Genomic DNA, 144,179 nt, shown 5'->3' on the forward strand with positions numbered 1-144,179 from the left:
CTTTTGAGGCACTTGTTGCCGAAAGCTGGGCCAGAAAAGCCATCTGGATTGAAGAAAGGGTTAACCACAGCGAAAATTATCTACTTAATAGAGCAAACATATTGTCAGATAGATATGCCAATTTTCGAATACCTCGTGTATTGAAATTAACGTCAGAAAATCTAAATAATTGGTTCGAAAATAATTTGAAAATAGACTGGTCCATTAAAAGACACTTCAAAACTGTTAGCAACAAAAGAGTAGCCATCTCGTTATACTCTAACCTGAAAAACACCTACTGTAATAGAAAAGAAATATTTACAGATGGTTCACTGTCTAACGGAAAAATAGGCTATGGAATATACAGTCCTACCGAAGAAAATGTCGCAAGCGGCTTACCATCAACTTTTTCGATATTTTCAGCTGAAGCAACTGCTATTCAGCAAGCAATGCATCTGGCAAACGTACCTACTGTTATATACACAGACTCGGCTAGTGTTCTGGCAAGTCTGGAAACAGGTTTAAAACATCCAATTATACAAAAGATATTGAAACATAAAAACAGAGATAATGTTACGATGGTTTGGGTACCGAGTCACGTGGGTATTGTTGGAAATGAGAAAGCAGACAAATTAGCAAATTTGGGAAGAGACGCAGAAATTCACAATATCAATACACCCAAAGCGGACGCGCTTAAATGGGTCAGACATAAACTATGGAAAACACATGATCGGAACTGGCAGCTTGAACAGGACATGAAACTGAGGGAAATCAAAGAAACGACAGGAAAATGGAGTGATCGAGTTATAAGGAAAGAGCAGAAAATTCTCACTAGGCTGAGGAGCGGACACACGAGAATCACACATCAATACATCCTGGAAAGAAAAGAAACACCAATATGCTCCACGTGTGGTGTTATAATAACCGTGAAGCATTTACTGGTAGACTGCAGAAAATATTCGCTACAAAGAAAGGATTTACTACCATCAGAGGAACTATCAACCATACTTAAAAACGAAAAACAAAGTGAAGACAAACTAGTGACATACCTAAAAAGATGTGCATTGTACGATGAAATCTAAGATAAGTATCATGTAATTTTTTAACACACAGAGGGTGAAAGCTAAAGGTTAATCCCTCTTAAAATAAAAAGTATAAAAAAAAAAAAAAAAAAAAAAAAAAAAAAAAAAAAAAAAAAAAAAAAAAAAAAAGATTTCAGATTCAGATTTCAGATTTCAGATTCAGATTTCAGATTCAGATTTCAGATTCAGATTTCAGATTCAGATTTCAGATTCAGATTTCAGATTCAGATTTCAGATTCAGATTCAGATTTCAGATTCAGATTTCAGATTCAGATTTCAGATTCAGATTTCAGATTCAGATTTCAGATTCAGATTTCAGATTCAGATTTCAGATTCAGATTTCAGATTCAGATTTCAGATTCAGATTTCAGATTCAGATTTCAGATTCAGATTTCAGATTCAGATTCAGATTTCAGATTCAGATTTCAGATTCAGATTTCAGATTCAGATTTCAGATTCAGAATTCAGATTCAGATTTCAGATTCAGATTTCAGATTCAGATTTCAGATTCAGATTTCAGATTCAGATTTCAGATTCAGATTTCAGATTCAGATTTCAGATTCAGATTTCAGATTCAGATTTCAGATTCAGATTTCAGATTCAGATTTCAGATTCAGATTTCAGATTCAGATTTCAGATTCAGATTTCAGATTCAGATTTCAGATTCAGATTTCAGATTCAGATTTCAGATTCAGATTTCAGATTCAGATTTCAGATTTCAGATTCAGATTTCAGATTCAGATTTCAGATTCAGATTTCAGATTCAGATTTCAGATTCAGATTTCAGATTCAGATTTCAGATTCAGATTTCAGATTCAGATTTCAGATTCAGATTTCAGATTCAGATTTCAGATTCAGATTTCAGATTCAGATTTCAGATTCAGATTTTAGATTCAGATTTCAGATTTCAGATTTAGATTTAAACCTAAAATGTCTATAATATTGATATCATCAGAACTGTTGGAAATATCACGCTTTAACACTCAATATATTTTTGATGCTCTTTAGTATCAACTGCTATAATCAAATCGATGCTGTTATACTTGAGTCTTTTATGATTTTTTCAATAGAATAATTGATAGATATTGTCAACTATTAATAAAACCTTAAGGATTTTTTTAGGGAAGAATGAAATTTCTTTTCGGATAGTTCAAAAGCGTAGCAAAAATCATAACCATCTGCTCTAACATCCTTTTTGAAAAAGTTCGCCAGATGAACATTATAAAGTTCGCGCGCGCCAAAGAAATTATTGATCAAACTTAGCCCTAAAGTTAGTTGTCAAGCCTTGCCGAACGAAATATCCTGCTTACTTACAGCTCTTTGCAAACGTTCGGAGAGCTTAGTCCTGTTTTGATAGCCAGTGAAAAGAAAATCTCAGTTTTTGGTGAAATCTAACGATATCCATTCTTAAACTTCAACCCCCGGAAGTACTCGGCGAAAGTTCCCATCTAGCAAGATGGATGATCGCACCATTGATACAATTTTTGCGGGCTCGCTGGAGAATTTGCCTCCGGTGAGCTCGAAAATCGTGCGAATTTTCACCAGCTCAACCTTTACGGGTAAGTGGAAATCGATTATGTAACAGTGACTTACAGGGCAGGAAAAAACTAGCTACCTTGAAAACAAACTTTCACAAAACTTTAAAACACCCAAGATCAAAGGTGATAGGTTAATGGGTTTTGCAGTAAGGCTCGCTAGGTGCGAATACCGTTTGGTGAAAAAAACTCAGAAAGCTGCACATATTTGAGATGCAGTCTGAGACGCAATTGATTGATACGTCATTATGCATTGTTTTTGTGATTCTTTCAAAATACTGCAAAAAAGTTTAAAATTTGTAGTTTAGATATTTGTTTTGCAAATATTAACAGAATTTTAGTTTGTTTGAAAGACTTTGTTTCAGACAACAAATAATTGCATACATCCAGGGTGAATTTAAATGAGGGTAAATTTAAATTTATCAACGGGACAATTCAGGTTGAATTGGCAACTAATAAACGGTTTGATTACAAATCCAATCGTAATTTCTGATCAATAATTTAATCAAAAATCGTTAACTACAAACGGAACACTCTCATTTGCAAAGTTGCATGAACATAAAAATGATGGAAGCTACCAGTGTTTCAAAAATTATCATAAAATTATTACTAATATTATAATTGAAAATTTTTTGCATCGCGTTACATTTAAACATCATTTAAAAAAAACCTTCTTGTTCTTCATTCCAGTTCATCCCGGAAAAGTAATCTTTGAACATAAGTTCTTGTTTCTTAGGTTGCAGGTCATAGAGATTTTTTACAACTGATTCTGAATTCGCTGATTCTGATTCTGAATTCTGATTCCGAATTCTGATTCTGAATTCTGATTCTGAATTCTGATTCTGAATTCTGATTCTGAATTCTAAATTCTGAATTCTGATTCTGAATTCTAATTCTGAATTCTGATTCTGAATTCTGATTCTGAATTCTGATTCTGAATTCTGATTCTGAATTCTGATTCTGAATTCTGATTCTGAATTCTGATTCTGAATTCTGATTCTGAATTCTGATTCTGAATTCTGATTCTGAATTCTGATTCTGAATTCTGAATTCTGATTCTGAATTCTGATTTCGAATTCTGATTCTGAATTCTGATTCTGAATTCTGATTCTAAATTCTGAAACTTTCATCACATTTCATCTTTTTTTTTTTATTGTTATTGTTATTTTTTGATGTTATTTTTTACCCTTTATTGTATTTTACATAGCAATATTTTAAAAGAATCCCATAATCAAACCTCTATTATGTTGTTTAAGCGCGCTTTAAAAACTACAATTCCACAAAAATCCATTTGAACATCACTTTAACTGCGGCAAATGATGACGGACGCGGATTGTGATTGCTTTTCATTGAAACATGTGCTGGTCGATGCGGTTTTCGATTCACAAACCAGACACGGAAGGAAGCTTTTGTTGCATTGCATTACCGTTAATTTGTTGGAAGTTTTGGAATAAATTCATTCAGTATTTACAAATGAAATTCTTTCGTCTCTATCTGGATCAAATGTATTGTCTTCATGTCAAATGTCGCTTCGTACAAGGTTCAGTTAAATGATTGTTTTATGTTTCATGAATCGACACAGTTTCTGGAATATTTTCTAAATATTTCTGTCCAACTAACATTAAATTTGTTAGCCGGCGATAGAAACTAAATTAGAGTGCCCCAAATTTATATGGAAAATTTAAAACCTGTGAAATGTTATGCGCTGCAGGATAATATTGATCCTAAACCTAGTACAAGATTCCATGCCAAATTTGGGCCAGATCGGACCACGGGAATGTACGCTCAACCAAGCATGGAAAAAATCGGATCGAAGTACATTCAATCTGCAATCCATGGTGAACTCATTCAATTCTAACTGCCAATCGAAGCAATCGGGAGAGGAAAAAGGTAACACCAGCGTTGCCAGATTGAAAACCGCTCTAGTCCGTAGATTTTAGGAAAATCGAAAAATGTACTGATTTGGGCAAAATTAAACTTGATGACCTTTTTTTTTTTTTTGGTCGTCAGGTAGAATTTTCAGTTATCCGCAGAATCCCTTGAATTTTTTCGATAATCCGTAGAAAATCCGTAGGAAATGCTAAACGTCCGTAGATTTCGAGCCTCGATCCGTAGATCCGTAGAAATGCAGAAAATCCGTAGAACTACGGAGAAATCCGTAGATCTGGCAAGGCTGGGTAACACACCACAATGAACACTAACGATTGCAATCCCGAATGAATGAACTTTTAATAAGTTCGGGTGAACGAAACGAAGCCCGAAACATTCGCCGCGTTCAATTGGATCGTTTTTTATTTTCACCACGACGTTCGCAAATGATTGTCGAAACACAATCGCCAAACGATTGTAAGATTGCATTTGCGAATGTTTCTGTAACCGGTAAAGGATTGCGCCATCAGGTGCTTGTTTTTCGGCTAATTTTGTGCGTGTTTTAGCCCCCGCGCTCGCTGATGGTTTGTTTTCTCATGATGTTATTTTAATTTATGTTCGAATAGGAACATTCAACATATAATTAGTAAAAGTGTGGACTTTTGCACATTGCGTAGAAAACTAAACTGACAATGGGGGGTTTGAAAATAGGAGGCAAGGACGTCGGCCTGGTGTCGATCAAAGCCGTCGATATTGTTTCAGTCGAATAAACGTCGTCTTAGCTGCTGATTTTCCGGTGCGGAATTCGCTTTTATGTCCCAATGGGATACGAACGCGAAACATACGCACGTATTAGGCTTAGCATTTTTATAGTTATTTCAATTAACAATAAATTCGAACAAAACAAAACGCCTTCAAGTAGGCAAGCACGTAATCGCCCAGATGTAGGCAGATATTTGAGTGCTATGTCGGCTTACAATATTTAAGTGTGGGATTTTATAACTTTTATGTGACGCATATAAAAGTAATAATTTTGTATTCTGTATTCTTGCAATCTCAACATAATTAAATGATTATTTGGCAATTTTGGTTAAAAAAAATGTCCCAGTAGCCAAAAGCTAAATCCTTCGTAAACAAGAGTGGACATTTTCAAACCCCGATTTGTCAGTTTAGTTATCTACGCAATGTGCAAAAGTGCTGAATGTTCTTATTCGAACATAAATTATAATAAAATCATGAGAAAACAAACCGTCAGCGAGCGCGGGGGCTAAAACACGCACAAAATTAGCCGAAAAACAAGCACCTGATGGTGCAATCCTTTACCGGTTACAGAAACATTCGCGAATGCAATCGTGCAATCGTTTGGCGATTGTGTTTCAACAATCATTTGCGAATCAATTCACCCAACGAACGTCGTGGTGAAAATAAAAAACGATCCAGTTAACTGCGGCGAACGTTTCGGCCATCGGTTCGTTCACCCGAATGTATTTAAAAGTTCATTCATTCGGATTGCCAATCCGACCAATCAGCGGTCGGCTGTTCACGCTCGCATCGCCGATGCTATCATCGTGAACTGAGCGGTGATTGAGAATCATTAGCGTTCATGCTGGTGAACGATTTTTTCCATCCTTGCGCTCAACGAGCCTGAAGTTTGTATGGGATTTTGAGACATTTTGTTCGGGAGGAACACGAAAACCCAGGTTTTTTATCAATAACTCTGGTCCCTTCCGGCCGATTTCTTTCAAAAATGGGTTTTTTAAAGCCTAAACTATGATAAATATTTCATCCGAAAACTGCATTTCGATTAAAGTTAACAAAAAAAAGTTATTAGGCTTCAAAATTGGGCTGACATTTTTAAGGATGATATTCACCACTGTTAATGAGGCGTCAACATGTTCGACCATCCCGACCGGAACACTCAACTTGAAATGCATGCCAATTCGTCAAATCATGACCGATTTAGATTTATTTGTGCGTTAGATTGTAAAATATCAGATTTTTTAAATATTCGGTTGTGGATAATATTCACGTGATAGCACAGATGAAGTGATAGTTCGGGGAGAAGTCCAGGCGAAACTTTAGGGGAGAATTAAATTATTTGATCCCCATTTCATGCTTTCATCATATTTTCAAGTGAAAATTACCATTCCAAAACCCCGTTTTCGCTGAAAAATTCGCGTAAGCTAAATGTGATGATTATAAACAATTTTTCTAAAAGAACAACTTCATCGTTGAGGATAAATTTTTGACAGTTTTTTTCTTAAATTGCATAACCACAGGGGCTACAGAACATGACTTTCAGTACTATTTCGGTTGTAATTCATGCCACACTTCAACCTTTTTTCCTTAATTTGGAAACATTTTAGACTTAAAGCTACATTTATTTATAATTCTTGTTAAAATTGTTTCACAAATAACTGAGATTTTTTTTAATTTTCGAAGCATGCTCGGTAGCAGATCTATCGATTCATTTAAACGTAATAAATTTATCAAATCAGCAATTCCAAACATCAACACAATTTATTCTTACCCGAAAAAAACACTTTTTTTAAGAAACAGCCAACAAAACGATTAAACCTTCATTCTTGATTCCAAAAATTTCATCGCTAGGAGAATCTTAGAAACGAAAGAAAACTGTAAATGGAACTATTTTTCTAAAAATTAACATTTTGGCAGCATTAGAAATCCTTGATCCTTGAATTTTTCGATCTGGTGGTTCTGATTGATATAACCATTCTGGATTGATTTAAAAAAAATCCTATGTTAGGTAGAACAGATGAAACATAAATGCGTACAAATATGTACAATATTGGCTTTTCGTATAAGTCGAGTTATTTCAGTTACATGTGAAACAATTTTAACAAGAATTATAAAGAAATGTAGCCTTGAGTCAATCTAAAATGTTTCCAAAATAAGGAAAAAAAATGGTTGAAGTTTGGCATGCGTTAGAACCGAAAAAGTACTGAAAGTCATGTTCTGTAGCCCCTGTGGTTATGCAATTTAAGAAAAAACTGTTGAAAATTTATCCTCAACGATACATTTTTTTTTTAGAAATTTTTTTTATGATCATCACATTTAGGCCGATCACATAGTGAGTGCGATGCGATGCGAACCGGCGAATGCGATTCAATGCGGCGAGCCACATTTGAGGAAAATGTATGCGAATCGCTTAAACCTGACATACTCAACGCGGCGAAGCAGATGTCAATTTGTTCCGCCGCTCGAGTTCGCATTGGCCGCATTCGCTAATTCGCATCGCATCGCTCTCACTATGTCATCGGCCTTAGCTTACGCGAATTTTACAGCGAAAACGAGGTATAGAGTATAATTTTCACTTGAAAAAATGATGAGAACAAGAAATGGGATCAAGTAATTTAATTCTCCCTAATAAGTTTCGCCTGGACTCCTCCCCGAATTGTCAGGCGAATATTATCAACAACCAAATATTTAAAAAATCTGAGATTTTACAAGCTAACGCACAAAAACAATCTTAATCGGTCATGATTTGACGAATTGGCATGCATTTCAAGTTGAGTGTTCCGGTCGGGATGGTCGAACATGTTGACGCCTCATTAACAGTGGTGAATATCATCCTTAAAAATGTCAGCCCATTTTTGAAGCCTAATAATTTTTTTATGATAACTTTAATCGAAATGCAGTTTTCAGATGAAATATTTGTCATAGTTTAGGCTTTAAAAAACCCATTTTCAAAAGAAATCGGCAGGAGAGGAACAGAGTTATTGATAAAAAAAACTAGTTTTTTCAAATCCCATACAAACTTCAGGCTCGTTGAGCGACCACTTCCCGTGGTCCGATCTGGCCCAAATTTGGCATGGACTCTTGTACTAGGTCTAGGATTAATATAAGCCTGCAGCGCATAACTTTCTCAAAAGTCAGGTCATTTGAGGCATACTAATGTAAATACTGTATTGAACAAAATGATCGATACTTTTGCTCAGAATTCCTTCGAAAGTCGAGAGTTTTAATTTTCCATTCAAACATCAATTTTTAATGATTTCAGCTAGTAGATTTTTTAACCCCTAAATGTATGCAGCAACCTTATGCTTTTTCTTTAAAAACATTTTTGACAGAAAAAATGTAAAGTTTGATTCGAACAAATCCAAAAATTACTACAATTGGAGCTTTATGCGTTATAACATCAATAATATATCAAAAATTATAAATTTTCAGACGTTTTCATTTGATTTTTCATTTAAAACAAAGCTTCTTACAACTTACCCTTTTTTCAGAAGGGTAAAAATCGCAAGTTTTAATAAATTTAAAAATAACTTGTGAAACCAATAATTTTTCTGACTACGTCAATTTGTCCCATCAACCTTGAAACTTTTGATGTACAAGCGGTATGATTATCTGCGGATTTTCAGTTTTTAGGGGCCATTGAAGTTGAAAGTGTTGCACGATGCCCAGGTTGACAGTTTTTTTTTGATTTGTTGTCGTTTTTTTCCAATCCTGCCTTTGGACGTGGTTTTCATCTTTTGAAGATTGTATAGGATACTAGCAGACCCGGTAAACTTCGTCTTACCATGTTCTACTTGGCGTCTATTTCAATTTTTTTTTGCTGTTTGACTTAAAAAAAAGCATCAAATCTTGAGTTATTAATCGTCTCGCTTTCTTGAACATGTCCTAGTTTTTTTTAACATATCCATCTTTTCCGTTTGCTCGAATTGTCCCGCTTAATTATATCGGAATCAAATTTAGGAATTTTAACTGAATTCAACGGGTCTTTTCATAAATTATTAAAAAATTCTCTCCAATTAATTTTAAATGCATCTTACATGAATCCTTTTCATTTACATTTCTTTGATTCGGATGCTTTGAATATTGCCGAATGCTATCAGGTAGCAGCTTCCCGTTGCAAATTCGAATTTTTCAGCACTCAACGTTACCATCAAACTTGGCAAGCCTCATGCTAAAAAAAATCCACTCTTCATAACTTGTTCCATAAATAACATATGTTGATTATATCTATGTTTCATTGATTGTATACCATTTAGTTGATTTACTCCGTTTTGCTCGAGTTCACTCGGATTTCAGGATTCAGGATGAAATCGAAATCAAAATTTTCTCATTTATTGTAAATTCATTGAATATGGAACTTTATGGAAGAAGAATTTTGAAAATCGGGAAAATTTTTGGATTATTTGCCCAATATTCTGCCTAGCGCATCACTTTTAGCTCCCTAGTAGCTTTGGATGGTATATTTTTTAAAACTGAAGAAATAAAAACATTAGAGAAGATTTTTTAAACACCATTTTCAAGCAGCTTCACTTTCCTCACCTTTGGAAGCAGTGGTTATTTATATCCATATTTTCATCAAAATCATGTCAAAAAAAAGTTATTACTTTTTTTATTTGTTCGAGCAAAAAATGCAAGTTAAATCAAGAAGACATGATTTATTGGGTTAATGTTCAAAGGAATTTAATTTGGTTTTGAAAGGAGAAAATATAGGTTTAAATTTTTTGTTATTCAACCGAATTAAAGCATTTTTATTTTCTTTTTTATCCTTAAAGACATAGCTGAAAATTTAAACCATTGTTGTCCGATTTAAAATTTTCCTAAACAGTGTTGAAGGTGATTAGCTATTCTATATCGGATTATGTGATATTTTCAAGATTCAATAATATTTAATTGGAATGCAGGTTTAAACAAATTAAATACATAGAAAAGAACTCATCTTTTAAGGCTACGATGATTTCATGAGTTCATTATTTTTTCTGGTAATTTTCATGTAAATTTACCTCGACATTTAAAAATTTTAAATATCCGCTTCAGATTTAACACTCGGGATACCCTATCTGACTATTTTAGGGAAAAATTGGGATATGTTTAATGGCTAAAAGGCGCGTTGCCACTTGTTTCACCGTGTTAAATGACAGGAGTTAATTTTTTTCAACATTTTTAGGTCATAATAAAAACTTATCAAAAAACAATTATTCTTCTGGAATACCAATCACAAAAAAATTTTCAACAAAAAATCGAACTTAAAGTCTTTTCTGTGTAGCCAAAATATGTTGAACAAAAACACACATTTATGTTAAGGGGGAGTAGGGTCTAACACTTTCAAAAAATCGATTTTTTTTAATTTTATTTTCTTATTGTAAAACATTTCAAGAATGTTGTGTCAAATTTTCAAGTCAATCGAAGCAAAACTGTGGAAATTATAGGCCTTTATCTCCTCTTATCTAAAACTGCAAGACTTCTAACGCAAAAACTTCAAACGCGTCATTTGAAAACGACTTCACCGATTCTTTTGAAATTTGGAACATATTTTCTACATATAAAATACCAAACCCCAACGGTTTTCTTTCTCTTTTTTTTGCTTTGGGGAGATTTTACAGATAAAAAATGGCGGTTTTTTTCGTGAAAAATCGTAGTTTTTATTTCAAACAGTCACAAAAATTTTATAAATTTTTTTTTTAGTTCAATAAAATCGTTGGGGTTCAGAAAAACATCTAATAAAAATATTTTGCTCTGATTTTTGACTTCAGATAATTCTGTGCTGAGTACAGTGTCCACCGCAAATCTTGTTTTCTAAAAGGCATCCTCGAAAGTGCTCCGTCACCGGCTCATTTTCAATATTTTTCTACGAAAAAATTACTAAATATTTATATACTTTTATATACAAATACATTTGTTAGAACGATAGCTCTAAAAAAAATGAAAATGGTGTTTTTTTTACCCGTCAGACCCTACTCCCCCCTTAAGTACGTACTTGAATTCTGTGTAAACAAACAGGGAACCTGTAAACAGTTTTTTGGTGAACGATTTAAAAAATAAGTTAAGTTTATTCAGTCAGATTGTTTATTTGGGCCCAACCATTTATAAATTAAGAAATCATGTATACATTTTTTGTAAATGTAAAATGTAAATGATGAACGTTTGCACTTTTTTGCATTCGGCCTTTAAATGAATATCAATCCTATATAATCCATTTTAAAGGACAGGCTCTTGTTCAGTTCATATGTCTGTTCATTTGAAACGGATTTTGAGGTTGTTCTATAAATTTAAAGGCACTTGATACAACTTCTGTGAAGCACATTTGTACATGATCGAAAAATATTTCTAGTGTACTGGATTATAAACCAAATCTTTCCACTTTTCTTTTTTCAAATGTCCGCAAAGAGTCATACCATTATTTCATATGCATCAGTACTAAATTCATATTATTCAGACAACAATTCCTTCTTTAAATAATACGAATTAAAGTTTAATTTTTTCAAATCGTTTAAATGGTTTTGATTCTAGGCTTCATATGGCCACCACATGCATTGAAATAATGCTTGGTTGAGAAATGCGCGCCCAAATATTCCCACTAAACAGTATGCTATGCATAGTTACTAACCTCCTACGACGTTTGCTCGCGACGCCTCGACCATGGAGACGAAAAACAAACCGCCCGGCGCCGAAAAGAAAGAAAATCTCGAAAAAAATGAAGGCCATGACTTTAATTTGATTCAATTTATTACAAATTCAATGATTACGGACAATTAATGCGACTTTTTGTTGTTTTTATTCGATATAAACCGATTCGCATGCCCACAGAATATTCTAAAAATAATATCATTTGAATCGGTTGGGTCATTCTGGAGGAGTAGTACTACAAACACCGTTACAAGAGAATTTTATATAATAGATTCTTTTTCTGGAAATAAAATCAATCTAGAGTGGTTTTAGCTCTTAGAACTTATTGCCAATAAGTTCCCTAGATCGGAAAACTCATGGACCAAGCATTTCTGAGGCTACAAAAATAATAATTTTTCGAAAAATAATTTCATTTCCAGATTATTGCATGTTTCTAAGCTTCTCTCAGCTGTAGTTTTTGACAACTTCCTAGGATGCTTAAAATTCCAGTATTTTGAGGCAATTTAAATCAAAAATTTTCCAACTAATTGAAGAGATAGGTAAGGCTATGATCATTTAGAATCCGGACAGTTTCAAACGTGTGTATTTTAAAAACTATTCATTTGATCGAAAAAATTTCTATGAAGGAAATGAATGTGTTAATATGATATTTAATATAAAAATATAAAATAAATAATTTATCGTTGTTTACAAGAAATTCTGTTACTTTACCATAAAATCTCTTTTTTTTTATCTTTGCACACATTTTTCATTCATGTATTGATCTATTAGTTTTACAACAGAAGCAAAACCTTTGAAAAATCATGGTTTTTTCACCTGGAGAAACCAATTGCAATCTGGTTGGAACCTTTTCATGAGGAGGTATCTCGAAGAATTTGATCTCGTAAATTCGGTTTTAACATAAATTTCCTGGTCCATCAGAACACATATGTGTGCCATTAGGGCATCCGCAGCAATCGCGAGCAAAGTGAAAATGCTCACGAGTTTAATCACTTTTATACCGCACCGGGGGTTAGTATATGGGTGAGCAAAATAGGGCCGTTGCCGTCGGGACCGATAAAATCACCAAATTTGCTCACAAGAAAGGGGCGAGAGCAAACATGCACTGAAAAAATTCTTCCGTTTAATGCTGAGTTTAACAAACGACGTTCAGCGTGTAGAGTTTGTTGACATTATTTGAGATTATTTGCAGTGAAATTTGCGAGTCGAAGACTGCAGAAGAAGAGCAATTATTATAACCTGGTGCTGGTGGTAAACGGCTCCTTCAGTGACGGATTTGTTCGGTGCCGAATATCCAGTTAGTGGTCATGATTGCAGATTTCCCCGGAGTCCCACCCAACCGCAGCAGCAGCAGAAGCTGTTGGAACATGTCGCGAAGGCTGTGGTCTCCAGTCAGCCAGAGGCGACGACGGCTGGAATGCTATTCATCGAGTGAAACTCCCTAAGGACTTGAAACACTAACGAGTCATGGAGGGCAAAGCTGTTGAGGTAATTATTTAGATTTTTAATACTAAACCAAAAAACATGAAAGGCTTCAGCCTAATTAGCGATGCTTTAGTATAAGCATTGGTCTCAAACTACCTGCTCAGATTTTTTTATTTTACAAAATATGCAGGTTGATTTGCTGCCCGGACCCAGACAGCATGAACAGCGCGATTCACCAAGACGGCCACTGTCTTCGGCATCACACGTCAAATGCAGCGGGTTAGTGAAATGATCCAGCATTTCCCCAGAAAATCCCTCGGACGATCAGACCACCAAAGTGAAAGTGCAATCTTCTGGCGTAGAAACAAAAACAGCGAGCATTAATTCGTGTATACCGTATAGCATTTCTTCGCAACCGCATGTTGCGAAACTTGCGGCTACAGAAAACGGAGGCAACAATTGATGGTCTCATTACGAACCAGCTGGACAGTGTTTTTTCCGGCACAACCTATCGTCTTAATTAGGGGTGACGCTGGAAAAGTTTATTAGTGGGTCTAAATCGCTGTCAAGGTTGAATTTCAGCGATATCTTTATTTTTAAGATACGTTTAACAATTTAATAAAAATAAAATTACTTATAAATATTGTGCAATTTTTTTTTCTTCTTTCAAAAATAGGAACCTGCTTGAACTAAATTAAACAGTAAAAATGTTTTTGAATTAATTAAAATTTCTAAGTTTTCAAGAGTGTTTTATGAATTAAACTTTTTATGTGGATATAAAATAAAACAAACCAAACATTCGCGGTTCCGAAAATTTAATAGAAAAACATAAGTGTTCATTATTGTTATAAAGATGAAAATTCAATTGAAAATAATGAATTGCATCAAAACTGGTAACTCCAACGACCATAAATTTCATTGTTCCATTGGGGCAATGACGCAGCACGGTCCTCAATCTCGCTGCACCAGGGTGGACGGTTCCGACTCATTGGAGCCGGAACCTTGGACCAGCGGCAGAAGACCTCCTGCTTGATGGTGGAACTCCGCAACAGCTGGCATATTTCGCGCAGGTTCCGCTGACTGTCAGATGATTCCGGCTGCTGTTGCCCGGAAGTTCCTGCTGCTCCCGCCACTGGGTCCTCGAAGCTGCTTGGATATGCTGCTGATAGCAGCTAACTTGAACCATGGTGCGCACCGTCGCAATAACAAACTCACGACTCAGATAATTTACTCAGTCCGAATTAATTTTATCAAGATTTTTTGCAACTCTTATTTTTCAGTGCAATGTGAAATGTATACTTTAATGCTACCGCCCGGTGCGCGAAAGAGTGTATACCAAAACCGGTCCGCTGAAATGAGCAAAATCGGGCCTCGTATACTCACTTATTGGTGCGTTTGCTCTTAGGAATGTAGTGCCATCAGGAGTGTTTCACCACTGGGCTTTTCTTTAAACGGTATTACAGTCGAGGACACATCTCTAAAGCAGCCACTAAGCTCAAAAATTCCTTCTCTACGGGCCCGGATGGGATATCAGCTACCTTCCTGAAGCGTTTTATGCCTTCTTTGCTGACTCCTATCAGGCTTATCTTCCAAGCTTCGCTTGACCAGGCCACCTTCCCCTCACTGTGGAAAGAAGCTTACATGTTCCCGGTTCATAAAAAGGGAGATAGGAAAGAAGTTAATAATTACCGAGGAATTTCAGCTCTGTGTGCTATAGCAAAACTTTTCGAATTGGTGGTTTTAGATCCCATTTTCATGTTCTGCAAGCACAACCTCTCCAACGACCAGCATGGATTTATGCCTCAACGCTCAACTACAACCTCGGTTGTGCATGAAAGTTTTGCAAAGAAATCCCAAACTGATGCCGTCTATACCGTTCTGTCTGCCGCATTCGACAAGGTGAACCATGATGTTGCCATCGGAAAGCTCGCGCATTTAGAACTTTGTGGATCTCTTATTGGCTGGTTCCACAGTTACCTTACTGGACGTAAATTGACAGTTCGTACGGGTAACTGTTTTTCCAGGCAGTTCTCAGCTTCATCAGGCGTGCCTCAGGGAAGTCATTTAGGGCCTTTAGTATTCCTAATCTACTTCAATGACGTGCTGCAACTCCTTGATGGACCAAAATTGGCGTATGCCGACGACTTGAAACTGTACTACTCTATCAATGGCTCCGAAGATGTGTGATGTATAACAGTATTTCCCCTTAAGTGCATCATGCAGTCGACATATCATTCTATCGAGAGAGTGTGTTAAGGCATGATCGTTATGATTGCAATAAAGAGGCTCATTCGAGTCCAGTCTGTGAAGCGAAGAACTTCTATTTAAAATATTGTCCGAACACCCGTTTAACTAGTTATAGTTAACGTCATTGCTAAAGTTTTACTAAAGTGATAACGTGAAATTATCTTAGAAGGCTAATATAGTAAAATGTGAACTTCCTGCAGAACCAGTTTAACCTCTTTGCCTCCTGGTGTGATGCCAATCGCCTACCTTTAAACCGTAATAAATGTGTAGTAATATCATATTCCCGCAAACGACGCCCGTTCTCAGCCGTTTATTTCCTTTGAAACGATGCAATCTCTCGAGCTCAACACGTGAAAGATCTTGGTGTGATCCTCGACGCGCGGCTGGATTTTAAGAATCACACCAACTATATCGTTGACAAAGCCTTCAGAAGCCTGGGTCTTCTTTTTCGCATGACGAAGGACTTTAAGGACATCTACTGCCTGAAGAGTCTTTACTGCAGTCTGGTTCGATCGAATATGCTTCTGCGGTTTGGTGCTCATATTATCAAAACGGTTTTGATCGTATCGAAGCCATTCAACGACGTTTTTTGAGGTATGCCCTTCGACACTTAAACTGGCAAGACCCTTTTAGACTTCCCAGCTACGAAAACCGCTGCCGCCTGATCGACATCGACACGCTGCAAGCCCTCAGGACCGCCACTCGTGCTTCTTTCGTCGCTGATCTGCTTTCATCAAGAATCGACTCTCCCGCACTTTTGGAAGTTCTTCCACTTAGCGTCCGACCTCGTGGATTGAGGAATCAGGATCTTCAGCTCTTCGTTCCTGTTAGACTAAACAATCGCGGGGCCAACTCTGAAATAATTGGCGTCAAGACTTTTAACCGCATCTCAGAGCATTTTGATTTTGACGTTTCGAAGGTTGTATTCCGAAGAAGAATTCTTAGTGTTCTAAGTTCAGTGTAGATTTGTATTTGTAGTTAGTCTCTCAATTTTTAAATGTCACTTGGATCAATATATGATCTGTTGATTTAATAATAATACATAAAAACATTGCGTAAATACCGGTTGCACAGATTGCGATCTATGGAACTGCTCACTATTATAATAGTAAGCATGGAGGCCCCCGAGCCCTTCGTCACAGTCGCGCTGATTCCAGCCAGCGTCAACAGTCGTCCCGGCCCTGTGTTCGAAGAAGGCGAAGGGGCTCTCCAGCCTGTGCATTCAGGCGAGTATTTTTCCATTTCTATTCCCGACTTGCCCAGTGACTGCCATTCAATTTGCAGCTTGGTTCCTCTCATTCATCGACTGAATTTCATCATCAAAGCACCGTGGATTAGCGACGTTTCTTCTGGGTTTCCAGCACCGGGACGCAACGTATCAGGCCTTTTGGAGTACCCCGATCCCCTCGACTCAGTCGCGCTGATTCCAGTCATCGACATCAATCGTCCCGGCCCTGAGTTCGAATGTGGTGAAGGGGCTCTCCAGCCTGCAATTCCAGGCAAGTACTCAGCTTTCGAATGTTCTTCTCTTCGTGATGGATTCCTCCGTTTCAGTGATCGACAGCCCAGTATGAATTTTGGAGCGCTTGATAATATAAATATTTTTTATCAAAACGTCGGCGGCATCAATTCTTGTCTGAACGAATATCTACTGGCCACTTCGAGTTGCTGTTACGATATCATCGCGTTCACTGAAACTTGGTTGGACGACAGAACTATTTCTAGCCAGATTTTTGGTTCTGAATATACAGTGTTCCGTTGCGATAGGGGCCCACGTAACAGCCGGAAGTCATCAGGAGGCGGTGTTTTACTAGCCATTAAATCAACCCTCTCTGCCGTGCTTATCAACGATCCATCCTTTGAGTGCTTGGAAATTGTGTGGACCTGCATAAACTTAGGTAACCGAAAACTCTACGTTTGTGTTGTATATCTGCCCCCTGATTGCGTGCGAGATATGAATTTAGCTGAATGTTTTTCTCAGAGCCTTGTAAAAATACTGTCTTTAACCTGCCCTGAAGACGACCTCTTGGTCATCGGCGATTTTAATTTTCCGGGCATAAAGTAGTGCCCATCGCAGGGAGGCTTTCTGTATCCTGACCCTACATGCTCTTCATTCTCAACTTCCTCAAACATTATTATCGACGCTTTAAGCACCGCAACTCTTCGCCAGATCAATAGCGTTGTGAATGAAAACGGTCGAATGCTTGATTTATGTTTCGCTAACGATGGGCTCCAGACAATAACGGTTGAATCAGCGCCTGCACCTCTAGTCAAGTGTGTTCGTCACCACCCTGCGCTGCTGATCTCAATGCAGATTTCCGTTTTTAATTCCCGCTCAGAGAAACCGACATCTTTCTTTCATGATTTTAAAAACGCTGATTTCCAGGCTATTTCTCACGAGCTTGACTCTGTTGACTGGGAAGCTGAGCTTGATCGATCCGATCCCAATGCTGCAGCAGAAAAAATTACACACATCATAAATCACATAATCGATCTACATGTGCCGAAACGTCTTGCTGTCGAAAATGCTCGAGCGCCTTGGATTACCAAAGATTTGAAACGCATGAAAACTATGAAGCGCAAAGCTCTTCGAACCTACAACAGGCTCAAATCACCCTCCTCAAAGGATGAATTTCGTAAGCTGAATTCAGCGTTTAAAAAAGCCAGCGCCAAATGCTACCAGAATTACTTATCTCGATTGCAACGGAATTTTAAACAAAACCCTAAGTCTTTTTGGAAACACGTCAAAGACCAGCGGAAAGAGTCGGGATTACCAACTAACCTGTTTCTTGATGACGAGACGGCATCGTCGGACCACGATATATGCAATCTTTTTGCTAAAAAGTTTTCTAGCGTCTTCACTTCCGGATCTATTTCCCCAGAACAAATAGCTAGTGCAACTAGAAACGTTCCATCTTTGAATACTCTTTTAAACAACATCTCTTTTGGTGAAGACACTATTCTGAAGGCGACTGTAAAACTGAAAAATTCTGTTTCCCCGGGCCCCGATGGCATACCAGCTACTTTTTTGAAATGCTTCATGCCTCATCTAGTAATTCCTATCAAACGCATATTTGACGCATCGCTTGACAAAGCTATATTTCCGTCGTTGTGGAAGAATGCTTTTATGTTCCCGGTTTACAAAAAAGGCGAAAGAAGGGATATTCATAACTACAGAGGAATATCGGCTTTGTGTGCTGTAGCTAAATTGTTCGAACTCGTTATCTTCGACCCAATTTTCTCGTTTTGCAAGCAATATATTTGTAATGATCAACATGGATTTATGCCCAAGCGCTCTACGACTACGAACTTATTGACATTCACATCATTCGTGCAAAACAGTTTTGCTGCCGGTTCTCAAGTCGATGCCATTTATACTGATTTGTCGGCCGCTTTTGACAAAGTGAACCACGAAATAGCTATTGCGAAGCTGGAAAGGCTGGGAATTTGCGGGTCCTTATTAGATTGGTTTCGCAGTTACCTCATTGGACGCAAATTCTCTGTAAGATCTGGTAACTCATGTTCCAAACAATTCTCTGCCACATCAGGCGTGTCTCAAGGCAGCCATCTAGGCCCAGTAGTGTTCCTGATTTACTTCAATGACGTGCTTTTACTACTTGACGGTCCAAAACTCGCCTATGCAGATGATCTGAAGCTTTTCTACACTATAAAATGTTCTGGAGATACTGTACTTTTACAGCGACAGTTTGACAATTTTGTCAAATGGTGCGATGACAACTGCCTGCCATTAAACCGCAAAAAATGCTCGGTCATCACCTTTTCCCGTAAACGGGTTCCTGTAACTGCTGATTATTTCCTTGGAAACCAGATAATTGCTCGAGCAAAACAAGTAAATGATTTAGGTGTAATTCTTGACCAACAGTTGGACTTTAAGTCGCACACTAATTATGTAGTCGACAAAGCATCGAGAAGTTTGGGATTTATCTTTCGCGTGACTAAAGACTTCAAAGACATTTACTGCCTGAAAAGTCTCTATTGTAGCCTTGTCCGCTCAACTTTGGAGTATGCATCTGCTGTATGGAGTCCCTACTATCAGAATGGTGCTGATCGAATCGAGGCCATCCAAAGACGCTTTATACGTTACGCTTTGAGACGCTTGAATTGGCAAGATCCGTTCCGCCTTCCACGATACGAGAATCGTTGCTACCTCATATCTTTGGACACGCTCCAAGCCCGGCGAGCTACCATTCGAGCGTTATTTGTCTCCGATCTTCTGGCTTCGAATATAGACTGCCCCATGCTGCTGGAAACTATCAACCTGTGCGTACGACCTCCAGGACTAAGAAATCGGAACCTTCAGCTTCACATTCCTCTTCGCCAGAACAACTATGGAGCCAATAGTGCCCTGATCGGTATTACAAGGATATTCAACCGTTTTTCAGAGCTCTTCGACTTTGATACCTCCAGGAATACGTTTAAAAGAAGAATTCTAGCGATGTTAAGAACTGTGTAGTCTGTAGTTTATACTTTTTTGTTAATTTATATTAATGTTACTTTTAAGTCTAATCATTAGGATCAATACGTGATCCGTTGATATAAACCCAATAAATAAATAAATAAATAACTATAGTTATTGACATGTGTCTACTAGTCAGGCAACACTTTTAAGCTGCCGGAAACGGATTTGCTGCATATTTAAGAGGTCCGCATCCAGTTATCCCCAATAACCATAGAATTTTAACCACAGTTGAGATCAAGGGTTCCACACTGATGCTTGGTTTGAACTTCGGGAGCATTCTAGAGTGGCTCCTCTTACTTCACAACCATTTGGGCCAAAAACAATTCAGAAAAAACCAGCAGTTCATGATTTTTCAAGTCGACAATGAAGAATTTCCGAGGCAATTGTGCAAAATTATTTTTAGCATGGCTTTTTGCATCGTAAATATTTCAAACACACGTTAACTTCAGAATCTGATAAAAATAGGCAAGAAAGTCCTTTTCATAACCAAAACATCGCTGCTAAAGTTACTGAATGATCATAGCCTTAAATCGACCGAAAATTGTGCCAATTTTAAGCATGATATGAAAGCTTCAATTCAATTCAATTCAAACGTTTTGAGAAATGTTAACGAAAGTTCTCCCAGTTTAAGTTCCTCCATTTATTAAGTTAACTTAAACAAATAGTTTACCAGTTCACATTCGCAATTACTGATAGGAATGAAAGCTTCTAAATGAATGCTCATTTTTCAATTGAAAATAGTTGTCTCAAGCAGTAGAAAGCTATCGATTAAGTGTTTTTTCTTCTTCTATTTACAGATACGACGATGGAACGTAACAATCTTATGGCCAAGTGTTACCCACGCATTAAAGATTACTGTCGCGAGAAACATGGTCTTGAATTTCAGGTAGGATTTTCATTTGTTCCATTAAATACCTTACACAGTACTTTTCGTTTTTCGACTCAATTGACCAAAGAATATTCTTTAAACATTTGTTTTCATCACGTTTCAATAAAATTGGCTAGACGGGTTTTTTTTTTATTTTGTTCATTTTCCATTGCATGGAACTTGTTTTTTCTGAAAGTTACTGCCCTAGTTCTCCTCATTTGTTTCGCGCTAGTTTGAATACGTCATTTCCGCAGGCAGGCCAACAAATCACGGCATTGCTCTTTCTTGTAACTTATTTGGTAGGTATGCAATTGTTTTCTTTTAGCTCTACATAGGTAGGTACCTACACAGGATGTCTACCTCATCATTCAGTAGCGCAGTGATTGAATTGATTGGTGGAGGCAATAAATAAACACCATGGCACTGGGGCGGGCGGTGTAACGTTTTTGTGTCCCACGGCAGTTGTTTCGTAGCCGGCGATATGACACGAATAAAACCTATCCGGGTGACTGGCATTGATGATAGCTTCGGGTCGTTGTGGTGTTGGGATATTATAGTTGCCTACCAACTTTTCTTGAGGCGTACCAAACAATCTAACGTTTGTCACGCACTTATATTCAAATCAGAATTTTCGTCACTTATATACCTTTATACATATTCAAACTTTTTGCATGCCTTTTTTTCAGCCAGGCAAATGTCAAAATGGTGGTGATACATTATGAGCATCAATTGTGTTCTATATCTTGTTTTTCTTCAATCGGAAAAACATTCAACAAATTCTGTCCTTTGCAGCTAGAAAATCAATCACCTGTTTCCAGCTCGGAAGAAAGTTGTTTGTTCCTAGTTACTACTTTCTTTGACTCGACCATTTGTCGTTTGCTCGTTTAGGCGCCAATTAGTTTGATTGATGCTGGTTCATAAATTGAGCTTGTCAAGTGTCGTTGATTGTGCGAGAGAACTTTCTACCGAATGCGTTGAGGGCCAATCTCAAGCTTTCTGATTCAGTGGGGTTGTTGATTAACTACATGGAAATATGATTATAAGTCGAACTCAATGTCTCTCTGAAAGGATCGAACCAAGCTATTAGTATTATTTGCGGTGTATTAGAAGTAGTCCAATATAATCTCTAATGGCTGAAAGTGGCCAACATCCTTTTGAATACGTCCTTTCCAATAATCTAAACGAGTAAAGCCATCCGCTGGCTATGCTGCCAACGTGACCCAACTGTCTCCATGATCAGAAGAGCTGAAAACTTCTTACAGAGACACAACACATCACTCCCTGCAATAGCTTCACGTCCCGAACCTAGACAATGCAAATATATTTCGCCAATCTCACAAGTTTATCTAAGCTGACAACACCTACACATACACCTTCGACACCTACAAAACCAAAATTGAGATGGCTGACGGACCTACATAGGCATATTTAGACACCTTGCCTCCAATACTATCGGACCAAAAGTACACGTTCCTGACGTCGAATTGCGTTAACTTGCGCTTGGGATATTGGAATGCTGGAAATCCTAGAAAGTTCAGCAGCTCCAATCACCACATCGCTGCAGCCAAAAGGACTGTTAGGACACCATCACCCAACGGATCAAAGTTTTGCACAGAAGTTGTGCGGAGTAGACATCATGGCGGTCGCTACTACTATATCGACTCTCTGTCGCAAACTGCTGAAATTGTATTGTTCCAGCTATGACACAGATCATTCTAAATCTGTCTACCACAACGCTCTACGCGCGTAAAACACCGTTTGCCGATCGGGAGAAATCGTGCCACCATCGAATGCAGCTAGCAGAATCACCGCTGGCTATCTCCTCGTGGCATCACAGCTATGACGACAGGTTAGGCCTGTGAACTACCACATTATCGCTGAAAACACCTTGGCCGATCAGGACAAATCGAGCCATCGTAAAGCTCAGCGACACTTAACCGGATTCGAGCAACTAAGGCGTCTCCGCAGAATGGATGAGGCCTGCCCATACCGAAAATACAAAAGCATTGCTGCCAGACATTTCAACGAGAACGTAGCAGAAATCCGGAAGCAGCAATGACCAGCCACCTCAATAAAAAGAGGTCAAGATTCGGACAACACATTCCACAGAACCAATCAAGTCTACTACGGCGACACTTTGCCAAGCATCGTCGTTGAGTCTCCACGGTGCAACACAGCTATGTGAACCAATCCAGCTATGTAATGTGAACAGAAACTCGACTGTTAACTACGGATGATTACTCCACGAAAACTCAAATAGACCGGATTTGCTGCTTCTCCTTCCTTTTTTAATCACCAAATTGTTATCTCTATGTTACTTTTACTATTTGTTAAATGTTTCGTGTTATGAAGCATTTTTTTTTAACGATTTTGCTTGTGTTTGTAACCGTTGCGCAGGCAGGAATTTGAAAACTGGTACAGAAACGGTCAGAGACGCTTTGCCAAGACTCGTTGGCGTTCGGTCAAGTCTTCCAGAAGTTGCTGGAGTGATATTTTGGATTTGTGTCTTAGGATGGCCAAACCGATGTCTGTGATCGTTGCCTAGGTATAAAGGTTTTTAAAATTTCTCGAATCGGCTATTTTCGATTCATGAAAAAATCTTCCGTTGCGGTAGTGTATGTAGCATTATAATCAAGTTCGTGTAGCTATTTTGTTATGACCGTGTCTTACCATACGAGGAAATGAAATGAATGAAAGGAAATGAAAGAAGGAGATAGAGATAGAGAGCATGCGACTAAACATGAGAATTTAATCATAAGAGGCGTGGCGTAATTTGAAGCAAAAAAAAACTTCAAAATCGGCTCTAAACTTAAAAAAACCCAATGTAACACAAATTTAAAATATTATCAGTCTTGTTTAGTTTTGGTCACTTTAATAGTTTTAATTCCCCCCCCCCCCCCCCCCTCCAACCCCAAGGTCACGATCGACGGCGACGAGTCGAAGACTTTGTCTATCTCGGCTCACTGGTGACCGCAGACAATGACACCAGCCGTGAGATCCGGAGGCGAATTATCAGCGGAAGTCGTGCCTACTATGGACTCCACAAGCAACTGCGGTCGAGAAGACTTGGCCCTCGCACGAAGGGTAACCTGTATATGACGCTCATTAGACCGGTTGTTCTCTACGGGCATGAGACATGGATATTGCTCGAGGAGGACCTGCGTACACTCGGAGTATTTGAGCGACGAGTGTTAAGAACCATCTTTGGCGGCGTACAGGAGAACGGAGTGTGGAGGCGAAGGATGAACCACGAGCTCGCGCGACTCTACGGCGAACCCAGTATCCAGAAGGTGGTGAAAGCTGGCCGGATACGCTGGGCGGGACATGTTGCGAGAATGCCGGACGACTGTCCTGCAAAACAAGTGTTCGCTACGAATCCGGTAGGAACAAGACGAGCGGGGGCGCAACGAGCAAGGTAGTTAGACCAAGTGGAGCGTGATCTGGCGAACGTGGGTTGCCCGAGAAATTGGAGAACGGTTGCCATGGACCGAGTGAATTTCAGGAATTACGTTCGTCAAGTTATGTCGTGAGACGGAATACTATGTAAATAAAAAATAAAGTAGGTTTAATTGAATGTTTGAGATTGGTTTAGTCATTAATTTAATTCAAAATGAATTTCTTAATTTATCCACCGAAGAAATCCAATATGAATTGTGTTTTTACGGTATGTGAAAAACTTGTGTCAAATGACTCTTAAATAAAGAGCTCTGTTTCAGGAAAACTTCAGTCATACTGATTCCTTGCACGTGATGAGCCCAACAACCAACATAGAAACCTGTCAACGGCGAATTGATGAATTCTGTGCAACGATGTGAATAATTTACTAATTTACCGGTCGCAACTGTTTTATTGATTAAACCTCCAGGTGAACTAAATGTAGGGGTCGATGGTTTAACGTACAAGGTTAACAAAATTCGTGAGAGTGTGCAACTTGCGATAAACAAGTTGAAGCCGATAAACAATAACCGGCAAGGAGAAGTAGTGAGCGCTTTGTTAAGACATCTTTATAGAGAACCGCAAAGCAACGAACTAGCCAATGAAAGTAGATGGACGAAAGCGGTACACAATTGGTCATGCACGTTTCGCGGCGAGAAGCATGCAACAACATTGAACATCTTACTCGATCAGGTTGAGGTTTTCGCAATTTCGGAGGACTTGAGTGAAGACGCTCTCATGGCATCTATCAAACATCTTCTGAGGGACGACGCACTTAGGTGGCATAGGGTAACGGACCAATTTTGGACCGCTTTGGGAAGTGGCTATGCTATTTTCTGAAATAAAAAAGTGCATGTTACAATTTTTGACTGCTTTATCCTTTCATTACGAAGATCAAGGCTTTTTCTTTCGAAATATATCGTCGTTTGTTGCAATGTAACAAGATTTAAGCTTAAAAACGCGTTTCTTCGATAATTACTCTGGTTGGTATTTTGGACCGCCAGATTTCTATTTTGGACCACCCTCTGGACCTATTTTGGACCACCCTTAAACTAAATAAGTTTTTTTTTTAATTTTGCTATATTTACGACAGCGATTGTTGCGCAATTATGCAAATAATTCAGTTAATCCTGTTGTTTCTTATTCTTGTAGTCAAGTTTTATTTGTTCGATAAGAATAGAGTTAAAACTAGAAAAACTCCTCCGATATATAGCGTGTTTCAAACGTTTTAAAAATTCCGACAGCAAACTGCAATCTCGACAAAATTTGTTCTGCAGTGTTAAACACTGGCCAATGGCTTATCTTTGGGATCAATTTTCAAAACGCAAATCTCCTTCAGGCGACCAAACGATAAGTTAAGAAAGTCTGACATCATTAACTCCGCGACATCAATTGAGGCATTTTGACTTCCAAAAACTTATTTGATTTGGTTTGGCTTCAGTTCTGTGGGAAACATAGATTCAAAATGATAAAAATGTGCGAGAATTATTCTATCTTTTTAACCATCTAGAAGCCAGATTTTTTTCGCTGAAAAATCGTCAAAATATCATCTTTAAAACAACTTTTGTTCCAAATTAAAAATTATCGTTGGAGTAAAATTTTCAACAGTTTTTTTTTTCAATTGCATAACCACAGGGGCTGAAAAACTGGATTTTAGTACATTTTCGCTTGTTATTTTTACACATTTCTAAAATTTTCTTCCAATTTTTGAAACTTGTATAACTATAGTTGGATATATTTTTATTAAAAATTTTTAAACATAAACTGAGGTAATTCAACTGTTACAAAAATTAAACTTGTTGTATATTTGCCGATTTGCGGTCGTTTTTTCCAAACCCCTCCGGGTTTATATTTCGTCTCTTATACCTAACCAAGTTTTTTTTCTACTAAAAACTCAACCATGAATAGTGATAACTTTTATACTAAACTGTCAATAATTTTTCATGAAGCATCAAAACTAAGGACTTGGTGCAAGTCTAGTTGTTTCATGTTTTAAACTTCTTTAAGCTGTAGCTTTTGACAACTGCTTATCAAACCGTTGCCAATAACATGGATTACAATATGTGATTGAAATAGTGTGCATATATCTTTCATATAGTCGTACAACGTCTTATTACGTCCCTGTACATTTAGCAGTCCCCTAAGTATTAAGGTTATGTTGAGTGGTCCAAAATAAGTCCCCATTGAATTCAGTAGGACCTATTTTCGACATGGGTCAAATTAAGATTAAAACAAGTTTTTTTGGTTCTTCGGGCTGGAAAACTTGTTTTCAAGTGTTTTATCAGATCTTTGAACATGTATGTAATTGTTTAATTTATCACAGTTATGCAGAAAACCTCTTGAAAGTTGACTCCAATAATGGCACGTTCTTCTGAAATGGCTTTGATTCGGTCCAACTGTGAAAAATCAAAATTTTATTTTCAATTTTCTCTCCCTTATCAACTTATTTAAACGAAATGTTAGATATGATTAGAATCAGAAGAAGTAGCTTGAACTATATTTGTTCAAAATTTTCATGATTAACATGATTTTTAAGTGCAATATTGGAAAAAAGCGGAAAGGTGGTCCAAAATATGTACCCGGTCCAAAATAAGTCCGTTACCCTATAACGGCTATGGCTCAAAGAACGTTGGTGTAACCACATTGGTGACAAAAAGGCGACAAAGGGGATAAAACGCGGCGAAATTTGACAGCTGTTTGTTCGTTGGCGGCTGGCTGGCTGGATGCCAGGTGCCTTTGTTTGTAAAACAGACTCTTTGACCAATCGTCAAGTGAATGCTTGGTTGGTTTGGTTTGTTTTTGTATTTGGGTTTTTTCGAATTGCGTACCATGTGGATCTTATCCAAAAATTAAGTTTTAATGATAGATTGGGGAATTATGCATACTAGCGAGATTTCTGGTAAAATCCGGCACTTACGGATCATATCCGATGCAGAAATATTGATTTAATCACTCAATTTTGGAAGTCTGTAAAATCTGGGTACTCTGAGCGAAAATCTGGGCAAAATCTGTGTCTGATCAATATCTGGACGAAGGGTCGAAAGTCTGTGTTTTACAAACAAATCTGGGCACCTGGCAAAACAGTTCCAGCCAGATGTCAAAACTTTTATCAATATGACTGAACGTGCGAGGTTGAGATAACCTTAATCGAAAGACCTTGGTTAAGAACAACCTTTTCTAGTCGACGACTTATAATGTAGAGAAAATGTCATTGCACCATCTTTTAACATTACAAATTTGCACTCTTAAAATTATATGAAATAATGTCGTTGTTGTGTACTAAAACGCTGACGCGACGCACACACGCTCATATTTTTTTAACCAGAAATGATTGTTTTTCATACATTTTTTGGTATTTTTAGTAGAACTGCTAAAATTGCTGTTTTTTAACCGTTATGAATTGTTCAATTTTAACCATTTTCCGAGTTCATGAAGAAATTTTTGATTATGGTTGAAATTCAACAAAAAAATGCGTGAAAAAACAGTCGCCATGTTTGCAATCGCAGAAGTGTTTGTTTTGTTTCTGGTTCCGCGTTGGACTTAGATTATATAAATCTCCTTAAAGATTTAAGATTAAAGATAACACAAACTGTAAGTATTTTGCTTGACAATACCGGTTAATTAAATTAAAAAAAAATGTTTTCAGATTGAACATCAAAGTCACTCTCTTTTAAATTAAATTTTCAGATGAAAGTTGGAGCAAATATGGGTTATGTTATCTGGAGTCGGAAGCAGCAGCAGTCCCGCCGAAGACAGCTCCAGCTGCCGTCATATGTTAGGGTAAGTACATGCCATTTTGGAAATCTTTGTCAACTGTTCCGAGATCAATAACCATGTTAAATTAATTACAGAATGTTCCGAAACTCTCTACGTTTGCTGCATCAGAAGGTTCCGAAAATATGCTGGGAATCACCGGCACTAGAATCACAGAAGAGCGGGAAACTGAACATCGCAGGAAAGGCAGCACCGCATCATCCGTAACTGTGATAGCAGTGCCGAAGCAATCATTCCCCCGGCCGGCTAAACTTTCTTCCACTAATGCAACTTAGTAGTGCCAGTAGACCACTCTTTTACTAGCATCAAGCAGATACCAGTGAGGGCAATCAAAAATCAATGTTTAATATAAAAAAATCTGTTGAAAATCTGATTGATTGATTTCTTTAATTCTGTTTCCATTCCATTCATATTTTAAAACGAATATTTTCTGCTAATTTCGTCCCATTTTTGCTTTTCCGACCATGCTTGAAAAATAACCATTATCCAAGTTCTCTGTGAAATCTCATTTTATGAGTTTTCAGTGAAAACTCATAAAATGACTTAACCCACAAAACTGCCATTATGGTTATTTTTCAAACATTAATGGTTCAACGTGGCCCAGCGTGCACGACGATTTTTGCATCACAATGCAGCGTCAAGAATCATAGCAACCAAAAGTTTGTTTTGATTCGTTTATTTTGTTCCGTTGTTTGGTCTGTCTGATTTGTTGTCGCGAAACAAATCCCAGTTCAATTTCGCCGGAATTTACAGTACTTGGAGGAAGGCTGCTACCTCACAGATGGAAAATTCGCCTTGGAAAATTCGGTCAACATCAAATGATACAACAGGTAAAAGATTTGAAATAATACTGAAATATTCAAACCGATTTATTAATAATGATTTCTTTTCTGTTTCAAGGTATGCTACATTGTAGGAATCGACTTCCAAGTAATTTGTCGCATCTTTGGAAGCCAATCGGTTGCGGGAACGATCTGAATCGGTCGACAGTGGAAGCTGTGGAACGGACCAGATCATGTTCAACTACTGCACGGTGTTGACGAAAAAATGAAACTAGAGGAAGCATGAAAGGTTGGATAAATGTTAGTGGAAATATGTAAATTTAAATGTAAATATAGTTCTAAATGTATTGCTTTTAAAAGATTGTTGAAAGATAAACTACAAATCCGAAAATCCATTTGTACAGCAATGATATTTTGATGTGACGGCTCCATATCATAATGATTAATCATTTGAATGGTTTGAATATCATTTGAAAAAAAATTGGACGAATATTTCTTTGATTTTTTATTCTATTTGTGTAAAACTTGGACAAAAAAAAACGTAAAAAGAAAAATTTCAAATCCTGCTGACGCGCTAGAATTTTGAATTTTTTCAAAACCAAAACGTCGACGCTGGAGAACGCTGCTGTTTAGAACAAGTTTTACGTTTTAGTACAATGTCTTCATTGACGCGACGAAACATTGTGATGGCTCAAACGAAAAATGGTATCCCCAAAATGAAATGTCAACGCGACGCTGACGCGACGCGACGGCCGACGGGGTATTGTGCGGGCGCCTTAAGGGGGGGGGGGGGGTAGGGTCTAACACTTTCAAAAAATCGATTTTTTTATTTTTTTATTTTCTTATTGTAAAACATTTCAAGAATGTTGTGTCAAATTTTCAAGTCAATTGAAGCAAAACTGTAGAAGTTATAGGCCTTTATCTCCTCCTATCTAATACTGCAAGAAAGCAAGAGCAGAAACTTCAAACGCGTTTTTCTCGAAAGCGCATTTTTAAAGTCCGTGGACATCGTCATTTGAAAACTATTTATCCGATTCTTTTCAAATTTGGAACATATATTCTACATATAAAATACCAGACCCCAACGTTTTTCTTTTTTGATTTTTTTACTTTGGGGAGATTTTAGAGGTGAAAATGGCGGATTTTTAAGTGAAAAATCGTAGTTTTTACTTCAAACAGCCACAAAAATTTCATAAAAATATTTTTAAGTTAAATAAAAACGTTGGGGTCCAGAAAAACATCTATTAAAAATATTTTGCTCTGATTTTTTGACATCAGATGATTCTGTGCTGAGATATAGTGTCCACCGCAAATCCTGTTTTCTAAAAGGCATCCTCGAAAATGCTCCGTCACCGGCTCATTTTTCAATATTTTTCTACGAAAAAAATCATAATTGTTCTTTTAACAATGCTTTGTATAATGCAAAAAATTTGAATACATTTGTTTGAACGATAGCTCTAGAAAAAAATCGTGAAAATGGTGTTTTTTTATACCCGTTAGACCCTACCCCCCCTTAAGGCTAGATGTTCCTTGAACGTCAGTGATAAGTCTAGGATCATTCCAAGATCTCGTAATGATTCAACCTTTTCAAGTACTAAATCAATCGCACAGTAACAATGGGTTATCTCAATCTTGCATCTGGCGAATGTCAGGCTATTGCATTTTTTAAGATTCACTTCCATTCCATTCACTCGGCACCAATGAACAAGCTTATTGAGGTCTTGCTGTAGTGATAAGCTGTCATTATAATCTGTCATAGAGATACATTTTCAAATCGTCAGCATAGAAGATTATCTCTGGGTCAATCAGCGCACAAAGGTTGTTCATAAAGAGATTAAAAAGCAATGGGCCCAAATGGCTCCCTTGAGGTACTTCAAAAGAACGGCGAAGGTTTGAGATTTCGTATGACCTTGCCTGATGAATGTTTTTCTATCTTTAAGGTATGACTCGAGTCACATGACTAACCACCTGAGAAATCCGATGTTTTCAAGCTTAGCGATAAGCAATTTGTGGGGCAATTAATCAAATGCCTTGAAGAATTTACAATAATTGGGCTTGTTTTTTGTTACAGCGAGACCTAGTGATGAATGGGGCGTACACCATCATGTTCGTTAAGTTTGATCTCTTTTTACGGAATTCGTGCTGACATTTGTCGATGATACGTGATGAGATTAAACTTATTTGGTTGAAAATTAAAAGCTCGAATATTTTGCCTAGCAGATTGAAATACATATGCCTCGGTAGTTTTCCACGAGATGAACGTTACCGGATTTATGAATGGGTGAGATCTCTACAATTTTCCAAGTATGTGGAACGTTGAAGTTTACAAAGACTTATTAAACAGCATGCTCACGGGTAGCGCCAGAAAATCACAGCATCTTCTTCATTGATGTTTAGGAGCGCCTTCCTAACGTCGTTTGGAGATACCCTGAACTCGGGTATACTTATGTCAAAATAGTGGACAGAAGTTAGGGCTGGGAATTATGATTAAGTCAATTCGGGCATACAAGGGTAGATTTGAAAAAAATTGTTCATAGTTGAACTGCTTCTTTCACATTATTGGAAGTGCGGTTCTGGTAAGTAAGGTTCATCGGAAGTCCTACGTTGCCTTTTTTATTTTTCACGTAATTTCAAAATGTAGAAGGATCGTCTTTGAATTTACGTTGAATATCAGATAAGTATTGATGGTAGCTCATTAATTTATGTTTCAAATTTTATTCTAACTCAGTTGCTCTGAGGTGAAGTCTTGAAAAATCAGTAGGATTCCGTGTATACTTTGTATTAGTCTTTCTCATGCGATTTTTTAATTTTGTTCAATCATGATTTCATCAATCAATTTTTTTCGGCAACGTGTTTATTTCCGTAATCCGAGTGTAAAATGATTCAAGTGCTGAATTTAACAATAGGAATTTTTTTTTATTCGAGTATTTAATAACTGATATATAGCCTTTTTCCCGAAGCATATTTTTTCGATTTAATTTCTTCGACTTTGAATAACTTTGAGAAAAATGACTGTTGCTCCATTTTGTCTGAAAATTATATTTGAGTCACATTACATGCTTTCCATGAAAACTTTATTCGAGTCACATTCCAAGCTTTCCAAATCTATAAATTTAGTAGAAATCGGTTGAGAAACAAGAGAGTTTAGCGGAAAAGGGTGTTTGTTGCCGTTCGACTGCTCGCAGTATAAATAGGTATATACAAAGTGTCGGTGTGTGTAATGTAAAAGCGTACAATTACAAAAATATACACGGCTAGCATTTTCTTCCTCCATAGTATACTATGTATGTCAGGTTATTTACCGAACGTATTTACCGAATTTCATTGCCTACTTGCGGGCGTAATAAGTAAAACTACGAACGATTTTGTTTATTGTTTTGAAAAGTTACCAATTCTAAAAAGCGTATCTTTCAATGCAGGTTCAGCAAAGCCAAATGATTCATTGCCAAAGTGGGGTTATTATGAAAAATACGATGAACATGTTGTTGAACTTTCGGGGTTTCGACTATCATATTTCGTAAAACATTTTTCCATTTATGATCATCCCTCGATATGGTGCGTTCTGTCCACATGCTTGGGCATTTTACCCCATGTTGTGTTTTGGAGTAGCTTTTGTTTTAAACAAAATTTCATCTAAATCATTTTTTTTCAAATTGTTTATTTCTAAGCATACATTATTCATCCTTCACATTCTAAATTATTAGCGGCTCTTTAAATTGCTTTTATGCTGAAGCCTAATTGAACATCTGTTCATAAATTTTGCATATTTTTCACACCCACAGGTCGTCGACATGCGTTGGGGTGTCCGTGACGAGGCCACCGATGATCACATGACCACGGAGCTGTGCATGAGAGAGATTAAGAATTGTCAACGACTTTCGATGGGGCCCAATTTCGTGGTATTTCTGGGACAGAAGTATGGCTACCGGCCGATTCCAACCTACATATTGTCCTCGGAGTTGCAATTGATACGGTAATTGGTTTGACAGATTTCAGCTAAAACAAGGAACTTGAAACGATTATTTTATACAGTGACGATTTGGCCGCAATGGGAATTGACGTATCGCTGTTAGATTTATGGTACAAAAAAGATAGCAATGCCGTACCGCCGATATCCATTCTTCAACCAATTTCATCTATATTGACAAATTTTAATAATAAGGTTAGTTGTTGAAATCGATGTCTAAGAATGGTAACTGATAACCGGTTTTTTCTAGCGTGTACCGAAACTTCAAGCGGAGGATCAAGCCGTTTGGTGGGACACAATGACCAAGATGCAGAAACTATTCAGAAAAGGAGCAGCTTCTCTCCACGCTCAGGGCAAACTGGATAAGGATCAAACCCACAACTACTTCATGTCTGGTAAGTTGAAGTTGACATACCTAAAAACAGCCCGATGCAAAAAAATGTTTTTTTTGCCGAACCATGTTTTGAGAAAGCGCCTAATTGTATGTAATTTATTTTCAGTCACCGAGCGAGAAGTCATCAACGGCCTCCTGAATGTGAAAAATACCAAAGATCACACCCTGGCATATCTACGCTACATTAATAACATCAATTTGCAAAATCTCAAAAAAGCATCGCTGTATGTAGATATTCTGAACCGAAGTCTTGACACGGAGGCCACAAAGCTTCTGGCTGATCTACGAGATGTTCGCGTTCCAAATCGCATCGAAGCTGCGAATCTGCAAAAGTACACCATCGAGTGGATCGGCAGAGAAGGTTTGGACGTGGAAACTCACGAGGAATATCTCAATCATTTCATCAGTCATTTCTACAAAAACATTATCAAATTGGTCGATCGAGCAATGCGGAAAGAGGATTCCAGCGCCCAGGGACAAATAGTGACGGAGATTTTGCAGCATCTGCATGCCTGTAATAACTCCGTCAAAGTATTTTATGGTCGCGAAGAGCAATTGCTTCGAATCGAGAAGTATATGCTGGGACCCTGTGATAAGCCTTTGGTATTGTACGGCGAAGGAGGATGCGGCAAGACATCGCTACTCTCGAAAAGTGCTGCACTCACCACAACCGAATGGTTTGCTAAAGTTCGACCGATAAGTATTATTCGGTTCCTCGGAACAACGCCCGACTCCAGTGCCCTGACGCCGACCTTGATATCAATTTGTCAACAGGCGCGTTTGAAAAACGACAGCTCAATGATGGTGGATCTGCGATGCAATTGTCTACAATAACGTTTCGCGCTTTTTCGTTTCAGATTTCGTACAACTTCATGCTACCGTTCGATCAAATCCCGGATGATCTGGTGCCCTTGACGGCACATTTCAAGCAACTTCTGACGTATGCCAGCACGCAACAGCCACTGTTGTTGTTCCTTGATTCGGTTGATCAGTTAACCGGAACGCAGGACGCTAGCAAGGTTTCTTGGTTGCCGACAAGGCTTCCACCGCATTGCAAGGTTTGACGATGTACTTTTATTATTCTGTAACCTAACCATATGCCTGACAATATTAATGAGGTTAGCCGTACGATCAGCTTAGCGCTTGGGTTTTATTGATTGATTGAAAGCCAGACTACTCGTGGTTATGGATTATTATTTTCTATAGAAGATTGTTTAGTTTTGTGATGCTACAAAAGTCCGGATTGAAATCCGTGGGGTATATTAGCAAAATCATTTGAACAAGTTTGTCGATTCCAAAACGCCTGATTTTAGGCAATGAAATCGCTTTGGCTTGGAAAAATGGTGAGCAAACGGTTATTTTCAAACAAAAATCTCATATTAGTGTTATTTTCCCAGGTTATCGTATCGTGCGCAGCGGAGGAATCAAACCCGGTGGTATCGCAGGAGTACCATCTGCTCCGTCGAATGATCGACATCGAGGAGAACTTCATCGAGGTGACTGCCCTGGGCGAGGACCTGGCCATGAAGGTGACCAAGATGTGGATGGCAACCGCATGTCGGGATCTGTCCAATTATCAATGGCGATTGGTAGCAAACGCGATTGGCAAGTGCTCGCTTCCGATTTTCGTGAAACTGGTGTTTGCCGAAATTTGCCGCTGGCGCAGCTTTACCCGGCCCCAGGATACGCATCTCGCATCGACAGTGATGGACAGTATCATGATGTTGTTCGAGCGTATCGAGAAACAGCACGGCCGAATATTGGTGTTTCATGCTCTGGCTTACATCACTGCGGCCAAATCTGGCCTCTCCGAGAGTGAGTTGGAAGATTTGATTTCACTAGATGATCGAGTGCTGGACGACGTGTATCAGTATCACTTGCCGCCGGTTCGCCGTATTCCACCTCTGCTTTGGACGCGTATACGGAACGATCTGCCGAACTATCTCAGCGAACGGGAAGCGGATGGTGTGAACGTTATGAACTGGTATCACCGACAGTTTAGGGACACCGCAAAGGAACGGTACTTCAAGAACATGAACATGGCTATCTATTTCCATTCGATGATAGCCGATTACTATCTCGGTATCTGGGGTGGAAAGCCGAAACCGTTCAAGTACACAGAAATCCAGCGACACAGGTTCGGCTTAACGGACAAGGAAGGCATCGCCGATCGTAAAGTTCCGATTCAGCCGTTGGTATTTACCAACAAGGAAGGAAAAGTCACTCGATACAATCTTCGCAAGGTATGTACTTCTTTGAATTCCGTGCAGTATTTTCGGCGCGTTCGTTAATAAATTTTTCGGGTGATGCATCAGTCGATTGATCTTTTTTGGAAGATGTTGTTGTGATCTGTATTTTTCGGATAAATTAAACGAAACATTTCTTCATATTTAACTTGAAGGACTGAAGGATTTTTGTTAATTTCAGTCGGACCAGTTTGACTGACTAACCAAAACTATTCTATCGAGACTTCCCCGATTACTTCGATCACTCTCGAAAATTAGAAACTACCACAACTCCCTTTGTTTTGACAACAATTAAAATATGATTATGCGTTGATTATGAGTTGAGGACGAAGTCTTGGTACTAGTGGGGTAGATTAACCGATCTTGATGGCCTTTGCTGATCTGATGGCATTTTTTGATCTTGGGAAACCACTGGTGAATATCTGAACTGTTACCACCTGCCAAAACCTTCTTGAGATGTACAGTATGCCGTTAAAACGTATTCCCATCTTCATCTTGAATCTTAACTTGGCTCCCCTTTCTCCTTATGGCTTCGTAGGGGGTGAGTGCAAAATTAGGCTGTAGTTTGTTTCCCGGTAACAAATTTTGGACAATTACATGGTCACCCTGAACTATTCCACAAGGTTTTGCGTGACGGCAGTTATCTTCACGTTCTTTTCCATGATACTTATTCACCGGATCTCTATCACAAGCTTCCAGATCAATCGACGGGATTGTTTCGATATCTCTTAAAGACGGGATTATGTAACGTACAGACCTATTCTGTAGAACTTGTGAAGGAATTGAATGGGATCTGTACTGTGTTGCCTAGCTAACCACAATATGAAAGAATCAGTGTGCCAAAACGAAATAACCCTCAAGGATGGCTTTCAAGCCTTTTCAAAATAAATAAACGCTCAATATAGGACGGACTCTTAATTATTCAATAAAATCGCGATTGAAGCATTGGAATTTAATCTAGACTGCATTATTTATATTTACAATCAACTAAGTCTTAATTACCTGATGTGCGATCATTTCTCCAATCATCATCTCTTGATTCGGTCGATGATACTTTACAGCAGCCTCAAGTGATCATCAATGTGGCTCTCTTCTCTCGGTCCGCTACAAGCCGTCATCACTGATGAAACAATCAGTAATCGATGTCGGCAATTGTTGATAAACAAACCAGCTGCTCTGCTCTCATGCACACTTTATCATAACCCAGTGGTCGTAACTTACTGCCTGTAGATGTGTGGTGGTTGCCCTTCACTATTCCCACACACTATCAAGAGGTATTTAAGGCCACTGAATTCCCGCCCTAGTAGTGGTATCTTCTACCTCATCCAATACGCACACTGTAGGAGGGTGGTCAACTCCATTTGCTTCCCTTTTACTCTGGTACTGGTGAGGCCACAGACACACCATGGGAATACACTTCCTCTCAATCAAATGCCCCAACTTATGCCAATGGCGTTTCACTATCAGCTCTTCGAATAAAGATTCCGATTATTTCACAGCACGATTCTTTCAAATGCCTACAATTTCCGCACATGCACGATCTCTCCCAATAGCGACACAATACACCTAGCCCGAGGATTATCCTTTTGAGGCGACGATTAGTTTCCCGATTAGACGACTCGACCGACGTTCAAAGCGCAACGCATGCGATACTGATTCTAGCACTTTCTTGCTAGTGGTGGTGACATGCTCAGTGTGGGATATATGCTTGGTCTGATACAGCAGTATTGGTCAAGTCCAGCGTCTATATTAAAGGCTATGAAATGCAAGCGTTAGCATCATCGTTCTTCCCTTTATACTTACTAAATTTACCTCTGTTGAGAGCCTTTCGGAAATATGACACGAATCCAGTTTAAGGGCGATGCGCAAGTGTTGCCGAATAGAAATATCATGCAATATGATTCGGTACGATCTTGTTGCGAGCAATCTAAATATGCGTGTGACGAATAAAGCATTAAATTCCGATGATGCAACCGATATATAATACTTGTATACTACCTTTGCTTTTGTAGCTTCGTGAGCACTCTGTTCGCAGCTAGTGTTGTCGGTTCTTCCAAGAGCAGTCTATACATGCGTTCGAGCAAATGGGATATTAGTTTAACATGTTGCACATAACATTTTATGTTGCAGTCCTACCTTTGGGGATTCAGCGTCAAACGGGCAAACTTGACTGGTGTCGTCTGGTCGTTAGGTCACGACATCAAGATGTGTCCTGTATTTGATCATAGAGATGTGTAGGCATTGCTTTTTGGGGTTTATATCAAAATTACCTCATGCGGGTTTCGATGTAGCTGATGAATTTTCTGTTTCGTAGCGATGATATTCCTATTTGTTCAGGCCGCATGCAGATGATGTCAAATCAAATTATATCTTCAAAGCTTTAAACACTACTATTCACTTGAAGACTAATTTTTGATGTTGAACTGACGTTGTGACTTCTAGACGACTTCATATGGGAGTCGGCTGAACCGGATGTGATGTATCATGGTACTTTGACATTAGGCATGATCTTACGAGAACTGTTTTGATTCATTATTTGACGTTTTGAGAAAGGTGAGCACAGATCAACCTTGCTGATTTGAATCTCACGATTATTTCTGCTGATATAGTTGGTGCTAGCTTTAGATTGTTTTTTCTCTTATTACTCTACAAAATATACTCAGTAATAACTGCCGCTATTCGCAAGACTGTCCCATATGCATTTTCATCATTTTTCAGTTTTTCATGGAAATCGCTTATTGTTCATGATCTTTAATATACACAGTTCATGTTTGTTCCCAAAGTATATGGAAAAAATATCAAACCATGTTTGTCCCATATGAAATATATGTACCCGCAAGGCTGTCCCATATGAAATATACTCGCAAAGCTGTCCCATATGTGTGTTTTTGTCAATTGTTCTTATCGATTGTACAAAAATCAACATAAATGGACGATTTCAGTCAATTTCCAATAACACAATATTCGTTAGATTTTGTTTACTTTATTTTTCGCTTTAAAAAATTAACAGAATGATAAAAAAAAATTGTGGAAACTACTTAATTCAATACCCATCTCATTCAAGTTTGGCGAGTAGATTCTGCCAAAACTCCAATTGATTACTCTCCATTACTGGTGTAATTACGCTAAGTAATGCATCCTTCCTGGATGCATCCAAGCCGGCAGGAGATCTGCGTGGTTTGATTTGTTTCCGAAGACTGAAATTAAAAGCGCGGATTCTTTTTAATTGTTTTTTCGATAATAGGTCGCATGATTCCACCTGTCATAGACTCGCTGTAGTGTAATCTGAAACTGCCTTTACGCAATTCGATTCTTCTGATATGCTCCATTAGACTGAGTCGATTTGGGATCATTTTTGAATTTCTCAAACCCTGGGGTCTTAAATGCTTCGTTTTGGTCCAAAACTCATCCATGATTTTTTGCAGAATTTTTAAGCAACGTTTACATGAGTAAATTTGAACTTTCAGGTTTGTATGGGAAAATTTAATATTTTGTACTGAAAAATCAACATCATCTCTGTTTCTTCTGTGGAACCGAGCCTGCCCATGGTTTTTATGCCAATTTATAAATTCCTTCAAGGAAATTTTCTGCTGAACAACTTTGTCGTATATCATAACTTCGTATTTTTTTATACAAAAAATGTATTAGCTCTTTAACAGGTGTATGTCTTTTGGCATTGATAAACAATAAATTCAATTGACACCACTGCTGGGTGCCTAGCGAGGTATTGCAAGACCACTTTTCATGCCATACTACGTGGGGCACAAGCAGTGGTGTCAATTTAATTTATGGTTTATCAATCCAAAAAGACATACACCTGTTGAACAGCTAATAACTTTTTTGTCTAAAAACATACGAAGTTATGATATTCCACAAAGTTGTTCAGCGGAAAATTTCCTTGAAGGAATTTATAAATTGGCACAAAAACCACTGGCAGGCTCGGTTCCACAGAAGAAACAAAAATGATGTTGATTTACTTTACGTTACTTTAAAATTCTGCAAAAAATTATGGATGAGTTTCGGACCAAAACGAAGCTTTTAAGACTCCAGGGTTTGAGAAATTCAAAAAAGATCCCAAATCGACTGAGTATAATGCTCCATGTAAGGTCGTGAGTTTGATTTATTCAAAGTATATTGCGAAACACTAATCAAAAATGGAAAAAATCACCCACAAGCATATCCAAAACAGCGACATGTTTTTTCGCCTGGCTGACAAACTTTCCTAAATTCAGGGTACGTCATTGGGGGTTCTCGACGCATCGCCTTCTCGACTGCAGCATGAAAACTATCTGCAGCCATAAAGGTATGCCCTGACTCAAAAAATTTGAGCACTATTGTTTGCACTTGAACTTGATCCTAATTCATAAGAAGGATCAAGTACAAAAATAGGGCTCAATTTTTATTTTGCCCGCCGCAGTTGTCTTACCAAAATGTGACTCGTTTCAAATGTCCGTAATGAATCAGGACATGGTGAAAGCAGCTGCATATGTCCGATGCTGATCGTCCGCAAACGTACTCATTCCACAGGCACGCGATCACGGGAAATGCAGTAGCATAAGCCCCGACAGGTGCAAAAGTTTCGTTAAATGCTAAAAGGCGCTGCGAAAACATTATGGTTTTTAAAAAGTCCAAACGAGGAAGCTGTATCACTTGAAAAAGAAAAGAAAAAACAGATCTAAGTAGGCGTCATTTAATTATTCTTTAACTTTAATTACCTTTTCTGCCGCTCATAGCAAGTCTGTCCCATTTGCGTTTTTGTTGAATTGAGAAAATCGGCATTGAAAAATCGTAAAAAGTCCATCGTCCATTCAGCATTTGTGTGCGTTTTTAATCAAAGTAATCAACAGAATCTGTCACTGCAGAGACTAATGAAAGATTTTCGCTTTATAAGGATTATTTTTTTGTTTTGATTTCGTTGAAAATCATTTGCTGGGCTCTTATGGCAGTGGGACCGACATGCGATGATTTATGCCATATGGGACCGACTTGCGATCATTCGTTCAATGGGACAAAATTTCTTGAGGTTTTTTTCAATGTTCATCATAACAAAGTACTGAAAACAAAATTTTTCCTTGATACTACAGATAAAATTAAAGTGATTCCAGCGATAAACTGAAAAATGATGAAAACGCAAATGGGACGGACTTGCTATGAGCGGCAGTTTTGCAGGTCAACCGCAAGGATAACTTCGTTTGTCAAAACATAAGACGCATCAGCGCGATATTCGGCTCGAGATTCTGTGACGAGTGTGATGTGTTTATCAAATGATTTGCAACTTGCGCAATCATTGCAATCATCCTGATGATCGCGTTTTTTTTTGTTTAGATTATTGCTCGCACAAATCTCGCATTCTTCGTGCCCAAGTTTGACTATCGAAATATTCATTGATTTGATTATTCGACAGTAAAAAGGGTAACTTACTTTTATGTGAGGATGCGTTTCTACAAAGTTATTATGCATACATTTTTCCGTAAGGTCTGTAGGCAAGTACAAACGATTCGGCGCATGTTCTCGTCGGTAATGCGAGATAGTGGGGTTGTACGAAAGAACGTGCTCCCGCACAGCATCTCTCTTTTTGGTATCTCGCTTCCATTTTCCTTGGAGTTTGACTTCGGCTTCACCGTTTTCGCCACTTTTTAAAGCTCGATAAACAACATTCCTAAAATCACAAATTATTAACATATTATGCAAAATAAGTTTAAAAAAAGAAAATACAAACCCGCAGTGGTCTCGTAGCCTAGAGTATTAAAAAAAAAAAACTTCCTATACACAACTTTGGCTGTTTTATCATCAGATGGTAGAGAAAATTTCTAGGTAAAATTTTTACGCGGGTCTTTGTTTATGATGGTGGATCTCCGCTTAACGGCAACTTGTTCTACCCATTGGCGAATAAAAGAGCATTGGTCCAGATCACTGAGCTGCTAAAAACTGCGGTGGATTTCTACTAGATCATCCTTGCTTATTTGACGATAACACTCTTTGGCACAGAGGCATTGAACCATTTTTGGCTTATGCGAAAGGCGCCGTTTTTCCGCAACAAAAGCTTTTTTTCAAGTTTTTTCGTCCGCTTACGTTGTGGAACCGCATCCCCACAGCAACTTCCATCCGAAAAGGTTTCCAAAAAACTGCCAATGATGAACGAGAAATTGTCGGAAAAAAATCTCCGAACTCCGAACTGTCGTATCCAATAAAGTTATCCTCATCACTTCCACTTTCATCACTTAGATACGATTCTCGTATGTAAGCGAGACCGGACATTTTAAAACCTTTATTATCCTTAAAACAACCGATATTTTCAAACAACAGTTATGGAAACCAAAGAAGTTTTCAAGATAACAAAACAAACACAGTGGGACAGTTTTGCGGGTATATTTAGAGACGTATCAAAATATACCCGCAAAACTGTCATATTGCTTATTTTGCATTAGATAAGCTTTTGTTTATCATAAATTTATCAAGAACCATATTTTATAGCATTCTTCAAACATTTGTGCAGAAAAATGAAGAAAAAGTAGCCTCCTAGACGCAGAATCAACGAAAGTGTTGAAAAAACTTTAAAGCCGTTTTTCTCGATTTGATGTTTTGCATATAGCCTTGCCAGCAGCGGCAGTGTATTCTCCGGATAAATTAAACGAAACACTTCTATATATTTAACTTGAAGGACTTGATTTTTATTAATTTCATTCGGACCAGTTACTGACTAACCAAAATTATTCTTTCGAGACTTCCCCGATTACTTCGATCACTCTCGAAAATTAGAAACTACCGCAGAATGTCACTTTCCAATGCTTTTGCAAACGTTTGTTTATAATTTACGAGCGTCAGCATCGATAAAAAAAATCACATCGATAGAAAAAAATAATCTATGAACGCTTGGTTAGTTTTACTTTAAATTTGAAGAAGAGCGGCATTTTTTTTTCGAGTTCTCAATAAAGTTTCACCTATCTGTTTATATCAATATTCCAGAATAAATTGTCAATTGCCTGCATAAACGGCCTCTTATTTGAAATAAATATTTTTGGGAGTAAATTCTGAGGCGATTCATTCTTTAAAAAACTGATAGTAATATGGTTGAATTGAAGAAAATTTACCCCTAAAACAGTGAATTTAAATTGTTTGTAAACCTAGTTTTGTAAATTTAACTGTGTTAACTCCTGATTATTTTCCAGTTTTTTGTTGTTTTTTTAACATAAAATCACGAAAGTACGCAGAACTTTCACAGAGCTTGTTGAAATGCGTTCCAATTAAATCATCCATCAAATGATTTGTGTTAAAAATTGTGATAAACAAAATTCTACTTGAATATAAAAAGTTCCGTCAAACGGGGCATCATGCAACAACAGGGTTAGATGCAACATTTGTATACCATAAGTGTTGTCAATTTTTATTTTGATATAATGTAATTAAGTTATCTATGATTGATGACAATAACGATGACATAGTTTCTCATATCATGAGCTGTTTTTCGAAGTTTTGATTGTCATAGCAAATTTAAAAAAAAAATCGAGCAATAAATGTTCAAGTTTTAACATTTTTCGATGCCGTAAAAAATTATATCTCCTAGAAATTTTGTATTGCTTCTGTTACTAATACCAACACTGTTGGTGTTAAAATATTGTACAGACAATAACCAAATTCTTTTAAAATAAATATTTTATAATTCAGCTACCGAAGTGTACTAAAATGCATCAAAATGCCAATAAAAGATTCAGCTTTTAAATCTCATTTCCATATGCCGGAATATGATCATTTTGCATGACGCGTCTGTAAATTTCAAAATTACATCCACCCAAACATTATTTTTCAATATTTCAGATAGTGGATTTTTTTGTAGTATTTTTTACCCCTAAATGTATGCAGCACCTTTTTGCTTTTTCTTTACAAATATTTTGACAGAAAAAATATAAAATATAATTCGAACAAAACCAAAAATTGCTGCAATTGCTGTATGCGTTATGACATCAGAAATGTGTAATAAACTATAAATTTTTAAACGTTTTCATTTGATTTTTCATTGAAAACAAAGTTTGTTTCAACTTACCCCTTTTTCTGAGTAGGGTGAAAATCGCATGTTTTTGTAAAATCAAAAAAACAGGTGAAATCAATAATTTTTCTGACTACATCAATTTGATGTCCCATCAATCTTAAAACTTTTGATGTACAAGCGATATGATTATCTGTGGACATTAAGGTTTCAGAAGCCATTGAAGTTGGAAAGGGTTGAATGATGCCCCAGGTACTTTTCCATATAAAATTTAGTTTTAATTTTTACCCCTAAATGTTCCTAATCTTCATCCTTAACCGTATGTGATGGAACAGGTGTAAAATCTGGTTTTATTGAAGCTTGAAATTACTTTCAAATATGTTGAACATTAATGGAAATTTCAGCTAAATACATATCTGAGAGAAAAAAAAATTCAGAAAAGATTTCAAGCGTGAAAGCTTGATCTGTTTTGTAAAATTTCATATCAAAAGAAAATGGAAAAAGCATGAACATTTTGAAAACAAATCAACCTTAACAGTTGATGAGCCATTTATGCGTATCTTTCAAGTGTAAAGTCAGATAATCACAGCATATTTGAATATTTTTTCATGTAATAAATCATTTTCGAATGAGACACTTCACAAATCTCCTCCAAAGTCTGTTGTCTACACACAGGCGTTTAACATCATCTGTACTTTCTTACGTCGATTTCTAGCTCAAGTTCGGCCACTGATCAGGGTTTTTAGCTGAATAGTTGGAAACTTTTTTTTAACTTTGTAAATTTTACTCATTGTCATTATTCTTTCTTCTCTTGTCTCACAGTTTGGCGAATTGCCTTTCCATTTGGTCCGGTCGCGGCGTTTCACCGACCTGTACAAGAACGTGCTCTTCAACTATGATTGGTTGCACGCAAAGCTGTCCAGTTGTCCACTGCAGGCTGTGCTGGCGGATTTCGAAGATGCATCCGTCAATATCGACGACAAAGATGCTAGGCGGGAGCTAATGCTAGTCGCCGACGCTCTGCGACTGGGAGGCGCGATTCTCGGTGTCTACCCAAACATGTTGGCGGCCCAGTTGATCGGCCGTTTGCTACCAGAAATTGGAGGGAATCCCAACATCAAGATGTTGCTGGAAGCGTGTGATAATTCAGGCCCCAAAGACTCGGCACTGATACCGCTTAACCACTGTTTGCACACGCCCGGCGGTCCTCTCAAGGTAATGTTCTTTTCATTAATCCATCCATTCATCGTTTTTTCCTTCATTCACATCTTGCTCACAAGTTTCCTTCTACCCCATCCCAAAACAGTATTCGCTCGAAGGGCATCAGTTTGCAGTGTTTGGCTTCTGTCTTACCAGCGATTATCGCTACATGGTGTCAATCTCGACTAGATTTATTACCTGGGATTTGTCCACTTCTGACCTGACACGTGATGTGAATCCGGGAGTGGAAGGTATCATGCAACAATTGGTGCTCAGCCCCGACAACAAATGGTACGTAATAAGTAGCTGTTGAGGAAGCTAATCGGGTGCTAATAGGCATGACCGATGAACCGCACAGTTTGGTTGTTGTGAGAATGTTATCACGGATTATGATTTTTTTTTCGTTTTTTTACCATTAGACAAGTATTGTCCTAGCTATTTTAGTATGAAAAATGTTTTAAATATCAACAGGATTCGTACGGATAAAACCTGTCTTTAAGGAGGCATGTAAGGGTGAACCATTAAAAGTGTCTCTAGCTCAAACTCTAACAAAACTGGTTAAGCATTTAGGTTTTACTAGAAAGAAGGGATTTTCATTTTAATATTTTCAGACATTTCTTTATTTTTTCATATGTAGACTAGTATTTATACTTAATACGCCTGAATTACTACGAAACTTGCACTGATCTGGCGACGAATATTATTTCATTTGTCGGTTCCCATTTTATGCGAGCTGCGGGCTCAATAGGAAACCTGTGCAAACCTGTCCGGAGCTCCGAAGCCCGGAAGTAGCACTAGTGGCCCACCGGATCACTTGCCGCCGCGGGAACTGCACGCACTACTTAGCTGACTCGCCTGCTTGTCGACTGGTTGACGGGGTGGACTGACTGCGTGCACGCTTGAGGCGAATGACACGGAATTGGTTTGATCCATTCACACAAAACCAACTCCTCGTACCCGAGAAGCGTGTTTTCCTTGTATGCCAGAGTAGAACAGGACTTGCTAGGACTGTATCTTGTGTTCTCCAGCGTTAGGCCAACGGACTTCGCTCAGTCTCAGAATTTCAAGCTTGAGGTTTCTAGCTTCCCTAGAAAGTTGAGCCAGCTTGCCTTGTTGGGCGAGGGACCCACTGGAAAATATTCCAAACTATTTCAATGCATCAAAAATACAATAAGCAGATACAATAAAAGCTAACAAACTTTAAAACAATTTTATCTCATTTCCAATACTATTCAAACAATTCAAAATATTGAAAAAATGTGGTGTTTTTTTAAATAATTTTCTTAGTAATAGAAATACCTTATACATGACCTATGACCAAGAAATTGAAAAAAAAATGATGATGAAAAATGATGATATTTTGATTGTCCTCTCAATGATCTACATCAAGTTCTTCATAAACTTCTTAGAAACATTTATAAAACACTCCTCTCTAGAAGGTTATGCAGAACAAAAATCAATTAGAAAACCCTTGAATTTTGAGAGAGATATTTTAGAGTTATTATAGAAGACTCAGAGTTATCGTCAACTGGAGCCACATGCCATGAAACATTTTTCAGTTTCAATGGCTCCTAAAAACTCAATGTATGTAGGTATGTATGTATGTAGTTAAAACCACCAGTGGCTGATAGATCTTTCGACCCGAGTCGGTACGGGAAATCTCGATCGCACGTTCAAATATTGCCCATACTTAACTCACCAACAATATTTGCAGTGCCACCAAGGGGTCCGTTACCACTGGTTTGGGATAGGTTTGACTCACCAAACTCTCTTCCGACTGTTCGAAACAAATTTGGAATTATGAAAAGGGACCATAGTATCCTTCTCATGGTTCTATATTTGCCGAGATACTCCGGCTGGCTTGAACCCACAATCCATTGTATATCAGTCTTTCGTTCGCTTGGTGACCTATCCAACCCCCACGAATCCCCTTGAATAGAGTTAAGCTGTTTCAAATATATGAATATACATAATACATTTAAACAACTTACGTTTTTACCATGTACATATAAATACATTTTAAATATGTATTTAATTTTTTACCATTTGAGAAGGATACTTATCTTCAAACCATAAAAGGCATCGGGAATATTTAAAAGGTTTGACTGGTCGCAGCATGCCGAAATTGCTATAGCGTTTGTCCAAACATAACATTTTTCCCTAAAGCATTATGTTCACCAGTTTATTTTGAAAATAACGTTCAAAATAGTATAGCAATTTTAATGTTCATGCTTCAAACTTGATGTTATATCTTTTTATTGAGTAGCATCCAAGGATTTGGACTAACAAATACTTTTCACTAAATGTGCAAAAATGCAACCACAACCCCTCGTTTCATTCATTCGTTATGGGAAGCAGGATACGAATTGCAACCAGGTGAACATGGAGTAACTTATCCATAAGCCATGCCAATGGATCTGATTTCCGTAACCCGTAACACTTTCAGCACTTTAAGTTTACAAAATACCTATGGTATTCACTTAAATCACTTTACTTTGAAATATAAGATTTTAATTTTTCAGAGCAAAATTCGGAGCAAACAAAAAACGCGTGCTCTTCGTTTGACAGCCGCCTACTCTTTTTCCAATGGATTATAAAAATTCAATGTCCACAGATAATCATACCGCTTTTTACTTAAAAATCAAATGAAAACGTTTGAAAATTTATAGTTTTTGATATATTTGTGATGCCATAACGCATACTACAGTAATTTTTGTTTTGGTTCGAATTAAATTTAACATTTTTTTCTGTCAAAAATGTTTTTTAAGAATAAGCATAGCGGTGTTGCATACATTTACATCCAGTTTATTTGCGGCATCTCGGAGAGAGAGTTTAGGGTTTCGCTTGAAACTACCGGCAACTCTCTTTGCAAGGTTACCGAAAAAAAATCTGTGTTTCGACGAAAAAAAATTCTGACTTTCTGTGATTTTACTCAAAAATTCTGTGACGGTTTTCTGTGATGTTTTTTTTTCACTTATTTCATTCAAAAGTAATGTCAAATTGCGTCTTTTTTTATATTTTACTTAGGGAAAATCAATGGCCATTACCAATTTTATCAAATTTTTCAAATTTAAAGATAATTATCCAAAATTTATAGTGACATAAAAAACTTAATTTTGAAAAAAACGTCCAAAATTTTAAAATTCTGTGAAATCTGTGAATATTTCTAAAATTCTGTGACACAGATTCTGTGATGAAAATTGGGTTAAAATTCTGTGAAATTATAGATTTTTCTGTGATTTCGGCATCCTTGTCCCATATCGTCTCAGCGGCTTCCGGTATTCGATTTCTCCCTGATCCAGACTTCCTGGCTGTCGACAAACGCTCCCCAAACACTTTAATTACATTTGTAACGGTTGATTTGGCAACTTTTAGCGAGTTTGCCAGCTTTGCGTGCGAGTAGCTCGGATATTCGCGATGAGCGAGCAAAATTTTGATACGCTGCTCTTCTTCCTTGGACGGCATTTTGACAACTGAAGAGTGAATTCCAAAATCAAAATAGGAGCAACATTCTACACACACACACACACCTTCAAAATGAGGGGTGTTCAGGTTTTTTAAATGCAAAATTGAAAGAAATACGTTAAATTGATATTCACCAAATTTTGACCGTATCACCCTTTATTCGACTTATTTTTCAAGCTTTGCTTGACAGAGCTACCTTTCCCCTACTGTGGAAGGAAGTTTATATGTTCCCGGTCCACAAAAAAGGTGATAGACGAGATGTCAACAACTACCGTGGAATCTCAGCCTTATGTTCGATAGCCAAACTATTTGAATTGGTGTTCCTGGTGGCCCTTTCCTCGTTCAGAGGAATAAGTTTCTAATGATCAGCACGGATTCATGCCCAAACACTCTACGACAGGCATGTCAAACTGGGGGTTCGCGGGCCGCATGCGGCCCGCGTCCTAGGTCAATGCGGCCCGCGTAGCCCCGTCTTAAATTGTCACAAAAAACACCACTGATTTTATGTAAAATATTACTGCAAAAAAAACTAAAGCTGAATGTACCGATTTAACTGATTTTGGCTGCGGCCCTCTACGTCATAGAAAATTTTTAATGCGGCCCGCACACCTAAACGAGTTTGACATGCCTGCTCTACGACAAGCAACTTGCTGACGTTCACTTCTTTTGTGCATGAAAGCTTTGCTGCAAAGTCTCAAACTGATCAAGGAATATTTAAAGGAGGTAGTGCCGAGGCACCCTTGCTTTGGTAGTGGTGTAGCTGGTGACGTCACTGTTGCCAATGGCTTTGAAATCGATATGTAAAAATCAGCTTTTTGTTGAAATTGATAACTAAATAGTGAAAATTTAATATTTTTCTGCTATACAGTCAGAGAATAGATAAAAATCTATCGATTTGTATAATTATAAGATTTGAAAACAATTTTTGATGTAGCTTATTTCGTAGATAAATATTTCAAAAATAATACAGACACCAAGTAGTCGTTAAGAAAATGAAATAATTTGGCGATTTTCAATTGTTTTGGACTTTTTATCGAAAGTCAAGTGTAGTGAAAACCAGTTTAATGTGGAACTGTAAATTTTTGAGATTTTTATCGAGTATAAAGTTTAATATTAAGTTGTTCGTTCAAGGAATTCTTTCAAAATAGTTCAAGTAATAAACGTTTTTCATGATCATCAATTTATTTATGAACTGTTTATTGAAAGAATATCAAAATTCGGAATTACATAAGAATTTTCTTCATTTTTTTCTTATCTTTGGTCAATGGAAAAGGTCCTTGTTTGTTAAGACGCTTGACACATTTTTCTGAAGCCTTTTATTCTTTGAAAATTCTATTTAGAGTGTTGATTCTTATATACGTGCGGTGTCGTGTAAAATGTTCAACTATTTTTTCCTGTATATCTGGATTTTTAGATTTAAGGAAATCTGAGACTGTCTTACAAACTTTTGTAATTTTAGAAATTTTCTCTCCATGAAATCGTTTAAATCCGATTTCCAGCCTTTTGGCTTGCTTCAACCATTGGTCAGAAGGTTTTGTGAGGCCGCCCAATGAAATATGTTGAACATAAGATTTCGGAAACGCATAGTCATGATCTAATAAAGATTCGACTCCTGACAGATCTCTTGTAATGCTGCCCAGATATTCAAACTCATCTTTAAATTTACGGCACATGGCTCCAGCCAAGTACCGTAAACTGGGGGAACTTTGATCAGCGGGGTAACTTTGATCAACAAGAAATTTTTGCAGATAATCATCATTAAATAAGTATAAAGTTAAAATATCTGAAAACTGTTTACTACGTTTGAAAGCCTGTAAATTGAGTTAAAAATAAGCTAAATTTGGTTTTTATTAGGAGATTTTTTATATTATTTAAAATATAATTTTAAAATCTTAAAATATCTGGTTTTTTGAAGGCTCACAAACAAACATCTCTCCTGATCAAATTTAAGCATTTGGGGGCAAATGGGTTGTTTAATGCGAAAGTTCAACTATTTTTCTCGGTTTAGGTTAAGTTTAAGTGTTATTTTTATGGTCATTTGATGATAATTTTTGGATATTGAAAAAATTGGTCATTTTACATGAAAAAGCCTGTATCGGAAAAATTGCTAGAAACCCTATAAAATGGTAAAGTTTGAAGAAAAAAAGAACGTGGGAACAGTACGAGGACTTAGAGAATTGCATGAAGGTAAAATTTTATTTGTTTTTGAGGCCAAAAAATGTTGAGAAATGTTTATAATTTTGGCCCCTAAATGTATGCAGCAACATTGTCCATATTTCGAGTATATTTGTTTTTGAAAGAAATCGTTGAAAAATTCAATTGAGTCCAAACAAAAAATTACTGATATCGATGTTTTGAGCCTTCTGTGCTTAACGGCATCAAAACAATAAATTTGAAGATGTTGAGATATGTAAAACCATAGTGATCAAAGTTACCCCGAAACTCGAAATCTGTTTTTATAACAAACATTTAATTATGACCACAAATGTCGTTTGAATATACTGCAATCCATAATCATGTTTAAAACTCCCCACCTCAGTAAGGGTTTTAAAGCTTTTAGGTATTACGAAAAAGCAACCCCTTCCAAAATATTCTAAAATGAATGAAAAAAGTGATCAAAGTTCCCCCAGTTTATGGTACTCGAAACCATCATCTTCTGTCGTAAAATTTTCGGCGATTTATTCGTTTTGGATTTCTGGATCATTTAGTGAAGCATCGAGTGGAATATCCTTGTCCATAACTTCGGCAGCCTCCTCTAGTTCCATTCCTGCTTTCGAAGAACTTTTCTTAAGGTCATGGAGAACTTCCAAGACTGCAAATTTTTCTTGATTTTGGTCGTTGGTGTTCTGGCCTTTAGATATCATGGTCATATTTCTTCCGAGAATTATCACTCTCAAACGCCGCAACGCGTTCAATGGACTCGGGTGGTCATTAGCTCCGCCTTGAGAACGCAGCATGCAAAATAAATTGTCCAGTGCATCCTGATTTAGCTTTGCTGCTAAAATGAACTGGATGTCAAATCTTTTCTGCATGTCCCGGAACAATGATTTCATTGAGACAATGGACATCATTATGGCTCTTTGGAAAACCTCGAAAACAATCGAACACATGAAACATCAGAGAGAAATATGGTTTTTTAATCGAAAAAATATGGTTTTTTAATCGTACAATAAGTAGAGATTAAACATCTTTTTGTTACTTACCTGGATACTATTTTTACGTCCTGGTATAGATATATTCATCAAATGATACATTTTATCGAGAGCAGCATCTTGAAGGTCTAAATTAGTCCCGTAAGGCTTTTTCAGGAGAAGAGATTCCTTCAGAATTCGCGAATTCATCACATCAAACCAATCGTTGACAGTTAAAATGAATTCCGATAGTTCTCTTGCTAAATTTGTTCCAACTTTTCTTAACAGGGCTACCGCACACCTTCTTGAAAAGATCTTTACAGCCCACGCAACGTTTTGGCGCTGTTGGCCTTCTACTTTTAAATGTTCTTCGTTTAAAAAAAAGTGTCTGAAATTTCTGTGTTCATTTTCGTGGTGAGCTCCCATAGTGGGTTTAATTTGAGGGGATGGTTAACATTTGGAATGAAGGTACCATTGTCAAGGATAAAACCACTATCAAACAACCAATTCCTCACCAATTTTATCGTGTGAGGGACGTCCGCGAAAAGATAGATTTTGTTTCCTGTTGATGGGTTCAATAAGAAGGTGATATCTTCGTTCAGGTCAATTGTTGACCAAATGGACTGATTGCCACCGCCGCAATCGGAGACATACGCAACGCATTCGAACCCAGCTTCATAAACAAGACGACATGCTTCGTCTAAAAGCTCAAGGGTGATTTTAACGTCGAAATCGGCATAAATGGGTTGTTTCCACGAACAAAAAAGTCCTCGCATCATTATGACCTAAAACGTTATAAATATTTTTATTATTTGAAGCTACAGAAGAATTTATATTATGTTTTGTAAAAACATAGATTTCATATATTGATTATAATATTTTAATTTACTCACTTGCAATTTCGAGCACGGTCCAATAACGTCATCGTTTTTGCGGTCGTATTCGAAACCCTCTGCCAATGACATTTCGTCATATAAAAAAACACAAACTCTGTCTCTTTCAGACAACGTAGCTGAAAATGCTTTCATTATGACAATGATTTCGAAAAGAAACCCATTGCGCATATTTAGTTGAGCGGCATGTGTCATTAAGCTTCTTGAAGAAGGCAACGGAAAATTGAGTTGATTAATAACAAAGTTGAGGGCAGGTTTACTCAAATATTTTAAAGTAAACCCCATCGCCAGTTCTTCACATGTCCATTTTTCAACTCTTTTCTTCTCCATCAACATAATTTCGGCTTGGTTTTTAGTAAAACGTTTTTGCAGCACTGATCGAGCCTTTTCAACAGCCTGGTAACTGAACTGTTTGAAGTTGTTCGTTCAAGTTTTTCAGTTCGATGATTTTTTTGTGCGATTCTTCTAATTCTTTTCTGCATTCTTGGAGGTCAGATATTGCTCGTTGTAGCTTAATCGTTTTTTCACTTAGCTCATTTCTCAACGATTCCATTTCTTCAGCAATCGTATTAGTAGGGATGGATGGTTCCAATAATGTTGCGTTATTACTAGTGTTACTAGTGTCTTCCTCTAACGCCGGTTTACAGGAAACCTCAGCCCTTCCGCGCATTGCATTCAGCTCCTTTCTCAAATCACGAAATGCAATGCGCTTGGATCTGGAGTTTTCTGTTGTCATTTTGAGAGGATGCCGGATGGTCGGAATGGCTACAAGATATAATTATTTATTATCACTGGAAACCTAATTACCAAAATTAGATAATACCTGTCGTGTTTAATCTCGCTTTCCAAAATCCATCTTGCAAATGGTGGAAGAACGATTCCGGATCGAAATGAAGGGAACATATAAAACGATTTTTAGTATCCAGAGGTTCTTGTTGACCAAGAAACTTCAGCCAGCTTTTCCGAATGGCCTTGTTACTCGGAAAACGATGGAAAGAAGGCTTCCGTGAATTATTTTCTTGGTCACCAACGCGTTTCCTACAACGAACACTTGTACACAATGGTACGATACACCGCATGATAGTATCCTGAAGGGAAGAAATAAATCATTCATTTGAATTTAAAAATAATGAAATAGCGCTTACCCTGTACGATAAATGGCTTCAAAACTGGATCAAATTATCGGAAACTGCTTTAACAGCAGGCCAGCAATGAACGAAACCGGATTTTTAGGTAAAATCCGCTGTATCTCACTAAAATGTCAACAACACTTGATACAATTTTTGTTTGGAAGACAACAATGACGTCACTACAGATTGTATATTGAAATCCAATATGGCTGTCGGCACTACCTTCTTTTAATATTCCTTGCAAACTGATGCCATCAGATCTATTAGCTGCATTCGACAAAGTGAACCACGAAATTGCCATAGGGAAACTTGGACGCTTGGGGTTCGGTGGTTCTTTACATGGCTGGTTTCGCAGTTATCTGACTGGGCGAAAATTGACTGTTCGGACTGGAGATACCTTTTCCAGGAAGTTTTCTACCTCCTCCGGTGTGCCACGAGGAAGCCATTTGGGACCGATTATTTTCCTAATTTATTTCAACGACGTGCTTCCACTCCTCGACAGCCCAAAACTTTGGTATGCTGATGATCTTAAACTGTTTTACACAGTAAACGACTACGATGATATTAATTTCCTGAAAAGTCTGTTCAACCTCTTCGCTAATTGGCGCGACACCAATTGATTGCCATTGCATCGAATGAATGAATTTCTCGTAAGCGGCAGCCTTTGATTGCGGAATACTATCTTGAAGAACAGCCCATCGCACGCGTGGACCATATTAACGATCTGGGCGTCATCCTCGATAAGCGACTGGAATTCATTGTATGTGACAAACTACGTAGTCAACAAAGCATCCAGAAGTCTTGGTTTCATTTTCAGAGTAGCGAAGAATTTCAAGGACGTGTATTGCCGTTCCATCCTTGAATACGCATCTGCCGTCTGGTGTCCCTACTACAGCAGCGCTTTTTACAAGGCACCTGAACTGGCAAGACCCATTTTTCGCTTACCAAGCTACGAAAATCTATGCCGCCTTATAGACATTGACACTCTCCAAGGCCGTAGAAATGCAACCCGTGCTTCTTTCGTCGCTGATCTCTTGACATCGCGAATCGACTGTCCCACGCTACTGGAAGTTAGCGACCCCGTGGTCTTAGAAATCAGGATCTTCAATTGTATGTTCCCATTCGAATGAACAATTATGGAGCGAACAGCGCCCTCATCGGTGCAATGTAATCGTTAAACCGTTTTGCCGAGCATTTTGACCTCGACGTTATAAGTGCGATCCAGGCGTATTCTGTTGTGGCTGTGGAAGGTGAAATCTACGTATGGGGAGAGACAAGTTTCGCATAAGGCGAACACATCACAATTCAAATTGTATACGAGTCCTATTTTGGTAAAATACTACTGCAGTTCCATTACAAAACCGAAACAATGTCTCTTACCCCATTGTATGAGTTATCCATCGAAACTTTTTTTCTTTTAAAAAAAGTTACTAATGCCAGCTAAGCATTTGGAACTTAGTGGTGTCGCCATTTAGGCGTTTTGCTCTGCGAACTGACCGATGAGTAGGTATCTGCTTCGGGCCGTTCCGTTTCAATTGAGGTTTTTCATTGAAGCAAACGATATTTGCGATTCCAGCAGCACTAAGCTGCAGGAAATATTAAATAATAAAGACTCGAAACGATCAATGAGCCAGACTTAAATACGATGATATTTCTAACCTATAAAAATCTATATGAATTTCTACATAGGAAGCATAGGAAGCATAGTAAAATTTTCAAAAAAGGGTTTTAAAAAAATAATTAAGAACCTAGTCAATTTGTATTTTAATGAAGCAGTTCTGATTCTTTTAAATAAGAAAATAAATAAATGTGCAGGCTTTACGATATCAAAGTTTTTTTTATATATCTCGCAGAAGAAATCTTAGCCATGGAATGGTTTTACAAAAAAAAGGAAATAGATGAATGCATGTCCCGCCAACTGCAAGGTCAACCATAAATTATGTAATGTCTCAGAACAATGGGTAACTAAATTTTGGCGATCTCTGAACCCCAATATACATAGTACTTTCATACAAAGTACAGTAGTGATAAGTTTAATATTATGTCATTTATGGTTGAACCGTTGCAATTTAAATTAGGCGCTCGCACTCGACACAAAACATGATCGAGTTCACCGTTCGATTAGGGAGTTTGCTTGATCTACGCGATTCCTACCGATATTGCATGCTCGGAACAACGTAGATCAGAGGACTCCACTTAAGTAGCTATGCATCTGCAACAGGTGACACTGAACGGCACTGTAGCGATACAGATATCTCATACGCGCCACGCTCAGTCTTACTTGTTTTGTTCGGTGAGAAGTGTTTAACGAGTCGCTTAAAATTCCTTCCGTTTGTAATCGCCAAAGCGGATTGAGAACGCGATTCGCTAGAGTTTCCACGTGAGCCGAAATATCTAGATTGAGCTATTGAGATTCTGACTAGTGTAACATCCTTAGGATGAATAACACTAGGATTTTAAAGAAAATACGTCGACATGATGTTTATTGTTTTACACCTAGCCAAAATTATCAACTAAATTCATTCTACAATTACAGATTAATGTTGAGCGCGTTGCTTTATAGTTTTTCCAAAAAAATTCTCTTAATGCCCGTAAATGGGAACCAGAATTCCTACATTTTACCGATGCAATTGAATCAGCAGATGGTTGATTGTTACGGTGTTCAAGCATGTGTTTAGAGATTCAATTTTGATTGAAGAATTTTCTGATTAAAAATTCATACATAAACCTTTTCTCCAAGTTTTGCTTCATGAAAGGATTCTTGTAAGTCTCGGGTCAATCGGTTTGATACTAAGGTGACATGTTCGAAATTCGTTCGAGTCGGTTTTATAGACATGGCTTCTGAAGTCCTAATAACCTTATGAGAAGTTTAACGCCTGTGTTTATGCTACTTTCCAGGGCTGCCGCGTACACGAATAACAGTCAGAGCGTTCTGCTGAACATGCTATCGAGTGAGTTTACAATCATCGATAATCCCTTTGAAGAAACGGAACCGATAACTGGTTTGTATCTGCTGAATAAAAATCTGTTTCTGCACACCAAGCTGCGGTATGCTTTCTACGATATGCGTGGAACTTTGATTGAGAAGAAGCAGCTTGAAGATGTTACCGAGGAATGGGAACTTCTATGTAGGGAAAATAATTGTACAAAAGTGGTAAAAGAATAACTCCCCGATTTCTTTTTAGTTATGGAGTTTACTTCATTCACCAGCTTTTTCGCAATCCTTTGGTCCGGGGCGATAAACGACACAAGATTGATGCTGTATACCCAACGTGAAGGTTTGACAATTCCAACTGTCACATTGCACAGCGTCATTACGATGAAGAAGGACCGCAAGACCATGTATTGTTGTCACCAACAGGATCTCTATCAAGTTTATCAAAATAGCAAAATTCAAATGAAAAATTAGTCCAAAATAACATTTCCGTGTTTGTTTCAGGTGAGCGAATTTCAGTTCGAAGAGAACGAAGAGGACAAAACGGCAGAATGGAAGCACGAGCGTGATCTGCCACGCTATGAGAATGACGTCAAGGAAATGGCTCTTCAGCTCAAGATGGATCACAATGATCGCTTCCTGCTGGCCAGCACGGCCAACGGGTTCGTTGTGTGGGACTTCGACGCCGAGGATCCCATTTCTGAGGAGGCCATCTATCTTGCGTTACCCCATAGCGTACGGAATATCTCCACCAAAATGACCCAATCGAATTCGATCATGATAAGTTCGAAGCTGGACTACGCCGTGGCTGGTGTGAGGTAAGCAACAGTTAAAAGATATACCCTAAAATAGGGTGTGACGGGACAGTTTTAGATTTACACCAAAAAAAGCCTTATTTTGAAGCCAGAGGACAACAGAAAATGTTATTATTTATATTAAAATTTAGCGCCATGGTTCCACCTGTGGACTGTTTGGCTTCATTGAAAGAAAGGCATGTTTGTATGAATTCGGTGACTCGGGCAACGCGGAAGTTCGAAGTTTCTGTGTTAGCCTTCATTCTACATTTTGTTGATCCTATAAATTGTTACACAAAAAGCTTGTTTTCTATTTACTTATTTCAATCTTTTTATTGAATAGAAAAAACTTGTACGTCTGGTGCGTCAAGAGCAAACAACTGATGAAGGTCCTGGATGCACATTTTGGCCGCATCATGCAACTGGAAACATTAACGATCGGAACATGGAACAGTGTCATCACTTCAAGCATCGATCGTTCGGTTAAGATCTGGAATATCAACAACATCTTCGAGCAGGTTCACGTGATCGATCGCCATGAGCTGCAAATTGATAGCATCAGGTTGGTTGGTTTGTTGGCAGCTCGAATCGTTCCCTGTGTATTACATCGTTTGATTTCGTTCGTTACAGTCTTTCGCAGAACGGCGAGCTGGCAGTTACCGTCACCAGGGCCTGTGTCGGTGTTTGGGAAATACGGACTGGTCGGTTACTTTCCAAGCTGGCGGACAGTCCCCTGGGGGCCATCGTGACTCACGCTGAAATCACACCGGACGGACGGTACATCGTGTCCTCGGAGACAGGCAAAATTCTCATCTGGAACCGAGTGACGGAACAAGTTTTGTCACGCGGCTCCCAGCCGGGAACGCAACAGATCAATTTTGTCGAAAATGGCGAGAAATTCCTCGTCGTTTCCTGTCCAAATGCAACGAACGCCTCGGCCACAACGGCTGAAAAGTTGGTGGCCCAGGCAATCGTTCGTAGCATTCCGGACGGTCAAACGGTTTTCAGCTTCGAGTATCCCGTCCGTCTGGTGCCAGGTTTGCCATTCCGGTGCGCTGTCATCACGGTCGATGGACAGCACATAGTGTGTGCTTCGGTGGACAAAAACAACCGTGACTCGATTTGGGTGTACAATGCCACGAATGGAACTCACGAGCACAAGATATCGCTCAAAGGTTGCAACATCAAGGAGATCGCATCGCTTGTTCCGCTTCCACACAAACCGTCTCAGGTGGCAATCATTACGAATGAAAAGGGTGCAATTATGGATATCAAAATCCGCAAGCACGTTCGGTCGATTCCAAAGTGGGGCGGAACCTGTACCAAGGATGGAAAATTCGGATTGTACGCCCCTTCTCGAGGTGGATTGGAGCTGCTGGAACTGAAGAAGGGCTCTACGGTTAAAACTTTCATTCCGAAGGTGGCTGAAGGAGTATTCACAGTCATTTGCATGTTTACTGAAACGGATGAGTACGTTCTGTACTATCACAGTGGTCGTAAAACGCTGCGAGTTTTCCGTACGAGTGACACCGAAATGATTGCCAACTACCGAATGCAGGCCGAGTTGACGGCCATCAAAAGCACTTCCGATGGCAAGAGTCTTGTGCTGGGAACAATCGACGGATGCATTTCGGTGCTGGCCATAGCTGATGAAGAGAAACCTGAGATGCAAGAATTTCTCAAGAAGTTGCCTTCCAGAGATGCTAATGTGAGTAGTTTAGAAGAAAATTTTATGTATGACTGTTTTGAAAATACGGTATTTTATTTCAGTGGAAGAAGAAGCTGGCTAAGCAGAAGGCTTCTGCTCGATTCAAAGCAGCTATGAGGTTGGCATCAATTTCCACCAGATTTGGAACACCACTAGAGGAGGATGATGATGACGATGACAAGGAAGGAGATGAATAAATTGTTACGATGATTACTTAATGTGAAAAGTTACCTTAGATTAAGTTTGTGATTGAAATTAGTTACACTAAAAACCTACTAAATATCAGGATAACTGTTTACTTATATTCTCAATGCGTGCGAGAAGCAATGACATGATTGGTATTAGAAATGAGGAAGTACTTTGATATTTGAGAAAACATTGTTGTAGGGATAGGATTTCTAATAATGGTATTATGAATGGTTGAAATGCCTTATGAAGTTCTATGATTATGCTCACTTACAAAAAAGGCATGTATTATTGTTAGATAGACATGACATTAAAACGGCTATGAAAAAATGTGTAGCATGTATTGTTAACAGGACCAAATGATGTTATTAAACTTTAAACTTGAACTAATCGGAATAATGGATTTATTTTAGAAAATATTTGAGATCACATGTAGGGTAACAAACTTTGGAGGCCGTCCATAAATGATGTCACGCGTTAGGGTGGGGAGGGGGTTTCGATTTTTGTGACATGAGGGGGAGAGGGGGTCAGCTTGAGCGTGACATCACATATTATTACAAAAAAAAGAAAAAATCAAAAGAATAACAAATAAATTTATCATAAATTCAATAAAATTATACTTGCACCGCACCATTCATTTAATGAATAACTCACGTAATCACTTTGGGTGTATTTTATTCATAGTGAGACTAAGTGAATGATCGATTCGTGTTGAAAATTTAACGATGTTCGCTTGTTTTATTTTACCGTGCATGTTTGTTTTATGAATGACAGTGCGAGTTCATTCAGTTTTTATTCACTGTCAAACAAAGGAATTGACTGTTTGTTTGTGAAGAGTTTTTTTTTATCTGGAACTAAAATAATCGTTTGTCATGAATCGAAGTGATCTTTTTAATTCGTTGTACAGTGCATATTCAAAGCATTTTCTGATAAGAAAAAGCAACAGTGCCAATCGGATGCTACTAGTTTCTGGAATGAATGGAAAGGCAAAGAAACCGGCGTTTTGGAGGAGCAAGTCAACAAAAAAGTCAAAGAGCTGGAAGCGTTACAATTACAGAGGAAAGGGAAACTTCTCCAGTTCTGAGGAAAATCTGTGAATGTATCCAAGGAATCGGCAAAGAAACCAGTCCAAGCGCCACAATGCGAAAAACCTTCCAAGGAAATTGAAAATAATCCTCAACCAACATCAAGAACAACTTTAAACGGAGATAAATCACGTGAACTTTGAAGTGGTGTTTCTGACCAACAAAAAATTCTCAGGCCTATTGACGGAAGACGAGCAGGTGAAACTAGAAGGACTTAAAATAAAAAAAAAATTAAACTTGAAAAGAATTTGAAAATCAAGGAAGCTGATCGAGAGCGGCAGCTGAAGTATCGTGACAAGCTGAATAAGGCCAAAGACAAGCTTATTAATGACATACCAGAAGCAGGTAAATGTATAAAATTGATTAAATTAGATCTTATATCAAAAACGTCAAATATTCAAATTTCAGGAAACTACCTGTCAAACCGGAATTCGTCTGGCCACCCCCGCATTGAGGAGCGACAACCAAAGCTGCTCAAGACGATTTGCGATCTCGCACTTCGTGGTTCTGCGGCAAACGATAAACGACGCGATGAAAGTGTCAGAAGTATCAAAACATTGGATGTGTTGTGTTCTGCACTTCAAGTACAAGGGTACGCCATCAAAAGATCTACTACATACCTGAGACTAATACCAAAACGGGCTGATTCGCGAGAAGGAAAGCGTCATGTGAACACGGTTTTTGTACAGCGACCATTAGAGCTCTGGAAGAACTTTCTTCAATACTAGGACCTAGCGAGGTTGGAATAATCAGTCAGGACGACAAGGCGCGAGTGGCAATTGGGTTAACGGCAGCGAACAAGCGGTCGCCAATCCTTATGCACGTCGAATATCAAGTCAAGCTGCCGGATCATGACTGGATTGTAGCCAACAATCACAAACTGATTCCATCAGTTTACGCTGGATTTGAAATTAAACCGAACGGCCTGGGTAAAACAGAGCGGTTGGGTACTGCGGCCCCACCTACGTAGCAATTCGTTCAGGAAAACATGCGTCTTCTACGGCATTTTCACATGCCTTAGATTTCAAGCGGTTGCTTTCTTTGGAATCATTCGACGGAATTCTGAAATTTGATGGATTAGTCAAACCGGTTCTAGTTTTTACCGTAGATGGCTCTGGATGCATTGTTTGTCGCAATAAATGCTCCGGATAGGAGTGCTTTTAACAGAGTGGAGCGACGTATGGCACCCTTGAACAGGGAACTTTCTGGTTTAATCATACCACATGACCATTTTGGGTGTCATTTGGATACACAACTGCGAACAACGGATCCCGATTTGGAAAGACGTAATTTTAAATACGCTTGTGAAATTCTGGCAGAAGTTTGGAATGATTTGGTAGTCGATGGCCATCCTACGTTGGCTGAATACATATATCCTGACGCGTCAGAGGCAGACCCGAGTTCAATCCATGAATACGACCAACACTGGTTTGCAGCACATGTGAAAACCAGCCAGGAACTGCTTGAGATAGTCAAATGCACAGACAGGTAACTTTTTCAAGGCATTGCAAGTTTTAGTGCAAGATTAAATGATCTGACAGATCATTTAATCATGTACACGTGTGTATTGTATAATACTATTGATTTTTCATTTTCAGAAACTGTTGTTCACCACTTCGAAGCAGTATCAAACAGGTTAATCCAAACGATTTTTTGCTTCCTCCAATCTCTCTGTCACACATGGTGTGTAATTTTTTTTTAATTTTGCGTGACATCATTTATGGACGGCCCCTTGTTTATTTTTGAAGGATTTCACTGTAACTGCTGGTATAAGAAAACATATCAAATAATGTTATTTTATGTACAAAATTTTCTATGATTTTTAACGTCGTGGGTTTGATCACCCCATTTTGTTTTTGAATTGTGTTTTAACCTTCCTTCAGGGTTAGGGCCTGTATGGCCCGAACTGTACCTTCTCGATGTGATTTCTCAGAAGGGGATGAAATTGTCTGACATTTCCCAGAATTAGAAGCCCAGAAGGTTAACATAGTCACTAAGCAAAAAAAAAGGACAATTAACCAGTTGGGATCATATATGTAGATCCGGATTGCTTCAATACAATGTAATAAAGTTATCATTTAATGATAACAAAATGATTTCGACATAGTTTCTCACACTGTGAGATAGTTTTTTTTTAAGTTTTTGATTTTCATATAAAATTGAAATAATCGAGTAATAGATGTACAATTTTTTTTCATTTTTCGATATCGTAAGAAACATTACCCAGTTTGAAGAATTGGCTTAATGATATCACCTACAAACAAACTTTATATTGCTTTAATTATCCTATACCGACACTATTGATGTAGAAATATTTTTCGGTAAATCTTAATTTGTCAATTAATATTTTTATAATTCAGTTCAGTCTGGGCTAAAATGCATCAAAATTCAAATCAAAGATTCACCTTTTAAACCTCATTTCCATATGCTGAAATATGATTGTTTCGCATTACGTGTTTTCAAAATTTCATCCATCCATATCTAAATTAATTTTTTTTTTATTTCAAGTAGTAGAGTTTTTTGTTGTATTTTTTACCCCTAAATGTATGCAGCACCCTTAGGATTTTTCTTTTAAAACATTTTGAACCAAAAAAAAATGTAAACTTCATTCGAAAAAAACCTAAATTACTGGTGGTTTATACGTAATGACATCACAAATATATAAAAAAATAAATAAATTCTCAAACATTTTCATTTGGTTTTTTATTAAAAACAAAGTTTGTTGCAACTTACCCCTTTTTCTTAGAAGGGTTAAAATCGGATATTTTTGCAATATCAAAAATAATTGGTGAAATCAATAATTTTTCTAACTACGTCAATTTGATGTTCCTTCAACCTTAAAAATTTTGTTGTACAAGCGGTATGATTATCTATGGAAATTCAGATTTTAAGAAGCCATTGAAGTTGAAAAATGTTGCATGATGCCCCTTTTAACGATAAAAAATAAAAATTTGATTGAGGAATAATATTATTAGGGTGATCAAAAACGACACACAGAGGAACAAAAAAGTTTCAAATTTGCATATTTGATCCTTTTAATGTCGAAATAATGCATGACGAATGCCTGAGAGCTTCCTTTGCACGTTTTTGCAATTTTTCATGTGATGTAAAAAAAACTCGAAAATTTGATAGTTTTCATTGATTTTCATAGATTTTGAAAAATAAATCATTTCTAATCCCAGATTTAATAATATTCGATGATAATCCAATAAGTAAACAATGATTTTCAATTGAAAATTAGACACCGTTTTTTCTTTGAATAAACCTTTTACAACCTGAATCTTTCTGACATAGTGAAATTTTATTATTCCAACTGGGTATGGTCACGATCTTTGACCGAAATAGCTAACTTTATTTGACGATTTTATCTTTTGGTTGAATTTTCTAACGTCATCAGAATTATAATAAACTTTTTTCCTCCATAGATAAAAAGTGAACATGTAAATAGGTACATAATTTCAAAAAAAAAATATTTAATCAAAATAGGTACAGTAGAATTGACAGCCGAAAAAGTAATCCTGGTTTACATAACCCTAACCGGCTAATTGGTTTTTTAACCGAAAAGGAAGGATAACGAAATTTCTAAACAAATTTGCGTCATTAACCCTCTAAAACCTATTTTTCCAAGGGGGGTGTATAATAAGAAATAATTCAATAACCCTGATTTTTTCCACTGAAAAAATCACAGATTACAACAACTTTGTTCTGCGACAAACTTTGTCGTTGCGGATTTTTTTTTAATTTTTTCAAAAATTGCATAACCACAGGGGCAAAGAAACTTAGGTTTGAGTACCTACTTTTTCTGTTGAACCATTTTTTCCTGAGTTTTGTTAAAATTATTTCACTAATAACCAAGACATTTCAATCTTTACGAGAATTAAATATTTTAGAATGTAATTTTCAATTTCTTGTCGTTTTAGGCTTTTCTTCCTGTAGCGTTTGGCGTACTTACTTTTTGCCCAGAATGTTTCAAGATATGTTAATCTAACAATCCATGCCAATGAAAACTGTTTGACAAGCAGTTGTTAAACGTTACAGCTAAGAGAAGCTTAAAACATGAGAAAACTGAAAATGGATTTAAAGTCATTTTTTAAAAAGAAAATTAATTTAGGATTAATTCTTTGGAGAAAAAAAAATCCTAATTTAGTTAGAAGAGATGAAAATGAAACATAAACACCGTGCTAAAGGTGGGGTTTGGAAAGAACGAAAACAAAATGAAAAACATTTATGTAAATAAAATATTCAATTTACGTAACTATAAGTGGAAGTATCTCAGTTATTTGTGAAACAATTTTGTTAATAATAAAGCTTTAGCTTTGAGTCAGTATTAATACATTTAAAATTTAAAATACTTCGCCTCTGTAGTTATGCAATTAAATAAAATCTTAAAATATTTTTCCTCATTTTAAAGAATAACAAAAGTAGTTAACAATAATAAAACTTTAGTTTTTGTCAACAATTTTTGTTCTACTTGATAGATGAGGAAGATTTATAAGATAATAAGCTTCTATAAGCTTATCAGCTTCCGTGTATTTTTAAGCCAAAAAAAGTTGGTTCTAGAGCATAAAGGCGGGGTTGGGTTTTAGATGGTTAAATTTTACGGCGAATGTTATAGGTCATTGAGTGAAGATCTTGATTTAAAAAAATGTGTGTTCCTCCGTGGCCAAAATGTTCCCTCTTGGCCGAAAGCTAAGCTGGTCCTCGGTCCTTCGCGTATCCAGTGGACTGTAAGCTGGATAGGGTACCCAATTGACCTCCTTGGTCGTTCCTTCGATTGCAGGTTTTTCGGGTAAGTTTTTTCGATCGATCTTGGCAAGCAAAGTTAACACACGAATTTGTAATTTACACACAATTTATTCCCTCAACAAAACTCATTTATTCCGAGTATTAATTAACATTAGGTATATTTAAATATTCTAAGATTACAGCTAATTTAATTATCAAATTGCCATCGATCTATTCGCCTTGAGGCCAAACTAAAATCTGATCTGTTAAACAATTTTGTGCGCTTTTTCTGATCATAAGGAAAAATAGAACGAATAAGTAGCGCTCCTATCCTATTGTCGACGATTTTTTCAATATAAATTTCTTCTTTTTGGGTGGATTCTAGAACCAGATTCCCCCAACTTCCCCCTCGGGTGTTGCTAATTTTTCGCCTCCCCCTGGTGTGTTGATCGTCTCTCGCCTCCTTCCCTCGGATGATGATCGTGTTCGGTCGTACTCCCGTTGGAGCGATTGGGATGATGATGATGATGCTGTGCGGCTCTCTGGTCGAAGTTGAAGATGATGATACTGTAGCCACTCTCAAGGGATCCTTCGGTTCTCTCTTGGATTGTCTCAGTTGTGGATCGCAGTTTGGTAATTTGGTGACGTCATAAACCAGTGGCTCGCAACCACCGATTGCGTTCCGCAACAATGTGCTTTTATTTGAATGGAGATATCAATATCTTTAGGCTTGGTTATAAATTGTTGAATAACAGAATATAACTTACATAATAAAGTGTGGTAAAAAAACGTTGAACTTTGCTTTTAAAACTACAAGTATTTTGTAGAAGTTTGGCATAGCGTTGCCTAAACAAAAGAAAACCAAATTTTTATTTTCGTTATTAGTAAGATATAAATTCAGGTGCTGCCTTACAGTATGTAAGGGAGAATGAGGATATTTGATCCCTGGGGATACTTGATTCTTTCGCTATATCTCGAAACAGGAATGTCTTACGAATATCAAATGTTCTAGAAAAATGTGCCAAATATAACAAAACATCCATGCTGTTATCTCAACAAATTTTGAAAATTTTATTTTTTGAGATATTCAACTTTGTTTGAAAAATTTAACAAAATGTGATTATTTATCACTTTAAAATGTTTCTCACATGAAAAAAATATAATAAAAAATGTATTCCAATATGTCAATCATTAGAGTATAATAAGATGAACTTCATAATGCTATATTTTTAAAGCAATAGTGAACTCTCAATTTTTTTAAGACGAAGGTTTTCAAAATGGATGTTATGGGTATAATCGATCTGGATATATTTTTTTCAGAATGGATCGTGATCATTGGTTATCATGAAATTACTAATATCTGTTCCATAATTAATGTTTATCTGTAAAAAGGACTAAAAATACTGGCGCCTTTAAGTATGCTATAACTGTAGAGTAGTATACAAACTTTTAAAATTCTCTTTGTCTGATACTTACAAACTGTGAAATGGAAGCTAATATGGCAAAACATAGTCAATGGACCTTTTATCTTTGGATTTTACTAGATTTTTGCCTAGGGTCAGGGCACCCTGAATTAATGATCAAGTCTCCTTAAGTAGAGGATCAAGTCTCCTGTAACTTAAAAAATATCACAATTTTTTAGTCTCCCGAAAATGCTTCTAGTTCATCTAAGACTTCATGTATCGTTCCAACATTTGGAGCATATAAACTATTTCAAGTTTATATGCTCCAAAAGTTGGAACACGCTATCAGAAAAAAATACAAAAAACGGAGAATTGCTAAATTTTTCCAAAATGATATGAAGAAAATAAAAAAAGGGGATCAAGTATCCCTACTCCCCCTACACATAAATGAATTGATGATATTCTGGGGGTATCGACATTTTGAGTTTTCAATAACGTTTTAGCCGATTGTATCAGACAGTTTTGTTAAAACTAAAATTGCCCAGATTGCGTTCGATTGAAAATCCAAACAGAAATACTTCCTCAAAGCAAATAAACTATATTGATTCAATTGGAAACATTCGTGTAAATTATTTGCGAAACCCCCGTTCAAATTGACAACTGTAAAACATAACGGGTAAAATTAAAACAACTTGTACAAGAAAATCAATTATAGTGCCCATTGTGGTGTATAGAATCGATTTTAATTTTTCCTTAACTTCCGGAAATTGTGCACCTGCCCAGAAGAAATAAACGGAAGCTTCTTGGCTGTACGTTTGGCGGATCTGTACCTACGTGTACTGTACATAAATAGCTTAAGATGAGCCATTCTTCTTAACAACTTCTTAGCTGCTCTATCCGATGCATTTTTCCGCATGGAGGTGGATCCTTCAGCGCCCAATATATGCGAAAGCTCGCTCTTCATTTGGTGCAATTTCACCGGTAAATATCAATAGAGGAGGAGTTGCATTTTCTCAGAGTTATCAAAGTGGTGGTGTATGTCAAACGTTGAACCACGTGCTACCCGAGGAAGTGCGCAGGTCACGAATTTTCGGCATGCACTTTTGGAGGAGAGTTTTCCGAAAATTGTACGACTCTTTCCGAGACGGGAGGCCAGTATCGGGTTGAACGTTCGTAGGGACGGACAGTTCACGATTAGTGTCGGTCTGGTAAATCAACACTGTTTTGATTGAGAGCTAACTGTTTTGCATGTTGCGTGCATAAATTCATCAAGCGCCGGATCATGGAGTTGCATCTGTAGATAGACAAGTGGTTTAAACCTCCGTGAATAAGTTTCAATCTGTACAATGTGAGTTTCAATCCGTACACTGGTGTAGTGATAAACATTGTTGCACGCGTAAGCACGATAAACGACCTTAAGTGGTCTGAAGTGGTTTTCGTGTTCAGTGAGACTAAATTTAAATGACGACAACCATCAGAACTCGTTTATCAATAAGTGAATTGTGTCAAGTATTTGCTTTCTACTTTTCCAAGAAATATTTCTCAAATATTTTTTAAGAGGAAGTGCTCGATAAAATATGTTTAACAAAGGAAGACATACAGACAAACAAAACGATGTCAAACACATACGATGGTTCTGTAACTTTTCCTCGTCAGAAGTAATGATTCGAACATCGTTAGCTCTAGCTAAAAACTAATGGAAGTAAATAGTTAAAAATTTAATCATATAAATTTACGGTGTTAGTATAGAATAATCACAGAATCGACAACAAGTATGCACATTCGAAATCAGAACTAAGAATTAAAACAAGAATTAGGGGAGAATGGGAATACTTGATCCTCTTTTCTTATTTTCATCATATCTTTTTTAGCAACACGCCGTCTTTTGCATTTTCTGACAGCGTGTAATTTCAAGTTTATTTACACCAAAAGATGAACTAGAAGCATTTTCGTGGGACGAAAAGAACTGTGATGTTTTTAAATGTAAAGGAGGCTTGATCCTTAATTCAGGGTGCCCAGACACTAGGCAAAAATCTAGCAAAATTCAAATATAAAAGGACTTTTTAAAAATCAATTGTTGTTTGATCTATATCCAAGACCGAAAAAAGCCAAATTCAAATATCTATAAAAGGACTGTTGACTATTTTTTGCCATATTAGTTTTCATTTCACAGTTTGCGAGTATCAGACAAAGGAAATTCTAAAAGTTTGTCTACTTCCCTAGAGTTTTTGCATACTTTAAGGCGCTTTTTTTAAAGTTTTTTTTCGATAAATAGGGGAGAGTGGGGATACTTGATCCCCTTTTCTTATTTTCACCATATCTTTTTGGAAAAATTTAGCAACTCGCCGTCTTTGACATTTTCTGACAGCTTGTAACTTCAAGTTTCTATGCTCCAAAAATTAGAACGATACTTGAACCCGTTGATGAACTAGAAGCATTTTCGTGGGTGTAAAAAAATTGCGATTTTTCTGAAGTTAGGGGAGACTTGATCCCCTATTGAAGGAGGCTTGATCTTTTATTCAGGAAGCCCTAATCCTTGTATAAAAATCAAACAAAACCCCAAGATAGAATGTTAATTTACTATTTTGGTCATGTTTGTTCTCATTTCACAATTTATAGCAGACATAAGAAGAAAATTCTATAACTTTGTCTTAACGCTAATAACATTGCATACTTAAAGGCGCTATTTTTTTTATAATTTAGAGAAAATGAATTATTTTTGGTCTTTTCTTCAGACAATTGTTTGATAAATATTAGTTTTTGAATAAATATTAGTAATTTCGTGATCAGCAATCATAACGATCAATTCAGAAGAAGAATATGCCGTTTGGAAGGGGGATCAATTGTACCCAACTCTAGGGGATCAATTATACCCATAATCAACATTTTAGAAAACTTTTTCTGAAAAAAGTTGAGAGTTTTCCATTGCTTTGAAAATATGGCATTATTAAGTTCATTCTACGCTCGAACGATTGATACATTGGAACAAATATTTTTTTCATAATTTTCCCATGTAAGGAACATTTTAAAGTGATGAAAAAAGATCTTCAAGTTACATTTTGTGAAATTTTTCAAACAAAGTTCAATTACTCAACAATTATTTTGTTAAAATTTTTTAAACTACGAGCATTGTTATTTTGCTCATTTTGGCACATTTTTCTAGAACATTTGATCTTTGTAAGACATTCCAGTTTCGAGATTTAGCTAAGGAATCAAGTATCCCCAGGGATCAAGTATCCTCATTCTCCCCTACAGTATCTTTAACAGATAATTACTAGTTGCACATTAGGTTTAGGATAAATGTTAGTAATTTCATGATAACCAATGATCACGATCCATTCAGAAAAAATATATCTTTTTGGGTTCTAGGGATGAACTAAACCTATCACATACATCTTTTTTTAGTTTTTCTTTGAAAAACAGTTTCCTATTGCTTTGAAAATATGGCATTATAAATTTCATATCTTACTCTAGGGATTGACATAATGGAATAAATATTTTTATTATAATTTTTTCATGTGGGAAAAATTGTTAAGTGATCGAAAAAGACTCTATAAGCACATTTTGTTAAATTTTTCAAATAAAGTTCAAGAAATCAATTTTTTTTTATTTCTTTAAAGAACAGCATTGTTTTTTTTGGTCTCTTTTAGAGGGTAAGAACACTATATATTGAACACCATTTTTGGGATTCGACGCATTTGTGGCCAATAAATAATAACGAAAGGTTTTTTGGGAAATTTTTTTGACAGTGTAGCTTAGGCATGTGTTCAGCTTCAAATCGATATATTTTTTTCGCGGAAATATGTTTTGAAACTTTCATTTAAGCCATATAATTCAAAATTACTTTTGTCCCAAAGATTGAATACAATGATTCAAATATTGAACAGGCAATGTTCTAATTACTGAACATGTAAACATTGAATATCATTGTATATATTTAGGGGTATTTCGCCTGATAGTATGCCTTGCAGGGGCGATTTTGGTTGAGCTAACAACCAAGAAACAGTTTGTTTATATTTCCAAACACCAACCGATCTTTGTTCAATAACTGGTGCATGCGTTTCTTTACGAAACGAAAACTGCAAGATTGAACGTTCTCGTTCAATAATTGAAACATTGGCATTTTCTGTGATCCAATGATTGAACACTTTAATTTGTTAAATTTTAAGAATATAGGGATTATAAAGAATGTCACTCTTCCAGAAATCATTCAAAAAGACTTAGTTGAAAACACTCATATTATAATCCTAGACGTTTATTTGCCTTTAATCAAATTTTTCTCCCAATAAAAAATAGGCTGTTTTCTTCACCCAGTCGAAAAACAAAGCCAAAATTTGATAACATATTCTAGTTTAGGGGATTGTGGCTTTAAGAGTCCGAAATTCTTGATAAAAAATTGAACAGAGGTAGAAAATGCTCCAACAGTGGCACAACAATTTTTATTTATTTTTTACTGTATATTATTGTTTTAATTGGTTAGTGTTTTACCAGTGTCCAATATCTGGTACCTGTTCAATAACTAGTACTTCTATCCTATTTTGAATCCATTTTAACATTTTTTTTGTTTCGATTATAGTCGTTTTACCATCCTTATGGCATTCGCGACTTTATCAACGTTACAGTTGGCGGATCGTTATTGAACAACTTACCCGGTTATTTTAACAGATAATTACTGGATGAACACTAATTATTGGACAAATATTAGTAATTTCGTGATAACCAATGATCACAATTCATTCAGTAGAAAAATATATCCTTTTGGACTCTAGGGATCAATTAAACTTATCACATATCTACATTTTTGAAAAAAAAATCTTAAGAAAAGAGTTTACTATTGCTTTGAAAATATGGCATTATAAAATTCATATCATACTCTCCTCAGGAATGACATATTGGAATACATTTTTTTATTATAGTTTTTTGAGTTCGGAAACATTTTAAATTTATCAAAAAGGATCTTCTAATCACATTATGTTAAATTTTTCAAACAAAGTTCAATGACCCGAATAATATTTTGTTTATGTTTTTGAGAGAACAGCATTGTTGTTTTGTTCTATTTGGCACATTTTTCTAGAACATTTGTGTAAGGCATTCCGGTTTCACGATATAGCGAAGGAATCAAGTATTCCTTGGGATCAAGTATCCTCATTTTCCCCTATGATTAATCGATATCAGAATTTGAATCTCAGTTCAGTCTTGGAAATATTTTTTTCTGCAAAAGGGATTTTAAGCATCAATGGCTTATAAATATATTCATCCCGATATAAGGAAATTTGAATAATTAATAATAATTAATCTGAATATAAATTTTAATAAAATTGCAAAATAGGATTCGGAACCAAAATTTAATGCCAATGAATGTCAAAAGTAAAAAAAAAATCAAAGGTAAGACTGAAACTTCAAATAACAATCCGTAGTCTGATTCAAAATATGGTGTCTCATTTCTTAAAAGGAATTTGGGATCGTCTGTATTTCAACGATTCATTTTTTCAGTTTGCTACATGAATTATTCAATTTCAAACTTTAAACGCAGTCTTCGAGTTCACATTTGAATATCAGCTGAATACAGAACGCTATTCGGGATGAAAAAGCCATTGATGATTAATATAAGAAAAGATCAAGATAAAATATTTTGAATAAGCGTGATAATTTGGAGTTTTGACTCATTTCAGAAAGCAGAGAATATTAGAAGAAAGATTCGGAACGTAGTTCCAGCTTTCATGTTTAAACCTGAAAGCATGAGAGTAATCATTAATTCATATAATACGTGTAATTTCTTATAAAGAAATTAAAATTAAAGTTCCGCATCTAAATTCAGCATCAAAACGGAAGTCAACATTCTAAAACAGCTTTTGAATAAATCAATTGTTTTAAAATCGAAAATTTAAAATCAAATTTTGTGTTTAACTTATTCAACCAAATTCAGTATCATTGTTCAACTTTATCATGACCAGCATGGCCATTAATTTTGGTCACTATAGTGAAGCGAGTGTCACGATAACACGAAACATATGAGGAATTTGTGTTTTACATTAAAAAAGATTTATTTGACAATTGATACAGTGAGCAAAACAAGAATAATACCACTATGTTTAGTACTTGTTAAAATATGAACATTTCTTTTTAACGAATAGTCACCGTTGATTGTTATTATATGATAGTTTAATGGCATTGCGGTCAACTTTTTACTACGAAAATTCTTTTTTTATAGAAGAATTACAGACTGAAAATTAAATGACGGATAGATAAAGCAGATGCTTAGTAGGAGAAAATTTACAGATGTTGAAAATGAGCCAAGAGCATATTTTATGGAAAGCTTCAAAGGTGCGTTCTAGACCCTTTGTCCCACATCAGTTGAATGGCTGAGAGACCGATGCCGATAAAAACGGAATCTGAAAAAAAACCAATAACACATCGCTTGAACTGGCTCAGCAATAGGAAAGCTTCACCAGAGCCATGCGGTCTAGACTTTTTGTCCGATTGGGAAGCACGTGCTTTACCAATCCATCGGGTTGGATGTATGGGTGAACGTAATTGCGCCTCTCGCTATTACTTCTCTCAGCCATTCAACTGATGTGGGACAAAGGGTCTAGAACGCACCTTTGAAGCTTTCCATAAAATATGCTCTTGGCTCATTTTCAACATCTGTAAATTTTCTCCTACTAAGCATCTGCTTTATCTATCCGTCATTTAATTTTCAGTCTGTAATTCTTCTATAAAAAAAGAATTTTCGTAGTAAAAAGTTCACCGCAATGCCATTAAACTATCATATAATATGAACATTTGAAAATCTTCTAACTTTTCTTCTGAAACTTGTTTTAAAATGTTCAGCGAATAAATCAAGCATAAGTTTATCTTTTTTTGAATGAAGCAATTGGCGTTGAGGACCAAAAATATGAAAAAGGGTGTGAAAAAAGAATAGTACCAGTAAAGTTTTTCTACAAAAATCCAGATTATTTCTTAATATTTACTACATGAAAGTGAATAATAATGCATCTACGAACTATTTCAATAGATAACTGCATTTTTAGGCGTTTTCTAGCATTCCTAAGGTTTTAAAGGGGTTTTAAAAGAGATTTTTCTTTAGCACTAAGGAATTTGACATTTGAACTATAATTCTTTGACAAACTGTTTTTTTTTTCAAATATGTCTTTATTTGTACCAATTCATCATTACATTTATATTAGGGTTACCATACCCGCGACACCAAAAAGAGTACATTTAAATCATTTATACAAAAGTCGGGAGAAACGTTGAACAGTAACAGGATTCCAGTTTTCTGAGCTCCCGCGTTATCCCAGCCATCAGGTTGGCCCAGGTTGATCCTAATATTTATCGAGCTTTGCGCCCGGATGGTATGCAAAAGGATGTACAGTAGAACCCCGCTCACCCGAGATAATGGGGGGAGGGACCACCTGGGATAAGTCAAACATCGGATTAAACGAAATACATTGACAAACCCAACCCTTTGCTCTGGTTTTGCATATCATTCAGGCGCATAGCTCGGTTATAAAATACACGGATTTTATTTTTCTATTTACTCGACTTTTCTGGCAAGTTTAGAATTTGAACTTGTCAAAAATGTCAATTTAATACCGTTTTTTTCAGGAATTTAATCCATTAAGGTCATTCTTTTTCGAGATTTAATACCTTAACAAAATATCGCGATGATAAAATACATTTTTACAGGGATTTTGAATGAAATTGTAGCTCGGATAAGCAGGGTTCTACTATACATATTTCGTGCTATCTGAAGAACCGTGATTCTTTCAATTCAATCAAAAGCTGTTAATGTCTGGGAAGTTATGTGACTTACATGGCAATTATAAATTTTCTTTTAAAATATTCTTGTAACTAAATTTTGTGCATATTGATAACTGCTTGCATACTCAAAGGCGCTTATAGCGCTCACTGCTTAAAACGACTAAAAATGCATGATTATTAGAACCAAATGTTTTTTTTTGTTTCGATTATAGTCGTTTTACCATCTTTATGGCATTCGCGACTTTATCAACGTTACAGTTGGCGGATCGTTATTGAAGAACTTATCCGGTACAACTGTGTTCGATGTTTACTCTTGGGCTCGAACTCGCGGACATCGGCTCAGAAGACAACAGACTTGCCAACTGAGCTATATCACAAGCCCACCAAATGTTGAAGTAATTTGTTGTAAGCTGTATTCCTTTCGTAGTATTTGCATAAGATGTTACACAACTTCATAAAATGGAAGAAATTCGTTGGTTTATCTGATCAAATGTCTTTCAACAAAAAAAGAGTACATTTGGTAGAATTTCACAAAAAGAAGAGTACGCCCATTTCTCGATCGAAAAAGAGTACATGTACTCTTAAAAGAGTACGTATTATAACCCTAATTTATATTACATTATTTATTACCGTTGTCCAGGGTAAGATTGATCACTTTTTTCATTATTTTTTGATTATTTTTTCTGTTAAGGCGAATGTGGCATGTTTCATATTTTAAAACCAGTACTGGACTCCTATGAACGGAAACATGGCTGCAGAAATTTATTAGACCATTTTAAATTTGATTTAAAAATCGATTTCGTCTCTGTTCAGAATTTGATTTGGGGTAATATTGATCAGTCTCTATTTGGACGGTTTTAATAAGTTTTCTTGATCATAAAGGATACAAAACACCTTCATAATATTTACCAATGCTAGTTTATCAATTTTTCCTTGCTTTTTAACGTTTTCTTTCAAAAACTTTCAAATCGAAAAAAAAAGATGCTACATACATTAAGGGGCGAAAATTATAACAATTGCTAAATAGTTTTAGCTTTAAAATACAAATGCAATTTTACCTTCACACATTCTCCTAGACCCTCTAAATTTTTTACAAGCAGTAAAAAAAAATCAAAAACAAACTTTTGCCTATTTGATACTCAATTAAAAGGCTTTCAAGCGTAGAAAGAAGTTTCCAAAAATTCAAATTACAGACTGATTTATTGATGATAATGTGGAAAAGTTTATTGTTGGTCAAATTTACCCCGGTGATCAAAGTTATGAAAAGACATACACCGTCTTAGCCGATTTAGGCTTTACAGACTGAATAAATGACGTGGACACCTTAAGATTAACATTTAACACCCAGTACCGAGGTGGGAATCGAACCCATGTCATCAGTGGACCAGCGATAACCGTCATATCACGCTAACCACTCGACCACCGAGACGTACAAAGTTACCCCGTTTTACGGTACCACTGTGTGTTTTGCTTGTTAATGAGGACCAAAAATATGAAAAAGGGTACGACATTTGAGTTATAATACTTCAACAAACTGCTTAATTTTTTCATTATCATGATGTGAAATGGGGAAACATAGAACAGTTTTTGAGTTATTCTTCTAATATGAAAATTTGGAAAAATAAAAAAGTCCTTATAGTGCAATTTGTTAAAAGAGAAGATAATTGGCATGTATTCAAAATTTGGAAATGCTTCAACAATTGATAAACTAGAAATTTCTTTTCAAAAATACATAAATTTTTGCTATTTTCTACTAGGTTTTATACCGCAGCTGCATACAATCAGGCGTAATAATAAGAGATCCGGAGGGCTAATTTTGATAAATGATGGTAGGTATTTGAAATTTAAAAACAATTTTTTTTTTTGAATTACTACACAATTTAGATTTACTTTGATGTTATTCAATTAACATTGTCCTATGGTTATATCATGTTTTGTAAGCTTTTATCGGGCATTATAGTCTGAATTTTCTGGGAAATCCTTATCGAAAATATATTTTATACCTACATCCACAAGCCGTACAGAATTCAATTTACAATTTAACATGCCTTAATCTGAAACTTTTCCATTTTGTATCAAACGTTTTTATAAAATGTAACAACTAAAATAGCAAATTTTTAAGTAACATTGAAAAATGGAGCATCCATGGATCATCAAAAAGTGCATAAATATAAGGTTATAACATTGAAATACAGATAGAAAATTGGAAAAAATGAAAAGGTTTTGAAAATGGGCGAAAAGAATTAATTTAGGTACATTTTCTCATATGTTGGTTTTTTCACCGACCAACTATTTTAAAATGGATCAATCAGATAGACTTGAGTCTTCTACCAGGATAATTTATTTTAATTTAAGTAAGAACAAACCTTACAGTGTGTTTTTTTCATGACCTGAATAAGTAAGAAACCTCTATAAGCAAGAAAAAAAAAGTTCAATTCCATATCCAGGGGCGGGATTATGGAACTCGAAACAATCGAGTTTCGTTCGATTCGACCAACTTTGGCATTACCGATCTCGATTCGAATGGAACTTTTCGAGATGATCTACTACCCGATTTACTCGAAATCTAATACGTTAAAATTTAGAACTCGAACGAGATTCGTAATACTGCTTCTAATTCGAGTTCAACTCGAAACGGGTAACTCGAATCGAATAGGATTCATAATTTCACCCCAGGTTTGATTATATTCATTTGCATAACTGTAGGCGATTTTTGTTCAGACCATTGATTATATCTAAGCATATTTTTTTAAAGCGCCTGTAATTTATGATATAATGTAATTTATTTTTTCTATACCATTTTTGCTTGTACAATGCAAACATAGCTAATAGTAAAAAAATGTAAAGGTTATATATAATTATTCAGGTTTGAGTTAATAAACACAGTTTGGGTACAGAGAAGTTTGGGTAAGCTATGTTTTATGCTAACTTTCGAAAATATGCCCTTGAAGTTGTCAATTTTTTAATGAAGTTTTACTAAATAAATAAGAGAATTGAAATTTCAATTTTAAGAAAACTTATTGTATTTGCTTAAATTAGCCAATTAATTAGCCAGCTAATGCTTTTAAACCACGATCACAGCGATATTGCGATCAATTGAGATTTATAATTTACTCTTGGAAACACTTTTTAATTTAAGATATTAATATGAAACTTTGTTATTTCCATGAAATCAATAACATATATATCTATTTGAATTTTCACTTGAAGATAAAGCACAAGCTTTTTCACCAACAAAAAATTATATGTAATTAATCTTTTTTTTCTCAAACTGAAATCAACCTTGAACCAAAATTATGAAACTACGTACTCCTGCTACATATTTGAAACCCAAATAATATTTTCACATTGATATTTTAATAAATAAATAAATAGTAAAACTCAACTTCAAACTGAATCTGAATCTGAGTTTTCAATTTTTTATTCGGAGTTTGAATCCAGCCCTTTGAACCTAAGCTCAAATCAGAATTTCAAATATGAAAAAGATTTTTGAATCTAAGTTCGAGGTTTTTTTTTCTTTATTTAAGCGGTTTTCAGCCGCAGGCTGGTTCACCTCTGTCAAGTTCGAGGTTAAAATTCCTATGAATTATTATCCAAAATGCGTAATTTGTATCAAAACCCTTAACCGAAAATCTCTCATTTGAATTCAGATTTTCTAGATTTAAATTTAGGATCACTATTATTAAATTTTCTTGAGTTCCGTTTCTGTATAAGAGTTTAAATTTGGAATCCAAATTTTAAAAATTGTTTAGAATATCAAGTATTTCCCTGCATATTCCGAAACAATGAATTTTGAATATGGAAAATGCAACTAGTTAAAGTTTGAAATGCAAAACCATGATTCGAATCAGGATTTTGTGTCAATAATGAAAAACTGCAATTCAAGAATAATAAACTAGATACAGTATCCGAAATCTCATCACAGACATCAAATTTTAATGTTTATAAGCAGCTCTTAAACCACGAAACCGGGAAAAATTCTATCCTAAGCTTTCCAGATATTTTTGGCGAGTATCCGTGCAAATTCGAAATATTTTCCTAATTATCCGCCAATATCAAAATTATTCAATTAAAATTAAAAAGAAAAATACTTAAAAATTAGTTTTTTTTTTATAGAAGCACCTCAGTCAATTTGGAATCATATTTAAGCTTCCAAAAATCGTTGATATTAATTTTGTTAAAATCTGTTCAAAAAATTTATTTGAAAGCAAAATGCATGGTTCGAATGACTCAATTTAAATTTTTGTTTGCTTTTGCAAATAAAGTAAAACTATTCGGACAAAATCTGTTCATTCTGACAAGCTGTCTTATCTTATTGAAATCCAATATTTGGGACTAAATATCTATCAACAAGTGAGAAGATTTTCGAAAAATTGTAGTAAAATTGTTGACCTGGGATAAGATTTACAGGTTTATGTTACTCTTGAATCATTTTGGTCGTTCATCAAAATTTGATTAAAATTTAAAATTTTGTGTTTAGAAAATAACATTTCGCTTGGCATTTATGGACTCTTATTGGGGGGAGGAGGCTAACCCCCAAACACCTCCCCCCTTCATACGGCCATGTTATGAGGCATGTCCATTACTTTAGAATTGATTATAACCGATGATTAGAAATCATTCATCATTTCAGGCCATTAAAAATGATTATTTTTACAGTTCCGCTAAATTCACGTTTTCGTCAAATCCAGGCCAATTTTGTTTTTGATCGTGATAAAACCTTGAAACCGCTGTGTTTACTGAAATCTTCAACGTTCCACAAACATTACAACTTGATAATGTACGATTAAATACGATTCCAAATGCATGAGCATTAGACTTAGTCGATTTGGTGTCATTTTTGAATTTCTCAAACCCTGGGGTCTAAAAAGCTTCGTCTTGGTCCAAAACTCATCCATGATTTTTTGAAGAATTTTTAAGTAACGTTTACATGAGTAAATTTTAACTTTTAAGGTTTGTATGGGAAAATTGAATATTTTGTACTGAAAAATCAACGTCATTTATGTTTCTTCTGTGGAACCGAGTCAGTTGACAGTTTGTATGCCAATTTATAAAAATTTTTACGAAAAGACATACCTCTGTTAAACAGCTAATAATTTTTTGTCTAGTAAGATACGAAGTTACGGTCTTGGACGAAGTTGTTCAGCGGAAAATTTCCTTTAGAAATTTTATAAATTGTCATAAAAACTGTCAACTGGCGCGGTTCCACATTTCGATGTGAATTTTGTTTTTGAATGGCTAGTTTAAATTTTAACTGATTCATAATTTAGAAGTGATCGATTCCTGGTATCTGTTAGAACAGAATAGATAATATTCAGCTTTTAACTTGTCAATTTTACTGCCGTTTCACGATTTTCAAACTTGATTCAGAACTTTCTTGTACGAAACTTTTATTGTTATATGCTGCGGCTAAGAATACCCTAGTTCGGCTTTTTTGTTCCTATTTTCGCGCTTGACGATCATTTGAGGAATTTTGTAATAGTTACTTCTTTCAAAATATTCTGATGCAGTTGTTGCAAGTTTGCATGACTCTACACAAAGCCCAAATAAAAAAAAATCGAAATCAGTTCTGCAATCATTAGGCTGAGAAGCTGGAATCCACTTCCACTTCGCTTTAATTATCACATTGATCACACTTCAAAGTTATACCAGTTCATAGTCAAAGTGAGACTAGGTAGTTTTCCTCAAATCGATATCTATTTTATTAAAGTTCAACTTATTGGTTGAAGTATTCATTACTCGATCTAACTATATTGATGCTCCGGTGATAATAAACAGCATATAGCAAAAAAAAAGGATTTTCTGTTGTTTTGTTCGTTTTAAGTGACAATGTGTTAATCAACTCAATACGCTTCATAGCGCTTTTATAACCAAACTGTTAATTCAATAAGATGTTTTCTTTCCATCCACAGAACATTTCTTGAAAGCATTGGAGTTCATCCATGGTACAGTATTTTTCCCTTCAAATGGTATGTATTTTTAAGATTATTTAATGATCATTTCATTAGGAGGTATATAATGGTAATTTTTTTTTATAAAATTGTAATAATAATTGAAATTTTAAAAATAAAATCCCATCAACGCTCAAAGATATAACCATTGCAAACAACTTATCAGAAAGGGGTACAAATTTATTAATGTGATAAGAACAGATACCAGCGTAAGAAGTTATTGAATATAATTACATATTCAAAACAATAAAATTTTCAAACGTCAGCTTTCATTGTGCTGCAGAATTGCTATGCTCTAACAAAATACACGAGGTTTCTGTGTATCATGGAAATATTCGATGAACTGTGTTGAAATGAAAGCTGTCACTTCTCTTTTTCCGATTCCCTCTATCGTCGATTTTTGTGCATGATTTGCATGTTGCATGGGAATTCCACCAACAAGATTTATTGAACTGTTTCGTCTCAGACAATGATACCGTTTTACAGTCCCGAGGAAAACGAGCTTGATCTGTCCGATATCAATTCGGCAGCGAACATAGCTAATGACGAACCGGAAACGCTAGATCTCCGTCAGCATCCATCTGCAGCGAGTGGACCGGGCGACGAGCAACCGTTGGAGTTCAAGGTTGATCCCGGTTGTCGGAAGCGTCCTCGCAATCCGGTTGTTGTCGACAGTAGCCCGTACTACCACCATGATGATCTGGACAGCTTCCGCAAACGTCAGAAACTTTCGATGCAGCAGTTCTACGAGGAGGCTTACTCGGCGGCCGTTGAGAAAAAGATGCGCAATCCGTTTCTGGATGATTCGCTGATGAAACCGATGGATTCCTTCGACAGTTACGCTAGGAACCCGATGAATCCGATAAACTACACGCTGACAGCGGAAGCTATCAATAGGTGGGGATCTTGATTTTCTCTTCTAGTTATTTGTTGTGGGTTTTAAATCCCGTTTTCCCTAAAATATCAGGGAGAGTAGACTTGAATCCATTTTTTATGTTTCATATTATATTATCATTTTGGAAAAATTTAGCTACTCGCAGTGTTTTGCATTTTCAACAGCATGTTATTCTAAATTTAGAACGAAACTTGATCCCGTAGAAGAGTTAGAATTATTTTTGTGGATAAAAATAGCATTGTTTTGAAAGTTGATCCCTAACTCTCAAGTAGACTTGACTTACCTTAGCCAGCAGCTCTCTGTTTTATGAAATTAAGGACTTTTCTCTTTTTTTGAGATGTTGTTACACTTTTTGAACTGTAGCTTGAAAAGTTGAAAAGAAGCTGAAGTCTTTCAATCGTGCCTCAGATTACTTAATATCTTATACAGAAAAACCAGCCCCCAGAGAATTATGAAGGTAAAAAAGGTGGGTGAAAAAATATTTTTCGGACAATGACCATTTTTTTTAAATAAATATTTTTGAAATTCAGTTACCAGTCTGGGGCCAGTTGCAAAAATTTGCGAATGAGAGTGACATTTTATAAATCTCGTTCCCATATGCTGTAAGATGATTGCTGCAGCTGCAAAACTACTGGACCGATTTTAAAATATGGAAACAATTTTAAACCGTCTCTTAAGCTGGTATATCTTTAGTGTTTCAATGGCTTTGAAAAAATCGAGATAATTACAAACATTTTTCGATACATATCGTAGTTTAATCCTTACAACTCCTTAAACTGCCGTAAACTGTTCTGCTAAGGCTTTTCGTATCTGGATCTGCATTTGTGGGTCAGTTCAAATACCCAATTTAGCTATAGAGCAGACTTCCACTCCATTTTGACATATTTTCGTTCGTTTCCTTATTCAGCCAATGTCTTGGAGATATCTAAATTCAAGGTGGTCACTTTTGTACCCATGGACCTCTCAATGCACTGGAAATTAATCAAAACCCATCGAAAACAACTGGGTTATTTTAAAATAAACAGTACGAAAATACTTTGAGGAGTTCAATCCTGAGAAAAAATGAATGAAATATAGATTTCTGTACAGGAAAAGCTGCAGCCGAGGGGAGAAAACAAATACGGTATTAATAGATTCTGGATTTTCGATTTTAGAATCGTTTTATTCCAATAATGCCCCTTTGGTTAGGCAAGCTTAGAGCTCTATAATTGAGTTATTTTCGAATACATAGTGCAACCAAACCTGCATAACTCAGAGGGCATTTCGGCTCCATGGCATACTATAACCGAATCTTCCCTTTATTAGTATGATTTTACTATTAGATTATGCGCCCATTTCAGATTTCAGATTGAAATATTTTCGATTGAAACCCGGAAAAGCTTTCTTTACAGGGATGGTTATAGCTTTTCAGTCCTTGAGTTTGTCTTCAAAATAAATTTTATTCACGTGGATGAACCTGGAAATCTTTTAATAAACAAAATATCAAAATTCTTGTAAGCAATTTTTTTGTAAGAAAATTGATGGATACCTACTTAAAATTTATGGAATAGGTATATTTTATATCAGAATTTTGAAATTCCATAGATTTCTATAGATGTTCTTTATCATTCTCTATTTAGGCACCAGAGTTTTACGTTATTTTTTGTTATTGATGACTGATTATGGTACATTGTTCTGTTACTCTGTTTCCTTTTATCCGTATAGACGTATCCGAAGCACGCTGGGCTTAGAGGAAGAACCACCAGCAGGATATGACCGGTCCCGTCCACCGTCCTCTAGTGACGATTGCTGTACGGCCAATCCAGACTGGATGATGCGTAGACACACGTTTGGCGATAGTCCTTTCGGGATGGCTTCATCCCAGGTTGACGTTAAGCCGCCACCACCACTGGCCCACGATGATAACAACAACGTCGATAAGAAACCTTTTCAGTAAAGTTGTGCGGTTGAACAATTATGATTAAAGGAACGTTTTCGAAATTAAAAATAAGCGTAAAGATCTTTTGACTTTTCGGTAGGATTGATGTTAAAAAGTAACATTTTTTTCTAACACAGTTATGAACTTTCTATAATCAAAATCAACTCGTAGTTGGATCAATTGTATTTGGATGTAAGCAAACGGTTAATATTAACATAAAGGAATGGTCGAGCGAATAGAGCTAAGAAAAATCTAGTGCCAACATAAAATGTTACAGCAACCGATCGAATTCATGACTATTTCAAAGGGTGCAGAAAGTGAACGAACAAATTCACGAAAAAGATTTAAAATATTAGACTGATTAGGTAATGTGTACGACTATGCAATCAATTTCGAGACGGGAAAAGCACTGAGAATCTAATTGGATAACTTATCTTAAACTGTGGCCAAAGGTGGGCAATATATCATGTTTTGGACGAAGCGGAAATAAATTTTGATTACTCGTAACCAAAACAAATGCGTTCTATCTATGAAATAAATTACATTTGGTATTCTGAAAATTATATCAAGGTGAAACTGATTTTGAAATAGATGCCCATTAAAAAGCAAGAAGATGTTTCATTATTCCTGAGAAAATCCATACACTTACATTGTTATCGATCAATTTACTTTTAAAAATATAGGTAAAACCGAACGAATGCCTACAGTTTATCTGAAACTCTTGCATATTTTCCGAAGTAGTCGGTGCAATGATGGATAACACGAATTGCGTGTATGGGAAACACTATCATATTTTTCAGATTTTGCATATCTTCCAGGCGTATAGGTTAAGTGAGAGGACTCAGATAACGCCGAAGCTCGAATAAGGTTGTTCAACTTTATGACTTTTTTCTATAAATTCCATTGCTTCCAAAACTTTTTTATTTAGAGACAATTACCGTATTCACTGGATGTATGAGATTGAGATGTTGAGAAAAAAGTTATGGATTGAAGAAGGTGTATTATTTCAAAGAATCGAGTGGCAAAGATGTTCAGCTAGCGTTTTTGCCACTCTTTTCCACGATTGGGTAAAAACACTAGAAATTGAATAGCATCTCTTGAAATAGATATCTGAACACTTTAGTTAGCTTAGTTTTTAGGGAATATGGGAAATAAAATCCACCTCTTTTCCAGAAAACATTTAAAAGACCAATATGAAAAAAGTCATGACATGTGTATTGAATTTAATTTGCCTTTTTTTCCAATTTTTCTATCAATCAAAGAAATTCTCTCTTTTGTATCCTTTCAAAAAAGAACTTAAATTTTTTTCAGTTTCTCAGATTGTGTTTCGAGAGCCCGAAATAATGGAGGATTTTTAGAACAAAGGATAAAAATAGATGCAACGTTTGAATATCACAACACTTATTCAATTTTGATTTTAATGTAAAGTTATCAAGTTCTCACATCGCGCAATATCCGGGCAAATTTTCTTCATTATTATTTAGTATTTCTCAACATAATTCAAGAAAAAACTTGGATTTTTTTTTTATCAAAACAGATTTTACTTTGTATTTTAGTTTTCCTTAAATACTCAAAAAGTTTCATTTTGAACGCATAAATAAAAAAAAACAGTAATATTGGTCTTTTTGGCATTAAAGTGAATGAGGCCGGGCAAAATCCGGCTTTTTCAACGAGATCCGAATTTTGTAGGTATTAAATATCCGGAAAAACCTCGGAAAAAACCAGGAAACCCGGAAACCTTACTTTAATATGATTGTTTTGCATCACGCGTTTGTTAATTTCAAATTTTTATTCATCCTAGCATTAATTTTTATAATTTCATCCAGTAAAATTTATAGTAGTAGTTCTTACTCCTAAATGTATGCAGCACCTTTATGATTTTTCCTTAAAAACATTGTCGACAGAAAAAAGTAAAAATTTTCTTAGATTTTTTTTTATTGAAAACAAAGTTTTTTGTAAGTAACCTTTTTTCTGAGTATGGTGGAAATCGCATGTTTTTGTAAAATTAGAAATACATAACTGAACTTATTCTTTTTGCAAATGCAATCATACAAAACTAATTGAGAATATGCTGATTCCTGTGGCAGTAGACATTTTGCAGCCATTTGGTGCATTTTTTATGCAAAAAGATAAGTTAAAAAATAATAATATGTATTTCCACACCGTTTTCATAGAACGAAAACCAACAACTCTTGGGAAAAAATATGAAAAATCGCGCATAACGTAGGCAGATTGTTTTTTCTCGAAAGTAACATTAATGCAATTGTTTCCCTCTGGCTTTGAAAGTAAAATGAATTCTAAAGCTTAAAAATCAAGAAGACATCGTTTTTTCATATGAAGAACAAATATTTACATATATAAACGAAAAAAAGTTGGATTAGTCAAACAAATAAAAAGATATTTTCTTATTACCCATAGTTGCATGAAAGAATTCTTCATTTGACCAGTTCAGGCTATTTTGTAGTTCGTTTTTTTTTAATTCATCATTGTTGAAAACCGTTTGATTTAATTGATAAGTTAAAAAAAACATTATGGAGAGTACTTTTTGAACAAATTATGAGCTTGTTTGAAGGAAAGTTTCTAAAAGCTATATTTCAATCGAAGTGCATATACTTTACATGTTTTTCAATATTTCCTGGGAAACAGGCCACCAGATTTCCCGATTCCCGGGAACGGGAAAATGGCAGGGACATGGACACTCTAGTTTTATTTCAACACAGTTTTGCTTCTGATGTGACGGAACGAAAAAGATAGCAATGGGTGTTCATCAATAACTTATTTCAATAGAACTCGATTTGTTTTAAATGTGAATTCTGTTAAAGCTTAGATCATGACAAACATGTCATGCGAAATTGCACCACGATTAGAGTTATAATAAAAAAGTTATGATGATTTGAAAATTATCTAAAATTCGAAGTGTTAAATCATAAAAAAATATTCAATATGTGTAACACGAGAATGTGCGCCTGAAAGATGCAATATGGAGATGAATCAGCAAATAAACAAACAATATATTCCACAACAGTTTTCTTTGCGTCACATCATTTCATTAACCTGGTTGTAACTTCTTTATTTCTGTGACAATTCTGTGCCGGCTCGCATGTGGTCTAATGCCACAATCAATAATGTAAATATTCGCAAACATATATTCAGTGCAATCTCAGCGATTGATTGCAAAATTCACAAATTACCCATTTATCTCACCCCCCATAAGGAAATACGTAAAAAGCGACTTACGTGGTTTGTTGCTGGGGCCCGGGATTGGGTCTTCTTGAGCAGTGAGCATTTCCGCTTGGGCACATGCCTGTTCCTGTTTCGCTTCCTCGCCCTTGTCATCCGCTGACCAAATTCCGGCGGGCGTAAAGACCCGAACTTTCCTCCTGCCGTGCTGATGAGTCCACCAAGAATGCTGCTACTCGCTGGGAGTTCCTGGTTGCAACCGGATCTATTTTGCCTCGTGGCTTATGCAAAATTTAGTGCTGTTACGACCACCAACAGTGAGTCACGCACTGGTTCTCAAGGCCGAAGTGGTTTTCGTGGGACTTATCTAAGACCACTGACCGACATTCGCACCAGGGAAACCGAAATAAAAAAAACTGCTGATTCAGCAGAAAAACAATAGACGATGCGACGCAATTTGCCAAAAAAGGCTCTGTAGGCGACAAAAAGGCGTGATGCAAAATGTTGCGAAAACCGATGTGATGCTGAAGGGGCGATCGGTGCCTTCTGCCAAGGCCAACCTCGTGCACGTACTCGTCGCCTCGTGCGCGATCAACACGGCAAGCACAAACTGCCGGATGCAGCACAAACTCGCTGATAAAATGCCCGGCGAAGTGGCTGTTTGCCCCCAAAAAAACAAAACGTTTCCCACGAGTGGCCAGAATATCGCACCAAGCGCTGAAATCCGGGAGACCGAAACCACACCGCACTTTTCTGCCCGACGCGCAAGTACCTTTTTTCGCTCTCCGGAAACCGAATGAGCAAGCAATGTTGCCAAGTTTGCGAATTTCCTCATGTTATTTTTGATTGACGTCTCTTCACACGCTAAACGAAGTCCACTCAAAAAGTGCGTTTTTCTTCGTCGTATCTTGTTTCAGTGTTTTTGCTTTTTACACTCCGAGAAAATTTCCAATATTTGTGCAGTGCGTATTTGTATCTGTATGAGGGGAATGGGTAAACAGAAATGTTTGCAAAATACGCTCTTATCGTATCGTCAAAATATAAGGAATAATTAATTGTAACATTTCTCAACCGATTTTATTTCTGTAAAAATCGATGTAATGATTTTCTTAAATAACTAGATTCTCTTGCATATTTTTCACTTGTTAAAACATTTCATGGATTTTTTTTCTTAGCTTGTTTTGAACGTTCTTGAATCATTTGTTTACATTCATCACATCACAACTTTGAATAAGCATATATGGAGAAGCACATAACCATATTTCAAAATTCCCTACAAGATATATGATTCTGGTTTTGCAGTCTTGTCACGACTCCCATAGTGTTCAGAAGACTTAAGCAATGCAAATTATTGACTCTGATTGCAACCAATAAAAGCTTAAATCAGCTGTATGGCAAACTACCCACGGCCACTCATAGGTATGCGAAATCATGCCCTTTCCCGTCCTATCTTGGACCCGTTGCTAAAGAAATTTTGGAGATAATATTGGTTTTTTTTATAATTACTTTATTTGAAATGGCCCATACCTTTGAGTTTTAAGGAGCCAAACTCGTTTTGTGTTTATAACAATTGATTACTTAGGTCTAGCACTTTTTGTTTTAAGAGGAGAAAAAGATAGAAAGGGAAATAGGAAATTGAAAAGAATTATAGACGGAGATCGATAGCTTTTAGAAAAAGATAAATTTCGAACATGTAGTCCAAATCTAGCACAGCTAACACATCCCTCACTGGAACATAGGGTGGTTTTCCTCGGGCCCTAAGGGAGTCTATAAAATTCGTTCTAGCGACAAGATGGACCTCGCACGACCAAACAATATGCTCGATGTCATGGTAACCTTGGCCGCAACTACACAAATTGCTGCCAGCAATATCAAAACGATAGAGTACCGCGTCTAAGGAACAATGATTGGACATAAGACGGGAAAATATACGAAAAAATCCCGACTCAGATCCAATCTATTAAACCACGGTTTAAGGCTTACCTTTGGGATAATCGCGTGGAGCCACCGACCCATTTGGTTGTTTTCAATGTTTCAACTTATGAAAATAAATAAAAGGATGTCTATTGATCATGTAAATTCTATGTTTAGATACGATATTTCAAATTTAAAACAGCTTCACTTTTTGTTCATAACATGAAGCAGGTTGTTGTCAGGGGACACATCTTAGGTTTTTCGATGCGAAGGACGCATTCCTATTGCCGACATTTTTTGACAACTTCGATGAATTAAGAGCCACGATCCGAGACAGAACATCCTCGAGTGACGCCACAATCGTAGAGCTGAAAGGAAACGTAGGATAGTTCTGTGCTTGAAAAATTTCAAAATTTATAATTTGATCACAATGAAATTTGATTTATCGATTTACCAGAAAAAGATTATCATAGGTTCTCCCAATTTCCTAGATCAAGTTTTTTCTCTCGTTTTATTCATTTCAGCTAGAAAGGAAATCATTATTAAAAAGAAAATCAATGAAACATATAAATCATTACCTGGATATGTCGAACGAAAGAAAGTTCCTGTTTTTTTCAATTGTTTTTATTTTCAAAATAACGTAATTGCTTTGATTGATGTACGGATTTGAAGGTGAAAATCGCAATAATCGATGGGAGTATTTGTTTTACAACTCCTGTGCCAATTTATAACTACATGCCTGTTTAGCATTAGGTAGCGGAATGCAAGTGTCGATAAATTTAACAATCTCTAAATTCAACATGCTATTGAAAAAGCGATGCTAAAATCAACGCCTATACACCCCCATAGCACCTAAAAGAAATTATAGTTCTTATGTTTCTAAACAGCAAATCGTTCAATTCGAACCGAACTTTCGAACGAATCCAATTTAAAGATTGCCTTACTTGTTTTGATTCCAGTAGGTCAATCCTATTGATACACATCATCGGTTTACGTGAATTAGTTGAGTGGCCTACACCGGATCGTTCGAACGAATCGGGTTTTTCAGAAATAGGCTAAACGGCCACAGCTTACCGTGCATGTCCAACAAGTTGTGCAGCATTCCCAAACACTCCGGCCGGATATCCAAACAACATCCGTCGGACGGCAAGAGCCCAGAGTTAGGCAATGGAAACACAATGCATGCACCCGATAGGCAAGCATAAAACCATTTTCCGAAAAGCGAAAAGCCTCCCCTTGTCAAACACTTTATAATCGTTCAATCTGCAAAGTCGAACCCAAATGCACCACATGGCTGTTATGCTAACAACGGAATTTTTCCGAGGACCTTGTTTTCCCCCACCATGCGAATTGATTTTTTTTTGTGAATTATTCCGATTCATACAAGACTCTTCATCATCATAACGCACGGTACGTCGGCAGTAGCAATGGGGTGTCATCCGTCGTATTGCTGCGAACTGCCAAAATCGGTGACAGAGTACTGTGGGGTTGCTTCCTGGCATCTGTTTGTTTTTCTGTCGGTTATAAAAAAAGGGAGTCACATCATCCATTCAACAATATTCCGTGGCTTTTAGCGGCGAAAGATATGGGTGATGTTACCGTTTTGAAGCGGCACTGATTTACAACAATTTATACTTAAAATCTGTATATATCGGGTTCAAAAGAGATCTTTTAACTGAATTCTATATACATATTTCAAGAATACATAGATTGAGAATTTGGCGCTGCGAATTTATGTGAACTCTAATTCTGAAGTTTAACTACATACATAGTTTAGTAGCTTAAGAACGTTTTAAAAGACATTCGATCAAATCGAAGTAAAGAGCCTCTGAAATATTTATTCAATTTTTCAGTTGAATTTTATGATCACATCCTCAAATATATAATATAAAAAATACCTCATTTACAAAACCGTTACCATTTAAGCCAGAAAGCAGGGACAACTCGTTCAGAACAGTTGGCAAACTTGATTACATACTTTCAATCTGCTGGAGTTATTTACTTAATTAACAGCAATATGCCCGAAGGGAGTGAAATCGAGGCAGGCTGGAAAACAAAAGAATCAACATCGATACCCATACAGAGCAGTCCTCAGCAGCTGTTTATGAGACGCTGCATTGTTGCGGTACCTCGTTTGCATTTTATTAGCGCACAACTTTTGTCACGCCAAACCGATGCGATGTCTCGTCTCCCCACCGAGATGGCGTCTTCTCGACGAGACATCAGAAAGAAACTTGATCCCGCCGCTCGGTTCCAATAGGGGAGCAATCAGCATCACCATCGCCATTCCATCGGTTATTTTTCGAAACAAACGGAAACGCCGTCCTATGCATCTCGCGTAATTTCATCAGGAACATCTCATTCATAATTTATTCTCAACGAGGAAAAATTTTCTGCTTGTGTATGCATAATTATAAATTCATCCCGCTAAAGGTAAATCAACTTCAGCACCGGAACACCAAAGAGACGTGGTTTTACTTATTTAGGAGTTCGGCGGCGGTGGAGCGGCGACTTTTCTTTTGATTGCGGTTCTTTAATGTCGCTGATGGAAACTTCCTGCGCGACGTTGGGTGAGGCAATCCAGAAGAAAGAGATTATCCCAATTTGGCACCCACAAAATGGTAAGGTATCCCGTGGCTTCGGATTTCATGGCAGAAAAGAAAAGGAAGTCGAAAATCTGCGACTCATCAGAATTACGAGTCCCGTGAGGGGTTTGCCGGCCAATTTTATTGTTTCTTGATTAAAGGAAGTGAGTTCTGTGTCAAGTGAAGCCGGGCTAGGTTTGTGACTTACAAGGTGTGAATAAATGATGTGACAGATTGTTCTGATCTGAGATAATTTTGAAGTCAAAGCGGAGGAATTCGGTAACTGCAAAAACAGAAGGGGGAGTCTTACAAAATCTTCAGCATTGAGAACTTTATAAAACGAAAAGGATATCAGGTATCAATACTCTCAATCACACCTAAATATATGTAGGTATATTATATTGGATTTTCATTTTAAATTTTATGTTTACGCTTATAGGGCAGTCCACTATTTATCGTCTCGGAGAAATAGGTACGAGATACTAAATATAAAGGGAAAGATCGTGTTTAGCCCAAATGCAAAAAAAATCTTAACAAGAAGCTTTGCAGAGAGGCGAGAACAGTCGCCCTAAAAAGTCGTGGTGGTTTTTAAACACTTAAGTATAATGGAACTCCAAACAGTTATTTATTGATGCAAAGCGTTTGTTAAATGTTGCTGGCAGAAGGTTTAGAGCATAAAAAGAAGTACAACGATAACAAAACTTTCAGAGTTTACGGAAAATATTTCCGACCACTTGTAACCCAAAAAGTGTTTGAAGCTGTCAACTCAATAGAAAACGACTCCAGACAAATGAAGATATTAGCAACATTCTATGTTATTAATGGAGGCTCTCAACCACTTGGCCATGCAACTGCCAAAGAATTAGGAGTGTTGGTATTGGGTTTGCCAAGCTCGCGTGAAACAGCTGAAATTTTCCAGGTGACATAAACTAAACAGCTTTTTCCGAAAATAAATGGAATTTAGCTTAGAATATCCATAGACTCATCGGTGACTCCGGTTTGTCAAAGCGTTCGACGGCCACTACTTGCTTTAATGGATAAAATTGAAGAAAAACTCCATGCTTCACTAGCTTCCGATATAATTGAACCAGTTCGACAATTTAGTCCGTGGGTATCTCCACTGGTGACTATTCTCAAAGATAATGAAGTTCTCCGCCTATGCGTTGACATGCGCAGGGCAAACATGGCCATTTAACGAGAAACGCATCCTATGCCAACCTTTGATGATTTTCTTCCGCGGTTGAAAAAAGCTCGTATTTTTAGTAGGCTGGATATTAAAGAATCGTTCTATCAAATGGAATTACACGAAGACTCACGACATATCACTACTTTTATCACGCATCTGGGCATTTTTCGATTTAAAAGATTGATGTTTGGTATTTTCTGCGCGCCCGAAATGTTCCAAAAAGGCTTAGAACAAATTCTGGCAACTTGCAACAATACTATAAACTTCATAGATGACATTTTAATTTTCGGGCATGACTTGGTAGAACATGATAAGGAACTAAACAAAACGCTAACTACGCTAAAAACCGCAGGCGTTTTATCAAATCACGAAAAGTGTCTATTTCAAGTTCCGGAAGTTACATTTCTAGGCCATAGGCTATCTGCAAAGGGAATGCAGCCTACTGATGACAAAATCACGGCTCTTAAAACCTTCAGAGCCCCACGAACTTCCGAGGAAGTACGAAGCTTCTTAGGCTTGGTAACTTATGTTGGCCGGTTTCTCCCAAATTTAGCAACAACAACTGCTCCGCTGCGTGCGTTTATATGTTCGGGGGTGAAATTTATTTGGACTTCGGAACATGAAAAAAGTTTCTGCAAACTGAAAGAAATGGTCGCTGATATTAAAATGTTGCACTTTTTCGACAACACATTACTGTTGTTGGAAGCACTTTGGACAGTGGAAAGGAGAGTCCTTGACTACTTGGTGGTAGAAACTGGAATACTTTATTTAACTAATTTCGCTCCCTTATATACTAAACAGTTTCTATGGTTACATATAATACTTGTTTATTAATTACGTGTATCTTATTCCAGAAAAACACTGTTTCGAACCAGAGAATTTTGAACAAAAACAGACCTATCATGTGTAATTTTTTTCTGAGGAAGCGAATGAAGGCTGTTTTGGTCACCGCACGCTTCAGAAAATGGGGTTATACCTGTTTTTACCCACATATTTTTCAATTATTCCTGAAAAAAGCTGGTTCGGAGTTGAGAATTTTGAACCAAATGGGTTGTATCTTGTGTGTTTTTTTCCGAGCAATCGAATGAAGGCTGTTTGAGTCCCCGCACACATCAGAAAATGAAGTTATGGCTGTTTTACCTTCAATTCCCCTCAGTTTTTCAAATTGTTAAGAAAATGCATGTTCAGACTTGAAAATTTTGAACGTATCTTGTGAGATTTTTTTCAAGGAATCCAATGAAGGCTGTTTGAGCCACCGCACGCTTCGCAAAATGGAGTTATGGCTGTTTTTACCCTCAATTCCCCTACATTTTTCAATAATTTCAGAAAAAAAGCATGTTCGGACTTGAAAATTTTGAACCAAATGGGTTGTATCCTATGTGATTTTTTCCGAAGCCTTTTTAAGCCACCGCACGGATTAGGAACAGAAATTATGGCTTTTTTACTCTCAATTGCCCAACATTTTTCAAACAGCTCAGAAAAAGCATGTTGGGACTTTTTTTTTCTTGAGGGTATTGAGGGTAAAAACCGCCATAACTCCATATTTCAAAGCGTGCGGTGGTTCTGAACATTTTGAAAATGAAAGGGAATTGAGGGTAAAACAGTCATAACTCCTGTTTCCGATGCGTGCGGTGTGTCAAATAGGCTTCGTTGCATTTCTCGAAAAAAATCACACATGATACGTTCCATTTGGTTCAAAATTTTCAAGTCCGAACATGCTTTTTCTTAACAATTTGAAAAAATGTAGGGAAATTGAGGGTAAAACAGCCATAACTTCTGTTTCCATTCCGTGCGGTGGCTTAAATAGGTTTCGTTAGATTCCATGGAAAGAATTACACAGGATACAACCCATTTGGTTCGAAATTTTCAGGTCCGAACAAAATGGTCATTGAAAAATGTACGGGAATTGAGGGTAAACACAGCCATAACTCCATTTTCAAAAGCGTGCGGTGGCTCAAACAGCCTTCATTGGATTTCTCGGAAAAAATCACACAAGATACGTTCAAAAAGGTTCAAATTTTCAAGTCTGAACATGCATTTTCTTAACAATTTGGAAAATTGAGGGGAATTGAAGGTAAAACAGCCATAACTTCATTTTCTGAAGTGTGCGGGGACTCAAACAGCCTTCATTCGATTGCTCGGAAAAAATCACACAAGATAAAACTCATTTGGTTCAAAATTTTCAAGTCTGAACCAGATTTTTTCAGAAATAATTGAAAAATATAGGGGAATTGAGGGTAAAAACAGGTATAACTCCATTTTCTGAAGCGTGCGGTGGCCAAAACAGCCTTCATTCGATTCCTCAGAAAAAATTACACACGATAGGTCTGTTTTTGTTCAAAATTCTCTGGTTCGAATCAGTGTTTTTCTGGAATGTTTACAAAATATAGGGGAATTAGGGATTAAAATGGCACTATACCTCCGATTCTTCCGAAATTTTCACAAAAGGAAAGTAGAATTTCATAGATTTTGGTCTTGTAGGACGAAAGATATTGAATTTCTTCGCGGTTTGTACACTGTTTTCCCCATTGTGCAACGGTAGTTGCTGATGCCTCACCGGTAGATTTGGGCGCCGTCATTTTACAATTTGAAGACCATCGATTAGATTACAGTCCCCACATCATCAGCTATGCGAGTAAAAGCCTCAGCGAAACTGAGAAACTTTATTGCCAGACCGAAAAAGAGGCTCTCACACTGGTCTCGGCGGTTGAACGTTTTTCAGTTTATCTTCTCGGATGAACCTTTAAACTAGAAACTGACCATAAGCCGTTAGAAACAATTTCCTCACCAAATTCCCCACCATGTGCCAGAATCGAGCGGTGGTTGCTACGATTTCAGTCTTTTTCATTCAAGGTCAGAGAGCGTTATTAACGCAGATTACGCGACCGCGTTTGGTGGCCCGGAATGGATCGGGAAATAGAGAAGTATGTGTCCTCATGTGAAGGATGTAGGTTGGTGTGTGTTCCAAATAGACCTGGACCGATGGAGAGAAGACCTCTTCCGAACGGGCCTTGGATAGATATCGCATTGGACTTCATGGGTCCACCTCCACAAGGAGGTAGAAATAATGAAACACATAACTGCTGCGAACACCATAAACCGACTGCGAAAAATTTTCACCAGATTGGGATACCCAGTGACAATAACTCTCGATAACGCAAAACAATTTTTTTTTAATACTTTTGAGAATTATTGTACGCAGAACAAAGTTCATCTAAAGTACTCAACCCCTTACCGACCTCAAGAAAACGGACTCGTGGAACGACAAAACCGTTATTAAAGCGACTGCAAAAAAGCCATGCTTTGGGCCGAAACTGGAAGCACGATTTAGAAGACTATTTGCTGATGTATTACACAACCCCGCATTCCGTGACGAAAAAAAACGCCAACAGAGTTATGCTACGGTCGAACAATTCGATTAAAAATACCATGCCTAACTGATTTAGAAACCGGGATAGCGGACGACGAAGTTCAAGAAAGAGATAAAAGATCAAAACTAATTGGAAGGGAAAAATAGGACAAGAGACGTGGAGCCAGAGTTTTAGAAATTCAAGTCGGCGATACAGTTCTCATAAAAAACTTACTTCCCGGCTGACTAGCAACTTTAGTCCTAATCCTTTTGTCGTGTTTAGAAAAAAATGATCACGTGTTGAAATGAAGAACAAATATATTGGAAAAGTTTTTGAGAGAAACTCAAGCCACCTGAAACAAGTTGTTGATTCTGAAGTCGTTTCGTCCAATGATGTAACACCAGAAGATAGCCCTTCACGTTTTTCAATCATACCTCCAACCGTGTTGTTACCAATGAAGAAGAAGACACGGACAATTCGCCCCATTTCAGGAGCCGGAGAAATGTGAAACCTCCTTCTAGGTTTTGAGACTACGTAGTCGGAGTTTTGGATAGCAATCAAAGCGACTAAAGTTTTAATCTATAAAGAAAAGGAGATGTGGTGAATTGACGTTATAGAAGTGTAATTTCACAGTGTACTGAGGGTACCACACATAGCACTCGGAGGCAAGGTGTCCGGTGCCGATAAATCCGCTACCGAACTTCTCAGCTCGACTACCGCGATTGGCTGCTCGTCGACCACGAGGAAAACGTGAATTACCGGATGACCATCTGTTCGATATAAAACCTCTCCGTCTTGAATTGGTATTCCAATTACCAAGGTTATTATACTGGCTGCGCATATAACCACCACGGTTTACATTGTGGTTCCAGTTACCATTACCGTTCGCTGGAGCGTACGATCCTGCTGCTATTTGCTGTGGCTGGTGATTTTTAGCGAATATTTCTTCGTTCAACGTGGACAACTCACAGGCTCGTACTTTGTCCATAAGGTCTGAGAGCGAGAATCCTTTCTCATGACTTTACGCCCCAGCTCGCGGATTTTAATTTTCGCTCCGTAGCTCTAAATCACGTCAGCAACATTCTCTATAAGGGTATATACGTACGATGGTATTGGCGAAAAATTGGCCTCAGCCATAACCTCAAATTTTGATTTGCTGGCGGCCTCACCAGTGATGCTAGGTGCGTTACTAAAATCAACATTTGCTCGTTTAAAACTAATTATAATATTTTCGAATTTAATGAATTTTTTAACAATCAACAACTAAACGTTTCAATTCATTACGGGGCGTCCCTAAATGGATGAAGATAAGTCATTTATTGCTAATGAATATTCAAAGTGAAGTCAAAACATCTGAAATATATTTTCATGTACTGCTTGGTAGATTAAAAAAGAATTGTTTCTAAATTCCAAACGAATGCAAAATCATTCACTGTTACAAACATGTAAATTAATCAATGCCCCGTCTATGCTGACTTTGAAAAAAATCGCTTACATTCTTTGATTATTTTAAACATATCCACATAATTCGCTACATCGTTTAAGTGTACGATACAGTGTAGCATTTTATTTGAGCACCACTGACCTCGAGTTCGATAGGAAAAGTTCCAACCTCCAACGAACGAGCGGAGAAACTCGAGAGACGGAAAAAAAACCTCGAGTGTCGATCTATGATACACTCGATCGTCAGCTGCAAACAGTACGAGATTAAAATTTATAAAAGGGCAGCAATTTCTTCGCGCGGGGATCACTCAGTCTCTGGGCCTTCTCCCGATCGGTCTTAAGTTAGACCAAGTGTTGTTAAACATCGTGTCGTGCGCTATCCTGCCTGGTTGTACCGTACTGTGTACTGCTTTGGTGTGCTTTGCCGTAGATCGTTGGGACCTGCTGAGGAGGCGATGATCGTGACACGGGAGGAAGTGCCGCGAGAGCGATCAGGGTGTCGAGGCCGTTCCACCCGTAATATTTTGACCGCTAGACGCGGAAAAGGCAATTTTCATTGCCACTATCCTATTAATCGAAAGAGATTTAAAAATAAATTTGATCGCTCTCGCCAGATGGAGTTTGGGACCGAAAAGAGGCCGCAACACCAGCGGCCTCTATTTTTGGATTGCTCTGTTTTGGAGTATGCTTTAATGAATCCGGATCAGCCGACGGAAGCCGCTCCTGCCGGACCTGAAGCTGATTCGTGAGCGCTCACGTAGTGGTTTTTTTTTTTACTTTTGGCCAATGAAAACATTGTAATATTATCAATACAACTTTTGTGAACAAAAAGGTGTTTTAGTAGATCGAACTAGTGTCCTCACAACATGCTACGGACCACGACTTCCCGCTAGCCGCCGGGCAAATTTAAACGAAATGTTGGCAAATTTCTTGTGGAATTTGGCGCTTAAGCCTTCATTTTTTTGGGACCTTTCGGTCAATAAGTTCGAAATATTCTTTTGATTTTTTTTTTTTTGCAACATGAAAACGTTACATTTGGCGCCCAACGTGGGGCTTTCTTAGTTCAAAAACAGTATTGTTTGGCTAAATTGAGTATATTTTTGTTTGAATGTTCATCTAGTGATCTGTGACTTTATCTGTGAACCGATTTTGTAATTGGAACTTTTTTTCATCTTGAAGCAAGACAAGTTTGATTCTAATTGCAGTTTCTGTTCTAGTGTTTTGTTTCATTCGTGTGACGTAAATAGTGCTTTAAACTAAATGATCTTGCGGAAATTCGCAAGTAAATTTTGCAATTCGAGTTTTTGAGGAAAAAGCCTTTGCTGAATAGCGGAGCACCACAGTTAAAGTTAATTTTCAGTGAAGTCTTTTCTAGTGTGAGGAGCAAAATTAGTTTGGTATGAAGTTTAAATCAATTGATACATGATGAAGCGTTTCATCCTAATTGGTTCGCCTTCGAAAGTCTCTGATCATGTTTTGGAGCATTTTTTTAAATTTTAAGTCTCTCATTGGAGCACCTATTTTCTTTATTTTAAGCTTATTTTAGTAAACTAAGAAAAAAAAATTAAATTTAAGTTTTCTGGCCAACAAATTTAATTTTTTTGTCGGGAAAGACGGTAGTGTAGCATTTTATTTGAGCACCACTGACCTCGAGTTCGATAGGAAAAGTTCCAACCTCCAACGAACGAGCGGAGAAACTCGAGAGACGGAAAAAAAACCTCGAGTGTCGATCGATGATACACTCGATCGTCAGCTGCAAACAGTACGAGATTAAAATTTATAAAAGGGCAGCAATTTCTTCGCGCGGGGATCACTCAGTCTCTGGGCCTTCTCCCGATCGGTCTTAAGTTAGACCAAGTGTTGTTAAACATCGTGTCGTGCGCTATCCTGCCTGGTTGTACCGTACTGTGTACTGCTTTGGTGTGCTTTGCCGTAGATCGTTGGGACCTGCTGAGGAGGCGATGATCGTGACACGGGAGGAAGTGCCGCGAGAGCGATCAGGGTGTCGAGGCCGTTCCACCCGTAATATTTTGACCGCTAGACGCGGAAAAGGCAATTTTCATTGCCACTATCCTATTAATCGAAAGAGATTTAAAAAGAAATTTGATCGCTCTCGCCAGATGGAGTTTGGGACCGAAAAGAGGCCGCAACACCAGCGGCCTCTATTTTTGGATTGCTCTGTTTTGGAGTATGCTTTAATGAATCCGGATCAGCCGACGGAAGCCGCTCCTGCCGGACCTGAAGCTGATTCGTGAGCGCTCACGTAGTGGTTTTTTTTTTTACTTTTGGCCAATGAAAACATTGTAATATTATCAATACAACTTTTGTGAACAAAAAGGTGTTTTAGTAGATCGAACTAGTGTCCTCACAACATGCTACGGACCACGACTTCCCGCTAGCCGCCGGGCAAATTTAAACGAAATGTTGGCAAATTTCTTGTGGAATTTGGCGCTTAAGCCTTCATTTTTTTGGGACCTTTCGGTCAATAAGTTCGAAATATTCTTTTGATTTTTTTTTTTTTGCAACATGAAAACGTTACAACAGTAAGTTGTCATTTCGTTCTGATAAATGATGCGTTTAATTTCACATTCGAATAGAAATCTACGGGAAAGTTGGAAATTCTCAGTACTCATGAAAATGTTTTTCAATAACAATGCAATTTAAAAAAATAATCATTTTCCAAATATCAAAGCACTTGGCATTCCTGAACACCCAAAAAAGCAAAACACGAACGCTTTTCCAAAGGGCGAATTTGTCGATATTAGTACCGGGAAATCGCGTTTATCGTGCGCCCTTCTCAAAAATCGATTGTGTTCTCTCATGGTTTGAGGTTAGGGCTGAGGCCTCCTGCTAAGGTGGTGTTCGTGTAGAACTGTCAATATATCCTAATAAGTTGATTGTCCATATAATCACAGACACACGCTTGACGTACTTTACGTTACTTTCGCCATGTTCTTGAACCATTGCCGATGCTGAAGTCGTACGGCTGTAACCGAAGCGCACAAGCTTCTTTCCACAAGCTTCTGCGCACGTGTTGGCCTCAGAATCTGTGCGAATAGTGATTTTTTGTTTATGAGGTAAAAACTCAAACGCTCAACTCCCCACACTACTGCTGGGGATTCCCTCTGCGTCTGAGGGTACTGTGGGAGCGAGCCCATGTGCAATGCACCACGGTTGGTGGTCTACGATAGAATGCTTAAGACAGCTTACGCACCGAGTGGTCGTACATAGCAGGGTTGACTTAGTAAGCAGGTGTATATTGGTATAATGGCCTCCAACGCTAAATGACTAAGCCTACAGTGTGCTGAAAGTATAAGCAATCACCACATCTCCCTTTTTTTCCTTGGATGAAATTAATTTTTATTTATGTCATATATAAATTCAATCGGATACTGTTATTCGATTATCAATCATCTTTGAAGATATAACTCTTTGAACAATTAACCGTCTTCGATTTTATGTTGGTTTTGTAACTTACTTGAATTAATCTTCAGGCGGGACAAAATATAAACAAAATCCAATGCTTCGATCAACATCGTTTCTTGACTAAAGAACACAGAAATTTATTCATAAGAATAGAATACATTTTTACAGCAGCCGTGTTGATCTTTCCAACGTTCCATTATTCAATATTCTCTCATATCTTTATCTTAATATGAACGTTTATAGTTTAAATCTGGACATTCCAAATCAACTCGTTGGGCTTAGCGCATGTAACGCACATTAATTAATTCCTACATTTGCCCTCCGTTATAATTACCTTTCAAAATTTTATTCAAATCATTGCAACTTAGAGAAGCTCTAGCAAGTACTTGTTCAATTGATCCCAATGAATATGAAGGAATTCCTATTCAGCAAATTTCTTGTTTTATTAGGAGCTTTTATTTCTTGCTTCTTGCTTATCTTTTTTTAATGAGCATTCTTCCCAAATCTCGTAACTGTATACATGGTATATTATTTGCTGTTTGTTGTTGATATTTTGGTGTTAAAGTACTGAATTCATTTGTTCAGGAAAGTTTGTCACCCATGTCACCCTGTTGATTCTCAACATTTTTTTCCATTTATACATTTCTCCATACCATATTGTTATTCAGGGTTCAATGATTTTTTTTTTATCTTGTTCAACCTTAACTCTCGGTACATCTAGGTTCAAAGGAAACAGGGTATATCTCTCAAAAATGATATTTCAAAATAAATCTTATTTTGATCCTTCTTTTCGATTTTCACTCAAAACCAATTCTGAGCAAACTTTACCATATTACTCTTTTTTTTACAAATTTAGATTTCTTCTTCGGTATTCCCTTCTTTCTTATAACCAATTTAGAACTAGTTTAACTTGGTTTTCCAATTCATTTGAATTATTCGCCTGAAAAATAATTCCGTAACATTTTTTTTAACTCCACACACATTTTTTTATTAAACTTTACAAGTTTCTTTTTTTTTAAACAGAACAAATTCTAAGTCACTTTTATTTTCATTCAAATCTATTTTTTTTAATAAACTTCCAATGTTTCACTCAAAACCACTTCTGAGTTTATCACTTTTTTCTTCAATCTCATTCCTGAGTATCCTTTGTTCCCGTTGTTTAGTATCTTCCCTTCAAAACTATTTTTCGAATCTAATTCAAAGTTATGATTATATCTCTTCGTTCATATTTATAGTAAACAAAACTTCATTAACTGAACTTCACTCGAAACCGTATCTGAGTGAGCATATTATTCGTTTTAGAATTTGATTTACCTAATGGAAATCTTGTTTTTTTATATATAAATTGGAATATAATAACAAGTACTTTCTACGATCAAAATATCATTACCAAAACTTGAAACTAGAAGTCCGTACTTCTACCTTTTCAAAAGCAAAATGCGGATGCACTTTTAATTAAATCATACAAATATTCTCCGAAGCTGATCCAAAGAAAGTCGCAATTGATCTTCGTTATGATGCATTCAACATTTATTCAAACCTTATGAGTGTTCAAAGGCTTTCTATAGCATTTTTTTTAACGCCTAAAGACTTATACCCAAAAGTTCTCTTCGAAATTCGTGTAAATATTCCAACTGTTATCCAACTGTATTACTTTTCCGTTTTTTTCTATAACCATTATAATATCATAATTTATCTAACAAACAAACTGTAAAGTTCAACTCAGTGTTAAATGTGGAATTTTCCAAAATGCTTACCATCTTTGATAATTAAAAATACTGATAACTGCAATTACAAAATCGTTCAAAGTTATTAGATAAAATATTAGCATGTTTTTTTTAATAATATTTGAATTTTTAAAGAAATTCATTATACTTCCTTATCCTTTTTAGAACAAGACAGTTACGTTTGTTTGTATTTTTTTTTATTTCACCCAAAGACTGCATTTTAATAAGAGCTTCAATAACAAAGCTCTTATGATTCAAAGTGTATTCAAGATTATGCCCGAAACTCCTTCGTAATTCTGATCTTCTCTCAACCACGTTGAAGTGCCTTATTTATCTCCATCATCTGTGTCATTGTAAAACTCCTATGTCAATGTACAATTTTGGTGGAAGGTTCAATTTGAGAGAACCATAGGGGAGAGTGGGGATACTTGATCCCCTTTTCTTATTTTTACCATATCTTTTTGGAAAAATTTAGCAACTCGCCGTCTTTGACATTTTCTGACAGCTTGTAACTTCAAGTTTCTATGCTCCAAAAATTAGAACGATACTTGAACCCGTTGAAGAGCTAGAAGCATTTTCGTGGGAGTAAAAAAAATGCGATTTTTCTGAAGTTAGGGGAGACTTGATCCCCTATTGAAGGAGACTTGATCTTTTATTCAGGAAGCCCTAATCCTTGTATGAAAATCAAACAAAACCCCAAGATAGAATGTTAATTGACTATTTCGGTCATGTTTGTTCTCATTTCACAATTTATAGCAGACATAAGAAGAAAATTCTAAAACTTTGTCTCAACGCTAACAACATTGCATACTTAAAGGCGCAATTTTTTATAATTAAGAGAAAATTAATTATTTTTGCTCTTTTCTTTAGACAATCATTTGATAAATATTAGTTTTTGGATGAATATTAGTAATTTCGTAATCAGCAATCATAACGATCAATTCAGAAGAAGAATATGCCGTTTGGAAGGGGGATCAATAGTACCCAACTCTAGGGGATCAATTATACCCATAACCAACATTTTAGAAAACTTTTTCTGAAAAAAGTTGAGAGTTTTCCATTGCTTTGAAAATATGGTATTATGAAGTTCATTTTACGCTCGAACGATTGATACATTGGAACAAATATTTTTTTCGTAAAGTTCAATTACTCAAACAATTATTTTGTTAAAAAAATTTAAACTGCAAGCATTGTTATTTTGCTCATTTTGGCACATTTTTCTAGAACATTTGATCTTTGTAAGACATTCCAGTTTCGAGATATAGCTAAGGAATCAAGTATCCCCAGGGATCAAGTATCCTCATTCTCCCCTACTGCTCGATAGTCTATTACAAAAACTATTCTGTTTTTGACCCACATGCGATGATTTATGCCGTGAATCCGCCTTCTACAATGGGACAAAATGACTTGGTGCTTTTCAAATGTTCATCACAATAGATTACTGAATTTGAAACTAAACTACTGATAAATTCATGTTGATTCGAACGATAAACTAAAAAAATGAAATTGTTAATAGGACGAACTTTCCATAAGTGGAAGTGTAGCTTGCTTACTGTTTATCATGACAAGCGTCGCTATGCATTCCATTTAATTTAGTTGTTGATTCCTGTCTCTATTCCATGACTTTCTTGATCTTCAATTGGCTTTTTATTCACATAATCACTCAGAAGCATTTCTGAGTAGTCCACCTTGAATTTCTTGTTCGGAATTCACCCAAAACAATTTCTGAGTAAACGATGATAACATTTTTTTTTCTAATTTCACTCAAAACCGATTCTGAGTAAACTCTATTTTACTTCACTCAAAACACTTTCTGAGTAAACTTCTTTAAAATGCTTCAAACGGCTCTTCATTTGCTTCACTCAAAACACATTCTGAGTAAACTCTATTTTACTTCACTCAAAACAATTTCTGAGTAAACTTCTTTGAAATGCTTCAAAACGCTTTAAATTGCATTCTTGGATCACATGGTCTATGTTCTCTCCTAAAACTAATTCTCATCACAGACTTTATGATGTTGACACTCTAAGACATGACTCGTTAAGCCTGATTCAACATTATTGACTGCTTCAATTCATCTGCATTTATTGAAAAACATCATTTAGTGTCGAATTCTCAACACGAACATTTGCGACTTTAAAGAATCAAATGACTTCATATTTCAATCCTTTTATTTTAGCCAACAGTTCATTTGTGCCACTTACTTCGTTCTAATAAGGCAATGTACCCAACAATATAGTCAATTCATACTGTTTTGCTGGAAACAGACATTTTTCACACCTATATGCTAAAATCTTTAAAATGTGCATTTTTACAAAATGCCATATACAAAACACAATTTGGACTTGATGAATTCTACCAACTCTTTATTCTGCTCCACAAACTTCTCTCCAGTGATCAGCTTTGGCTTATATTTAACGATTCTTTGATAACGTTTCTTAGACTCAACTGACTCTCATCTTGGTTATTCTGTTTTCACCTTGTGGCTTTTCACCATTCTCATAAAGACATTTAAGAACATCTCTGCAGCTTTTAAAGAACCTACCACACTTCACGATCCCGCAGGAATTTGATTTAAGAAATTTATTTTTCTGATCTCAATTAAAAGATAAACCTTTCGAACTTCCTCTGCTTACATGACTCAAAAAGGTTCAGTCACCACATCGATGTATCAAAATCCATTTCTATTCCACAATGTTCAAATTTTATTTTTTTTGCTCACCTCCTTCTAAACTTGCAAGTCGTCCCAGAAATCGCACTTTGTTCAAATAGGACAGACTTGACATTCTAATCTAGCAGCCATTCACTCAAACGGGTGTATGCACGTCTAGCCCAATAGGTGAATCCTATATCTTCCCTACAGTCATTTCAAGTCAAAAACGACCACAACTATGTCTTCCACTCACAGACTAACTCAACAAAGTGATCTGATTTGACTGTTCTTGATTAAACAACTAATTCACATAGTAGTATCAGCAACACAATCTGTTCATATCAATATTTTGGAACTCAATTTCAGTACCAGAAAACAATTAAAACAGCATTGGCAAATAAAACAGCAAACCAGCGACCGCTCCTCCGCTGAAAACTCAGAACTTCTTTTATAATCCTATAGACATCCATCATTTACTTAAATAGCCACGGTTTAAAAATTATCTTGTCTAACCTTCATGTATTAAATTACATAAAGCAAGCCAGTGCAGGAACTCGGGGCTTCAACAATATCTCTGCACGCTGTCGCAGATTAGTCTGGTGCCTAATCCAAACGCCACAGCCCTGATCAAGCACCCACTAGAGCGCTGGTGATATGAGACTGCTCCTCAGGCCAACCAAGCGGAAACCCACCAACAACAACCCACCGTACGCACGAGCAGCAAATTACAACAAAAATCGATGGCTTGCATCGCTTTTTCATGGGCGGCTGGCTGATGCGGCGTTTCAGCGACACGTACTTATTTGCGCTTTCTCCCATTCTCCAGCTCTTCGTAGAAACACCGTTTAACTATCGACAAGCAATATTGTCGGTCCTCACGTTCAGAAGCTATACCTATCTTTCCAATGTTAAATTACGATTACGAAATGTTTCTTATTTTTTTCTGCTTAGAATACATACCAATTCGAAGAATACTAACTCATTGGAAATCTTATTATATTATTTGTTCAACGGTACAGCCGAGAAACACTCCACTATTTTCAACATTTTGCCATTAACCCGTACATACCTGGCGTTATCCGGTAAAATGTTGGAAAAGATGCACCTTGCGTCATCATCCATAAATTACCTTTTCCAACAGCACTGACCTCAACTGGTGATACTTATCACTCCAATATTATTCTCCAACCATTTTCTCCATCACCAGTTTTTTTTCGAAATTGCTACATATTTCTTCCCAACTTCTCAACCCTCACTTGCATTAACAAAATGCTAAAAGAAGTTTAACAAATTTAGCAACAACTATATGTCGCCTCACAATTTTTCTTTTCTTTATACACTTTCTTAATTCCAACTAGTTACAGTACAAGAAAGCATTATTCACTTTTCACTTCCACTCGCTAAAACACAAACGAACCGCACGCGTTCCGATTTTTTTTTCTCGTCGCCACTTGTGGGAGCGAGCCCATGTGCAATGCACCACGGTTGGTGGTCTACGATAGAATGCTTAAGACAGCTTACGCACCGAGTGGTCGTACATAGCAGGGTTGACTTAGTAAGCAGGTGTATATTGGTATAATGGCTTCCAACGCTAAATGACTAAGCCTACAGTGTGCTGAAAGTATAAGCAATCACCACAGGTACTATTTTCAGACTTCTGTCAAGGATTTGGAAGCGCACGATATTATACGAGGGCTATCTGAATCATCAAATTGGATAAGTACTGCACCTAGTCCAACTGGCGATGCATCGACGTAAAGTTCAAGTTTGTCCTTATAGTCAAAGTATCCCAGACGTAGAATTGATCGCAAAGCCTCCTTTTTCAAAAATTGAAACTCACGCTCTTCTTTCTCATTCCAGTAAAATGTCTGCGAATTGGCCTACTTGCGAAGCTCCTGACTCAGCAGTGCTGAGTTTTGTCTGCTCTTCGGAGAATAAAACGTTCGCAAAAATTGAGGTGCCCAAGAAAGCTTTTGACCTAAGATTGAGATTCGGGAGTTTGAAATCACGGAGTGCTTTTATTTTGTCCTCTTCTATACGCATGCCATCGTGGGCCAAGGTATATCCCAAAAATTTAACGGATTGTTCACCAAATACGCACTTGTCGCACAAACGGGAATCTTTTAAATCTGTAGATGGCTCGTCCGGCAAAAAAAAATCGTCAAATGTCGTGAGTCTTCATGTTACTCAACATGAAAAAAAGGCTCCTTCAAATCAATTGTTGAGAAATAACCAGCTCTGTTTATATCAGATAGTATTGTCTCCATAGTTGGCATTCTGAATGGTGTTCGGATGATTGCCTTATCGGGCCGCGCAAATCAACCACCAACCTAATGTCATTTCTTCCCTTTGGAACGACCAAAAGAGATGAGCAAAATGAGCTATCCATATCGCCAGTAAAACGTTCAATAATTCCGGTACTAAGCAAGTCATCAAGACGTGTTTCTGTTTCTTTTTTAAAGGCTGGTGGAATACTAGTGAAAATGTTACGAGACGGAAGTAGTGTTTTTTTCGTATGATAAAACAGCAGGGGAAACGTTGAATTTCGGGAATCCTGAGTGGCAATCTATCATCCAAATTTCTCCCCGGAAGTTACGGTTTCCAACTATTGAAGTGCTAGGTCTAATCGGAACATTTAAACCGAGTTGTAGAAGGCTGTACCTTATTCCTGTGTCTCTGCCTAATAGTGGGCGAGCATCGGGGATTACGTAATTTTTTTTTTACGTATGATTGCGTGTTCATGAAGGTTCAATTGTCTTCATGCAAAATCCTTACAATTACTAAGATTTTGCTTTAGCGCTTGAAAAAGTATGGCACTATGATGTACATAGGTAGAATGAAGTGTGTTGGGCCAAGAAATGAGAGTTTGTGATTTTGAACTTACTTCACAAAGAAGCCCGTTATCATGCACGGAGCGGAGTTTGTTGCTCGGGGCGATGGCTACAGGGCCGTTTTACTTAGTGCATTTTTTTGTTGTCACTTCAGGTTACTTCGAGTCTGGGGAAAATGTGGAATGATAAAAGTGATGGGTTTAAAACAAAATTCTTACACATTCATGCTGTTTACGGGTTATCCACTGCTTCGATCCTTTATCTGTAGAGATCCGGTTATTTAGCTGTAATTAAGTTTTTTAGTTATTCGATGAAAACATTACAGAGTTTCTTAACTCACATGATGTTGAAGCAAAATCCCAATTATACGACTTTTTATTCGCTGATCGATAATTGTTCGGTGTTCAAGCCGTAATTTTGAACTTCATACATTTAGTTGGTCAATGATACTAGACGAATACCGTTGTTCTCGACTTTTCACAGTAGGCCGATAAATTTTGCTTTCCACCGAAAGCTGTTGTCCGAGAGCTGGGGGATAATTCCTTCTCAAGATGATTGGCAGAAAATTGTTTTGCTGGTGCTTATTCTCAAGCTAGTGAGATGTGATCAAACCTTTGGTTATCGTCGATGCAATTGCTGGACTTAAGCTAAATGAGGTTAATAGAAATTCGCTGAAGCATTTTTTTTACGAAGGATTAATTACCGTAATTTTTAATTATAGATTTAATTGATCGGCCTAGCGCTGAAAAGAGATGTCCTTTTTAGTAGGAACAAAAATTTGATATGTGATGGTATGCTTCTAAACAAATTCTACCCGCTCATTTTCAACCTCTTTCATTTCATCTAACCTTCTATCCACCTATAAAAAAAAATCATAATCTTTAGATGTCCCTACTAAAAAGGACATCATTTTTCACCGCTAGGCCGATCAATTAAATCTACATTTAATTTACTTTCGACAAAAAATTGAGCAGATTTTGAAAAGGATTGAAATCGTTTAAGATAAAAACTCGTGCCGGAACTAAACAAAATCACCAAAACTATTGTTTTACGTAGAGATGTATTGAATAGTGGTATTCGATCAACGGCCGAATACTGAATATTGACCTTTTCAACTATTCGACCAAACGAATATTCGGCCTCAAGTTCAATAAAATAACGATTGTATCATATCGATTTCTATTTCCTGCATGCAATGTTTTCATTTTAAATGAACAATTTGTAGGGATGAGATGAAGGATATGCAGAAAATAAATCAACTTAAATTAAAATGAAAATAAAATAATAGTTGTATTCGGCAACACTGAAGATAAATAAAATAGAATAAATTTCTATGGCAACGTTTGCTATGTTGGCAACACTAGGCAAACAAACAAAACAAAGCCAGTAATTGATCTATTCTTGTGAGCAACAGACGTGTCTAAAATCGTAAAACAACGACACAATTTATCCTGCATATAAATTTAGCTGTAATCTTCATGTAGCATAACAGCAACAACACAGCTAAAAAATAGTCTATTTGCTTTTGGTTACTGTTCACATTTGAGACCTCAATTTGACTAGCAAAAGTTCAGCAGTTTGGGAATGTTAAATGGAATCGAAGGATGGCAAAAGTGCAAAGTGTGTTGATTATACGATTGTATAATCTCTCGCGGTGGAGTTGGAAAAAATAACGATGATTAATCATCTAAAATTGCATCCGAAACGGTTCGATGTCAGAACGGAAAAAACAGATGTCTATTAGGATATATTGACAGTTTTACACGAACACCACCTTAGCAGGAGGCCTCAGCCATAACCTCAAACCATGGGAGAACAGAATCGATTTTTGAGAAGGGCGCACGATAAACGCGTTTTTCCGGCACTCATATCGACAAATTCGCCCTGTGGAAAAACATTACACGGTGTTCGTGTTTTGATTTTTTTTTGGCGTTCAGGGTTGCCAAGTGCATTGATATTTGGAAAATGATTATATTTTTTAATTGCATTGTTATTGCATTGTTATTGAAAAACCTTTTCATAAGTACTGAGAATTTGCAATATTCCCGTAGATTTCTAGAAAAAAATGAAATGCAATTAAAGGCGTAGAAATTGATTGCAACATTTGTCTGAACGGAATAACAACTGCCTGTATCGCACACTTAAACGATGTAGCAAATTATGTGGATTTGTTTATAATAATCAGAGCATGCAGGAGATTATTTTCAAAGTCAACATAGACGGGCTTTCATTAAAATACTTTTTTTGTAACAGTTAATGATTTGGTATTCGTTTAGAAGATAGAAACAAATTTTGAATCTATCAAGCAGTATATGAAAACATATTTCAGATGTTTTAAATTCACCTTGAAAATTCATTAGAAAAATATGGCTTATCTTCATCGATTTTGGGACACATCATAATGAATTCAAACGTTTAGCTGTTGACATTTAAAAAATAATCAATTTAATCAATTCAGAAATATTATAATTAGTTGAAATCACACAAATACTGATTTTAGTAACGCACCTAGCATCACTGGTGAGGCCGCCAGCAAATCAAAGTTTGAGGTTATGGCTGAGGCCAATTTTTCGCCAACACTATCGTCCGTATATACCCTTATTGATGGGCTCACTCAAACAACGCTAAAAGATTGTTTGAGTGCAGCTGAAAAATGGGATCCAAAATCGATGAGACCTAGAGAAATCAACGACTAATCTCCTCAATGCAGCTGAAATATCAGGTATGTTCGTTGTAACACAAATTCTACACTAATTCAGCCAAGATAAAGAGACCGTTATATTTTTACTGCTGTCTGGACAAATTAGAAAAAAAAACGGATGCATCTCTGAATCAAACAAATTGACCGCTTGATTGAGGAGAAACATATTTACCGTCGTCAACCATTCGACGCACAGTTGATAACAATGATAATAAACTGAAAAAAAATTATCTACCGAACAAACACAACGAACAATTCAGAGATGTGAATAAATGAAAAAAATCGAAATTATGGAAATAGATAACATTTTGTCCAAGCTCTTATTTCATCTGACTAAGTGTGATTTCACATGAGGCTGCTCTGCCAATCTTGCGCACTTGTTCAAAAAACTATCCGTTGGAATCGTCATTTCGTGTGAAGAAAGGTGGCTTTTCTCTGCATTTATTTTTTTATCTTTTGTCTACTTTTGGCTTCCAAAAGTTTTGAAACAACGACTGTGCTGTATCACATACCGAACCCGTTCCGAAGTTACTGCGTGTGATACGGTATCTTAAAATTGACCAAAATTTAATCAAAATGAAAGATTACATTATCTCTGCTCATCACGCTTGGCAATTCAGCCATTTCTTTCGTTACAGATTTTTCATCGAGAATCATTCCTGATATGTTTTCTGAATGCAAAAAAGCAATAGAAGAGTAGCTACCTCAAAACCGATTCGTTTAATTTACTACGGACATCTGGTCTTCGCCAAATAACAGAGCTGGATCAGCCTCACTAGTCACTGGATAGATAAAAATTGTCCTAGACAGCATGCAACTTTGAATACATGTGAATTCCCTGGATCTCATACCGGCGAAAGAATTGGATCGAAAATACACGAAATTTTGTCGGATTGGAATCTACCTGTCTCAAGCATACACTTAATCCTACGGGACAACGCTCCAAATATGTTTGAATCGAAACTAATTTTTTTTATTTTTTTTGTCTGTTTTCTAGCCCTGACACTTAAGAAGTTAGTTTTAATCCACTGTTAGCTGAGGTTAACTTGTAAAAATCATGGTTATCAATTCTTGAAAATTTAAGTGGAATGCTTAGAATGATGTGCTTTGGAGAGTGGAAACATGACGAGTAGATAAAAAAAAAGATTGAGAAAATCGGTCGATATATTTTGATTAAGAATGAGAGCCGAAGCAGTTCTGCTTTGATAAATCCTAAATTTTGGCCCAAACTGCGGGTGCTGTTGTGTTAAACATTTAGGAAGAAGAAAGTTTGGGGTGAAAATTAAGGTGTGTCAAAATTCCAAAAGAAGTTGTTCGTGTACTATAGTGTCAAAAGCGAATTCAGGGCAAAAGGTTAAAAGTAATGATTATATTATATTGATATGAAGAATAGTTAAAAATGAAAGTAAGCTTTCCGAAGGTGGTGTAGTTGAAGCGAATGGGAAACAGAGTAATACAATGAAAATAAAATGAAAAAAAAACAAACCTTTTACTTTCTTAATTTTGCAAAATTCAGTCGAAACAGCGGAGAGAAAAGTGGTGAAGTAAAAGTTTTAAATAATAATTGGATGAAAGGAAAGAGTGTGAATGAAAGTTATTGTCAATTGGTGTTATCAGATAAGATTGGTCCAAAATGCTGTTAGGAGGTAAGATGTGTTCCAATGAAAATTTTGATTGATAGGTACATGCATATATAAGTAACATGCATATATGCATATATGAATATACACGGACGCCGGAATACCTATGAAAAATTTATAAAATATTAAATGGTAGTAGTAGTGGAGGTGATTGAGACATATATCCATTATAAACTAAAAAAGAGGCACGAAAAACATTGATTCATAACAGATAACACGAAGCCATGGTGTCGGGTATGATTCACTTCGCACCAAATATTTGCCGAATTATTAATCTGGGTGAATTCGTGCACCCATGGTTTATTACCAACATAAAAGCATAGACATGTTTTGCAATATTTATTATTTTTGCCCCTAGATGTATGTTGTAACGTTGTCCATTTTTCGATTAAAATGTATTCGGAAGAAATCTTAAGAAAGCAGTTTGCTCATAACAATATATTACTGTAAATGATGTCCGCCACATTCCAAAGTCTATGTTATACGTGATCGCGTTTTTAGGGCATAGGATAATTTGTATGCTTTTCGCAAGAAATCTTTTCTTTACCTATCCCCACAGCTATCCCCATGGCAATGATCGGTGAAAATCTTCTTTTGAATTCTCACGTCAATTCTTATAACCATTTTATTAGCTGTGAATTTTCAGCGATAATCAAGATGAAAATTATTCAATTTAATTTAGATCTCAAAAATGCATGTGGCTTGTATTGGTTTGGAAGTTGAAAAAGCAGTATCTGAGTTGAAAAACAAACACGTCGTTGATGGATGAGTAAACAAAAGTACTGAACTTCATCCAGAATCCAACTTACAGCATCCACTTACGAGAAAATCAAACATCGAAGGATGTGAATTCTTCGTTTCACAACATCTGGAAAAATTTCGCTGTTCTTCTGTTTTCGGGCGGCAGTCAAAACACAGGGAAATGAATTGTAACATAACGATTCGGCTAAACTGGCCCTGAAAAATGTTACCTACTAGCCGCAAAGCTTTATCCGCCTCTCTTTACCGAGATTCGAGATGTCGATCGAGACCGGTGATATCCGCACAGAAGAACAGGAAAGACAAAGTCCATTAGTCGGGAGGGATTCGAGCCAGGAAAAAAAGAATCCTAAGAAAACATTCCTCAGTACCACAAGGTCCCCCTGAAAAGTGTAGGTTATGCGAGAGAAAGCAACCGTCCACGGGCACTAAACAAAACCGCTCGGGATAAACACAATCATCAGCAGCAATTGTGGTGGCAGACAGTATCAGCCCTGCTGGGCGATAAACGTGGGCTTAGCCGGTTAGAGTTGCCGATTTGTGAATCACATTTTTAATAGTGGCTCCAGAGAATTGTGAAATATCTTAATCCATTTCTTAACGCTGAGGGAAACCCTAGTTGTCGACAATAGCTATTTTTTGAATTTTTTTTGTAGTCAAACGTAAATTATTGCGCTTAGTTTTTCTTAGAGCATGAGTTTTGCTTTCTTAATTTTTTTAGCATTTCAATACGTTGTTAAAGTATTGAAAGTACTATTTTTTGAATTCCAATATAATTTAAGTGTTTCAAATCTCATGTTCAAGATCGAAAAAAGTTGGTCCTCAAAACTCAATCAGCTGTAACTTTTTATTATCTGGGCCGGAATTACCCTCTAACTTTTGTTGAGTTACTTCGAGAGTTCATTTTGAATTTCCGTATAAATCCCGTCTAAAAACTTGTTGAAATATCTCAATTATTTGTGAAACCCCGCTTATTCAAAAAAGTCGGGAGAAGGACCATCTCAGATAAGTTAAACCGGATTAGATGTACATTTGAAACCCTCTCCCTTTGCTCTGGTTTTGCATATCAACCAGGCGCATAGTTCGGTGTGTCCATGGATTTTGTTAATGCTATTTAATCGACGTGTTTAGGCGAGTTTAGACTTTAACCCATTCGAGACCGATTGCACACCGTGTGTGCAATGGAATTTTTGTGCCTTTGTCAGAACAATCATTCATTGTGAGTTTACTATTGCTCGGAAAAATAAGATTCTTATACCAATGAAATCCTCAAATGTTTGGCAAAATGTATTGAGAAATGGTTTTGATGAAAATCAAACGACGTCAAAGTTATCTAAGAGTAAAGTACTATTAGTTCGAATTTCGTGAAAAGGCCTCCGTCTCGAATGGGTTCAAGACGCCGAAAACGTCGATTTAATACAATAACAATATTTTGCAGTGTCAAAAAACATCTTTACATGGATTTTGTATGAAAATGATGGCTCGGATAACGCTGAAGCTTGGATAACCGCAGCTCAGATTAGTGAAGTTCTACAGTCATTCCATAAAAAAATAGCAATTTAAGCCTTAATTTGTTTTCACATTTAGGAAAAGACGGCTGAAGTGTGTAAAAACTACAAACAAAAAATCACTGAAAGATATATAAATCCTGTGGTTATGCAATTTAAAAAAAAAGCTATTAAATTTTCCTGAACGGTAAAGTTTTTCGTAGAGCAAAAAACTATTTATAATCATAAAACTAAACCTTTGTGAGTTCTTCAGCGTAAATAAATGGATCTAAGAGGGCTAAAACAGCATCAATGATGTTCATACGCCTTAATGTACACCAATTATAAAAACTTAAAGCGAACGACGCGACGCTGTTGTAGTGACAGTTCAGACATAGAAGAAAACAGTAAGTCATCATAAGTTGGCAGGGTTAAAGAGACTCCTTACATAGAGGCGCAATCTGATCCCTTCCAAAATAATAAGCTTGAAATCCTGCTGTTGGGCTGCCTTTAAGACTGCTTGGTTTTGCTCGATTGGAATGACACTGACAGAAAAACGAAAATTCCAATCGTGACATTTTGTCTCTTTTGTTTACTATAGGCTCGTTAGGCAGGGTGAACTCGGTTACTGAGCACGATTAACACACAGAATTTAGAAATTCTCAAGATATTACTTGTTTACCGTTGAGTTGTTTTGATTCTGCCGTGTATTTCACAAGTATAATTCGGACGTTTTCAAAGTTTTTCGCATTTAATTTTTGCACTAACTGGTATAGGGCTTTTGCTACACACACATACAAGAGGTCTGTTGGGCACACATTAGAGGTTTTTATATGGGGTGAAAGCAAAATTCAACTAAAATGTTGCTTTTCCCTTATATGAATGCTCAATTTCTCTAAAAAACATTCTTAAAGTATATTTTGGATCATTTTCTAACAAGTGGAAATGATAAGGTGATTATTTGATTGGATATCAGTGAGGAACAAAGCAAAACAAAAATGAAAAACAAGCCAACCATCATTGTAAAGCACATTAAACGGTTCCCCCGGATCCTTTGTTCACGTTTTTGGGTCTATCATATAAAGTTTAGAACCAGGAAGATGAAGTTAAGAGTTTCCGTCACGAACTTGATTAATAAACTTGAGCAATATTTGCCCTGCTTCCACTAAAAACGCTCATATCCTGTACAAAGTCTTCATTTTTGTTAAAGAACTTCACTGCCGCTATTCGCAAGACTGTCCCATTTGCATTTTCATCATTTTTCAGTTTATCTCAAAAATCGTTCAAATACAGTTAGTTCTTCAATTTAGACTAAAAACTTTCATAACTTTGTTCTCAACATATATGAAAAAAATACCAAGTCATGTCTGTCCCATATGAAATATACCCGCAAAGCTGTCCCATATGTCTATTTTTACAGAATGCTTTAAAATTGCTTTTCTAATTTACTTTAATTTTACAAATATTCATACAATGTGTGCGACAAAATAGGCATTCATTGAAATTACGAAAGTTAGACTAGATAAAACAGTACAGTAAAGTGGAAAATAACAATTTCCATAATTTTTACGAGCTATGATTAGCCTAATGGGTAAATTCCACAAAACTGTTTTTTTTTATCTCGCATGAGGCTTATTGAATTGTTTGTTGTAAAACATGGAAAATAGTCAGCTACAAAGCCATATTTTTTTGAGGTTTTTGTCATGCTCTTATTTGCTGCTTGGACTGTCATAAAATCTATGAACCAAAATTCGCGTACCTGGTAGCACACGCGTAAGTCATATTGTATTGATTTCTCTCAAAATGCTTCGTCTTTTCTGATTCAGCAATTTGTTAGTATTTATAGTCTTTCTAAAAAGATAATCGACAGAAAAACTTTCCAAAAGATGAAGGTATAGGTTGTTTTATTCATGGAACGTTGTTATTGATTTTATTTTAGACCTACTAAATTTTTACGATAAACTTACGTTATCTTTATCTAAATATGTTATAAACATCATTTTAAAGTTATTTCCATCAGTAAACAACCAGTAAAGTGAATAATACAGCGCAGATAGAGAGAATCAAATGATCAACTGACAAGAGAAAAGCCAAATATGGGACAGCTTTGCGGGTACATTTAATACGCATGCGAAATATACTCGCAAGACTGTCCCATCATTATTTTCTCCTCTGCATCAACAACTTTCAAAGCAAAAAAACATTGGACGAAATTCTACAACAATTATCTTAATATCTGTGAAGAAAGAAATAGAAAAGGTAAAGTTTCAACCGAGAAATCCACGAAAGTTTATAAAAAGCTTTAAAGCCGTTTTTCTCGGTTCGTTGTTTTTGCATATGGGACAGACTTGCCGGCAGCGGCAGTTCACTCAAAATTAGAAAAAAATAACAAACAAGTCAATAAATGATCTAGCTTTTGAAAAATGTGTCGTACTTAAGAAACTTTTCAATAGTTTCCATTAATTATTCAAAAAATATCCTTCTTTAGTTGATTTGTATACATTTAACATGGGGCTGTCACATTTGTTTGCCCAACGGCTCACTTATACTAATGTACTGTGCAAACGCCCTATAGCTCGCGATCGCGCACAAGGATCTAGTGGAGTGTTGTGACACCAGTGTACTGATCCAGTTATTCCGCCTCCGCAAATAAGGTACATCCGTTGCTGCTTTGTTATTGTTTTGTGTTGTCGAACCTCCGCTCGAATTTCCGACACACCATATTCGCGCAGTTTAGCAAAGACTTCCACCGTCAAAACATTATTACCATCTGCCGCCGAAATCCATCAACAAATCATCGGCGCCATCTGCTTGCTTAGCTTAGTAACGCTCGGAGTACAGTACATTGCAACCACAATGAAACCCCGATGCGGAAAATGCGACAAAGGTATTTTAAATATCGAACCTGCGCAATGTTCTTGTTGCGAAAAATATTTTCATGTGCAGCAGGAGTGCTGCGACGCGAACCGAAGCAGCATTCAACAGCTTTTCAGCACCCATAAAGCACTTTGGCTTTGTGTTGATTGCAGAAAGCTGTTTGCCAATCGAACACTGCATGCTTTTTTGGATGATACGATTCGGCGACCACCTAATGAGGTTATTGAGCTTCGGAAAAAAATCGAAGAATTATCCGATCTCGTGACTGCTTTGCAAAAGAAAATAGGGGAAAATCATGAAACTGTTATGGCCAAACTTGAAAGTCCACCAAATGTAACTTGGCCTCAACTATCTGGTGAGACTCCTTCTAACCCCGACAAACGGAATCGCGCTATTCGTTCTCGCAAAAAACGTTGTGGCTCTAATGGTGAGCCTGTTGAAGTAGAGTTTGTCTCGCCTTCTTCTACTTCCAATGGAACTAGTGACATCGATCTAAGTGATTTGCTACTGACGTGTCGTATCGCTGCTGCAGTTCCACCCCCACGATTTTGGATTTACCTAAGCGGATTCAATCCAAAGATCACCGATGATGATGTGGTGAAAATAGCAAAACGTTGTTTAAATACAACAAACGATATCGAAGCTTTCCGACTTGTTCCAAGAAATGTTGATGATTCTAGATATTCGTTTGTTTCTTATAAAATCGGTGTGGATATTGCGATGAAGGAACAAGCACTTCTTCTTTCATCTTGGCCGCAAAGTATTAAGGTTCGTGAGTTTATTGGCCTACCAAAAAAACGAATTTCGCAAGTTTGGAAGGAATGTGAACAACAAACCTTGGAACTCGCTGAGCATCGACCCCCCATTCAAAAGAGGGGATTGACGGACACCGAGAATTGAACATAATCCATTGTTTTGCTTGAATGGCTGATCCTGAGCGCACCCCCGATCTGTTGCCACAGGTGAGCCGGTATCCAGAGCACGTCGCAGCCACCGTAGTCGCTTGGGCCCTGTGTGTAACAATAGAGGAGGGGCCTTCCAAGCTGCCTCTGCAGGTATGTTTGCGCACTCTTTTGATCAGGCATCTTCGCCATTTGATTGTATAACATATTCCAGCTCACATCTTCGGTTGTACTACCAGAATGTCAGAGGTTTACGCACCAAAATCGACGAACTTTTTTTGGCAGTTTTGGATTCCGAATATGATGTGATTGTGCTCACCGAAACGTGGTTAAACGACGAAATTACATCGGTGCAGCTGTTTGGCCATGAATACAACGTTTTTCGTCGTAACCGTGACCCCATCAGTACTGGTTTGAGTAGAGGAGGCGGTGTTCTCATAGCAGTGTCAAACCGTTTCACGTCTTCTCCTCTCACTAATCTTACTGGAATCGATCAGAGCTTCGAACATCTGTGGGTGACCATAGATACGGGCCAGCAGAAAGTTTATATTGGCGTTGTTTATGTTAGTCCTGCTGATGCTAGCAATCCGTCAATTATCGATGCTCATCTAAACTCAGTGGTCGCTGTAGCAGATATTTTACGTCCAAACGATCGGCATATTTTGCTTGGTGACTATAATCAGCCTCTACTGAGCTGGGTGAAGAACTCAGAAATTTTGCGTATCCTGACCCGTCAACTTCGACATTCAACTCTTGCTCTTCGGCTCTCTTAGATACGATGGATCTTTTGGGTAATCGACAGATGAATTTAGTCGCCAACTCTCATAGTCGCACTCTAGACTTAGTTTTCATCAACGAAATGGATGGAGATAGTTTAACTGTGACAGCAGCAATGGAACCATTAATTGATGCCGATCTTCATCACCCCCCCCTCTGCTCGTCGATCTAACCTACTCTGGTTTCACTCCGTTCGAAAGCGCAACAGATACATGTTCATTAAACTTCTATAAAGCCGATTTCGCTCAATTATCCGAAATATAGCTTCACACAAACTGGTCGTTCATTGAAAGTGCAACTGATGTTGATCAGGCAGTGGACTTCTTTACCTCTACATTACACGAGTCATTCCGAGACAACGTCCCATTGAAACGACCTGTACGCAAACCACCTTGGTCTGACGCACATTTGCGTATGCTGAAACGTAGAAGAGCCGCCGCAATGAGACAGTTGTCGCGCGCTTGAAATCCGGTCAATAAACGTAGGTTCAACATTGCAAGTAACGATTACAAACGCTACAATCGATTTCGGTACTCACAACACGTTGAGTGCATGCAAAATATGTTAAAGCACAATCCGAAGCGTTTTTGGTCCTTTATTAACGAGAAGCGAAAGGAAACCGGGTTCCCATCAGAGATGTTTCTGGGCGAGCATAAATCGACTAATTTGGAACAGACATGTAATCTTTTTGCTGAACATTTCGCCAGTGTATTCAGTACTTCGAACGCCACGTCCACTAAAATCGCAGGAGCCCTTCGGTACGTTCCTAACAACATACAGGAATTATTTTCTCGGAGGGAAAAGTTAAAACAGCTATATCTAAGCTAAAACCGTTGTCGACTGTGGGACCTGAAGGAATTCCGGCCAATACTTTAAAAAATTGTGTAGACGCTTTGTGGAAGCCACTCTCAGTTATCTTCAACCTGTTCATTCGCACCGGTAAATTTCCAAATGCTTGGAAGAAGTCGTTTATGTTCCCAGTTCATAAGAAAAATAATAAGCACGACATAACGAACTACAGGGGAATTACTTCTCTCTGTGCCTGTTCGAAGGTTCTAGAAATTCTGGTATCACAGAGCCTTTTTTATGTAGCTAAGTCGTATATCTCTATTGATCAACACGGATTTTATCCTGGACGTTCGACGAACACGAACTTATTGGAGTTCACTTCATTCTGCATTCGCACTATGGAAAAAGGGGGTCAGGTTGACACAGTGTATACTGATACAAAGGTGGCCTTTGACCGCATTGACCATCGTTTGCTCCTAGCAAAACTTCAACATCTCGGACTCGGAGAAGGACTAATTCTTTGGTTTAAATCGTTCTCTCACTGTTCGGCTAGGAAATGCTGAGTCTTATGTGTTCCAGAATAACTCAGGAGTACCACAAGGCAGCAACATCGGACCTCTTCTTTTCTGCATTTATTACAACGATGTAACATACGCTCTTCCATCCGGGTGTAGAATGTTGTATGCTGATGACTTGAAAATTTATCGGAAAATTGAAAGCTACAGCGATTGCAGCAAATGTTGAGTAAATTCTGGAGTGGTGTAAATTGAATTGCTTAACGGTCAGTGTGGCGAAATGCAATGTAATCAGTTTTACTCGGAAAAAGAATCCACTGACTTGGAATTACACTCTCCAAGATTCTACTCTTGAACGAGTTTCCGTTGTGAAGGATCTAGGTGTACTGTTGGATTCCAAAATAACATTTGAAAATCAACTGCATTACGTCGTAGCCAAAGCGAATAGGACTTTAGGATTTATTTTGCGAACCACTAGGGAATTCACAAATCCACAGTGTCTACGAAATCTATATTTTGCATTAGTACGCTCGCACCTGGAATCTGCAGCAGTCGTCTGGTGCCCTAGCCATGACACCTGGGTCAGTAGAATCGAATTCGTACAATCCAAATTTACTCGCTCAGCACTTCGAATTTGCCCCTGGCCAGTCCCGGAAGAATCTCCTACGTATTCACAGGGATACTCCTGGTTGAATCTGGATACCCTCGCTTACCGACGTGAATACTTGAAGGCGGCGTTTATTGGAAAATTGCTGCTCGGTGACATCGATGCGCCAAACATTCTTGCGAGAGTCGACTTCAACGTGGTGCCTAGACAACTGAGAACGCGAGAATTTCTCCGGCTAGGATTTCATCGAACACTCTACGGTCAGAATGAGCCTATTCGTTCCATGTGTGCAGTATTCAACAATGTATGTAGTGAATTCGATTTTAATTTAACGAGTGATATGTTTGTGAACCGCTTACGAGCTACAATGCTAAGTTAAATTTTGTTTTGTATTCTGTTTTGATGTTAGATCTTAGTATTGCTTTTATTTTGTAAATCAGTAGTGTTAGTTTTTACATTCTGTTAATTATTGTATCGTCTATGCTATCTCCACTGATGGGTTTTTTTGTGCCTTGTGCTTTTCCCATCACATCCATTTAGACCTCTGGTCCGATGGATTAAGAAATAAACAATAAACAATCTTATAAACTGTAATTTTCTATAAGTATCTTTTTCATAACTAATGTGAAACCTTTGAATTACAAATAAGGATCAGCCCAGTGAAGTGCTCAAAAACAACCAAATCTCGGATTGTATAAGAATCGGATAGGTTACCAAACGTGAGTAAAACGTTTTAATTGTATTATGAAATCATTAATTAAGTTTATATTCAGCTTTAAGCTACGTTCTACATAACTGTGGATTTGCTCGAAAGATATCCACTCCTATTAAACAACCATCATTGGTTTCAATATAGAAACCGAATATAACCTTATGTATCTATATACTACTAACAATCTAAAAACCATTTGAACATTATCAAAAAAATTATGGTGCACAGTTGCCAATATAGGAAGCTTTTGTAACCTTTTTCAGGTGTGCAGCTTATAGTGTTCCCATATGAAGTCAGCCTACTTCAAACATAGATATATCTAAATGCTTGAACCAAAGGTTTTTTCCAAGTGCTAAATTTTTGTCAATACGATTTCTTGAGATACACAGTATATAAACTGGTCGCCCTAGCTCCAGCTTACATTTGCAAGCAGCTGGCGAAGCTGATCAATGCATTCGCACGACAACGACAACGAAGACGACGACGATGGGTGTAAAATTTGTTTTTAATCCCAGATATAGCAAAGGTGCTTCCGGAATCCAAATAACGAAAGCCGCTGCTGCCTCGCATCGTAGTGTAAGAATGAAGTGTTTATTCGAGAACACGGTCTTTCGCAATGGCCAGCACTTTTCGGACCATACCTTAAGCAGAAAAAGAGCCGTTCCGAGTTTCGTGTTTGTCTTGCCCATTCTTCCGATGGCTGTGTAAGAAGTTTGAAGCGAGAATCGACGAGAAACGATTCGAGTAGTTAGGTGTTTTTCTGAGCTTCAGTTCGGTGCTGAAAAAATGTGCGTTTTATATCCTCACACAACATGTGCCTTGGGTGGGTGGCTGGCTGGCTGACTGTGAAGTCACGCGAGTCTAATGTGTGTATCGAAAGCATATTTCAGCCTTCGAGCACGTCCACGTTAAACTCCTTGATGGGTTCTGCAATCTACATTATCATCACATTGAGGAAGGATCGATTTCTGCACCGTAGGCAGATTCCTATGAAATATTAATCAATAGGTAATAAAATTATCATATTTTGACTATAAACAATATACGTGACAGAGAGCTAACGACGAAAGCGCTGGTGGCGTATTTAAATGTAGCTAATGCTGGGAGGGATATGTTTTGAAGAAAACAGATTTTTTGTTTGGGAATGTTTAAAAAAAATATAATTTGCATACCCACAGGGACTAAAGAAATTTATTTTCAGTACTTTCTCGATTGTAATGTTTACACACTTTAATAATTTTTTCATAGATCTTAGAGACACATGCCAAATTTGGTTGTTACAAAGTAACACAAAGGTAATAATAAAAATTATGTATAGGAGCCCCCTCCCCCGCTCTTTTCAATTGTTACTAATTTTTTTTCGGGTTATACCAAAAATATTATAAGGAGACCCTTGAAACCCGACCAAACATCGTGTCTAAATAAGAAAAAAAAATGCACCGATGAGATAAACAAAACACGGTGGTTAAATCGAGCGCAAAATGGTAGATACAAAACACCTTCATAACATTTACAAATGCTAATTTATCAATTTCTAAGGCAGTCCGTCAAACGGGGCATCACACAACAGCTGGGTTAGATGCAACATTTATATAACACCACACTGAATCAATTTTTAATGTAATGTATTGTAATAAAGTTATCTTTCAATGATTACAAAATGATGATGACATAATTTCTCGCATCTTAAGCTAGTTTTTTAAAGTTTTGATTTTTATATAAAATTTCAAAAATCGAGTATTAAATGTTCAAATTTTTACATTTTTCGGTGTCGTAAAAAACTTTAACCAGTGTGACGGTTTGGCTTGATAATATTTCCTACAAACTTTCTATTGATTTCCTCATGCTATACCAACACTGTTGATGTAAACATATTTTTCGAACAATCACTCAATTTTTTTAAATAAATATTTTCGTAATTCAGTTAGGTGTCTGGGGTAAAATGCAACAAAATACAAATCAAACAAACATATTGTAAATCTCGTTTCCATGTGCTGGTATATGATTTTTTTGCATCACGCGTATATAAACGTTGAAATTTCATTCATCCAAACATTTTTTTTTATGATTTCAGCTTGAATAATTTTTCGTAGTATTATTTAACCCCTAAATGTATGCAGAATCCTTATTTTCAGAAAGAAATTGAAAATTAATTTTTGAACCCCAAAAAATTACTGCAATTGGTGTTTTTGTGCGTAATGGTCTATAAAGCAACGCAAATATATAAAAAACTATTAATTTTCATACGTGTTCATAAGATTTTTCATAAAAAAAACTAAGTTTGTTGCAAGTTACCCCATTTTCTGAGGAGAGTGAAAATCGCATGTTCATACAAAATTAAAAATAACTAAAGAACCCAATATTTTTTCTGACTACGCCAATTTGATGTCCCATCATCTTTTAAACTTTTTATGCATAAGGGGTAGGATTAACTGTGAACATAAGTTTTTAAGAAGCCATTGAAGTTGAAAATTGTTGCCTGTTGCCCCAGTTGACGGAATATAAAATTAATCACGGAACTCTGCGAAATTGAATACAACACTTTCGCTGGCTCAAAGATATTAAATTTGTTGCTTTTGGTTTAGTGAATTCTGAGATATACAATCTGAATTTCGGTGTTTCTTCACACTTAAAAAAATCTACGTGATTTTACATGCAAGGACATGGGTAGAAGGGGCTTTTTACATGCGGTTATACTGAATTTCCGCGAGCACTCAATGTTGTTGTTTCTTATAGGACAAGGCTTGTTTTACTGAATCGAAAAAAAATCATAGTTTTATGCAGAAAAACACTTTTAATGATTTAAAAAAAACATTTGAACCGAGCACTTGAGATTATTGGATTAATTGCCTCTCAGTTCATTTCCAGTTCTAAACGATTCCCCCGGCAACGGAAACGATGGCTGCCGGCTGGTGCGATTTGACAGCAGCAACATTCAACAATCTTCTTGAAAATTTAACAATGATTAATGTGAAAATGTCATATCAATCATACTTATTTTAAACTTTGGTTTAACTAAAAACAGCACACACGACCCAGTTCAACGAAAAATTGACAGCTTTTGCTGACGCTAAAGACACGGAAATCTTACAGTAATAAAAGCAAAACAAAACTGACAAACTGACGATGCCGCTGAATTTACCTTGCATTGACATGTAATTTTCTTTGAAAAAGCATACATGTATACTATATTTTTTCATATTTTTCTAAAGGTGTTATGAATATGTAAAACTACTCGTAAAGTAACTTTACATTTTTCTAACTATGTTGGTTTAGATTTCTTCGCGGTCCAAAAAAAACAACAATATCGCGGTCTTAAATGTGTTTAGGCCGAACAACAATTAAAATCGAGAGATGGACATTGATGCTGCATAAATTAAGGGGCTAAATTTTTTAACATTAGCAGAATGAGGATACTTATTTCCTGGGGATACTTGATTTTTTAGCTATATCTGGAAACTGCAATGTCTTACAAAGATCAAATGTTCTGGAAAAATGTGCCAAATGGAGTAAATCAACGATGCTTAAAGCTCGAAAAACTTTAACAAAATAATTGTTTTTCAATAATTTTACTTTGTTTGAAAAATTTCACAAAATGTGACTTGAATATCTTTTTTCATCACTTTAAAATGTTCTTTACATGGAAAAATTATAACAAAAATAGTTGTTTCAACATATCAATCGTTCGAGCGTAACATGAACATGAACCATATTTTCAAAGCAATGGAAAACTTTCCATTTTTTTCTGAAAAATTTTCTAAAATGTTGATTAGGAGTACAATTGATCACTAGAGTTAAAAACGGTATATTCTTCTTCTGAATTGATCGTGATCATTGCTGATAACGAGATTACTAGTATTTATCCAATAACGAATATTTATACACCAATAGTCTGAAGAAAAGGCTAAAATAAATATTTTTTTCATAATTATAGAAAATGGCGCCTTCAAGTATGCAATGCCATTAGCGTTGAGACAAAGTTAAAGATTTTTCTTCTTCTGTCAGTTATAAATTGCGAAATGATAGCAAACATGACCAAAATAGTCAATTGACATTCTATCTTAGGGTTTTATTTGTTTTTTTTTTCAAGGATTAGGGCTTCCTGAAAAAAGGACCAAGTCTCCTTCAATCCTCTATTGTCTCCCTTAACTTCAAAATTATCGCATTTTTTCTATTCTCACGAAAATGTTTTAAGTTTATCTACGGGTTCAAGTGCCGTTCTAATTTTTGAAGCATAGAAACATGAAGTTACACACTGTCAGAAAATGCAAAATGATTCGAGTTGCTAAATTTTTCCAAAAAGATATGGTGAAAATAAGAAAAGGGGATCAAGTATCCCTATCTCCACTAAAATTTTGACTACAAAAAAAATTTAATTTAGCCTTCATTCAATTCTCTAGGCCCTCACACTATTCCCCTTTTAATTTTTTCCTTCAAACTTTACCATTTGATAGTGTTTCTAGCCTTTTGTCCTAGACTGGCTCACTCTTAGAAAATATCCCTTTTTTAATATCAAAGATTTACCTCAAAATACAACAAAAACTACACTAAAACTATATAGGACACAAGTTCAAATCTCATTTAAATCAATCTGCTTCTTCTAAACGCCTTCGAAAAAATAGATATTACAAAACTTTGAAATAACATTTTTACTTTCATTTGAAAATTTCAAAAACAAACCAAGTATTTCCCAATTTGAAACTCAACACGTAGGTTTTTAAACGCAGAAAAAAGTTTTGAGAAATTTTAACTTTAGACTTTGATTATTATGTGGAAAAATTTCATGTTGATCAAAGTTACCCCGTTTTACGGTACTCTGTTTTGGTTGGATCTGGAATCGTGCCATTTAGCGGGAACTCTGATAAAGTAATAAAAAGGTAATGATCTTGTTTTCTTGCAGAAAGTGGAAAATCTGCTAAATTAGTCTTAATTTCGATAAAATAGAAAATTTTGAGTTATTTTGAAGGTCAAGCACCAGGAAATAAAGAACGCCAACAAAAATAACCTTGATTTAGAAATAGGGTTGTTCATAGTGAGAAATATAGATGGCATTTATGTTGCTCAAAAATTTAAGTCAATTAATTTATTCATTTGACGCTATCTCAATAACTACTTGACTAATCGCCACAAAATTAAATTACTGAGTAGTACCACTAAAAATTTTATCAATTTTTATCCACTCGCTCAAAAGATATTCAAAAATGAAAGTGTTGCAATTTTTTCGAATACAGTTCTTAAATAGATATAAAAAAATAGAATTTGTGATTTTGATCACTTACTACATTTCTTGAGTTAATGTTTCTTATTCATATCGGAAATAATTCATCGTCCTGAAAATGGCGTTGTAAATTCACATTAAAATCAATACCGTCAACTGAGGCAACATGCAACACTTTTCAATTTCAATGGCTTCTAAAATCTTACAGATAATCATACCTCTTGTACATAAAAAGTTTTAAGGTTGATGAGACACCAAACTGACATAGTCAGACAAATTATTGGTCTTACCAGTTATTTTTGAATTTACAAAAACATGCGATTTTCACCCTACTAAGAAAAAGGGGTATGTTGCAACAAACTCTGTAATTAATGAAAAATCAAATGAAGACGTTTGAAAATTAATAGTTTTTGATACATTTATGATGTCATAACGCATAAAGCACCAATTGCAGTAATTTTTGGTTTTGTTCGAATTAAATTTTAATTTTTTTCTGTCAAAAATGTTTTTAAGAAAAAATTGTTAATCTGCTGCATACATTTATGTATGTAAGTATGTAGATAATCCACCATGGGTGCACGGATTCACCGCAGTTTCGCCAACGTATGCGCTAACTTGAATCCTTTAGATGTTTAGTTCGGCCAATCTTCAATGCAAATCATCACATACCCGACACCATGGCTTCGTGTGAACTGTCATGAAATGAAAATGTTTCGTGTAGGTGTATGTCTTATTTGTAGAACGAGCAAACAGTTTCGCAACCGTATAAAATTCATAACATATTAAGAGTTAAGAATCTACGACAGGTATTCCGCATACGTGTAGATACCTGCCCAGCTGGCAACTGTTTGTACGTTCTTATATAATATATTCTATAAATGCAATAATTGAACATATAGTGAAATAATCGTACCTTCTTACCAATCTTACCTCAAGACACTTGAAGCTTACCTATATCCATACTGATTTCCACCTGATCTAAAATAAATAATTTTTATATTATTACAAATCATCACAGAACCATGCAAAAAAATCTAGAACTACAAAAACAATGATATCAATTTTTTTAAGAGATGAAATTGAAATCTTACATTCACATATTTCACACAAATACTTTCTGTTACGTAACCCTGAACGTGAATAATTAGTTTAAAAAACCCTTTTTCCAGTAAATTTTATGTAATTTATAAACTAGTTCAAAGAAGATTCATGTAAAAGAAATAATTTTTTTTTGTTGGAAATTTTACACACATTAAAAAAACGGCTTAACAGCTGTTTTTGAAGCATTTGAAAATTAAATTATGTTAATTTATTAATCGCTTTACTACTTTTAAGCTCCATTTTCAAAGTTATCTACTATTTTTTTTTAAACTGGACCGAATCCATCGAATAATATTCATTATGTGCCTCTGTTTTGCTGAAAGATCAGATATGACGAAATGTGATTCCCGTACATCGTCGACAACCTAGTTTTGTACAATTATCAATTATCTGGTGTCGCTTAGAACACGGAATAAATACTACATGAAAAAAAATTTTTTTTTTTACAAAATATGTGTTTCAAAAAGTTTCAGTTCAAATTTATGATCATAAATATCTGCACTTGATTGGATGATTACTGCGCTTAATTTTGACTACATTATATCAGACGCGAACACGAGTAATCAATGCTGCAACATTCTTTAAAATTGACTGAACTATGCGATAAAAATAATCCAACAAAGTAAAGTACACACAACGGTAAGATAAATATACTCATGTCTATGACAGCGGTTACGGAATATTCTTCTGAAATCCTAGATTTGAAGATATGTACATTTTAATATCATTCATCATCAAAATCATTCACTTTATGTTACCAATAAAAGAAAATAATGGAACGAATCAATTGGAATTTTCAATTAAATATCACCATTTCTACTCGTGTTACATAGGACAAAAAACTAGCTGACAACACACCCGCACCTCGCACCTGTAGGTTCACGAAAACGCATTTTGTGTTAATCTGCTGCATACATTGAGGAGTAAAAAATACTACAAAATATTCTATTAGCTTAAATTATGAAAATAAATCTTAGAATGGATGAAATTTTAATGTTAACAAACGCATAATGCAAAATAATCATATCCCAGCATATGGAATTGAGATTTATGAGATTTAGTTCTGATTTGCATTTAGTTGCATTTTGCCCCAGACAGCTAACTGAATTATAAAAATATTTATATATAAAAATTTGATGATTTATACATATTTATACACCAACAGTGTTGGTTTAGGATAATGAAATCAATATAATGTTTGTAGGTTAAGCCAATCCCACAGCCAATCAACATAATTAAAAAAAAAACTCCCGCTAATTTCATCGATGGGGAACCTAAAGTGCATAACAAAAATATGCTCATACGCTTATGATCTTAGTTTTTTTTATGATCTTTCACGTGGAAAAGGAATTTTTGATGAAACATCAATAAGTCACACAAACGCAAACAATTTGCAAATCATAGCTGGTGGGGAATCGTGGGCCACACATTTTGAATCACCTATATTTTTATGTTTTTATACACATTCAGAACTTAAAATACGTTTTTCCTATCTGTAAAGTTTTCATATGTCAAATGAAGAGTTATGAAAAATATTTTGTCCATCCTATATAAGAAATTTTGCCAAAACGTTCGCGAGCCAAGTTTTGGAATCTATGCGATCATACACAGCTCTCTTTTTTATTTCATCCTCTGAAGTTGCTTTAAAATAACGAAATGAATTAGCAAATCACAGTTTTGGGTCAACTCATAAACTTTGCATGTTATTTGGTCAATTTGGATTTGGTGGCCCACGATTCCCCACCATTTTTCAAAATCCAAAATAGATTGCTTTTTTTCAAACAGCCAGAATTTGGGGAAAATAACTTATTAAAAAAAAAATACCTTATGATACATTGAAAATATAGAAAGCCATACCATTTTTTATTTTCATTTTATCTTTTATAATAAAGAAGTTATGGAACAACGAAAAAAAGTGGCCCAAGATTCCCCACTCTCCCATACATCTATTGCTCGATTTTTTAAATTTTTTTATGACAATCTAAAACTTTAAAAAACTCTCTCACAATGTCAAAAACTATGTCATCATCAATTTGTTATCATTCAATGATAACTTTATTACAGTATATTGAAATACAAATTGAATTAGTGTTGTGGTATACAAATGTTTGCATGATGCCCCGTTTGACGGTATGTATTAAATTTTCTATCGTTTTCAAATCGAATGTTTACAGTGAAAATATTCAGATGTTTCAAGTCCCACTTAATTTTATGAAGTGGTTCGATTTTCCAATGAAAATTTCATAGATTTTTATCCGATTGATCTTTTAAGTAAAAAATCATTCTAAGCACCTTCGGAGAAAGCACGGAATCAAGTGAAACTTGCATCCCTGTATTATATTATAATGGATAATCTGAACATGGATATGAAATTTTGTTGTAATTGTAATTAGTACTTAGTGGCCTGTTCTTAATTTTTTTTTTAAAACCCCTTTCAATCAAGCATTCAGTATTCAAAATTCTTAAGGTATTGAATTCAAACATATCGCACATCAAAACAAAACAATAACGAAATATTAAAATATATTCAGAAGCGTCTCCTTCTTATCAGTCGGATGTTTAATTCGAGCATTGAAGGCAATCAACTTGAGATAAAACTTTCAAAGTCATCTTAAACATCAGATATCTCGACAGTTCGAGTAAATAACAAAGCCCAACGACACACCGCAGCGAGAAAGCGGCGAGCATCAATATTTCAGCACCACGAGGGTGGTTTTGGAAGAAGACTGCTCTTTAGGGCACCCCTCCTAGCTAAATACAACCTTAATTGAGCTCAATTAAAAAGTTTGGAAATAAAAATATTATCCAGCCGTAAAGCGCTCTTTTTTATCAGAAAGAAGTGTCTTTGTCTTTTCTTCAACAGCAGTCCAGTCTGGGTTTTCCCGAAAAGCAGAAAAGGTAAGACAATTTTCTGAATAGCTTCAATTTTTTTTCCCCGTGAGCACGTAATTTTACGACCGTTCTTTGCTTTCTTAACTGGAGGCGACTATCGGCTAGCATCGTTATTCCGGAAGGACTCTGTCTTGGGCGTCCTGTCCTTGTTACCTTTTGCACCCGGAATGGCAATCGAAAAAGTCCCTTTTCTCAACGACCGTATGTTGTTTGTTCTACTGTCAGGCATCAGAATGACTTTATTATCGCACCAGCTCGACTAGCTCGGAAATAAAAAGCACACGTTTAGCTTTATGAAGTGGAAGAATGAAGGGTGCCACCCATGCATGGGTCAGGTCAAATATTTACTAATCAATTTCGGTGTCCAAACAGGATATTCATCCGTCCGATTTGTCACCACATGTGTCATAGACTTTTGGGAGGGCTGTTACATTTGCATCGATATAGGAATTCAGTGTGATCTGAACATGTACAGAATGGCCAAGTGGCTGAGACACGTACCGATGATTGATGTTAAATTGTGACTTTTTAAATGAAATTGTAGGTTAATATTGCCATAGTTAAAAAAAATTGGTTCTTCTCTTTTGCATACGACCCCATAAATAATTTTATAGCTTAATTTTTTATTGGCAAACAATCCAGTTTTTAAAGCATTTAAATTTCATTTAAAGGACGAATGCTTTTTGCTTCTGTTCTTCCCGCATACAATTGTTATTTCGTGAAGTCGATTTTCTGAAATTGTGATGTAATTTTAACATCTAAGCTTATAAAAAACACAGATTACTTGTATTCGATTTATCTAATCGATTCATTCAGTCTTTTGTTCAGAAAATTTATTTTTGTGCCTAACGTAATTCAGCACTTTTGCTTCGAATATATTTCCGTTATATTTTGACGTTTGATTAAAACATTTTCAATGATATGTTCTTATATTTAGGTATTTCTATTTTTGCCTAAATAACTAAGCTGTTCAAAATTTCAGCTAAATGAAATTTATTTCAGAAGTGACTCAATGTGCTCAAAGTTTCGTTTTTTTCACTTTCAAAAGTTACCAAAGCTTAAGGGGGGACCGAGGTTCAGAGTAGGCGTTGTCTGGATAAAACGCATAAAATTATATCCCGTGTCAAACAATTGAAAATTTTTAAACTTGTTTTGATATTTCATTAAACTTATAGTGTTTTCGTTTATTAGCAGTGGCAACCTAGTTATCCACGAGTTTTGCCCTACATGCTGTTTTTGTGTTCGTTTATTAATTCAGAAGTCCACTAGAACTGCCCGAGGTTTAAACCTCAAGCAGGCGGTTGCAACCCGTAGAAGTTGTCAGTGTTGGGGGCAAGCATAAGGTTGACTATAGCAACCATATATTTGCATCGTCCCGGGTGACGATTCTGTTTGTTTATTCAGAGAAAGTTTTGCCCCGCGCCAATGGAGAAAAACGAAAACGGCATTAAAGTGAGTGTGAGTTGTGATGTCAAGGAGGATTACAGGTTTTTCTAACCTGTCGGGTTTCCTGATTCCCGATTCAGCAAAATTTTAGTTCTTGGAATGGTTTTTGCTGGACTGATTGTGCCTGAAAAGAAGAGGCTGGCACTGCTCCCTCTGGACCGATCCTGAGCAGTATTTCGGACTGGATAGATTCATTTTTAAAATAAGTATCTCTGTTTTTAGTAATTTTTCCTGAGATAATTTAGAATGTTTTTGTTGATGTAATAAGTGACAAGAAACAGAAGAAAATTGAATCGGGTGTTCGGCAGCATAAATTTCATAATATTTGCAATCATGTATTTCAACTTAAATTTTGATATACATGTGAACAAATTAAATATTTAGTAGTATACATTCAGGAGTTTTGCAAAAAACGCCAAAAAGTATGCAAGCATATTGAAGATAAGCGAATATTAGTAATATTTTTCAGATGAAGTTGTAATCAATGTGCATATTTAGTGAATGTATTTGCAATTTTCTTTAGCACATTTGTAAAATGATGTTTACAGTTTGTTTGAAACCTTATATTTTTTACTTCTGAAGTAGTATTTTTTTTTCTAAAATTGTTCTACATAGAATTAAATTTCCTTCAAATATCTAAACATGAATACTTCTACCACAACTTAAATTATCGTTAGATAATAAGCGTGAGTAAAACTTGCTCATTTCCTTATCACTGGTACTTTTGAATTTATCATAGTTTCTTTCATTGACATTTTTGATAATATTTTAAAGGAATAGCTTGTGGACTATTCCTACCAGTAAGTAGTAATAATTCAGTTTTCGGGTATGTAAATCAATAAGTTGGGGAGACGATAATGATGTGATATCATATTTTTGATGGAACCGGAAAAATAAAATAATGCTTCAAACGTTTTTTCTTGTGATATAAAGAATAATTGAACAAGAAAACATTTTGACCTTAAATAATTTAAGTTTTAGAGTTTAAGTCACAGTTAGAAAAATGTTTCAGGAGAAATTGTAAATTACAGGTTATTTTCAATTTCAAATTTTATTCATATTTTCGTAGGTAATGGAAAGAATTATAGAAACATGAGGTATCAAAGAACGAAAGAACATAAGCCGTAAAAAATAAGAAAAAGATACAACGGCTCACCGGCAGGACTTGAACCTGAACTTATTCATGTTAATAAGTTTAATTATCTGTAAGTGATCCGATAGCTTGAATTATATTATCAGTTTTTTCTTCAAGTTTACAAAAGTTTAATTAAAAATCAATGTTTTTATACATACATGTCCGAAATTAAATACATGTGAGATTGAAACATATTAAAATTTTCATTTAAGATTAAAAAAAAGGTCCAACAATTCGATATTCGATAAATAATAACACATATCGCTTATAAATTTTTGAAATCTGATAGGAAATGAAAACTCAACTACAGTAGACCTAGAGAAGTTAATTTAAGAAATTGTAATAAACTAATAAAACATATGTTGTACCAGGAAAACTTATATCAGCTATAAAAAGACAGCATAATTTTAAGCTGTTTTAAAAAAGTTGAGAAAGATTGAAAAAATTGTCTTTATGTGAATTTTAGACATAGTATTAGTTGAGAAAGTCAATGGAAATTAGAATGGGAGAAAAATGAGAAAGGGCAAAAACTACACTTACTAAAATTTCATAAAAATACTAATATGAGTAAGGTTGCAAGATTTTTTTCAGCACGTATCCGGACCGGACAAACCGGACAATTTTATAAAAACAAACCTGGAAAATTCCGGGAATTTTATTTCAAAAGTGACGACCATAATAACGCGCAATATCCAGGAAAATTTTCTCAAAACTCAGAAATTACTAACAAAAATCAAGAAAAAATTACAAAAAAATTCTTTTTCTAAAAATCTCATTAACAGATTTTGAATTGTATTTTTTGGCTTCCAAAAAACCTTTCATGATTATTTTTATAAAACTTGCTCAAAATATTTTGTTTTGGAGGCGTTCGCTTTTTTTGTTGGATCTGCCAAATAAAGTGAAGCAATCCAAGCAAAATCCGGACATTTTTTAATAAAATCCGGGCAAACGGGCCGGGTCGGACTGTTCCTAAATTTTGTTTTAAATATCCACCCGGACAAACCCGGATAAAACCGGGCAATCTGGCAACCTTTAATATGAGTATTAGAAAAATTACTGAGTAGTTTATTTTTTTTCGATAAAATAAAAATGTTTTATTTAGTGATTAGGGGATTGTTTTCAAATTCCAGGTTCGAATATTTCATGACTTTTATCATGTATATGTGAATATTATCAGATTTACAATAATGTTACATTTTTTATTGTGTTGATTAGATTATAAAAATCCAAAAACTGAAAAGTTTTTATTGTCCGTTAGCATTTAATGATGCCTTTCAAATTTCTGGTTTACTTACAGCCCGAATAGAATTGAACGATGAAAAAACCATGAATTTAATATTCACAAACGATAAATTTTATGGTTTACACAATGCTTATTATCGTCCACGATACCGTGAATGCACATTGGAATTCATAGTTTACGATCATACATTTCATCGTTTTGGCCAAAATAACCATGAAAAAGGGGTATTGTTATGCAGCGTGACCATGAAAAAATTGGCGATTTCCCATACATTGGAAAGCTAAAAAATATAAAAATCATGGTTCTTACAGCTTCCAGTTTTTCAAAATAAAACCATGAATGTACGTTTCTTTCCATTGTTTTAACGAAGATGGAAATAAGGGTTTATTCATGGTACGTACATATTGATTTTACCATACAATTTCATGGTTTACAATGAAGAAGAAGAATTTTCTATTTAAATCAAAAGAAATTTTATTTTTTGCTTCTTAATATTTTATTGCTTTTTATGATGTTTGTAGAAGTTTTATTAATATTTTTTTCCGCACTAGAACCAGGTCCTTGAGCTCACATAATGTACCGGTTGTCAATTTTCCTTAAGAACCATCTTTAATGATACCGGCGGCTCGGCAAGCCATCCTTAGCGGACGAAATAATTTTAATTCCTATTCGTCTTCAAGCATCAGGCCCCGAATATAGAATTCGTTAACGTTTTGATCCGGACCTCTATCTGGTTCAACTCTGCCTATGTAAGGTGTCCTCGCCGGAATTTCGAACTGCGTCAGCATCTAGACAGAAATATTTTTTTTTTAGGTTTATTAGTCTATTAATCAAAAAATATACAATAAAAGTACTTACCACCACCACCGCCGATTGGCGCATCGCTTTCCGATCCGTCATAACCGCTCAAAATAACCTAATTTGTCCGGATTAACTTATTCTGAACAAAAATGTTCCGACCACAAGAAAGTCTTCCGTATGAAAAATGGCGCGCGTAAACTTTGGCTTCTACACGGTTAATTGTAAATATGAATAAATTGCCTAAGTTAAACTACGTTCGGATTTTCATTTTACTATGAAGTACATTGTAACAATGATAATCACAAGAAAATTATCGTAATACCGTGCTTCTGTCATTTTCGGCAGCTATGAAATATTTTGCATAAACCATGTTCTTCACAGTAACTTTGAAAATTATGGTGATTTCATAATTACATGCGGTTAAAAGATATTTAGATACTACGATAAAGTTGATTGTTAAATTGGAAATCATTGTTCGGTTATTTTAAAACCATGGTCCTTGCTATTCGGGAGCTTACAGGAAAAATAAATTTTGAGTGAGGCTTGTAATGAGAATTGGGATTTGATTATTTGAGTTTACGGGTCTCGCTATCCATTGAACCATTTACCTTATTTTACAACCAAAAGTTTCAATAGAAACTAAGACAATCAGGAGATCAGGAGAATCGGTTTCAAGTGGACACATAATTTACCAAAATGATTTCCATACCACATCACCCTTACCCCCGAACAATCAGCGCGGGATTTGTGGAGGGATGGCGTACAATCGGTCTCCGCAAAACAAATCATCACATGTGCTGCACTTCCTTCCCCTCTATCGACTACACGGACTTGGCCGGCGTCGTTATTGGTTCATTTGAAAGAAGGACATTATTTATGTATTGCTTGTTCCCTGAAATCTTTCACTTGGTTTATTGTTCAATGTTTATTATCTCGAACCAATCACGGAGTGCCACCTTTATGCCATGCCATTGGCCAGGAGGGGCCGCAGGTGGAACGTAGTTGAGCAAGCTCAAGCTTAAGAGTTACGAAATGATTTAAAAATGCAATAAAACGTCGAGTTATGGAGTTATGAGAAAAAGTTAAATGGTTTGAGTTGAGATTTTTTGTTTGACACTGCAAACCGATGATTTTGCGAATTTTAATTTGGTAAACGTAATTTTATCAATTCATTTACACACTGATATAACCGATTTCAGAAGTCGTAGGGTATAACAATGATGATGCCTTCCGAAAAGCAAATACAAACTGTCTGTAGTCCTAAGTCAGTTTTGGATAAACCAATTTCCAGAGCGCTTGCCAGTGTAGTAAATTGGGTTCGCACTGTAGGTTGTGCTGGCGATAAAAATTTCAGACTATTGAAGAGCAAGATACACAAACAAAATTCGGAAGCATTGTTTACAAATCTAATGGAGATCATAAATTTTTCGTCCATTTTTTACAGCAAACGGAAACAGACGGAAAGGAAGAGGTTAGTTTGGAAAAGTTTTCATTTGCCGATTCTTCCTCCGGCTAGCCAGGACCAAACTCCGTACAATTGTATACACAGCAAGCTGATGGCCAAAAGGATTGCGCTCCGCTACGGAATCGGGGGAGTGAACTCTGGGGGTGATAAAACAAGCCAAACATCGGATCCACCCGGGAGACCAAGAACGCGAGCCAAATGCTGTTCCCCGGCTGCTGTCGGAATGGATAGCCAGAGAAATCAATTAAAAAATATGTTAAAACAAACAGAAACAACACTCTTTCAAATTGTTTTCCTTGTTTTCGCTCACTCTGAATGTCCCACCCCAACATCCCGACACAACAAACCGAGGCGCTTCGGGTTTCGGAAAAGGATGTAGCGCTTCCGGGATGCGATGGGAACATTGTGTGAGTTATGAATCGGAAGAAAGATTTTTGCAGTTGTTAGCAATAAACGCCCTGCTCCATAGGATGTTGTTTTTCCATCCCGATATGTCCTACTGGAGAAAAGCTGCTCGGGTTAAGTGAAGGGAAAACGATCGGTGACACTGAAAACAGTTATGCAAATTGTATAACCCGTTTCGCTTAATTATCTTAATTAATTTAAGCAATTTTCTCTGTCTTGTTACAGCAGTAGCAACGCTAATATGTGAGAGTTCCTCCTGAAGCTGGTAACATGAATACGTGTAATGGAAGTTAAACCGTTTTGTTCTGATAGGTTAGAATTTATTGCTATTTTTTGGACAACTGAAGGAATTCTGTGGAATAAGTATTTTTTCAGTTAGACTCTTTTCGTTTGAAATATAGAAAGGAAGTCGGGTTTGCAAATAAAACTAGCAAAACTAGTCTGTTTTAGAACCGTTTAAGTTTATTTCTTTGAAAAAAAAGTCCTGTATACCGTAAAACGGGGTAACTTAAAGCACCGGGGTAAAAGAAACCTGCTGCAATTATACTGAGCAGTGCGGAATTTGGTTTATTTGAAAATTTGGTGTGGCCGAGGGCACCCAAAACATCGATGGCTGTTTTTTGCGCGAACAAACTCTTTCATGTAAATTTCTTGGTTGACAGTCCCGGAAGCTATGAAAATGCTACTTTTCAAGCCACAGGTACAGATGGCTTGCCAACCAGATATTTCGTCGCGAACTTTGACGGTTTCATGTGCTTGAAAATATTTGCTACCTTTCCCCTTCCTTTTGTCGTATAAAACTCCTGTCCCGGAAGCTGCTTGTAGTCGGCTTTGACGTAGGTTTCGTCGTCCATTACCACGCAGTCAAACTTCGTCAGCATCGTCGTGTACAGCCTCCGGGATCGCGCTCTGGCCGTCGTATTTTGTATATCATCGCGATTATGAGTCACTACCTTCTTGTAAGTCGATAGTCCGGCTCGTTTTTTGGCTCGATGCACGGTTGTAGACAATTCACCCAGCTTATTTGTGGCATCTCGGAGAGAGAGGTTAGGGTTTCGCTTGAAACTACCGGCAACTCTCTTTGTCGTCTCAGCGGCCAACATTGCGACACAGGCTGATTTAATGAATTTCCTTTTTTTAAGGAGGTAGATGAAAATATGGGGTTGGCTTAACGTCGCTCCCCAATTCACCGTAGTTGAATTCGCTCACCATCTCATTGATGTTTTTTTCGGTATATATGTTTATATATATTTTTTATACACAGCACGTTTCAGGATTCTCTTCAAGACCATTGTGAAAACCCTTTATAAGAGGTCGTGCATCGGATAGTAACAGTAATTTGTTGGCCACCTAAAATATTTGAGTGCATGGAAGACACATTCTTCCTTCAGTCCTCATTCATTTGCGGCCATAAATCCATCTTTAAAGGCCTTCAAATCGTTGTGTACTGAATCTGATGACCTGTGTTCAAAGTTATCTCCCATGTTCCCATTCAACAAATCCTCTCTTCTGATCTTACGTCGTCGGCAAAAAAAGATCGCAGAAGGGCTTAGAAGCCCAAAAATATCGTGCAGAGCTAACGTGTCGCCAAGTACATTCACAAGCACAGCTCGAATGATGTAGTTTTCGTCGGCTGTTTCGACAGTTACCTCGGTTTCGCTTTCAAGCATCTTCAGATCATCTATCAGAGGTTTCAGCACTTTTGCGAATCCATATAATTTGCAAACACTTGCTATTACCATAAGCAATTAATATGTATATGGTGTCAAGTTTAGCATTGAAACGCGGATAAAAATTTTGAATTTTAAAAACCACATTGGTCAGCTTATTCCTGCCTTTCCTTAATCCAAGAGGATTAAAAGGTACTCACCGTCATCTAGATGAATCGATAATCTGAGAGCTGTTGGATAACGTTGCAAAAAAGGGTGATGCTGAAATTGCTGTCCATCTAGATAAGATCGTATATTCCCATCTAACGAGGGTTTTTATTTATTTTATTTTTTTATTTTTATTTATTTATTGGAGGGGAAAAAGCGCATATGGAAAAAATTGAATCCCTCTCATATGCGTGTAAAAAAACTCATCTTTTGCGTCAACAGATTACAATTCAAATCTAAATGATACTATACTGCCCCTATTCGCATATGAGTCCCATGTGCATTTTCATCGTTTTTGAGTTATCGATGGAAAACGCTTCTTTGTGCTCCAATTGACCTAAAAAACAAGTTTTTGTTCGAAGTTTGTTCCCAAAATTTCGAAAAAAATATGACATCTGATGTGTCCCATGTGAAAAATATTCGCATATGAGTCCCATGACCAAAATTCAACGCCAGAGCTTACAATTGAAGGAAAGGATAGATAGAAAATGAAGTAAATCAATAATTTAATGCTTAAAACATTAATTTACATAAAAATTGAACGTATAGTAGCGAAATGATTCCGAAGAAATTTGCTTTTTAGCCTAAAAAAACATTAATAAGTAACTGGTAACTAAAATTATTTTTTCGACAAAAATCAACCGATAAACAACGCTCAATAGATCAGTCTTCGGTCAGGATGGTTCCTTCGTGCGTAATTTCGACGATCTAATGTGAGACCGGGTGGGTAGTACCACTACTTTAAGTGTTGTTTCGGTAACAAAATAACAAACTTTTTTCAATACTTTTTTCTATATGCACAACAATATCAATACCACTGTTTTCGTTTATTACCTAGAAAGATGTTCCCGGAAGAAATCTCCTTCTTTGTCTTGAATCCAGCAGACTTTTGGTCAGTGTTATCTACGTATCCGTAACACACATTGAATTGAATGATGATGATGTATGATAAATTCGCAGCAATTTCACACGAACGAAAACAAAGTTTTGAAAAAAACACAGGAAAACTCATCCCACTTGGCGAATAAACCTTGATTGAAATCAGTTTGGAATCAAGATCTTTCGATAACTTTCTTCTGTCATAAAAAAGAATGGTAAACAGATGAAAAAATATGTTAGAAAAGTACTTGCCACTTGCCGATAACTTTAGCAGCAGAGACTCATTTGCGAATAATCTTTGTTCGAGGGTTAAGAATATTCGCATATGAGTCACAAGAGTGTTTTATTGAAATTTCTCCGTAATTATTAGTTAGTATTAACACAAAAGTAAACAGAAGTATTCTTTGAAGTGTTTTCTATCCGAACTATTGATAGGTTTTGCCAACAAATGATTTATACGATTGTTTTTATGGAAACAAGTTTCAAACTTTACAAGCGTTTTTCTCGGTTTGCAGTTTTTACACATGGGACTCATATGCGAATAGGGGCAGTATAGTGCAATACGAAATTTACATTTTAGTGTGTTTCGGGAGATATGAAAATCAAATTCTGATGAAACGCGGTTGAACGTGCGGATTGTTCTTATGAGAGGTGTATTTTGACCGTAATTAGTAGAAGCATGTGGAACAACCAAGAAAGACTGAGAGCGAAGGTTTCTGGGCCTACTGTTAAAATTTATAATTTCTAAAATTTGGGGACAGTCGATATGACCCAGTATTATGTCAGATATAAAAGATGCATCAAACACAGCTCGACGGGAAGACAGTGTATATAGTCCAACAAGGTTGCATCTGTTTTCGTATGCAGGAAGATTGACAGAATCGTTCCATGGTAAATTGTGGAGAGCGAAGCGTATGAATTTTCATTGAATCTTTTCGATACGATCGATTGAGTTGTTGTAATGAGGATTCCACACTACCGAGCGGTACTCTAAGTTAGATCGGGCTAGTGCACAGAATAGAACTTTAAGGCATTGAATGTCTCTTAAATGCTTGGTTATTCTAAAAAGGAAACCGAGACATCTTGAAGCTTTAGTAGCAATGTATGAGATATGGTCTTTGAATGAAAGTTGTTGGTCGAACATGACACTTAAATCTTTAATTACGCTAACACGTGTGAGAGGTGTCGTAGAAAAATGTTGAGTGTTTCCTCGTAAATTTAGATTTATTTATTTCACCAAACATCGTAGGCTACATATATATTCTTAAAACTAGTAGTAAAATCTTAATATTACTTTAAATACTACAATATTAGGTTCTTAAGTGCCTGTCGTCGTAAAAAGCACTTTTTAGCTGCTGTTTAGACATAGTAAAATCTATGTTCTGGTAGTTTTTATTATAATTCTGCATTAGACAATTGATTGGACTATTTTTACCATAATCAGTTCGAGCAGAGGTTAAAATAAACAGATTTCTGGTTCTCAACTGGCGACTCGGACAATAAAAGTTTAACTGATTTAGTAGATAAGTAGATTGAACACGCTGACTAATTATGTCGTTTACAAAGGAGATTGCAGCAAATTCTCTTCTAACACTTAATGGTTCAATATTTATTAGTAAACAGCGTGATTCGTAGCTTGGTAATTGGCTCTGAGACCATCCTAGATTTCGTAAAGCAAATAGAACAAATTGTTTCTGAATGGATTCTAAACGGTTTTTATGAGAAATTTGAAAGGGGGACCAAACAACGCTGCAGTATTCAAGTATGGATCGGACATAAGCTGTGTACAATGTTTTTAATGTATATGGGTCTTGAAAATTATAACTAAAACGTTTTATAAAGCCAAGCATACTATTTGATTTTTGAATTATTGAGTTATAGTGATCTACAAAGGTAAGTTTTGAGTCCAATATAATACCTAGATCTCTTATCTTATTGATTCTCTCCACAGGCTCATTTCCTAATGTAACAATTTCATATGACGGATATTTTTTCCTCGTAAACATTTTTTCACGTTTAGTTCAAGAAGACTTTTACTGCACCATTTGTAAAAAATATTTATTTCATTTTGAAACACCCTGAAATCTTCTTCGTTGTTGACTATCATATAAAGCTTCATATCGTCTGCGTATATAAGCACGTTTAGCTGGTTCAGTAAATAAGTAATGTCATTGACGTATAAGATAAATAATAAGGGACCGAGATGGGAGCCTTGAGGCACACCAGATGTAACGGAGATGCTTTTCGAAAGTGAACCATTGAATCTAACAATTTGTGTACGGTTTGTCAAATACGACTCAATCCATTTCAGCAGTTGTGTACTGAATCCGTTTTTATGTAGTTTAAAAATTAACAAGGGGATGTCGATTCTATCAAAAGCTTTACTGAAGTCCGTGTATAGAGCCTGAACGGAATTTCCTTGATCCATAGAGTGGATATTATAAGAAACGAATTCAAGTAAATTAGTCGCTGTAGATCGTCCTTTAACAAATCCATGTTGCTTTTCAATTATGAGTGTTTTTATTTGATTATATATTTTTTGATTCACTATTGCTTCAAAAAGTTTCGGTATGCACGATAAGATTGCTATACCCCGGTAATTTTTAATGTCAGATTTTTTCCCCGACTTGAAAATAGGTACAAGAAAAGATTCTTTCCATACTTGAGGAAAAACACCGGATTTCAACGATGAGTTGAACAATAGAAACAAGGGCATACTTAGTTCATTTACAAGATTTTTTAAAAGTAATGGAGGAATTCCATCAGGCCCGGGCCCTTTGGAGCTATCCAGGGAGCAAATTGATTTGTGTATTTCCTCAAGGGTGATTGAATCTACCACAGTCAATGATGCTGAGTCGGAAAAATAATCGAAAAACGCAGTGTCGCGATCGGCTTCCGAAAAACTGGTGTAAACGCTTTGGAAGAAATTGGCAAACAAATTACATATTTCATGGGAATTATTGCCGTTAGCGCTGTCCAAGTGCATACGAGATGGAAAATTATTACTTTTCAATTTGGAACGTACATACTTGAAGAAGCTTCTTGGGTTAGATTTAATGTTTTCCTCTGTTTTCCTATTATATTCTTCGAAAGAGGTATTCATGCATATGGCTAGTTGGTTGCATGCTTCTTGATATTCTAAACTGTTAGCTAGCGATGGTGTTTTTTTCCAGTTTTTATGCGCTTTCTGCTTTTTATTTCTAAGATGCTTTAGCTCTTTTGAAAACCATGGCGGATTTCTGTTATTATTCGTTCGTCGCTTTATTTTTATTGGGACATATTTACTCAAGATATTACCAAGAATGTTATAAAAAATAGCTACCTGATTGACAGTTTGGTTTTCGCTTTGAAATGATGATTGCCAATTAACTGATTGTAATTTAGTTTTAATCATTGTGTAATTTGCATGGAAAAAGTCAAGGGTCTCCTCATATTCGTATTCTGGTATTCCTTTGTTGTCAGAACATATAATTGAAAATTCGATAGCTGTATGAAAGATCTCATTTTTCCAAATTGGATTAGTAGCTTCCAAAATACAAAAGTCATCAGTCAAGTTTGAAAACAGTAAATCGAGATAGCGATTGCAGGCATTTTTCACATGATTTATTTGATTAAGACATAAGGTAGCAAGATTGTCGAAAAGGAATTGTAATGTTTCATTATCTCCAAATATCGGTAAAAGGATTGCTTCATTATCTTCATCGGGTAAAAATTGTAGATTCGATTGATTAAAATCGCCATACAGGTGAATTTTGAATTCGGGTTGGAAGCTTTTGAATAGTTCTGTTATGCTCAGTAGAAACTTTTGGAAATAATCTTTACTGGCATATTCTGGAGGAAAGTAGATCGATCCAAAAATATGAGTTTCCTTGAAGATTTGAGCTTTTGCCCACACCTGCTCAAATTCTTTGTGCTTAGTTATTTCAATGAGCTCAGAATCGAATGCAGAGCTTATTGCTACTACAACGCCTCCGCCTGATTTCTTGTCAGACAAATTGAAATTTCGGTCATCTCTGTAGACATTGTAACGCGATCCAAAAATTTCCTCGCTTTTTATACTATCATCCCAGCTTGTTTCGGTTCCTAAAATGATAGTATAATTACTTGCTACTAAATTTTTATGAATTGTGTTTAGTTTAGATGCGCTTCGCATTCTGTTAAAGTTTTGGCAATATGCCACAATTTCTTTATTATTGATAACTGGGTGATCGCGCGAACGAATGGTAACATGATCCGCTTGGTTTATAAATACAGAGGAGCTAGTGCTTACATAGGCACGCGTCGGTTCGGCAGAAAATATGGGTTGTTATACATTACCGGGTTGAAATATAATGCCGATGGGTCGTGGTGACAGCACGGTGCAACTAGAGGTGCGGTGAATGGCTGATTGAAGGTAGCGTATGGATGAGCAGGTGGCACTGTCGTCATCGTGTTACTGTTCTGGTATGTTGATGAGTTTGGAAGGTGTGGAGTGACCGGGGGTGGCGCAGGAATATTTGAAGGCCTTTTTCGATGCCTTAGCACATTTGGTGAAGCAGAACTAGGACCGGGGTTCAATGTTTCTCCCCGTTGGAAGTTGATGAAGGTCGGGATCTTCGCTTTCGGAGTTGATTTTCTATTAAAAGCGACTTTTGCGGCAGCCAGTAGCTCTTTATCAGTAGTGGCTCTTGCTTTTGATGAATTTTTTACGGGGGATTGTTTTCGTGACTGCTTCTGTTGTTTTCTTGATAGGAACATTTCTTTTTGTCTTTGTTGATGCTGCTGTTTTTTATGCTGTTTTCGCCTGGCTTTTTCCGCGGCCTTGACTTGAGCCGCACGCTTCCGTTTCCTCTCGTCGTAATCTTCCCAGTACTGTTGAGGTTTCCAAAGCATTTTGTTTCCGATTCGTCTCCAGCCGCTAGACGAAGTAGATGGATTTACCCTTGACGACGAAGCAATTTCCTCGGCTAGAGTTGGTCCTGAGTCGTGCTGATGATCGGCCGGTTTGGCTTTCACAGCGTCGTGAATGGACCGTAATTCATCA

General features: G+C 36.4%; 3 protein-coding genes and 1 long non-coding RNA gene across 4 annotated transcripts in view; 3 read left to right on the plus strand and 1 right to left on the minus strand.

Moving 5' to 3' along the window:
* The first annotated feature begins 2,380 nt into the window (after nucleotides 1-2,380).
* On the plus strand, nucleotides 2,381-59,278 carry LOC129743849 (NACHT and WD repeat domain-containing protein 2). The gene is made up of 16 exons (XM_055736057.1): nucleotides 2,381-2,620; nucleotides 20,798-20,886; nucleotides 32,642-32,832; nucleotides 32,892-33,021; nucleotides 33,077-33,221; nucleotides 33,327-33,994; nucleotides 34,078-34,278; nucleotides 34,618-35,463; nucleotides 44,273-44,665; nucleotides 44,757-44,941; nucleotides 56,168-56,397; nucleotides 56,455-56,642; nucleotides 56,709-57,022; nucleotides 57,342-57,560; nucleotides 57,629-58,706; nucleotides 58,769-59,278. The coding sequence occupies exons 1-16, from the start codon at nucleotides 2,518-2,520 to the stop codon at nucleotides 58,901-58,903; spliced, it is 5,115 nt and encodes a 1,704-aa protein (XP_055592032.1). The 5' UTR covers nucleotides 2,381-2,517; the 3' UTR covers nucleotides 58,904-59,278.
* LOC129743850 (uncharacterized) lies at nucleotides 27,648-28,328 on the plus strand. The gene is made up of 3 exons (XR_008736703.1): nucleotides 27,648-27,894; nucleotides 27,991-28,083; nucleotides 28,155-28,328. It is a non-coding gene; the product is annotated as an uncharacterized LOC129743850 (long non-coding RNA).
* Nucleotides 59,279-60,304: 1,026 nt separating the features above from the next.
* LOC129742528 (uncharacterized) lies at nucleotides 60,305-83,221 on the plus strand. The gene is made up of 6 exons (XM_055734435.1): nucleotides 60,305-60,322; nucleotides 60,386-60,569; nucleotides 60,667-60,943; nucleotides 79,782-79,838; nucleotides 80,307-80,717; nucleotides 82,420-83,221. Exons 1-6 carry the CDS (start codon nucleotides 60,305-60,307, stop codon nucleotides 82,649-82,651), a joined length of 1,179 nt encoding a protein of 392 aa, XP_055590410.1. The 3' UTR covers nucleotides 82,652-83,221.
* A 60,201-nt stretch (nucleotides 83,222-143,422) lies between these two features.
* LOC129742529 (AT-rich binding protein-like) overlaps nucleotides 143,423-144,179 on the minus strand; it is an 858-nt gene continuing 101 nt past the window's right edge. The window contains exon 1 of the mRNA XM_055734437.1: nucleotides 143,423-144,179. This exon is cut by the window's right edge and continues 101 nt beyond it. Within this exon, the coding sequence (XP_055590412.1) occupies nucleotides 143,423-144,179 (757 nt within the window).

Source organism: Uranotaenia lowii, chromosome 2 (assembly GCF_029784155.1).
Source record: "Uranotaenia lowii strain MFRU-FL chromosome 2, ASM2978415v1, whole genome shotgun sequence".
NCBI classification, from domain to species: Eukaryota; Metazoa; Arthropoda; class Insecta; order Diptera; family Culicidae; genus Uranotaenia; species Uranotaenia lowii.

Excerpts from the sequence above, each read along its gene's own strand:
- LOC129743849 (XM_055736057.1), top strand. The coding sequence starts at position 2,518 with ATGGATGATCGCACCATTGATACAATTTTTGCGGGCTCGCTGGAGAAT. Across the intron at positions 35,464-44,272 it reads CTCGATACAATCTTCGCAAG|TTTGGCGAATTGCCTTTCCA; the intron begins GTATGTACTTCT and ends CTTGTCTCACAG. Across the intron at positions 44,942-56,167 it reads CTCAGCCCCGACAACAAATG|GGCTGCCGCGTACACGAATA; the intron begins GTACGTAATAAG and ends GCTACTTTCCAG.
- LOC129742528 (XM_055734435.1), top strand. Across the intron at positions 60,570-60,666 it reads TCTGCACTTCAAGTACAAGG|CGACCATTAGAGCTCTGGAA; the intron begins GTACGCCATCAA and ends GTTTTTGTACAG. Across the intron at positions 60,944-79,781 it reads GGTACTGCGGCCCCACCTAC|AACATTTCTTGAAAGCATTG; the intron begins GTAGCAATTCGT and ends TTCCATCCACAG.